We start from the raw sequence: 144,179 nt of genomic DNA on the forward strand, positions 1-144,179 counted from the left end.
AAAGCCCCACTTCTATCTCTCTAGTCATGCATTTGCTGCCAGTAACTTTATGGAGTACACAGACCCAATCGGGGATATGCTTCCTTTAGTCCTATGTGCAGGGTATTTAATGGTAACACAATTAGCGCGAGATCACAAGCCCTACACAAAACAAAACTTGTATTTGGAACTCCCCCTCAGGAATGCATAACAGGCAGGGAAGTTTACCATTCTATTTTCTGTCTAGAGGGCTGGATACATACATTGGACAGAGATGTTCTGAGTGTGATGAGAAGAAATAGTTTTAAGCTATATTTTGATGACAACAAGAAGAAATGTAAAATCTTGAGCTTATGACTGACATCAGTAGTCAGTGATTGAGCAGTTATTCAGAACTTTATTTATTACTGTTAAAATATTAAACTTTTGAAAATTTAGTGTAACAGTGATAACATAGACTTGTATTTATATGCCTTAATTCATTTTTAGATGCTAACAATTTATTTAAATTGTTATATTCTCAGGTTTTTATAATTTATATCACTTTAAATCTTTAAAATTTATACAAGCTTTAAATTTGTATCCAATTATTTACCATTATATATACATAAGTAATTGATTACTAATAGCAAATTTGGCAAAACTAGTTTCTTTAAATAAAGAAATAATAAAAGCTTAAATAAAGATATAGTGAAACCTGTTTATTCTTTAATCTGAGGCATTTATGCAAGGAAAATCTGTCTGTGAGTTTAACACCTCACACCACCTAATCACCCCAGAAATGTAAGGCATACTTTTTATATATGTAGTGCATGGGCCACAAAGAAGTGTATCTGACTTTAAAAGACAAAAAATTATTTGTTTTTAGTTATTGAATTTAGGTTTTGCCTTGAAAAAACACATACAGGAGACTAAATAGTGCTTGTTTATGTAAATGATTACATTTGTGAAGAATTTAGTTATTTATAAGGTGACTATTAATATGCATGTCTTAATTACCTTTAACAGTTTATAGCAAGTTAGTAGCTTTCATGTGATTAGAATTTTATAGTTTTTATCCCTGTTGAATTTAGCCTTTACGAAACTCTTTTGTATCAAGATAAAACATTAAATCATAAATATGGTCCATACAGAGATTGGCAACCTTCTGTATCTCGTTCTTACATAGTGTACCTTTGAAGAGTAGAACGGTTTCTTCTTGTATGACTCAGTTTATCAAGGTATCTAAAGCATGATGAAGTTGGCAAAGACAGGGACATAGACACATATTAAGTCAACCTGTCCTGACCTGGACAGACCTTAGATACAGCGACAGTTTAGAGGTTCTGGGACAGACGGCTGAGTTCGCTGCCTTACTGCAGTATAATATAGGCATACCCTCGTTTCTGTTGTTTAGGATCTGGCATTTATAGTCGAGGAACTGACTTGAGTAACTGGCATCTGAGATTTCATTGTTGCCTTGAGCCTTTTCTCAGGGCCTAAGCATAACAAACATGTTTTGGGTTGACATATTTCAGTCAAATAGAAGAGTTAATGGTAAGTAGAATTACAAGAGTTAAAAACAAGGCTAGTACAGGTGGAGACTCCCTGTGGGCTTTGAGGAAATGGGTCTTTGTGTTTGCTTTGGCTAGTTGTGCCACTGTGTGTGCTGAGTTTTACAGTCTACATAGTGAGATTACCTATGTATAAATTCCCAATCACTACTCTTTGTTACAATTTTAAGTCAAATTTTATTACAGTTTCTATAAAGTTTTAACTAAATCCAATAAATGAACAAATCCTGGTATTTAATAGTTTACATAATAGTTGTATAGACAGATCTTAGGCTAAGTTTTAAAATTGATCAAAAATTTAGTCAGTTAAAGGAAACCTCTGAATCTATGCTAAACAGAATCTAGTAAACAGAAAGAAAAAAATAACCCTTGCTATCAAAATAACCATAGCAAATATACACAAAGCCACCAGGGTGGCCCCCAAATGTATGTGTGCTGGAGTTGGGTGGGGGTGGGGGTGAGGTGTGTGTGTCAGTTTGAGTGTGTTTGTGTGTGTGTGTGTGTGTGTGTGTGTGTGTGTGACTTCAAAATCCAACCAACAGATGCAGAAAACAGAACACAAAGGAGGAGGAGACAACAAAAATGAATCCAATATGCAGAACACAAGCTAGAAGACTGTCCAGTTTAATAGTCTTTCGGGTACCTGGAGTTGGAATACCGAGACATACAAAACATAAGACAAGACACAGAGCAAAAGTAAGAGCAGGGACAAAGATGGCTGTGGTCATTCAGAGATCCACCAGTTCAACAAAACTTTTTTTAAACAAATAGAATCTAAGCATATCCCGATGGTCATTACAATCTCTTTAAACAGATACATGGCAAAAATGTAGTCAAAGCAAGGTAGCCATAGCAAGGTGGTCATAGCAACCTTTTGAAACAAAGACATTTCTGTTTTCTGGAGCAGGCAGTGTAGGATGGTTTGTAGTTAAGGTTATGGGTGGGGCATAAAATAATCCTTGAGAAAAAGATTTTACTATAGTCAGGAATAAAATGTGTTTGTCTTTACTATATGATGGCTTTCCAGACTAAGATTGGGGCAATATAGTTTATCACTTTTCAACATTTTATTTTAAAAATGTCTTCATTTGTAACTTTCTTTGTTCTTTTACCATTGGGGGCAGAAATCATGAATGTGTACAACTTTTAAGGAAGAAGTCTGCAGTAACCTGAATTGGATTTCTTTGTCTGTGGCCAGTCACAACTGCCTTCATACTAACCCTTATATCCCTTGAGTTAGAGCTGCATTTTTATTTGGACGTTATTATGCTGTTATTCCTTGTTTTTATAAACGTAACAATTATGCTTTATCCTTTGAGACCATTGCTTTATCACATATAAATATGTCTGCCGAGCATTCTATTAATAAAAGTTTCTGTACCACTTTAGGTTATAAAAATATTTCACATTTATTACTTTTTTGCACTCACAGTTAATTGGGATAGAGCCATGAACATACGTAGCATCTTTGAAAGTGAGATCAAATCAACGTTGTCAACATCAAAACTAAATGCTTCTGCACTTCTGAAACTCTTAAGACCTGTCATGAAAATTAAAGTTTTCTTTTTTAAATATGGAATAATTTAAAATCCAAAGCAAAAGTAAAAGTACTTTGAAGTCTAAAGTTGTATCATGTGTTGGAAGATTCATCTAATATTTAATAAGAAAAGATAAAATTCTATTATATTAATTTCAAAATATCATAAAATATTGGAATATATATATACATATACATATAACTAATCACAAAACAGGAAGTCAATAGCTTTTCAACACTGAAGGCCAGAGCAAGCAAATACCAGAATCCTAAGAACTGGACTTGCAGTTGTGAGCTGTCTAATATGGGTAACAGAAGCCTGATTTGAATGCTTTGCAAGAGCAATATGTAGTAACTGGGAACCCCATTAAACAAAAGAAACATAATTTAAAGCATTAAAATTACCATGAGCATCATCCGTGGATCTTTAAAGATAACTAACCTGCTTTTGTCAATTCTACTGTAGTTTAGATAGATGTGAATGGATACTCAAATACTTTGCTAGTACTTTGCTTAGGTTTTCTTTTTAAATAAAACTTGGCATATAATTCATGAATAGATTTTCTTCAGAGAGCTGAAAGAATGGAAGTGACAATGAATAAAGCTAATGCAAACAGTACTTTGGTTCCCTATTTAAAGCTTCATGGAACTTAACCTTTTAAACTTGCATTCTGTGGGCACACAAGTGACCTTTAAAAGAAAGTGGTAAAAATCTGTTATTTGACTCAGTGTAGTTTCATAATGATGGCCTGTGTTGAATTTTGTCTATGTCATAGCCTTAGAAATTCCTACATTTTTCTCTAGATGGTGACTGTTAAATAACATTAAAAAAAGTAATTAGAAACATGACTAGAACAAAATTTCTTGTCTATCCAAATCTTGATTTCAAGAAAAGAACTGAGAGATTATACTTGGAGTATATTAAAAAATTATATCATGCAATGTGTAAAGGCACTGGCTCAAGTCTTCTCATTCAGGGTCTACAAAGGTTAATTTTTATATATCATCTTATCTGGGGTGAACATTATGCAAATTAAATAGATTTGTTGTATTCTGAAGGACATTTTTTATAATATCAGTATTTGAATAACTGAATTCCAGATAGTAGGTGATCTTCCTCAGAATGGATTGACATAATTCCACCTGGTGAAAATAGAAGAGAAGAAAGACTGAGGACAGAAAAGTTGTCTATTTGCTGTTGTCTGGCAGAGCTCTGAAATCAATTATTTCCTATCTTCCAGCTGGAATTATCACCACCAATAGCATTGACCCTTAGGTTTTCAGGTATGATCAAAATAACACTAATATTGGCCTTGTATCTCAAACTTGCTGACTCCTAATAGTGAAAATTCACCACCTCGATAAACAAAAAGGACAAATTGCTCTTGATAAATCTTGTTAAAAATACAACACAGCTCTTGCTTCAAAGGCAATTACAAATAGCTTATTCTGAGTCAAATATGAGTCACCATGATATTATTCATGATCTTAGAACATACTAAATGGGATATTGCATTCCTTAGGGGTTGTATCTAAGCCATTTTGTCATCTGATGAGATTTTAAAATTCTTTTGTTCCAGAACAAAATTAATTCACATCAATATTTGATGAGAAATAGAAATAGAGTTGATATATTAATAAGAGTGTGTCATGTCTAAACTTAGATTGGATAGTGTATTAGGATTAAATTTGCTGTGACAAAACACGATGACCAAAAGCAAGTTGGAGAAGAAAGACTTTATTTTGACTTATGCTTCTTCATGACTTTTCATCAATGAAGTCAGGGTATGAACTCAAAGAGGAACAAAAAACATGAAGTAATGAGCAAAGGCCATGAAAGGGTGCTCACTTGCTTCCCTGGCTTGCTCAACCTATAATTTTATAGAACTCAGTACCACCAGATCATATATGGACTCATTTAAAATAAGCTGTCCTTTCCTATGTCCATAACCAATTAAAAATGCACTACATGCTTACTTACATATCAGTTTCATGGAAACATTTTTGTCAATATAAATTTCAACCTCTTTGATGACCTTAGACTGTATCAAGCTGACATAAAGTTTGCCACCACAGGTAACAAGCTGATGAAAAGGCTTACTTTCCAAAATAATAGACCAAGAGACTTATCAAATTTTAAAGGTTATTTACATAGCACCTGCATTCTAAGATTTTGTGTAAAATCAGCCTTTGCTGACATACTGTTTGCTGTATTTTGCCTAGGTAGCAAAGAGTTTCCAGTTTTCTTCTTCCAACTGAGTTCTTTCTCTTTTTATCTTAATGTCTTTTGTCCAGTCCTTGAGTCTCCAGTCATTACTACTTTCTGAAAACTGAGATCCCAAAAGTCATTTAGAAAGAATTATCATTATGATAAATCAACATTTTGTAAATATCCATGTTGATGAAGAGTGTAATTTCAACGTAGATGATCCAAGTTGCTACTTACCTGTTGAGTGGAGAAGAGTTTGGGGCTTTTCTGCCCAAGTTGCCAAGATTCCTTTCATCATTAGGTCCTCAGTTTGAATTTTCTATGTATCTTTAAAGATATAAATTTTTTAATGTTAAAATACAATATTTTAATAAAATTAACATGATTAATCTCATCAGTGGGTCCTGAGAAAATGAGAATCAAGTAAGTTATATCCATGCTTGTCCTAAAAGGGTTGTCTTAATTATTTTTCTATTGCTATATAAAACACTATGAAAACTTTTAAAAGGAAGTGCTTAGTTGAGATAAGGATCCTAGAGGTTTAGGATTCATGATCATACAGTAAAGGCATGGAGACAAGAACAGAAGCTGAGAGCTCTCATATTGAACTGTAAAAGGGAATCACAAAGCAAACAGTAAATGAACCAGTAACACACTTCCTTCAACAAGGCTACTTCTCCTACAGTGTGTCACAATCTGTGCCACAAGCTGAAGATTAGATATTCAGATGTATGTGAATATGAGGAAACATCTCATCCAAGATGCTACATTTCATCCCTTAGCCCCAATATTTTCCTGACCATATCATTATTCAAATTACATTTATTCCAACTAAAACTGGGCCATAATCTATCATATTCTTAAATATTTTTAAGTCCAATTCCACAGTCTCTTCTGAGACTGTAGGACAATCTTTTACCTTTAATTGTCTCAATTAAACTAAACTGGAATTTGGGAGAGAAAATTACACACCCTGTAATTTTATTTCTAAGGTCAGAAGACTTAAATAGTTTCAGTTTTTCTGTCTGCAGGATGCTTTATTCCTTTGGACTGGTCCAACTCTACATAGTTAGCTTTTCTTGGCTAAAGGAATTTTGGCATACCCTCACATAGTCCACAGCTGTATGTTACCTTGTTTGTGGCACCTGACCTACTTTTCTAACCTGCTACTGGACGCTTATTAAAGATACTAATCGACATCAAATTTTACCCCTTATTTCAGCATAAACCTTGATGGTAACACATAGCTTTCCAGTGTAATTTTCCTCTCTAAAGTGTACATTTTATATTTCTTCCTGACCCATCTACTATTTTTTATTATACACTTTGCATAAAAGTACATGAAAGAATCAATATTGAAAATCTTGAAACCCACCTCTTAAAGAATTTAGTTCATTGCTTTTTAATTTAGATTCATGCAAGTTCTTAGGACATACACACAAAACATCCACATATTTGCCAAAATATCAAAGGATAGTTTCTAGATGAGTTACTAATATTATTTTTCCCTCTGAAACTACTTGAGCTGGGCTCCGTGTATAGAATTCCTTCTGCAGTAACACTTTTACCTAAATATAAGAATGTGCCATTAAGCCCTGCTTACAGTATTCAACTATTTATCTAATCCTAAGTCCTAATGACTTACACATTTCTTAGAAACAAAGAAAATCAAACAAACAAACAAAACGAATGAAAGAGAAAGAAAACAGAAAGGAACAAAGCAAAAGACACAGTTTAGTCTCACCCAGCCATAGCACACAAAATAGTACCAATTTCCATTTTAGTTAACTTTTCAATTCTTACAATAATATGCTTAAGGCAATTTATAGAAGAAAGTTTTTAATTTGATTTGTGATTTCAGAGTTTTAGAATCTATTATCAGGAGTTAAACGTTGTCATCAGGACTAAAAGCTAAGTCCTCACATCATCAACCATAAACTGAAAGCATGGAGAAGAATGTGTTGTTGACATTTCAAAGCCTGCCCAAATAACATACTTTCTTTAACACATCCACACTTTCTCAACCTACCTAGATAGTTTCAAAAATTGAGAGCAAAGTACTCATGAGAGTACTTTGAGAATATGGAGGTCAACTCATTAAAGCCACCAAGAGAAGCAATTCTTGTATATACTTGATTTGGATTACTTGGACAACTAAAACAAAGGAAATAACAAATCAGACATATTAAGACTATGTAAAAAAACAAATAAATAATTTTTAAGGAAATATAATGTTGTAATTGATTTAAGGGAACTTTCTTAAATAAAAAGTAATGAAGAAAATTAAAAATAAAACAAAGCAAAAACCAAACAAACAACTACTCACTGGTTTCCAAGCAGAAGATATGTTTGTATTATAAATGATTTGGCTGTAGGCTTCCTATCTGGCATTCCTGTAGCCCAAAGGGAGATCTCTAAATTAGGAATCCTTCTAGCATTTTATGTATTGTTTAGACTTCTGCTGATTTATCAATATACTATTCCTCTTTGTAAATAATTCATTATTGAAGCTTTTTAAAAGCTTTGTTGTTTGTTGTTGTCGTTGTTGTGATACTGAGGAAGTACATTTTTTTCCTTTAAGAATTCTACACTTATGCCATCTGTTAGGCTGAGTGGAGGTCTTTATGACTATTTGGCCTTCATTGGAAGCACTGAGATCATATTTTTTCTATGCGATAATTTTCTTTAGAGAATGAATGAATATACTTAAAGTTTAACTACCTGATTGCAACTCTGTTAGGTAAATAAAATAAACTACTTATAAGAATTTTTGTAAAAACTCAGTTTTGAAAAAAAATTGATGCAGGCTACATCAGATTGCTTTATTTATTTATTTACTTTTTTGTATTTTGCAATACATGAAGCAAATGATAGTGCAGCTTATAATGTCTTTATTTGTCCTTCTCTATCATTTCATTTATTCATATATTCTTCATATATGTAAGAAAATGCTAACAAATTCTTTATTGCCCATTACTCAAATTTATCTCACATAAAGAAAAAACAGTAGAAGGGTAAATTTACAGAAGTCTGTAAGGTGTATCAACAATAACAACAACAACAATAATGACAACAACAACAGTTAAAAATACAAGGATCATATCAGTAGCAGAAATGTTAGGACTGTTTGGCAAGCTGAAGAAAGCATGGATCAATTTTTGAGTTACTATCAATTTCTGACAATTACAGCCAAATGAGCTATAGTACAAACAGATCTTAGAAATCAGTCACTAGTTGTTTTTCTAATTGATTGGTTGGTTGGTTGGTTGGTTGGTTGGTTTGGGTTTTTTTTTTTTATTTTCTTTATTATTTTTTATTTAAGAAAGTCCCTTTAAGTCAATTACAATGTTTGACTATGTTGAAAAGATACAACTTACTTCTCAAGAGGATAAGTGATGGTTTACTTTGGAGTCTTACTGTTAGTAAACATTGAAGTGAAAAATCTGGTCGGGTCATGTCACATGACATAGGCCTAATGTTGTGCTGCTGATGCAGATTCATGCTGTGTTTACCTAAGGTGTTATGTGTGGGAGCACACATGATACTTGGAGTATGAATAGGACTCAGCAGACTGACTGCGCATTTTCATAGCTACCTTTGCAACACTTTGTTGGGCTATGGTCTTTGCCTTCACTGACCTACACTTAGTTGAGAAAGGCAAAAGCCTCAAGGGTTAGCTATACTTAAGAGTTGGCTCTGCTAGGAAGCATCGACCCAGTTCATATTTCTTGAAGCTTACATAAATTTAACTATCCTCCATTTAGATCAGAGAGCGGTCCAAATAAGCTCTTTGCTAGCAGTTGTAGGCTACCTTAAACCATAAAAAGTAAAGAAAGGGATTGCGTCTAAGCCATCCGGTCCGTGATCTGTCCTATTAGAAAAATCTGTCCTTTATTCCTAAGTATTCTGGAAATCAGTAGCTGTGGATTGGTTGTCTTTGTTGAGGCTGAAAGTAAAATGCATTTCTTTCCAGTTCATACTGGCTGTGTCAAATGCTATACCTACTAATCTGAGTTCCATATGTTTTGATGTTCCCAAGTCCTTCTGTTCCATAAAATCAAATACTGCACCATGGATACCAAATTGCAAATCGGAATAGAGAGAAGGGGAAATTAGGGGAATTAGGAAGGGGAAACTATGAAAAGGAGTAAGCCTCTAAGTTTGGAAAGCCATAAGATCAAAATTACTTCTGAGGTTCATGACCTTTTAAATTATCTGCATATCTCTTTCTTCTTCAGCCTTGGTAGGACTGGGAATTTCTGTCAAGTGCTCTGTTAGTTCCATGTAAGCCATGTGAGGAAAGTAATCACTTTCTTCTGTCTTTAATTTATTTCATATGTTAATCTTTTTTTTTCTTTTTTCTTTTTTTCGGAGCTGGGGACCGAACCCAGGGCCTTGCGCTTGCTAGGCAAGCGCTCTACCACTGAGCTAAATCCCCAACCCCTCATATGTTAATCTTAATGTTCCTTTTTCAAGTTGTTAGTTTACTGACATATCATTGTGAAAAGTTTACAAAGACATTTTATGGTCATATAAGAAAAAGAATGTAATTATTCAATGAAGAAGAGAAAAGGTGCCTAGTAGTGCTTTTTCTCTTTGCTGTATTCAGAAAGATTAACATAGAGCAACATGAGGGAGGGAGGATTTGTTTGTTTCTTTGTTTGTTATTTTGTTTGTTAAGTCACTGTGGGAGAAGAGATACAGTTCATGGTGGGAAAGGCATTTCTACAGGACCATGAGGTAGCTTCCCACATGGAATGTTCATTAATAGGTAAGTGAAGTGAATTGAGGTTAACTTTCAACAAATTCTTTCAGGATACCAGTGTACATGCCACCTACATTTAGAAGGGAATTTCTCACTTCAATTAAGGCAATCTAAAAATTTCCTGATAGACAAATTTTGTCTCCAAGATGAATTCAGGCCTTGTCAAGTTAAGAATATTAACCATCACAATGGAGCATTGAACTCTGCAGGAATAGCAAAGGCACAAAATCTCATTAGGTTTTAGAGACTATGATAGTTTTTGGTTTAGGATCCTTGCTTTAACCTGGTGCTTTTCCGTGAATCCAAAAAAAATAATAATCAAAAACAAACAAAATAAAACAAGAATAACAACAACAAAACCCATTCTGTCACCACATAGTAAGAAACCTAGGGATTAAGATACAGACTGAACAAATTACCATGAAGAGAAGTAAATAGCATTAAGTAATTTTGTCTCTCTCTCTCTCTGTCTTCAGCATTCCAACTCTACACAGTCATGTTCTATTCTGTCTTTCAATTTGCAGGTTCCTTAATATATAGGACCATAACATACAGGACCATGGCAGGAACTTATATTCAAAATCTACTAATACACAAATATATCTTTTAGTATATAATGTAAATGGTATGTGTTTGTTTACCTATTTACACATTATTTGATCTGTTCCTCTGAAAATGTAAGCAAAGACAAATCTTTAGCATAGGCTCTAAGAAGGGAGCATCTGATTACTGAAAATATTCATACTCCTTCCCATCATGCGTTCCTGGGATATTCACCGTCTCTATCTTCTTTTAATAAACTTTGACTTGAGGCAAATTTTAATATTTACTTTAACTGTTTTTGTTAGTGAATAAATAGTTTCAAAGTAATTATCTGGCAAAGATTTAGATGTATTCAAAATATTGATATTATGGATATGAAAGATATTCAGAGAATCTTTGTGTATATTTATCTTCTATTTCAAGATTTTATATTTTACATGCTTAAATATTAATATATTATGATACTTACATTCATTTCTTCTAATTATTTTATGAGGATTTTTGAGTGTATAAACACAATTGTCTTTTATATTTGGTCCTAATATGGAAATGCTTAATTTTAACCAGTATGTGTAATTTTCCATTAGGGCATGGGGTATTCTAAATTTAATTATAGCTGGAGTTGAATAGATGCAAGCATATTAAGGCATTTTTCATGAGGATAAAGAAAGCCAGAGCTTATCAGTACGTGCCACCTATTTCTAGTGGATATATATTGGTGAGAAACCTTTATTTTTCTACTCATACTTTTCTATCATAATTATGTCAACAAGTAAATTGATGTAATGCTAGGTAATGACTGATATGAATCAATTATATATGATAAAAACATAAAGTAATAAAGAAAAATTTAGTACTCGTATTTTCCAAGTATGAGTCTACTAGAGAAGTAGCTTATGGCTATTTTGTCACTAAAGCGCTATTTGCTCCTTCAGAAGTCATTTGAACTGTAAAAAAAAAAAAAAAAAAGTATAACATTCCAGCAAACCCCCGTGAAAAGAAAGTAAGATTCGATCAAGGTTACAGATCACACAAATGTTAGTTATAATGGCTACTTAATATTAATACAGAGTTATAATTATAATTATTATAATTAATGCAGAGTTTAATTATGGAGGAATACTTGTTAGACAGAACAACAAATATGTTTTACTATCTTCAGCCAGTAATCACTGAAATGAAAAAAAATTCATTCATAATATTGTTTTAATTTAAAACAGTAAACATTTTCATACACTGTCGACTGGTTAAAAAACAGACTGTAGGAATGGTAAACTTGTGAAACATCATTACCACATCTAAATCTCTCAGCTCAGCCGTCCTGCCTCTACTCTGACTTCCATAACTGAGTCAGAATTTTAAAAAACAAATAAATAAATAACCAAGAAAATAACAAGAAATTCTGAGGCAAATATCCAGGAGTTCGATTTGTATCTACCCCTTACAAGTAATTTAGATATACACTAATCTTTAGGCTTGAATAAAATACCTCTACTAAATTTATATCAGAGTTGCCAAAAAACATAAAGGAGAACCAAAAATCCAAATCAAAAAGATGCAAAGATAAATTTAAATTTTAGAACATTAACATGTAAATAATCAATGTAATTATAGGCAAGAGAGTTCATTGGTTATCGAGCATTCAGTATATATAATATATAATATATATGGATATAACATAAAATACGTTATATACTGATAATATATAATGATATATGGACTTACATTACATATAATATATAACTATCACCCACTTAATCTTAGACAGATTCATACATCAAAGGAAATTCTAGTGCTAAAATCTTTTAATCGTAAATGAAACTAACATTCATCTCAGTATGTTATATTTTATTTGAAAACCAAAAGTTAAGTGGAAAGGGTGAGAGACCGATTGGTAAGGTAGTTCTGAAGTTCAAATGTGGGAATACACAAGTCCAATGGGCTGAGTACACATGGTCAAGTTCAAGACCTGGCTTATATAAGGATAATCTGGGTATTCTAGCTCTATCCTTTTTGTTAAATATTTTGGCACATAGCAAATTCTTTGAATATTTGTCTGCGTCTATCTACATATTTATTTATAAACCTTAGAGCTATCAAAATTAAATACTATAAGTTTTCTCGTTATTTTGGGACACAAATGTCTAAGAGCTGGAAACTTGCACAATTACGTTTGGGCAGTGCTCTTTATGTAATCTATAGACATCTGAGTTCCAGAGACATTTTAACATGGGAAAGCCTCTCTGTAATAACAAGGCTAATCCTATCAAGGCTACTCTACCTACACATGTGTTTTGATACCCAAACTCTGCTTTCTACATCTAAATCCTGAGATTATAGGCAGGAATGACTGCATCAAGCTTTCATATGAACCTCATCAGCTCTGAGAAGAACCATTTTCACTGCCTTGGGGTTAAAACTACTGTGTATGAATTACTGGTAAAAAGTAATTCTGTAGAATTTATGAATTTTTTATTATATGGGAGAAAATATGCAGATTTAACTTGAAAGGTACTTCAAAACTTTTAACATAAAGAAAAATACTTAATATGATAATGCATCTTAAAGAAAACTTCTAGGGAGTTCTCTGTGAATTATATTCATGGTATTCTAAATTGTGTAACAATCATACACAAACACACACTGCTTATACTATGTTTACTAAAGTATATAGCAACTAGTTTCAAGTATTTTGCTGAGTGCAATTTCTTGCTAAGTAGTTTTGATTTTCAGAAAATACAGAACTTCAATGTTTTTCGTCATCCTGTCTTCGCAGTTGCTCCTATTTTCCCAATCTTTCACTTATCATTTATTTACTGTGTGTCTTTGTGTCTGCAGACAGTCAGAAATGTGTTTTCTCTCTTGACACACACACACACACACACACACGCACACACACATGCACACACACAGACACACACATACACACACACAAACACATGCACACACACATGAACACACACACATGCACACACACATGAACACATGCACACACACACGCACACACACACACATACACACATGCACACACACACATGCACACACGCACACTCTATCATATCATGAAAGAGGAAATAAGTTCTTTCAACAGAGTTCTTTACTTCTATCAGGTAGGTTCCAGGTCACCAAGTGAGTTTGAAGTTGTTTTGAAGTTATTTACTTGCTTTGCCATACTGCCAGCCCAATTTTTCCATTCTTTTGTAGTGGAATATATAGTTAAAATTGATGAGCAAATATTGATACATTATGACAAACTATATTTCACAGTTTAAGCATATATATGGGATTATAGTATTACACAATAATTTCAATGCTTTAAATCCTGTACCCAGAGTTTCATTTCTAAACAACATTATCACATTTGGAGAACCATCCAGTGTTTAATGTATATCATCTAAATGATGAAAGAGCAATATCTTAATCCTTATCCCTGCAGAAGCAATTTCTACAGTTAAACATTGGTTATTATATTCTTATTTATTTTTCTCAGCAAGTTCAAGAAGCTAGGTTATATCGACATTGGGGACTAAATGTCTCCCATCTCAAGATTCACCACGAACACTGCCAACTAAAATTAAATGAACCACAGGAAATAAAAATAATTAGAAAAGCCTCAAAGAAAATCAGAATTTTCTTCAGTGAGTCTCTTGGTAACACTAAGTGACATAGTCTGGAAATTTATGCTACCTTTCTAATAGCAATGCAATCTTTTTTTATTTGCTGTATCCAAGCACAAGCATCTGGTTGGTTACATTTCAGTGAAATTTCCTGTTGTTAATAGTCTGTTCAAAACAGCCACTTCAAAGATTTCTTTCTGCAACAGTGTTTGATATTGGTATTTGTTCTTAGTCCTTTGTGGTGTGCATTAATTGGATCATTTTACACTAATCGAAACTGTTTGCCAAATAGTTACTCTGCAATGTGGAATGGAATTTCTATTTTTGTCCCACATGCAGGCTCTGTTTGGATTAGGGTAGATATGGGAAATCTGAAGAGACTTGCATTACTTACTTGCCCCTCCTCAGTACCATGGTCCCATGGTTAATTTTGTGCAATCCATTCACCTTTGTAGATAATGTTCATTTCATCATAAAACTCACGTGTGTCTATTTACACCTCTGCTGGCAGAAAACTATACAAATATACTTATTTATTACATATTCAGACACATGAGCGCATATGTTTCTTTTTAAGTTTTATTTGATGTTTTAATTTTCACAGAAACAAATATTTGTTTTATTGGTAAACTCATTACCAACTAAAATAAGTTACCTATAAAGACAGGATTTGATTACTTTGAAACATATATTTTCACTAGAGTTTTTATCAGTATATATTTTAAAAAAATCATCATCTGTGAAGTATTTATAATAGTGGATTTTCATATGGCAACCCAAACCCTAAAGGTCAAAGGGACTGTAAAAACTTCACAAAAGACATCCTCTTGGACCTACAGACTTGTAGAATCACCAGGACCAAATATCAGTCTGGCTAGAAGACCAGAAAGGAAATAGCAACCAAAGAAAAGACATCCATTCAACAAGGATGAACCCAGAAAATGGCCTAAATGCCAGACTCAGAAGCATAGACTTCAGTGTAAAAATATAATCACTAAAAGCCAGGGCAATAGGCACTTCCAGAGCCTGACGATCTGACTGTAGTCACCCTGACTGCTCTAGCACAGCTGATGCGGAAGAAATTGTCTTTAAAATGAACTCGATGATGCTGATAAGTGTCCTTAAAGAGAAAATTAGTAAGCCCCTTAAAGAAATGCAAGAGAACACAGAATATGGAAGGAAATAAACAGATCCCTGAAAGAAAGCCAAAACAAAAGCCAAGACAAAATAAACAAATGAATAAATACACAAATAAATAAATTAATTAAACTGTTCAACACTTGAAAATAGAACTAGAAGCAATAAAGAAAACACACTCTGATGGAATCCTGCAAATGGAAAATATAGGAATGTGCGGAGGAAGTGCTGATTCAACATCAGCAGCAGAGTATAAGAGCTAGAAGAGAGAATATCCAGCATAGGAGATACAATCGAAGAAATTGACACAGTGGTTGAAAAAAATTAGGTCTAAAATAGTCCGGAAATAAAACAGCGGGGAAATCTAGGTCACTATGAGAAGACAAAACCTAGGTATCAGAAGAATAGAAGAAGGAGAAGAATACAAGCTCAAAAGCCCATATATAACAGAGGACTGCCAGGTCTGGATACAGAGAAGATGCATTTAACCTTCAAGAGAATGGAGACCCCAGATAGGTCTGGTGGGGGCGGGGGATCCTCGTGGTAATGGGAGAAGGAGCATTGGGATGTGAAACAGTCATAGGGTGGGCCTGGAGGGGGCTAAGTTTGTATTGTAAAAAAAAATTAAAAAAATATTTTAAACAAAATTATAAACGAACATTTCCTTAAGGTAAAGAAATGCATATAAACCAACTAGAAGCTTATAGAGTCAAATATATTGGACAAGAAAGGGAATTACCCCTGCCAAAAATAATCAATATACTAAACATATAAAACAAAGAATGAATATTAAATGCTGCAAGAGGAAATGCCAAGTAACATAAAAATGCAAAGAGAATCATACCTGACTTCTCTTCGAAAAGATATAATAGACAAGGAAAATATACTCAGACTGTAGGAGAACATAGATGTCAGTCTAAGCTACTATACCAAGCAAAAATTTCAGTCACTATAGATGAAGAAAAAAAGATATTCTATGAAGAAATCAAATTTAAACCATATCTATGCACAAATATAGCCCTTCAAAAGGTATTTAGAAGAAAAACTCCAACACAAGATTGACTATACCCATGAAAACACAGGAAAGAAATAATCTCACAGCAGAGAGAGAGACAGAGAGAGAGAGAGAGAGAGAGAGAGAGAGAGAGAGAGAGAGAGAGAGAGAGAGAGTGGGGAAAGACAAACACATATGCACTGTAGAAGGAATTATAGCAGAAGCCTTACACCTAGAGGTAACAATAGAATGAAATAGTTTTTTAAATGTATCTAGAATAGACATTAGAATTAATAGTTTCTTTCTGTGCATACCTTGATCTTAAAGAAGCTGTTGTAGAAAACAGGGATTGTTTCCTCTTACCTGTACAGCTGTATTTCTGAAGTAGTTTTAGAGCCTTGGCAGGACTTTGGTCACAAGAGAGTATTGGCACACCTAGAATGTCTTGCATTTTTAAGTACTGAAAATAGTAACTGCACAAAAAGGATTAAAGTTGCAGCTATGTGATGCTTTCCTTCAGGAAACACGTAGATTAGATTAGGGCATAGACATAAGAAAAGTATTTATGCAAAAAGCAATGTTTGTGTATCAATCAATCAGTCCTTTGAGATTCAGTTCCTGTGGCCTGGTCCTTTCTTCTGCAAGCAAACACATACTTCAGTATCAAAGGTGGACATGTCATAAAAGTACCGTGTTGGGGAAGATTTTCCAAGCAAATACTCCCTAGAAGCAAGCTGGAATAGCCATTCTAATATCTAACAAAACAGACCTCCAACCAAAATTAATGAAAAGTGATGTGAAGAAACATTTCATACTTATCAATAAAAAAAATCCACCAAGATGATATCTTAATTCTGAAGATCTATGCGACAAATGTAAGGGCATCCATATTTGTAATGGGAAAAAAAAACAAATCACACATCAATTTCTACATATCAATAGTGAGAGGGTTCAACACCCCACTCACAAATGTACAGATCATTCAAACAAACACAAAACAGGGAAATAATGGGGCTAATATATGTTATCACTCACATGAACCTAAAGATATCTATAGAACATTTCACCAATCACAGAGAAATAATCCTTGTTCTTAGGTTCTTCATGGAACCTTCTTCAAACTGACTGTATATTTGGTAGCAAAAAAGTAAAAGCTATTCTCAACAGACATAAAAAAATTGAAATAGCCTCATATCTTATCAGACCACCAAGAATTAAAGCTAGATTTCAACAACAACAAAAAAAGGAAAGGAAGAAATAATTAAAGAAAGAAAGAAAACCTCCAAATTCATAGAAAGTGAAAAACTCTCTAATGAATGCCCACTGAACCAAGGCAGAAAGAGATTAAAGACTTGCAGACTTCCTAGAATTCAATAAAAATGAAAGCATGTTATACACAAATTTGTAGCCATACTAAATGAGATCAGTACTAAAAGGACTGTGTGTAGTATTAATTATCTTTACATAGACATTAGAGAGAGCTCCTATTATCAACTTAAGAGCACACCTACAAGGAGAAAGAAGAGGGAGGGGAAAGAAGGAGGAGGAGGAGTAGAGGGAGGAGGAGTGTGGAAGGAGGAGGAGGAGGAGTAGAGGGAGGAGGAGTGTGGAAGGAGGAGGAGGAGTAGAGGGAGGAGGAGTGGGGAAGGAGGAGGAGGAGGGGGAGAAGAAGGAAGAGGGGGAGTGGGAGGAGAAAGAGGAGGAGGAAGAAGAGGAGAAGAAAACAGACACAAGAGGATAAGGTGTTAAAGAATTAAACTGAAGGCTGAAAACAATAAAAATAGAACCAAAGAGAACAATACAAAAAAAAATCAATGAAACAAGTAGTTCTTTAAGAAATATCCAGAAGATAGACAAACCCTTCTCCAAATGAACTTAAAGTAAACAAAGGTTATTCAAATTAAAAATATTGGGAGCATAAAGGGAGATATAACAGCAGACAAATCTGATGAATCGCTAGGTCATATATTTCACAGAATCAAACAAAGCTCTTCATAGACCCCTTAGTAAATTTAAATCCAGACAGATCGTCCATTTAAATAGATCTGTAACACCTAAGGAAATGGACACAGGAATTCAAATCTCCCAACAGAAAAACAAGACCATATCCAGACAGTTTTAGTACAGAATTTTGTGAGACATATTTTAAATTGGTTATTTTGTTTATTTACATTTTAAATCTTACCCTCCCTCCAGGTTTTCCCCCAAAAGACCTCCACTCCATGCCCCTCACCCTGCCTCCAGGAGAGTATTCCTCCCCCAACACCCACCTAATCCCTCCTCATTGAGTTAGTATTCCCCTACACTTGGTCATCAAGCCTTCACAGGACCCAGGGCTTCCCCTCCCATTCATGCTAGAAAAGGCCATTCTCTGCCTCACATACAGCTGGAACCATGGGTCCCTCCATGTGTATTCTTTGATTAGTGGTTTAGGCTTTGGGAGCTCTGGGATGTCCAATTGGTTGATATTGTTCCTCTCATGGGGTTGCAAAACCCTTCAGTTCCTTTTGTCCCTCTTCCATTGGAATTCACATGCTCAGTTCAATGTTTGTCCACAAGCATCCACATTTGCATAGGTAAGGCTCTGATAGAGTCTCTCAGGAGACATCTATAATAGGCTCCTGACAGTAAGCACTTCTTGGCATCAGTAACTGTCTGAGTTTGAGCACATGAAATGAGGTGAGGCAAACCCTGGATGGCCCCTCTCTCAGTCTCTGCTCCACTCCCTGTCCCTGTATTTCCTTTAGACACAAGCCATTCTGGGTTAAAATTTTATGGAGCGTAGGTGGCCCCCAAACCTCAAAAAAGAGAATATCATTGTTCCTCAAATTATTCCACAAAATAGAAACAGAAGAAAATTGTAAAATTCATTTTATGAGGTAAAGGCCTTAACACTCAAACTACAAAGGCCACACAATAAAGAAAATTGCAGATTAGTTTTCTACATGAACATAAATGCAAAAATACTCAACAAAATACGTGCAAGCAGAATCTAAGAAATATCTCCCCAGAGATGTGGGGATGTGGGGATGTGTCAACATTCAAATAAAAAAAAAGTATCAATGATTTCTAACCTAGAAACAAACAAAAACAAAACAGACAAACAAACAAACAAAAAAACCCCACAATATCATTTCATTAGATGCTGAAAAACTCTGACAAAATCTAACACCTCTCCATGATAAAAGTTTTGGAAAGATCACTGAAAAATGACCATACCTAAATATAATGAAGTCCACTTAAAGCAAGTCTATAGTCAACATCAAATAAAATAGAGAAACATAACACAATTCCACTAAAGTATGACAAGGGTGCCCACTTTCCCTCTATTCCTTCAATATTACACTTGAAGTCCTAGCTAGATCAATACAACAAATAAAAGAGATCAAGGAGATACAAAATGGAAAAGAAGAAGTCAAAGTATCACTATTTGCAGGTGACGTTAAAATACATAAGTGACCCCAAAAATTCTACCAGGGATCTCCTTCAGCTGATAAATACCTTCAATAAAGTGGCAGTATACAAGATTAACTAAAATAAATAAATAAATAAATAAATAAATAAATAAATAAATAAATAAATAAAATAGTTGCCTCCTATATACAAAAGATAAGCAGGCTGAGAGAGAAATCAGAGAAACAATACTCTTCACAATATAACCAAATAATATAAAACATCTTTGTCATCACTCTAACCAAGCCAGTGAGAAGCCTAATGAAAAGAACTTCAAGTATTTGAAGAAAGAAATTGAAGAAGGTGTCAGAAGATGAAAAGATTTCCCATACTTATGGATCAAGAGGTTTAACATCATAAAAGTGTCCATATTACTAAAAGCTATTTATAGATTCAGTGCATTCATGATCAAATTTCAACATAATTCTTTACAGACCTTGAAACAGTATTTAACTTTATATAGAAAAACAAATCCAAGCAAAACAATTCAGTCCTGTACAATAGAAGAACTTCAGGAGTAATCACTATCCTGGTTTCAAAATCTACTACAGGGCTATAGTAATAAAAAAAAGTAAGTTTTGGCATAAACACAGACAGATTGATCAGTAGAACTGAATTAAAGAACCTGAAGTAAATCCATACCTCTATGGAAACCAGGTTTCAAGAAAGAAAAGAGAAATATACCCTGAAAAAGAAGCATCTTCAACAAATGGTGTTAGTTGAACATGTTGAAAAATGCCAATCAATCCATATCCATCACCCGGCACAAAATTAAATAACAAAAGCATCAAATACCTTAGCTTAAAGCCAGAAACACTGAACCTAATAAAAGAGAAATTGGTAACTAACCTTGAGTGCACTGGCATAGAAGAAAATTTCCTCACTAGAACCCCAAAAGCACAGGCAATAATATCAAGAATTACAAATGGAACCTCATGAAAGTGAAAGTCTTATGTAAGTCAAAGGACACTCTCAATAGGACGAAACAGTAGCCTACAGAACTGGAAAAGATTTTCACTAACTATCAGAAAGGAAGATAATTTCCAAAATACATAAAGAACTCACACATGAACAAAAAAACCAACAAGCTACAAAATCCAAGTAAAATATAGAATACAGATCTAAACAGAGTACTCTTAATTGAGGTATCTCAAATGGCCAACAAACAAACCAACCAACCAACAAACAAACGAACACCAACAAAACAAAAGAAAAAATCCATATAGAAATTTTAACACACCTAGCTATCAGGGAAAGGAAAACAAAAACTACTTTGATATTCTGCCTTATGCCAGAGAGAGAGAGAGAGAGAGAGAGAGAGAGAGAGACAGAGAGAGAGACAGAGAGAGAGACAGAGACAGAGAGAGACAGAGACAGAGACACAGAGAGACAGAGACAGAGAGAGACAGAGACACAGAGACACAGGGAGAGACAGGCAGAGAAAGACAGAGAGAGACACAGAGAGAGAGACAGGGAGAGATGCAGAGAGAGAGACAGGGAGAGAGACAGGGAGAGAGGCAGAGAGAGAGGCAGAGAGAGAGAGAATGAGAGACAGAGACAGAGACAGAGACACAGAGACAGAGACACAGAGACAGGCAGAGAGAGACAGATGGAGAAAGACACAGAGAGAGAGGCAGAGAGAGAGAGAGGGAGAAAGAGAGAGAAAGAAAGAGAGAGAGAAAAAGAGAGAGAGAAGTTGTTCATTATTGCTGGTGGATGTGCTAACTTGTACAGACACTTTGAAAATAAATATAGTGGTTTATCAGAAAATTGGGAATTGATATATCTCAAGACTGCTCCATCACTCGTAGGCATATATTCAAAGGATACTCTATGACATCACAGGGCCACTTGCTCAACTATGCTTACAGCAACTTTATTCAAATGAGACAGAAACCTAGATGCCTGTAAAGAGAAGAATGGATAAAGAATACATGGCACATTTACATGATGGTAAACCACTCAGTTGTTAAAAACTGGGTGGTGGCAGATGGGATAGGGGTGTTATATGTGTTTGTGTGGGGGAGTGGTAACCAGTAAGGGGATTATCATTTGAAATATAAAAGAATAAACTAATTAATAAAACATTAATGAACTTTGCAAGGAAATAGATGGAACTAGAAAAAAATCAGTCTAAGTAAGGTAAAACAGACTCAAAAAGACAAACATGGATAAATTCTCACTCACTTAGAAGTGGATAGTCACTGTTAAGCAATGGATAACCACACTGCAATTCACAGACTCAGAGAAGCTAAGTAACAAGGAGTTATCAAGGGAGACACATTACTCTTCCTAGAAAGGGAAAACAGAATAGATATTTTATGGGAGACTAGGGGTACTTGGGGATAGAATCAGGAGAGATCAGGTTGGGGAAGATGGACAGAAACAGTACTGGGAGATATGATTAGAACTGGGGGAGGGGGCATCTCAGGGGAAAGCTATGAAGCTATTATGATGGAAAATACCAGTAATCTGAGAGGTTGACCCTAGTGAACACTCGTATTCATAGGGAATATAGAGCCTGATCAGACCATCTCCTCCATCCAGTCAAGACTTCTAGTAGAGGTACTGTGTCACCAACCCAGCCACAAAGCCTATGTGCTGCCTTTAAGATGGGCTGGGATAAAGGTGGCAAGAAAATTATGGGAGTGACCACCAATGACTTGAGTCACATGCCATAAGGTGGAGCACATGACTGACACTACCTGGCACCCCAGTGCCTTCCAATAATGCTACAAAGTCATCAACTAACTAATAGTATCGGTTATTTCTAAAGCCAGAGTCGAACCAAACTCCCCAACATGATATCTTTGTGTCCATTTACTTCATACTTGGCGTCTTTAGACGTGATCTGTGAAGTAGGAATAGTAGAGAAAATAAATTTATACTTTAATGTGGATTTTCAATAGGATCATGCAGTGTCTTGTCACCATGCTTGGATCAAGGCAAACACACATAAGTTGTCACCATCTTATGGTTCTGCCTCATAGTTTGTTAGCTCTACAGAGGGAAGAGGGAATCAAGACTTCTTGGGAAGAAACCAAAGACATTAAAAATGGCAGAGGATTCGCATAAGCACTTACATCTGTTCTGTTTCTTTCTGTTTCCTCTTAGAGGTTATAATAAAATACACTTTGCTAATGGTGGCCTGATTGTACCATGTAAGTTACTGATGACCTCCAGGAACATGGAAACCAGGTCATAGTAAGCACCTTTTCATAGCAAGATAAAATGGGTCAAACGATGGCTTATAAGACATTTATTAAAATTGAGAATGTCTATAGATGTGCAAACAACCAAAGAACTCCTTTTCTTTTTCACTAAACATATATTGTGTCAGTTAGAAGCTAAAATGCACAATATATCTTTCTGAAAAAAGAACTAAAGACGCAACTTGTTCTCTCTGCTCCATGTGATGTAAGGAAGGTCACAAATATTTGAGTACAAAATGTTTTTCGCAAGAATCGTCAGGCATTGAAAACAAGAAAATGGTAAAATTAAAAATCCAACCACAAATACTATATTTATAAAATATACATGAGATTATGTATACTTATGTAAATATTAACACATTTTATAAATCAGAGACATTTTTAAGGGTTTTCAACATTTTGCTACAGAAATAAAAAATGCTCCAAAGTACAGGGGCAACCCCTTCTTGGGAGGATCCCTGACAATGAGTTTGAAACTTGTGTGTTACTGAGGTAAGAGACTAGATTTAAACCTTAAAAAGTGATTCTAGTCATTATTTTATAAGGTTATACAGACATACTTGCATGTCATTTCTGTAGTTCCAATGAAAGGAAATTGGTAATAACTTGCTTCATGGTTGTGCTTCTGATATTGCCATATGTAAGTTGGTACCAGAAACAAATGCATTCAGAATATGCTCATAAAACACTGAGCTACTCTATTCAGTGGGCTGGAAATAAATTGGTATTTTAGCAAATCCTACTAGTCAGAAATCATAGAAGAGCAGCACATAGTCACCCCCACAAAGAACAATTTTCTTCTGTTGAAAGGGAAAATAGCTAACTGCATATTTACCTCAGCTACTACGAACAAGTTTAGCAAACATCCAGTGCTGCATAAATTTGGAAAATATAATGAGGAATACAATTTCTACAAATGTTTAATTGTCAATTACATGCTTAATGAGAAAAGTACAGGCAACTTTGCCTTAAAATGCAATTATACCTAATTTGAGGACTTATGCAAAGTTTTTGTCAAGTTGTTATGAGAAAATGTAAGAAATCCATGTAATTTACCTGATGGTGAGGGAAGGCACTGCTGAAGGTTATCTTATTTTTAAAACGTTTCCAAAAACAATATTTTCATAAGAAAATTATTTTATTTTACTATTCAAATATTAAGGTATGCATAACAAAATTACTTACTATACTTGTGGGTTATTTTTTAGAAATAGTACAGCATTCAAGCATTTGATGGATTACCTGGAAACATATTTTAACTTGATACATTTCTCATACAATTAGGTACATTAGAGATATATTATACAATTATTAGAGAGCTAAAATCATTTTCTGTCATTAGAGAATGGGCAAGGGAGATAATAGAACAGAATTTTTGTTTTACTTCTAGTTTAAGAACTATTCTGTTTTATGAAGTAAAATAATGGTTCTTGGAAAACTTACATCTGCATTTTAATCCAGGGTGTTGGGCAGTGTAAAAAGGGACAAAAATGGCTTCAGCAAGACTATTAACATATATATATACATATATGTATATATATATGCATGATTCATCAAAATTTTATATGATTTACTTTGCCTGTGCATGAATGCCTGAAGGAGATTAATACACCACATCTGTATGGATGCCTGTAGAAGTCAAAGGCCATCAGATTCCCCGAACCTGGACTTAACTAGAGTTTGGTAGGCATCTGATGTGGCTACTAGGAATTAAATCTAGGTGTTCTGAAAAATAAAATATCATTTTTAACCACTGACCCATCTCTCCAACCTTTAATAATATGTTGTAAAGAAAGTTGGGCAACATACCTATCTCCAAAACTTTAACTGAAAATTGTCCCTGAATAAAGGAAATACAGGGGCAAAAAGTGGAGTAAAGACTGAAGGAAAGGCCATCCAGAGACTGTCCCACCTGGGAATCCATCCCATATGAATTCACTAAACCCAGACACTAAGGCTGATGCCAAGAAGTGCATGCTGGTGTTGCTGTCTCCTGCGAGGCTCTGCCACAGCCTGACAAATACAGATGCAGATTTTCGTACCCAATCATTAGACTGAGCATGGGGATCCCGATGAAGGAGTTATGGGACTGAGGAAGCTGAAGGGGCTTGCAACCCCATAGGAAGAACAACAATACCAACCAACCAGACCTCCAAGAGCTCCCAGGGATTAAACCGCCATCCAACGAGGGAGGGAACCATGGCTCCAGCTGCATATGTTGCAGAGAATGATCTTGTCGAACATTAATGGGAAGAAAGGCCCTTGGTCCTTGGTCCTGTGAAGGCTCGATGCCCAGTGCAGGGGAATGCCAGGGCAGTGAGGCGGCAGGGAGGGAGTGGTTGGGTGCAGGAGCACCCTCATAGATGCAGAAGTGGGGGTGATGGGATAGGAGATTTGCTGATGGGAAACCAGGAAAGGGGATAACATTTGAAATGGGCTTATTATTTTTTTTAATTTGAAGAAAATTTTAATCAGGTTTGTGAAAATACATTCTGGAAAACAATTCAAGAGATTAAAAATGATTGCTAAAGCTCCGCAAGTCTATAGTGATTAAAGTCACAATTCATTTCATCGAATGCAGAAAAGGTTTCTTTCTTTTTCTTTTGGGCTTGCTGTTTTTGATGTTTTATGCTTCTGTTATCTGTCGTTGATCTAAATCGTAATGACTTATAATAGAGTTCATCAAGAACCGCTCTTAGTTTAATAAGAACTTTGAGAACTGGCTCTCCCGCTACTAGGTCTAGTGACCCAGTGAAACAACCCATTAAACATTTCAGCTTTTCAGTCTTCAAGTAAATATTTGACATCATATTGGTAGACTTTTAATCCCTTTGAATTAGTTTTCTTATCTCTAAGATTGCTGTTACCTATATGCCTCTTGGAAAGGTTCTAAGTAATAAAAAATAATATTGTCTATTGAACTGTTTGGGAACAAGGAAGCATATAGAAGATACTATTAATGACTTTTTATAAATCCTCATACTTCTGTGAGCAGTATATCCTTGATATGCAGGGGAAAGAGGATTATATTGCCAGGGAGTAAGCCAGAGTGCTACAATATAGCTTAAAGAAGCATACAAAGAGTCCCTTTCTGATTATGTTCACATGCTGCTGTGAGTTTTTCTTGTTGAAAGTAATGTCTCAAGCAGATTTAAGAAATTTGTAGGACTTTTTGGAGATCTTTCTCAATTTAAGCCTAGGAAGTTAAAATAACTCTATATCCATGTTATAAACTAAGCTCAAATAATATTTAAACAAGGATTCGCTACGTGAGATAAAAGTTTTTGTATCTTTGGATGAGTACTAGAAATTTTACATATATTATGAATACTCATGAAATACAGGTATATATATAATTTCAAATATAAATTAAACACATTGGATACTAGGTATATTGCATATTAATATATATTTAAAAGTGTACTTTTATTTTAAATACAAATTTATTAATTTGTTTAATATTCAACCAGAATGATGTGTATGCTATTTCTAGATTGTTAAAACAAAAATAAAACCAGTATCAATCATCAAAATACTTAAACTTTACTGGTTCATAAATTTGAACTCAGAAATATTTAAAATCAAGTTAATATTTTTGTTTGTGGTTTATTACCCAATATAAATTTTCTAAGCATGTTTGTTTTGAGCAAGCATCCTATATATAATGATAAAAGTATTTTAACAACACTGAACTTTATTATTTCACTGTTTTTATATTAATAAGTAATAGAGTGAGGTGTCTTACTGAAATGTAAAATGTGAACCATTAACAAAGTGTTTAAGTTTCACTAACACTTAAATGAGTAAAGGAATCATTATCAGTGTTCTAAATTAAAAGTACTGTGTTCTGTTTACTGCATCTAAGTGTGTAAATGTTCATCATTTACACCAATGCAATCTGAGCTCACATATACATCTTAAAACAGTATACAATGTAGCTTTGAATGCTAGAGGGTAGAGCAGGATACTGCCACGTAGTGAGTGAGGAGTAATGATTTACGGCAACATTCACTGATATATTACTTATTTTAAGTTTAGGTTCCTTAATTATATGTGATATTAAATGTCTCCAGTTTCCAATTCATATTTTAGGAATTTCATGAGAAAAGATTACACTGACATATATGCATAGCACTCCCTCATCTGAAAGTCCTTCATTAATTACTACACTAAATATAAAATGGATGTTAAATATCTAGTCAGTAACAGATTTCAATAAAATTAATTTTCACAGCTTTAAAATTAGTTGTGTCATAAATGGCTTCAGCATTCTACATGTTTGCACTGGGGATTTTTAGTTAGTGAGGAGTAATGATCAGTAGAATTTCAAAAGGAAGATACAATTAAACTTCCTTTACAGGAAGCATCGAGATGACCAAAGTTTGCATGTGTCAGTTAAGTAGGAGAAACATTCAAGTCCAATTCCTCACAATTCACACCCCTACATTAAGAACTAAACGTGTTTAAATTGGCTTGTTTTAATCTGTGCTTTCTATTTTTCCGTCTCATTGTGGCCAGGTTCTTACTATTTTTCCAAATATCTTAAAATTTATGTATATGAATGTTTGTTGAATGTATGCATATGCACCAAACGTGTGTTAGCGTCCTCAGAGGTTAGAAGGAGTTTTGATATTCCTGGGACTTGGAATGGTACACAGTGTGAGCTATCAAGTACGTATTGGAACTGTACCTGGGTCCTCTGCAAGAACAACTAGCGTTCCTAACTGCTGAGCCACCATTTCAGGCTCTAATTATCTAATCAAGCAAACCATGTTTTTATCTCTAATTTTGAATCACATTTTATTTCACGTAAAATGGTTTAATGACTCAAAAAGAAATTTCATCTAGGAGACTGAAAGGTAAAATCATAGTTCCAGACCTTATTGGCTGAGGAGAGAGGTCCAGTCCCAAATCAAGTAAGCAGGCAAAAGCATCATCATAATCAAGAACAGGAAACAAAAGTAACTTTATTAACTAAAACTTAAATACTCTTGTAATCAAAAGGTTCCAAGATATAAATCAGACAGAGGTGTTGGAATGACTATGAATTTCCTTATGTCTTATGGTCTTATGTCTGGTACCACATATAAAAAAACATGCATGTATTGATGGGTGAGCTATAGTTTCTGTAGAACTGAAGATATTCTAAAGAGTTCATCTCAAAATGTCGCATAATGCCTTCTGGATCAGATTTTTGGATCAGTGGTTAAGAATACTTAATGGTCTTCTAGATGACCAGAATTCTGTTCCAAAGACACATATTACATGTAGCACAGGATGGCCTTCAATTTCCATTTTTGTATCGTGTCTCTCAGGTGCTTAAATTACAGGTTTGTACTATATTGCCTGCTTCAAGACACTGTTAGTAATATAAATAAACTGAAGAGCCAGGTATTTTGGCTATGGCCTTTCATTCTAGTATTTGTCATGTACTGACAGGAGGCTCTCAACTTGAGATATTTCCTTTGTTATATAGTAATCTTAGGGCTAGCCTGGGCTACTGGTTTTAAAAAGCAAGCAAGCAAGCAAGCAAACAAGCAAACAAAAAACCCACAGAAAACTGTATTTAAATTTAATCTAGTATTTTTAATCTTACCATAATGACTACAACTTCTTTAGAATTTTAAATTAACATTGATAAAAAAGACATTTCCACATACCTTGTATTTTTATTTGCAAATTGTTTTTGAATATCAAAGTTATTTTCTTACAGAAACACATCTAAAGTTTAAATGCCCCATGACTCTGACTCTCTCTCTCTCTCTCTCTCTCTCTCTCACTCTCTCTCTCTCTTTCTTTCTCTCTCTCTCCCCCCCTCTCTCTCCATATATATATACAGTGATAGGAAAAGTAGGAAATAAGATGTTATAGTCAGAAATTGGTTTTGCAAAAAATATTTTAGAGTTGTATTGAGTGATACATATATCAAGTAATACAATAAAACTGGGGAAAATAAGATCCTTATACTGAAATTGATTTTGGCAAAAAAATTTATAGATATATCAGTTTCACCAAGTAATATTATGTCTCAGGAAGGCATGCGAGCACATCAAATCTGTAGAAAATATTCAGTTTGGGGAGGTTTAATGTTCTCAGAAACTTAAAATACACAGATGGCCAAAGTACACATGATCTTTGTGAAGTCTTGTGCCCTGATGCCTTTGGGTATGCTGGCTTTGTTTGTCAGAATGGTGTCAAGTCTGTTAGAACAGCTTGGCCAGTTCTGACTCTATTCCTTCCCAAATTAACGTTATGCAGATGAGGATTGCATGTTAATGAGGAGAAGCTGAGTTCCCAACATGCTATCCAGAACAAGTCATTCATCACCATGCAATAGTACTTCCACTTTATTTAAAGGAACATACTACTTTCTGTGATTCATTTTCAACTTTATTTATGAATAATATTTATGTTTTCAGCATTTCATAGAAAATAGCAAACAATGCAACTTAAATTTCAGATCCACCATACTGGTGTGCCTGCCATGTAAAACGCTGCTTTAAATTCTGCTCTGCCATGAATATTCATGGTTAGATTATTATTACATTTTAAAGTTAATCTCACCAGTTGAAAATCTTCCTCCCTTCTATAGCAATTATAAAATTATCATCAATACTTCATAACACAGCTATATATGATTTACCGATACTTTAAATACCTCAAACTTAAAATCAAACTGGCATTAAAATAAGAGGATTCTCAGTGCTAAAGTTAACCTCATTTTTGCTTTTCCCTAACACCGACCCTGCTTCCTATTCCCTGACACACCTCAGTAAAAGGAGTATGATTTTTTCAGAGATATTTTAGTTATATTTCATTAGGATGTGATTCATAATTTGGTAGGAGCCTCTATATATGGATTTGGCAATATCTTGTTTCTCTTTAAAAGGGTTCACTTAAAATCTTGTTTAAATATTTCATACAAGTCTTGATTATAGAGTAAAATAATGCATAAATATTGCCTTAAATAAAAACATTATTTAAAAAAATATGTGAGTCTAAACTTGGATTAGGTTCCAAAATATGTGTCAAAGAAGTTTAATAACAATAAAAAGGGTAACAAGTAAATAAACTGATAGTTCTCTCTCTCTCTCTCTCTCTCTCTCTCTCTCTCTCTCTCTCTCTCTCTCTGTGTGTGTGTGTGTGTGTGTGTGTGTGTGTGTTGTGAACATGTATGATTTTCTAACAAAAATCAGCAATTTGTAGTTTTTGGAATAGTTGGCAATTCTCTAATTTAAACAACCAACTTTGCAATGAAATTTGGTTATCTGAGAACTGACATCTACATTTTCAAAATTTCATGCATGACACCCTTTTGAAAAGATTTACTCTTTCTGCTTTCTTCCCTGCAAAAGACAGGAGTTGAAGGGGAACTGGAAGGAATAGAGGGAGGGGAAATGATACTCAGGATATATTATTTGACAAAAAAAATCTATTTTCAATAAGAGGAAAAGATAAAATAAAAAATAACCAATGAATTGAAAAATAAAATATGGCCTACTTGGAATATTTCATATTAAATAGGTTCTGTGTAATAAGGAAGGTTTTATATATCTGCATTGATTGGATTGGAATCTCAGAAAGCTCATTGGGAGCGTGCCATTCAAGGAGAGCAAAAGAACTTCATACTGTAAGGATTCAGAGCAGCAAATTAAAATAAAGTGCAACTTCTACATGTTGATATTCAGAAAATAGGAAAACTGTTACTGTGTTTGAAGCTGTTTGAAGTAACAATTTATCAGTGAGATAAAGTTTCTGTACTCTTCCACACTGATCTTTTCAGTTATGCTAGTGATATTTGGAATTAGGTTTTGTTGCTAGGTAAGTCTGCATTCCCATATTGATATTTTGAATTCTTATATCTTTGAGTTTTTAAAAATTGAAAAGTGAAAACATGTATTGGCAGATATGACATTTAAATCTCTATTAAAACTCATGGCACTATCACTTTTGAATCGTTATGATAAGACCTCCCTGGGAAATTAAATCGTCTGTAGTCACATTTTTTTACTCTACTTTGAAGACAAAGAGACATATTTTCTATAAAACAAGCATTTTGTGCAAAGCTATATTTTTGGTGTAATATGTTTGGAAAGTATTGGACTTGTGATTAAATAATAAATAATACGTACAACTCTCTAATCAAAATGATTGCAGGTTCTAACACCATTTTGGATTTTTTATCTATGTGGGATAGTTTTAAGCATTGAAAGTGAAATTGAATTTCTGGTACAATTCTCATATAAGCTGATATTGTTCTGTGTAGAAAGCATCTTAATATATATATAAGTGAGGAATGTGCAACTTTGAGAGGACCTTTACATGTTACAGTGTGATAATGATGGTTTTCCAAGAAGAAATGAACAACAAAGATAGTTATCAAAGCAAGCTACAAAACCTTTAAATTTTATCACATATGCTAGCATACATTTAACAATACACAATATTTAATGATATTAAAATGACATTGAATTACTTCATCAATGAAGGCTCAAAGTCCAATCCTAAAAACATTCGTGCCTCATGTATCTTTCAGTGAAATTACCAAGGCCAATTTAAATGTCCTCAAAATCAATGTAATATTAATTTCCTTATATTTCTACATGTACTAAAATTCTTAAATATTAACTCACATTTTCAGTAAGTTTTAATCATCAAATAATCACAACAGGTTTTGCTTTTTAGATTTTCTTTTCACTAATTAGGAAATGAGAAGTAATAATCAAAACAACTTCACCAAGTACAGAATCTTCAATATTCATAGATTAGGGTTATGTCAATATCTATTTAATGAGGTAAAATTTTGAAGTTTAAATATATGCTTCAAATATTAATCACATTATATTTGTCTATAAAAACTAACGTCATATTAATAATTAATTCAACGCGATGTTCTGTCCTTATCCTGAAATTGTTTTGTGATAATTAGAGAGTGCCTTCAAATTCATTTCATGGCAAAATAAGATATCCAGAATGCTAGGCAAATGAAATAGTTCATTGATTAATTGAAATTTAATTGAGAGATAAACTCTATTAAAAGTACTAATACAAGTTAATTAATGTACTTCTGCACTTATTTCTAAAGGAATAAAGGAATCAGTATGTTAAAGAGATTCACAAGCATAAATTTAATGTAGCATTATTGATAATTTCTTTAAAAAATCTGCCAAGAAATTAACACAAAAATTGATATGGGTGTCACACACACACACACACACACACACACTACATACACAGTGCAGAGGCACTAAAATATTATTTAGCCTTGAAATAGAAGTAGATTTTGTTATAACAACATGATTGAACCTAGAAAATGTATATCATTTTTGAGAGTACACAGACACAGCAGAAGAGGGCATCAGATCCCATGACAGATGGTTGTGATCCAGGGTGCGGTTCCTGAGAATTGAACTCAGGACCTCTAGAAGAGCAGTCAGTTCTCTTAACTGCTGAGTCATCTCTCTAGTCCCTCCTTCACTTTCTTTTCGTTCTTTCTTTAAAGACAGAAAAAGAAAACGTGATGAGTTTGTGTAATTAGCATTAGGGTTGCAGATGTAGGAGAAGTTGAAGAATGATTAAGAGTATCATAAAAACATACCTTATGAAAACACTTAGTCCATTCTCCATTCTGTAAAAGTGACTATAATTTGACATTTTCTAAGAAATTTTACTTACCACATGTTTGCTTGCCGCACATATAATAATTGAAACAATGCGATGTAGTACGTATTTTATGTGATCTGAAGGGTGTATTAGTAATCTTTTGTATGTCAATCAGTTCACATTCATAACATGGATTGTATTGTATAAATATGTCTGACTGTATTTCACTCATATTATAATGAAAATGCAGTATTTTCAACATTTAAGGACTTCGGATTCCTACAAAGAAAACCGGTCATGAACGAAACAGAGAGTGAAGAATTTCAAAGAAAGTTTATTTAATAAGGATTATGTTGAGAATACATGAACACAGGGATAGGGTAATTCTGAATCGAGGAAGGGAAAGAACAGAAAGAGCATTTTCAGGACCGGAAGGCTGATTGATGTTGGTATCTTCCAGACAACCTTTCAAATATAGTTCAAATACAGTTAATTTTTCTAATAAGGTATATGAGCCCCTTAAGAAATTTTCACACATGCTTCACTCCTTCTTTAAAAGGGGAATAAGAATACCCGGGCAGGGAATAGAGAGGCAAAGATTAAAACAGACACAGAAGGAACACCCATTCAGAGCCTGCCCCACATGCGGCCCATACATATACAGCCATCCAATTAGACAAGATGGATGAAGCAAAGAAGTGCAGACCAACAGGATCCGGATGTAGATCTCTCCCGAGAGACACAGCCAGAATACAGCAAATACAGAGGAGAATGCCAGCAGCAAACCACTGAACTGAGAATAGGACCCCCGTTGAAGGAATCAGAGAAAGAACTGGAAGAGCTTGAAGGGGCTCGAGACCCCATATGTACAACAATGCCAAGCAACCAGAGCTTCCAGGGACTAAGCCACTACCTAAAGACTATACGTGGACTGACCGTGGACTCTGACCTCATAGGTAGCAATGAATATCCTAGTAAGAGCACCAGTGGAAGGGGAAGCCCTGGGTCCTGCTAAGACTGAACCCCCAGTGAACTAGATTGTTGGGGGGAGGGCGGCAATGGGAGGAGGATGGGGAGGGGAACACACATAAAGAAGGGGAGGGGGAGGGACTAGGGGGATGTTTGCCCGGAAACCGGGAAAGGGAATAACACTCAAAATGTATATAAGAAATACTCAAGTTAATAAAAAAAAATTATGAATTGTCGATCAAAATGAACTTAAAAAAAAGAAGAAATTTTCACACAGTGCCATGGAAATATAAAAGGCATTAAAGGTGCAAGAAAAGCCCTTTAGAAAAGCAGCACAGTTGGAACCAAAATAGTTTGGGGAGTTGAGAAGGAACCACAGAGCTCAGCCAACAAGGGTGCACATGCATGCTCTTCTCACTTTACTTTGTGCTTTGGGATAAAAGAAGAAATTCCATTTTATAAATTTACTTTAAAACCCACACACAAGCATACATACACGTGTGTAGAATATTCATACAATACACATAGACTATATATCATTATTACACACTGGATGCTAATGTCTTCTCCCCAAAAGCTGTACACTACTTAACAAAAATCTCCCTTTGAGTTAAATGGTTTCAGGACTCAAAGAGACTCACAAAACAATATAGAATATTGTTCCTTCCCTTCCAGAACTTGAAAGGAAAACTTCATTGCTGAAAGCACAACATGTTTTAGACATGGGTACTTGAAGGAATTGAACTGGAGCTTCTGCAGAAGTTTCCCCCCTGAAGACTAGCTCTCAAAGTATCTGAACCTGTTGTGCAAGCCACTAGGGAAGGAAGTCATTAAATCTGCTTATCCAACTGTAGAGCTTACCAGCCACAGCAAAGACCAGGCTAGAGTGCAAAGGTGCAAAGTGGATGAAGTGCCCATTCTGTAAAAAATGAGATGCCTGATATTATTAAGGAAGCTGATGATTAGAGGAAAGTGGAGTCACAGTCTGTAGAAGAGGACCGCCTACTGTCACTATCACAATGCAACTCAATTTCCCATGATACCCTAAATATCCTTAAATTCAAAGATAACTGTGGCTTGGGCTTCTCACCAAAGAAGCTTCTTTTGACTGCAGCTGGGGCCATTACGGATCTACAATTGATTAAAGTTTGGATAATAGGTGAACGCGCATTGCTCAGGGGAAAAATGACAGCTTCCATGCTACCTGTATACTATAAGGCTCAGAGAATATCTCTGAATAGGAGGTAGATGCTTGTAAAAGCCACGAAACCAGGATGCTTTCTAAAATAGTATGTTGGTAAAACATGGCATGAAAGCTGCACACACGTAATCTCAAAAATATACTTGTCTAAACATGGCCAGCACAGGGACAGTTCCAGTTGGAATTGGGATCTTTCAGGAGGTTCCACCACTATATAAAGAGCTAATGTAATCAGTACTACTAGGAGACCAAGATGCAGTTCACCCAGCATGAGTTTCCTATAAGGTAATCTTGTTACCAATTATGATTTGTCGGCCTAAATCCATTAACAAATGAAATTCTAGAGGGACTCAAGTGAGTTTGTGTGTGGCATTTATATAGGAGCAATACTAAATGTACTCACTAGGGTGGGTGTGTATGAGTGTGTGTATGTGCGTGTGTGTGAGTGTGTGTGTGTGTGTGTGTGTGTGTGTAATTGGAGCAGTAATTGCAGAAAATTGCAATGGGGATATGAATTTGACAAGGTATGAGAGGTGTACAAAGAATCAGAAGAGGAAAGAATGGAAACAATATGAATTCAGTATTTTTGCAGTAAAATTAAAATATATCAATAACAATGATCACATTAAAAACAATGGAAATATAGGAAATAAGCACTGTATTCTCCAGTTCCACATACCGTCTACAGCTGCACAGGAATGTGGATGCCGTGATGTGGTAGATACAACCAGTACCAATAGACATGTCTGCTTTCATTTGTTCTCTTTCAGAATATACAGAGAGACAGAGACAAAGAAGTGAATGAAGGAAAAGAAAACAACTGTTGTTCTAGTCCAACATGGTCAGGTCAAAGAAGAAATAAAAGCAAATGTATTTTTTACATGTAATTTTAATGTACAGTGTCCTCTTTCTCCCCTTGTCCCTTACTGGTATATTTTCATTTCGTTGTATTTGGTGGAAGTCTTTGGGCACGGAATGTATTTTTGCTGTTAGCACATTAGTGTGAAGCATTTTGCCTAGTTGTCCCTGCTCCCAGAAAACTCACCTTGAGTGACGAACCTGCCCTATTCATTTAGAATAGTAATAGGACTCCGGCGTTGTGAACACTACAGTGCTACCTTTATGCATTAATTAATTGAATATGGTAATGAGAGCATGACTACAAAGTCAAAGTAGGAGAAACTGGAAAATAAGGCAATTTATCTACCAGGGCAGAAGTACTGAAACTCTACTAAATATCCTAACAAGACACTTGTTTTACAGCTTATTTAGTAGTATTTTATCATCATTCAATGCTTTCATTATTCTTCCTTTTTCTTCCCAAGTCCCTCTCTTATTTCCTTGTTTTTTGTTTTTTTTTTTGTTTTTGTTTTTGTTTTTTTTTTATGTGACTCATTAAATTTAACTAGAACATCTTGCTCAAATGTTGGGAGTAATGATATAGCAAAACAAGTAGAGTTTTCTCAGTATTATCTTTTACAAAGCAGTTGTGTTAAATGTTGAATACATTGTCATGAGACATATCATTTTTACTTTAATCTTATTTATATTCAAAAATAGAAAATGTTCATTATCTTAGCCATCACTTTGAGCTACATGCCTAGTAGAAGTCAAATTATGTCCCTAAAATATTAATTCTTCTTCAAAATTACTATCCAACTACATTATTTACTTTTCTATTTTATATAAGTCATACATAATATGTCATGGGTTTTATATATGCATATTGGTAAAGCAAAAAGTTCAGTATAATTATTTATTTCACAATCTGTGAAAGGGCATGCCACCTAGACAGTTCCACTGTAGTTTTAGAGAGAATACATGTTAGAACTATTGTATTCAGTAGCATGATTTTAAGATAGTTGCCAATTTCCAAACTGGCAAATGTAAACCCTAGAGGAAAATATAAATAATAAATTTTCTATAGTTTAGGAAATTACCTTCATTAATTTACCAGACCTTGTTAACTCAACTTATCCGACAAAGATATAATCAGTAGAAATTTAAGTAATAATAAAGAAAAACAAGTATTTTTTCTTAAATTGAAGTCACTATAATCATATTTTGTTTGTTCTCTAGGTCCCTAATACATATGAGCTGCATCAAGAAAATATGTTTATTTATAAATTTATAAAGATGAGGATCCATCAGTAAAGAGACCAGGAAAAATACTGGGCTATCTCCATAATGTCACTATTGCTATTATTAAAGAATGTCACAGCATCTCAAATTTTTTAACCTAGAAATATTCCTGACCAAAACAAAAACAGGGGGAAAAGGGGGAACAGAGACTGAAGGAAAAAGTTCATCCAGAGACTACCCCATCTAGGGATTCATCCCTCCTGCAGACACCAAACACAGATACTACTGCTGATGCCAAGAAGTGAATGCTGACAGGAGCCTGATATGGTTGTTCCTTGAGAGACTCTACCAGCAATGGACCAACACAGATGCTGATACTCACAGCCAACCATTGGACTGAGCCCACGGATCCCAATGGTAGAGTAAGGGGACTGACAAAAGAAGCTGAAGAGGATAGAAACACCATAAAAATAATATCAACTAACTGAACTACCCAGAGCTTCCAGGGACTAAACCACTAATGAAGGGGTATACATAGAGGAAGCCAGAAGTCCATCTGCATATGAAGCAGAGAATGGACTTATCTGACATCAATGGGAAGGGTGGCAGGCTTGATGCTCCAGCATACAGGGATGTTAGAGGGGTGAGACAGGAGTGGGTGAATAGGTTGGAGGAGCACTGTCACAGACACAAAGAGGAGAGGGGATGGGGAAGGAAGGAAGGGGGACTGGAATAGGGAGGTTGGTGGAAGGGTTGCGGGAAAGGGAGACACCATTTAAAATGTAAATAAATAAAATGATTAACTGCAATTCTAAACTTGCTTGGAAAAGTCCCGTAAACTGTATCTACTTTCTCAATTTAATAATGATTGGGCGTGGCAACTGTAGCTAATTGATTTGTACGTATCAATTTCAAATATTTTATCTTTACAAAATAAATATTTAACTTCTGCACCAAGGATAGTTACTCCCAAGGTAACAATAAGAAAGAGTGAATAAATTCAGCTTAAATTTTTATCACATCAGGATGAGAGCAAGAATCTAATCTAGAGAAAAACACTAGCAGCTGGTCACTCCTTGAGGAACTTTCTTGATCATATTATTTAAAGTGTGAGGAATCATTCTAAATGTGGGTATACATACTGCTGCAATTCTTCCTAATTTTATAACTAAGTTATGAAAATAGAAGTAGCAATAATAAGTAACATTTTTATACCACCTCCAAAATGACTCTCGATATTAAGAAGAAAGACTATCAGAACAATTTTTGTTTTGTATTATTGAATTATTACAATATGCCTAAAGTGTATTTTCCAAAAGTACACTCAGAACATTAATGTTTCTGAGCAAATCTAAACCCATGGTCTGCTGTGAGACTTCCCCATCTAAAGCAGCCATTCATAAAATGTAATGAACATCTGATTCATCTCGGCTGCTTGTTAAGCAGGCAGATTTTTGGAGCCTCCTCCACATTCATTGAAGCAGAATTTCTGCCGAGAACATTTTCCATAGCTAAATATGGATTATGATCTGGCGAACACTTTGCTAGCTGAATGAAACTAGCTAGCCTCTTAAAAATTGCAGATTTGAATTCCTTCTGTGTTCTGGAAACTCATCTTAAAATTTTGCAGAGTACAACAAAATTAGCCAGTTTTCTTTTCTATAAAAAGGGAATGAACATTTGTCAAAAAGCTAGAATTTGGAAGACTGGGATTCAAGTGCAGATATGTCTGGCTCCACGTCTGTGCATTTTCTGGGACAATATGGACATCAGTGTTGCTCAGAGTTTCTTGTATGAATTTATGAATTACTTTATAGTCTGTTGCTGCATAATCATATAGACAAAAATAGCAAAAAATATAGACATAGGTACTTCCTCTATATTTCAGCTGCATCTCGTGAACTAAAATTAGTATACAGTTTAAAATACAATGAAACATTTACCTTCCAAAACCTGGACAACTGATTTTATATTTTAATTTACTTTATATTTTCCTTTTTTCTAGTGTTTATGTTAGTTGTTCTAAGTGATTTTTTTAATTTTGTCATAAACAAATTCCATAAAGCTTTATTCTTGATACATGTCTCTAATTCATTCTACTTAATAGAATGAAGGAGAACACACATGAAGTAACTATTTAAACCATAGACATATTTCAGGAGTGATAGTTCTATGTTAACCAAATATCCTGCTAGATTCTGATCCTAGAACCCAACACAGTCATCGCACAATATCCTGTAAATCCACTTTGAAGATATCCAATGATCTTTTCTGTTTGTTGCATGCACACACACACACACACACACACACGTATAGAAAAGGAAAAAGATGAATGTATGGAAAACTGTGTTGCTTTGAGTAAAATGGCCCCCATAGACTAATAGGAAGTTTAATTGTTGAAGGTATGTCATTGTTGAAGGAAGTGTGTCATTGAAGTTGGCTTTGAGGTTTCAGAAGCTCAAGGCAGGCCCAGTGTCATTGTCTTTTTCTCATGCCTGCAGATCCAGATGTAGAACTCTCCAGTACCAGTCCAGCACCATGTATAACTGTGTGTTGCCATGCTTCCTACCATGACAATAACGTACTAAACATCTGAACCTGCAGGCCTGCCACTTTTTATAGGATTGGATGTGTTCAAGTTGTCTCTTTATAAATATATACATATATATGACTTATATATTTATAGTTCTGTTAAAAATCAGAAATTAATAACAGCACACAATATAATTATTTAAACCACAGACAGTCTTAGGCTAATATCACTATACCCAATTATACGTTGCAAAACAAAATAGTTATTGTTTTGATTCTTTGTATTGTAAAAATTCTTTCATTTTTCAAGATATTTGGAAGACTGGATGAAACTAAGACAATTATTGATACAAATATACCATAATATATATTACCAAATAATATAATCATGATTGCCTACACACTACTTGTCTCTTGGCTGAAATCCTCAGGAATGTGTTTTCAAATTTTAATTCATCATATAACGCATACTGATGACCTGTCCCATTACTACTGATGTTAATTATGGTACTATGTTTCAAGCTGTGTTTCACAGATACTTTTAAACTATCCCTCTTCTTACCAATTTATTGTCAAGTAAATAATCTTTATACTTGTCAAAAAAATGGAAATGCATTTTCTTTTTTTTTCTTATTGAGTATTTCTTATTTACATTTCGATGGTTATTCCCTTTACCAGTTTCTGGGCCAACATCCCCCTAAACCCTTCCCCTCCACCTTCTATATGGGTGTTCCCCTCCCCATCCTCCCCCAATTACCGCCCTCACCCCAACAATCACGTTCACTGGGGTTCAGTCTTGGCAGGACCAAGGGCTTCCCCTCCCACTGGTTCTCTTACTAGGATATTCATTGCTACCTATGAGGTCAGAGTCCAGGGTCAGTCCATGTATAGTCTTTAAGTAGTGGCTTCGTCCCTGGAAGCTCTGGTTGCTTGTTGCTTGGCATTGTTGTTCATAAGGTGTCTCGAGCCCCTTCAAGCTCTGCCAGTTCTTTCTCTGATTCCTTCAACGGGGGTCGTATTCTCAGTTCAGTGGTTTGCTGCTGGCATTCTCCTCTGTATTTGCTGTATTCTGGCTGTGTCTCTCAGTAGAGATCTACATTCTATTCCTGTCGGCCAGCACTTCTTTGCTTCATCCATCTTGTCTAATTGGGTGGCTGTATATGTATGGGCCACATGTGGGGCAGGTTCTGAATGGGTGTTCCTTATGCCTCTGTTTTAATCTTTGCCTCCCTATTCCCTGACAAGGGTATTCTTGTTCTCCTTTTAAAGAAGGAGTGAAGCATTCACATTTTGATCATCCATCTTGAGTTTCATGTGTTCTGTGCATCTAGGGTAATTCAAGTATTCGGGCTAATAGCCACTTATCAGTGAGTGCATACCATGTGAGTTTTTCTGTGATTGGGTTACCTCACAGAGGATGATATTTTCCAGTACCCTCCATTTGCCTATGAATTTAGTAAAGTCATTGTTTTTGATAGCGGAGTAGTATTCCATTGTGTAGATGTATCATACTTTCTGTATCCATTCCTCTGTTGAAGGGCATCTGGGTTCTTTCCAGCTTCTGGCTATTATAAATAAGGCTGCTATGAACATAGTGGAGCACGTATCTTTGTTATATATTGGGGCATCTTTTGGGTATATGCCCAAGAGAGGTATAGCTGGGTCCTCAGGTAGTTGCATGACCAATTTTCTGAGGAACCTCCAGACTGATTTCCAGAATGGTTGTATCAGTCTGCAATCCCACCAACAATGGAGGAGTGTCCCTCTTTCTCCACATCCTCAACAGCATTTGATATCACCTGAGTTTTTTTATCTTAGCCATTCTCACTGGTGTGAGGTGAAATCTCAGGGTTGTTTTGATTTGCATTTCCCTTATGACTAAAGATGTTGAACATTTCTTTAGGTGTTTCTCAGCCATTTGGCATTCCTCAGCTGTGAATTCTTTGTTTAGCTCTGAGCCCCATTTTTTAATAAGGTTATTTGTCTCCCTGCAGTCTAACTTCTTAAGTTCTTTGTATATTTTGGATATAAGCCCTCTATCTGTTGTAGGATTGGTAATAGATTGGACCAGAAAAGAAACTCCTCCCATCACATAATAGTCAAAACACCAAATGCACAAAATAATGAAAGAATATTAAAACCAGTAAGGGAAAAAGGTCAAGTAACATATAAAGGCAGACCTATCAAAATCACACCAGACTTCTCGCTAGAGACTATGAAAGCCAGGAGATCATGGACACATGTCATACGGACCCTGAGAACACAAATGCCAGGTTACTGTATCCAGCAAAACTCTCAATTAACATAGATGGAGAAACCAAGATATTCCATGACAAAACCAAATTTACAAAATATCTTTCTACAAATCCAGCCCTACAAAGGATAATAAATGGTAAAGCCCAACATAAGGAGGGAGGCTACACCCTAGAAACAGCAAGAAACTAATCGTCTTGGCAACAAAACAAAGAGAAGAAAAGCACACAAACATAACCTCACATCCAAATATGAATAAGAGGAAGCAATAATCACCATTCCTTAATATCCCTCAACATCAATGGTCTCAACTCCCCAATAAGAAGACATAGATTAACAAACTGGATATGCAATGAGGACCCTGAATTCTGCTGCCTACAGGAAACACACCTAAGAGACAACGACAGACACTACCTCAGAGTGAAAGGCTGGAAAATCTTTCCAAGCAAATGGTCAGAAGAAGCAAGCTGGAGTAGCCATTCTAATATCAAATAAAATCAATTTTCAACTAAAAGTCATCAAAAAAGATAAGGAAGGACACTTCATATTCATCAAAGGAAAAAACAACAAAGATGAACTCTCAAACCTAAATATGTTTGCTCCAAATACAAGGGCACCTACATACATAAAAGAAACCTTACTAATGCTCAAAAGACACATTACACCTCACAAAATAATAGTAGGAGATTTCAACACCCCACTCTCATCTATGGATTGTTCATGGAAACAGAAATTAAATGGAGACATAGACAGACTAAGAGAAGTCATGAACCAAATGGATTTAACAGATATTTATAGAATATTCGATACTAAAGCAAAAGGATATACATTCTTCTCAGCACCTCATGGTACTTTCTCCAAAATAGACCATATAATTGGTCATAAAACAGGCCTCAAGGGTAAAGAAAGATAGAAATAATCCCATGTGTCCTATCAGACCACCACGGGCTAAAGCTGGACTTCAATAACAATAAGGGAAGAATGCATACATATACATGGAAGTTGAACAATGCTCTACTCAATGATAACCTGGACAAGGAAGAAATAATGAAAGAAATTAAAGACTTCTTAAAATATAATGAAAATGAAGGTACAAATACCCAAAATTATGGGACAAAATGAAAGCTGTGCTAAGAGGAAAACTCATAGCTCTGTGTGCCTGCAGAAAGAAAGAAGAGAGAGCATATGTCAGCAGCTTGACAGCACACCTAAAAGCTCTAGAACAAAAAGAAGCAAATACACCCAGGAGGAGTAGAAGGCAGGAAATAATCAAACTCAGAGCTGAAATCAACCAAGTAGAAACAAAAAGGACCATAGAAAGAATCAACAGAACCAAAAGTTGGTTCCTTGAGAAAATCAACAAGATAGATAAACCCTTACCCAGACTAACGAGAGGACACAGTGTGTCCAAATTAAAAAAAATCAGAAATGAAAACTAGAGAATCAAAGGAAATTCAAAAAATCATGAGACCCTACTACAAAAGCCTATATTCAACAAAACTTGAAAATCTGCAGGAAATGGACAATTTCCTAGACAGATACCAGGTATTGAAGATAAATCAGGAAAAGATAAATCATTTAATCAACCCCATAACTCATAAGGAAATAGAAGCAGTCATTAAAGTTCTCCCAACCAAAAAGAGCCCAGGTCCAAATGGGTTTAGTGTAGAATTCTATCAGAGCTTCATAGAAGACCTCATACCAATAGTATCCAAAATATTCCACAAAATTGAAGCAGATGGAGCACTACCGAATTCCTTCTATGAAGCCACAATTACTCTTATACCTAAACCACACAAAGACCCAACAAAGAAAGAGAACTTCAGACCAATTTCCCTTATGAATATTGTCGCAAAAATACTCAATAAAATTCTGGCAAACCGAATCCAAGAGCACATCAAAACAATCATCCACCATGATCAAGTAAGCTTGATCCCAGGCATGCAGGGATGGTTTAATATAGGGAAAACCATCAACGTGATCCATTATATAAACAAACTGAAAGAACAAAACCACATGATCATTTCATTAGATGCTGAGAAAGTATTTGACAAAATTCAACACCCCTTCATGATAAAAGTTTTGGAAAAAATAGGAATTCAAGGCCCATACCTAAACATAGTAAAAGCCATATACAACAAATCAGTTGCTAACATTAAACTAAATGGAGCGAAACTTGAAGCAATCCCACTAAAATCAGGGACTAGACAAGGCTGCCCACCCTCTCTCTACTTATTCAATATAGTTCTTGAAGTTCTAGCCAGAGCAATCAGACAACAAAATGAGATCAAGTTGATACAGATTGGAAAAGAAGAATTTAAAATATCACTATTTGTAGATGATATGATAGTATATTTAAGTGATCCCAAAAGTTCCACCAGAGAACTACTAAACCTGATAAACAACTTCAGCAAAATGGCTGGGTATAAAATTAACTCAAATAAATCAGTAGCCTTCCTCTACACAAAAGAGAAACAACCCGAGAAAGAAATTAGGGAAACGACACCCTTCATAATAGTCCCAAATAATATAAAGTACATCGGTGTAACTTTAACTAAGCAAGTACAAGATCTGTACAATAAGAATTTCAAGCCTCTGAAGAAAGAAATTTAAGAAGTCCTCAGAAGATGGAAAGATCTCCCATCCTCCTAGATTGGCAGGATTAATATAGTTAAAATGGCCATTTTATCAAAAGTGATCTACAGATTCAATGCAATCGCCATCAAAATCCCAATCCAATTCTTCAGAGAGTTAGACAGAACAATTTGCAAATTCATCTGGAATAGCAAAAAACCCAGGATAGCTAAAACTATCCTCAACAATAAAAGTACTTCAGGGGGAATCACTATCTGAACTCAAGCAGTATTACAGAGCAATAGTGATAAAAACTGCATGGTATTGGTACAGAGACAGACAGATAGACCAATGGAACAGAATTGAAGACCCAGAAATGAACCCACACACCTTTGGGCACCTGATTTTTGACAAAGGAGCCAAAACCATCCAATGGAAAAAAGATAGCATTTTCAGCAAATGGTGCTGGTTCAACTGGAGGCCAGCATGTAGAAGAATGCCGATCGATCCAGTTTTATCACCCTGTACAAACCTTAAGTCCAAGTGGATCAAGGACCTCCACTTCAAACCAGATACACTCAAACTAATAGAAGAAAAAGTGGGGAAGAATCTCAAACACATGGGCACTGGAGAAAATTTCCTGAACAAAACACCAATGGCTTATGCTCTGAAATCAAGGATCGACAAATGAGATCTCATAAAATTGCAAAGCTTTTGTAAGGCAAAGGATACTGTGGTTAGGACAAAACGGCAACCAGTAGACATGCATTTTCTTTAATGAAACTACTATAATAGGAAAATCAAGAACTTACCACAAAACACGAATTATATCCCTCAAAATAACACTGCAGAAGGAACAATCAACTCCTCCCTGGTATCCTCCTACATACACTATGGCATATTTCCATTCAAATATGAATACCACATGTATGTGTATGTGTATGAACAAACCTAATAAAATATCTATATTTTTAAAAAGATATAATTAAAGGATACCTGTTATTTTACCACTCAAAACCAGACAATGGTAGTAGGTATAATTCAAGCTTAATTCTTCATAATTACTAAGAATCTCTCCAATTTTTGAGAAAAATATAAACTGTCTTAATATTCTACTCCTGACTGCTCAAAATATAAGACATATTTCCATCAGTGTTTTACATTTTGTAAATGAGGATTCGTAGGAGAAAAGACCTCAAGTTCAAAATGAAGGTTTGAGCTGAAAGAGTATTACAAAGAAAATTCATATTAAATTGAAAACGCCTAAAAGGACCTTAAAGAGCAGGGGATATTTTCCTTTAAAACCTGAAAATGATCATAACTAAGAGAACACATGTCTCATTACACTTCTATATTCCATTCTCTCATTATTTGCACCTTGGTTAGTAGTTGGTCTATGTTTATTGAAATCTAATGAAATAGAAGCTTCTCTTCTAAGTGTTGAAGTATGCACTAATCTACAGAGATACTGATAATCCATTAGAAACTGATTTAAAACTGTGGTTAATTATCAGAAGATTAATGGTGGATTTTCTCCTAGCATCCTTCTATACTCTGAGTACTATTCAGATAAAACTTTCATGTAAGCACCAGCTTGACTTTTCCCTGTTCTAGAACTTAAGTATATAGTATACACTTCATAAGTATACTAATACATTAAAGTTCTGAAGGGTAATTTATAACTTTCATTAACTGTTGTATGTAGTGGCTGATGATCTATGGGACCTCACTGCCCAAAATCTCCACAAGAAGTAACCGATTTTTGGAATGTGTTAACCTGTGATGCCTGGAAGGATTTTGTTGTCTTACTGTAGTATAATTCCATTTAAACTCTTTTATGTATGCACATGTTTAGCTTTAGCATGATTAATAAGTAATGTTTCCATATGTATTTCTCAAAAGTCTTAAATGTTATTTCTATATGGCCTAGTATATCCAAATAGCTAAAGCTTAAAGGGTAGCCACATGACAAGCAGCCATTTTTGACAGCCAATTTCTTTCTTCCATAATCCTTCTTTGCTGCTTTCCCTTTTCCTATTGCACTGGAACTTTTCATGTTGAATTATAACCCTTTAACCTTTTTATCATTTCATCCCATTACCATTTCCTGGAAGCACTCTTGGAACCTTTTTACCATTTGCTACCTTCATGAACTCTTATGATGTTCTGTATGAAACATATGAATATATCTGAAAATTTAGTACTAATGTCTACAGGGGAAAAAGAGGTGATATCCGTCTTCCTCAGACTGGTTTACCCCACTCAGAATGATGTCTTTGAGGATAATTGAGAAACAAGAGGTAGAAAGAGTTTAAAAGATTAAAAAAAGGGAATGACCTTAAAAAATCAGTAGGAACATAGCAAGGCAGTTACATATATGTGATGTAGAGCAGTTATGATTCTGTATACAAGACCTGTACAAGGTCAAAGGAGACAAAAAAACCGCTGCCTACAGAAGCAAGGTCACTAAAGTCTTACTCCTAAGTGACATCTAGAGCATTGTCCCTTGTAGGCCAGCCATTCCCTGGCAGTAGTTCTCATATGTAGGAATTTGAACCACAACAAATTGGACTTGATAGGCATAAACAAACACAATAACAAAACCAAAAATTTGTATGTGGGATAGATCTGGAAGGAACTTGGACTAGGGAATGAATCAAAGTATATTCTACAAAATTCTCCAAGATCTAGTAAAGATATTGCAGAAAAAAATGAATGAAAAGAAGAGATAGCTCTCATGAAACAGATTATGTGGGAGGCACAGAAGCCAGAGAAGCACTGATAGGGAAGCCCTGGGGGGAGGAGGGAAAATAAGGAAAAGAAAAGGAAAAGGAAAGAAAAGGGTAAACATTAATACCTTTTATATGCTTTCCAGAGTGGAAATACATCAAACCATGTATCTTTGATCAACACTCCTAAAAGAAACATAGAAGAACAACATCTCTAAATCAATACCTGTAAAAACAACCATAACACACAATGCATTTTTAACTCTGCACCAGGAAGAGACATCAAGGAGGTTGACTCAGTGTCTTCAAGCTGCTGTTTGAGTCAGTGAGTAGTGAGCAGCATCTAAAAAGAGTTTGGCATATGTTCTACTATATTAACAGCTAATGCATATAAGTAGAAATGCAGATGGTGTTACAAATTCTTAATCCATGTATAATGAATCTAGTTCTCTAGTTAATATTTTTAAAGATAAATGTAAACTAGTAAATTTATCAGAGTATTTTTTAAGGGCACATACTTTCAAACCCATAGGTCCCATGACAGAAGAATGGATACAGAAAATATGGCTTATTTACAAAATGTAATATTACCCAGCTATTAAGAAGAAGAACTTCCTGAGTTTTGTAGTCAAATGAATGGAACTAGATAACATCATCCTGAGTAAGGTAACTCCCCAAAAAGACATGTATGGTATATTCTCACTAATAAGTGGATATTGGAAAAAATAAGTACAGAATAACCAAGATATAGCCCTTGCTGAAGGGCCCAAATGATGATGTCTCAGGCCCACTTGGGAGAGAGAAGAAAGCAACCACAAGGGGGAGGGGAGGGAAGGACTTGGGAGATAAAGGGGACTGGGGTTGGAGAAGAGGTGAACATGGTTTAGTATTAGGTGGGAGAAAAAGAGAAGTCTGGTAGAAAGAATGGAAACAGGCAACCTCAGGAGGAAGGAGGTTGGAGGGACCCTCGAGAATGTACTAGAGACCTGAAGTGTGGATGACTGATCAGATTATTCTAGTCAGGTAACCACAAGACACAGGGATAGATCCTGCCTCAAAACACAGGGAGCTTGTTTCTTGAGTAAAAGCACAAAAGGTTGACCATCTCATTCCCAAACACAGGAGAATGTCCAGTAATATAAAAATACATGCAGGTATGCACACATGTGCACACACACACACACACACACACACATATGCACAAAATCCCAATTATCTATAATTTAAAAGAGAAGACATTACAAAGACAGGTCTCATAATGAGTCAAATAGAAAGAAGAAATAAATAATTCTATAAACTGATTAACTGATTTTTTAAAAAAAAATTTTTTGACTATTATGTGATGGGAGGAGTTCCTTTTCTGGTCCAATCTATTACCAATCCTACAACAGATAGAGGGCTTATATCCAAAATATACAAAGAACTTAAGAAGTTAGACTGCAGGGAGACAAATAACCTTATTAAAAATGGGGCTCAGAGCTAAACAAAGAATTCACAGCTGAGGAATGCCGAATGGCTGAGAAACACCTAAAGAAATGTTCAACATCTTTAGTCATAAGGGAAATGCAATTCAAAACAACCCTGAGATTTCACCTCACACCAGTGAGAATGGCTAAGATCAAAAACTCAGGTGACAGCAGATGCTGGCGAGGATGCGGAGAAAGAGGAACACTCCTCCATTGTTGGTGGGATTGCAAACTGGTACAACCATTCTGGAAATCAGTCTGGAGGTTCCTCAGAAAATTGGACATTGAACTGCCTGAGGATCCAGCTATACCTCTCTTGGGCATATACCCAAAAGATGCCCCAACATATAAAAAAGACACGTGCTCCCCTATGTTCATCGCAGCCTAAGGCGATAATAGCCAGAAGCTGGAAAGAACCCAGATGCCCTTCAACAGAGGAATGGATACAGAAATTTGGTACATCTACACAATGGAATATTACTCAGCTATCAAAAACAACGGCTTTATGAAATTCGTAGAAAAATGGTTGGAACTGGAAAATATCATCCTGAGTGAGCTAACCCAATCACAGAAAGACATACATGGTATGCACTCACTGATAAGTGGCTATTAGCCCAAATGCTTGAATTACCCTAGATGCCTAGAACAAATGAAACTCAAGACGGATGATCAAAATGTGAATGCTTCACTCCTTCTCTAAAAGGGGAACAAGAATAACCTTGGCAGGGAAGAGAGAGGCAAAGATTAAAACAGACTGAAGGAACACCCATTCAGAGCCTGCCCCACACATGGCCCATACATATACAGCCACCCAATTAGACAAGATGGATGAAGCAAAGAAGTGCAGGGAGACAGGAGCCGGATGTAGATCGCTCCTGAGAGACACAGCCAGAATACAGCAAATACAGAGGAGAATGCCAGCAGCAAACCACTGAACTGAGAATAGGACCCCCGTTGAAGGAATCAGAGAAAGAACTGGAAGAGCTTGAAGGGGCTCGAGACCCCATATGTACAACAATGCCAAGCAACCAGAGCTTCCAGGGGCTAAGCCACTACCTAAAGACTATACGTGGACTGACCGTGGACTCTGACCTCATAGGTAGCAATGAATATCCTAGTAAGAGCACCAGTGGAAGGGGAAGCCCTGGGTCCTGCTAAGACTGAATCCCCAGTGAACTAGACTGTTGGGGGGAGGGCGGCAATGAGGTGAGGTTTGGGAGGTGAACACCCATAAGGAAGGGGAGGCGGGAGGGGGATGTTTGCCCGGAAACCAAAGAATTATTATTAAGTATTAAATAAAAATAAAAAATTCATGATTCTGTATTAAGTTACTAACACTCTTTTTTCTTACTAAACACATTGTTTTAAAATTGACATTTTAGGTAAATGCAGGTTGATTAATGGTTCCATATCCAAGAAACAATTTCAGGCTATTTATAGATGTCATTGTTTTGATAATCATTAACGTCGTGGTTTCATGGTTACCTAGAAAGTTAAAAGAAATGTGCATTGGCCATAGCCTAATTTAGTAGGTTTTATTTTGTGAAGAATAAATAGCAAATGCATTGTAAATCATTCATACAATAAAAAGGACAACTTTGAACCTGACCTGTGAGCTTAGCATTTGCCAGCTAACCTAATGACTTGAATTTGAAATCATACATTCCACAAGGATAGAACTGACATCCAACAGCTATAGTCTAACTGCCATACAAACCCACAGCACACATATGACCATGCACATGAAGGCATACATGTATACAAATTAGCAACTCTCTCTCTCTGTTTCTCTGTCTCTCTCTGTCTCTCTGTCTCTCTGTCTCTCTGTCTCTCTGTCTCTCTCTCTGTCTCTCTCTCTCTCTCTTTCTCTCTCTCTCTCTCTCTCTCTGTGTGTGTGTGTGTCTCTCTCTGTCCTTCTATCTCTTATTTTCATTTAAAAAGTGGGACAGCCATAATAAAGGCTCACCGTGCTATCTCCAATACTTCCTACAAGACAGCTTGAAATCTATCCTGGGAACAAAATCTTGGAAAGAGAGAAATGGCTACAAGCTGCCCTCTGACTTCTAAGCACTTGCCACGGAATGTATATAAATACATATGTACAGATACAATGAAAAATAACCACCTCCTTACAAAACAATAAAAAAATAATAAAAATTAAGTCACTTCTTCTTTACTCTCCCACCAACTCCCACTTACAGGGTTACTACTGGAATTTTAGTTTAACACACTTGTATTAGGATCTTAAAAAATAAACCCTATTAGTTGGTTGAAAAGATTTTCCTAAATTTAGGGACTCATTTTCTACTCTCTTTGCACTTATCCTTCTCTCTTAAATGCATTACTCAACTAATCCTTAAAAACAGTTCTCATTTTAATTACAGCTATAATTTAGAGATTATGTAAAATGTGAAATCTCAATTAATTATACTGTGATTGGGAAGGAACATAAAACTCAATAGTCCACCTAAACAGTGTAGAAATAGAACTGTTAACTGACATGGTGATGGGTGTGGGAAGGGATCTCAGAGATAAGTGAAATGGAAAAGAAAAAAATAAAGGAAAGTAGAGCCCCACACCACATTAAAGCTCTCAGCGGATGCATTAGCATGCTGAAAAGCTTAGTTACAGAAGACAGAGCTTTAAGCAGCTACTTACACAAACTTTGACAGGAAAATATACTAAGGGGATCTTCTTGTATCTGACCCCACAATTTGTTGTAAAGAGGAAACTTTATGAAGTAAAGTATATTTTATAATTCAGTTATTAGACACCAATGACTTGCTTACAATTTTCATATAAAATCCCACGTAATATATAAATGACATGCAGGGCAATGTGTCTGACAATAAATACAGAATAATAAATTGAAAGAAGGGCTATGTTACTCTACAATGGAAGAATCCCACACTATGAAATAATTAGGAATAGGTTTCAGTAGAAGAATCCCACACTATTAATTAAATAATAAGTTTTAGTACTTCTTGATGACTGTACTTATATAGTACCATCAACATACATGTAACACACACATACAAAAACATCAAAATAGTAACATAACAAAATCCAGGAAATGAGAGTTTCCAAAAACAAAATTTAATCTGAAAAAAAACCACAAAAAACAAAGAAACAAAATGATACGTGTGGAAATTAACAGTAGATTGAGTCTTTTGCTTTTAGATAAAATAAAAAATTTGAAATTTGGAAAAGGTAAAAGTAAATAAGACAAGGGTCTATAACCTCTGTTCCTTTTAAGTACTGATTTGTTTTTGGACTTTCAGGCCCTTCCAAGGTATAGAAAATGTGGGCTTACTTCAGATTTCCCATTACTATATTACTGCTAATAAGAATGTTTCCAGGTAAGTCCAGTCTTTGGGGTTGTATATATCTTGAACTCATATGCAATGTTCTTTGGTTCCTGGTCTTTTTTTTTTTGTCGGAGCTGAGGACCAAACCCAGGGCCTTGTGCTTAGCTAGGCAAGCGCTCTACCACTGAGCTAAATCACCAACCCTGGTTTCTGGTTTTAATATCTACTATGTATCCTTTAAAGCCAAATGTCCACATACAGCCTATGATATTTTCTTTATATTCTGTAAACTAATACTGCAATTTAACATATAAACCAAAGGTTTTTCCTTAAACTGTAATACAGAAAGATGCAATTGTCATAATTTCCTAAAATAATATTAATTTATTATTAAAATGTAGGGACAAGGCTGCACAAATCATTAAGTGGTTAAAGCGCTCTAGTGGTTTCAATAAAAATTGCCCCTTTAGGCAGTGACACGATTTAGAGTTGAGGCCTTGATGGAGTAGGTGTGTCACTGTAGGACAGGCTTTGAGTTTTCAGAATCTCAAATCTGTGTACTTTCTGCACCTGTCAATCATAGACTTCTCAGATCCTTCTCCTGCCCATGTCTGCCTTCATGCTGACTAGCTCCTAGCCATGTAAATAATGGACTAAACTGCTGAAACTGAAAGCCAGCTCCAATGAAGTGCTTTCAATTATAAATGGTGCCTTTCCACAGTAATAAAAACTTACTAAGACAAGAACTCACCATGCAAAATATGACCATGAACTCCATGTACTACAAAGAAGCAGGGTTAACTAGACAGAAGTATAAGATTAGCACCATTCCTGGGAGTGGTAATATAGGATAGTGGGTAGGTACAGGAGATTCATAGGAATCTAATAGACCAGTTGGCTTAGTATCCATAGTATCCAAAAGGAGCTTTGCAACAAACAAGGGAGAAAGTAAGATCCTATTCTGATGTTGTCCTCTGACAGCACAGACCTGTATGTGAGGTGGCTATGGTTGTGCATAGTCAGATACATAAGTAAGAGCACACATAAATCCTCACCTCTTCTAACTAGACCTTATTAGAATAAAACATCCCTTGTTCACTACTAGAGTAAATCATTAATTATAGGAAACAGAGCTTAGAGTAAGCATTGGAGAAACCAGGTTTGTTAACCACAAAGGCCAACTTTCTTTAAAAGAAGGAAAATAATGCTTGGTTCCCTGGATGGTTAAAGTCAACAACCACCCTGGAGATGCTTTGCTTGTCTTTTAGAAATCAGCTTGACTTGAATTTCTCCCAAATTCTGAGAATGGTTTAGGCCCTAAAGCAGTGAGTAAGACCCATCCTTATGAAAGAGGCCCCATGCAGTTTGCACCTTCCATTTAGAGAATTCATCCTTATGCTTATTACAACCTTCTTTTCCAGGCCCTATCCCTGAGAACTGTTTCCCAGTCAGTAGAACTCATTCTTAGGATAAAGATCTCAGGTATATTGTTGTAGCAGGTATATTTTGCAAGGAAATTTTGAAGTAGCCATTTTCTCAGCTTTGTTATAAAAACTGTCACTTTCCCCAAAGTTAACACTATGTTTAAATGTGTAAGAAAATTAAAATATGAGGCAGGTCTCTCCAGAAGTTTGATCCAGTCTGACTCACTGAGTCCAGCTCTACTGGATTTCATTATTACCTCTTCATGGTTTGTTTCCCTTCCATTCATTATCCTCTCAGGGATTCCCCAATAATCCATCTAGGCCAGCTGGGTGCTGAGTTATGATGATTTATTCCCAAAACATATACACACAGGTGTAATAATGGTACAAACTCCATATTATAAATGCTGGATTTAAGTGGTCTGTGTCCAAATACAGGCTCACCCACTTATCCTCAGAATCCCAGGAAGAACATGGGTAATATACACATTGTATGACCAATCTTAAGCATGAGATTTGAACTGGAATGAATAGACAAGATTTCAGGGATGCTGTAAACTGAGCCAGTACACAAGTGTGTCTTCCAAGCTTAGCCTGGAGGTTGCATATGTTGGTGACCTACTGTTTATGAAAGTCAACAGATTGGAACAGTGTCAAGAAAATGCAAATGGGAACAAGCATGGAGGTTGGATACAGCCCAGGTTTGTTGAGACTTGTTAGGACTTGCTGAACTTAACAAACTTAACATTGTCACAGAATGTATGACCTGGACTAGCCCTTGCTGTTGGATAGAACAGAGGCTGGCCAAGGTCAGGTTAATGTAGTATAACATAGGGTATGTGACTAAGGTCAAGTCTGAGGTCTTTGACCAGTGAAAATATCAATAAATGGGTTATGAGCATAACGCATTTGACCCATGTTATATTTGGAAATGAAAGCGAATGTCAATGGGCTAGTATTTAGAGAGCTCACCATACTGGAGGGAAAAAACAGGATGTGTGGCATGGTCTAGACTTGGAGGTATGATATGACATTGGCCTAGAAGGATCAGGTCTACTCACTAGACTAAGTTGATACAAGGTTTGCGAATCATGGCCAAGACCAGACCAGTCGTTTAAAGGATTTCATAGTCACTTAGATAAAAATAGGTAATTGTTTTATCTTTGGAAATATTTTATGGAGAAAATATTTTATGCCTATGAACAGACATTTTGATTACTTTATCTTAATAACTTCTATACATAAGAACATTATACTTTTAAATTATAATTTATTCTATCTCAATGCTTTTGGAATATGATAATTCATAAGTTTTTATTATCAGCCATGAAGTGAGAGCCAAAATAGACTATCATGGCTTTGGTTTAAGTTAATTTTATGAAGGTGTTGTTAAAGAAATGAGAAATCTCAGAAAGTAAAAGTTCAAGCAATAGAAAATAGTGATTTTTTCTAATTTATTGGGTAAAGAGATTTCAATATTTTTGGTAAAAGCTTTGTAATCCAGGATGCATCCCTGAAATTTTACTTGTGGTAACTGTTAAATGTTTCTCTTATTGTATTTAGGAGTGACTTTAGGAGTAAAATTTTTAGTAGCTAGATAATAAAGTCAAACAGATATGGATGCTTCTACCAAAAAACAGTTTATAAAATTTGGTGCTATGATAACAAGGAAAACAGATCAACTATATAAAATAGAATTAAAAAAAATTTGAAAATTGGATTTTTAATCCAGCTACAGTGGAAATCTAATGGTAAGGATTTGGAAAATTATACTATAGGTCCTTTTTCTCTACACCAATAGATAAAGTCTTTCTGTATGAAAAGATCTCTAAAGGCAGAAATAAAATCAATTTATTCCAAATTATTACAATTATAGCCCAAGTAATTTTATTTACTACTTTAAAAGTGTGTGGCGTACAAAGAAAGCATATCAACAAAGATCAATTTGATTAACAGGAACTTTAAATTTCAAGCTCTGGTCAAGTTGCCAAGATGTTCCTTTTGCATATCAAAATGTACCTGTCCTTTAGATTTTCCTAGACTCCCTCAACCCCTAACTCTGACAAGTATGGCTAGCATATCCCCACTCCCACACCTACCCCTACATGAACATTCCAGTCCAGAGAATGTGCTACCTTTTCCCCAGAGGGACTCTCCCTCTCTCACTCCCTCTCCCTCTCCACCCTCTCTCTCTCCCTCTTTCCCTCCCTCTCCCCATTTCCCCCTTCCCCTCTCTTTCTCTCTTTCTCCCTGCCTCTCTCTCTTTCTCCCTGCCCCCCCCCCTCTCTCTCTCTCTCTCTCTCTCTCTCTCTCTCTCTCTCTCTTCTCTCTGTCAACGTAACTGCATGGCAAGGCAACTTCCTTAGCTTTATGAAACTGATGAACTCACCTGCGAGCTAATTTCAAGTAAACATGCTTTTAATAATTTTAATTTGGCTTGAATTGGCTTATTATATTAGTGGAGAAGCCTATCATCTACTTCACTGCCATATTTTCACCAATTAAAACTTTAATTTATTTTTAATATATTTAAACCCACTTTTTTTTCAAGTCTATCCGGATTCCTCTTACTATCTTCCCCCTAAAAATTTGTGACCTCTCTGAGCTGTCAAATAGTTTCATTTTGGGTCTTGCCCCAGAGAGGAGTGTTAGGTATCAGAAACTATATACCCTGGAAGAAAACTAACACAGAGGCAGCCTTCAGAATAGAAAAACAAAACAAAACAAAACAAAACAAAACAAAAAACTTTACCGTCTTATATCTGACAAAGGCTTAGTGTCTAGGATATACAAATGACTCATAAAAGAAGACAAAAGCAATATACACAAGCCAATTGAAAATTGGAAGAAGGAACTAGAATTCTCAAAAGATGATTGAGAAATATTTTTAATGTTGTATATCCTCAATAATTAGAAAGATGAAATTAAAGCTATTTTAAACTTTCATCTTAGCCACATCACAATACAAAAGTAAAATGAAAAAAATTGAAATACACTACCAAATGTTGGCAAAAATCCTGGTAAAGAAAACACTCACTCTTCATCAAAATGCAAACTGGTGCAGCAGCTCTGGAAGTCAGTGTTGTGGACAGTCCTCAAAAGGCCAGAAAGACAAGGACTTGAGAGATGACTTAGTGGTTAAGAGCACTGCCTGCTCTTCCAGAGGTCCTGAGTTCAATTCCCAGCAAACACATGGTGGTTTATAGCCATCTGTAAAAGGATCTGCTGCCCTCTTCTGTAGTGTCTAAAGACAGCAACAGTGTACTCATACATAAAATTAATATTTCTATGAGTTTTAGTGGGGTTCCTTTTATGAATGTAAGTGCCTTTGCAATTTGAGCATAGATACTCAGGCTAGAGTGTTCATTTTGAATTTTTCCTTTGATGAATATGAAAAACTTTTCTTTATCCTTTTGTTAAGTTTTGGTTGAAAGTTGATTTTATTCAGTAATACAATGACTACTCCAGCTTTTTAGTTAGGATCATTTGCTTGGAAAATAGTTTTCCAGCATTTTACTCTGAGGTAGTGTCTGTCTTTGTGACTGAGGTGTGTTTCCTGTATTCAGGAAAATGCTGGGTCCTCTTTACCTATCCAGTCTGTTAGAGTCCATTGATGTTAAGAGATATTAAGAAATAGTGATTGTTGTTTCCTGTTATTTTTGTTGTTAGAGGTGGAATTATGTTTGTGTGTCTCTCTTCTTTTGGTTTCTTTGCAAGGAGATTACTTTCTTGCTTTTCCTATGATGTAGTTTCCCTCCTTGTTTTGGAGGCTTCCATCTCTTTTCCTTTGAAGGGCTGGATAGGTGGAAAGATACTGTGTATATTTGGTTTTGTCATGGAATATCTTGGTTTCTCCATCTATGTTAATTGGAAGTTTTGCTGGATACAGTAGCCTGGGCTGGCATTTGTGTTCCCTTTGGGTCTGCATGACATCTGTCCAGGATCTTCAGCCTCTCATAGTCTCTGGTGAGAAGCTTGGTGTAATTCTGATAGGTCTGCCTTTATATGTTACCTGACATTTTTTCCCTTACTGTTTTTAATATTCTTTCTTTGTTTTGTGCATTTTGTGTTTTGACTATAATGTGACAGGAGGAATTTCTTTTCTGGTCCAATCTATTTGGATTTCTGTAGGCATCTTGTATGTTTATGAGTATCTCTTTCTTTAGGTTACTAAAGTTTTCTCCTATAATTTTTTAAAGATATTACTGGCCCTTTAATTTGTGAATCTTTACCCTCTTCTATACCTATTATCCTTAGGTTTGATCTTCTCATTGTGTCCTGAATTTCCTGGATAACCTGTTCCTGGGTTAGGACGTTTTTGTGTTTTATATTATCTTTAATGGTTGGGTTATGTCAATGTTTTTTATGGTATCTTCTGTCCCTGAGATTCTCTCTTCTATCTCTTGTATTCTGTCGTTGATGCCTTCATTTATGACTCCTGATCTCTTTCATAAGGTTTTTGTCTCCAGGGTTGTCTCCCTTTGTAATTTCTTTATTGTTTCTATTTCCATTTTTAAATCCTGGATGGTTTTGTTCAATTCCTTTACCTGTTTGGCTGTTTCCTGTAATTCCTTAAGGAATTTTTGTGTTTCCTCTTTAAGGGCTTTGTTTACCTCTGTTGTTCTGTATTTTTTAAGGGAGTTATTTATATCCTCTTTAAAGTACTCTGTCATCTTCATAAGATGTGGTTTTTAAATCCAAATCTTGCTGTTCCGGTGTGTTGGTATATCCAGTATTTGCTTTGGTGGGAGAACTGGACTCTGGTGATGCCACCAAAAGCTTGAGTTACCCAAGACACAATCCACAGACTACATGAAGACCAAGAAGAAGGAAGACCAAAGTGAGAATGCTTCAGTCAAGAGGGAACAAAAATATTCAAAGGAGGTATGGAGAAAAAGTTTGGAGCAAGACTGAAGGAATGGTGATTCAGGGCCTGCCCCATCTGGGGATCCAGCCCATATACATACAGTCACCAAACCCAGACAATATCTCTTATGCTAAGAAGTGAATGCTGAGAGGAGCCTGAAAAATTAAAATATGCATAAATATGCATAAATATGCATAAATATGCATAAATATGCACAAAAAATTAAAAATAAACAAATATTTCTTAACAATAGTTATATTATAGTTACTTGTTCATTTCATTCATTCTTGTTGCTGCTATATTTGTAATAGCCAGGATATGGGAAATATTTAGATGTTCATTAAATATTAAATATAATGTAAATGTGGTACAATTATATAGTAGAATATTGCTCAAATGTGAAGAAAGAAATTGTGAAATGTAGGAGCCTGAAAACAGTAATCCTGAGTGAGGTGGTCTACAGCCACCAAGAAATGCAGAGCAGTGCATTCATCTGCAGATGGTAGCTTTCACTTTTCAGATAGGTACGTTTGCTTTGAAATATCCACTGTGCTTAGGAAAAAGGAGAAAAAGTAGTGTGTGTGTGTGTGTGTGTGTGTGTGTGTGTGTGTGTGCGTGTGTATATTTGTGTGTGTGTGTGTGTGTGTGTGTGTGTGTGTGTGTGGTAGGTTGGATATTTCAAAAGATAAAGATAAAATTGACAGTCATTTTGTTCTTTACTTTAGAAAAAACAAATCTAACATTAATTTAGAGATAATTCATATATGTATATTTTAGCGTTTTGTTTCATAAAATATAAAAGAAAAATATACTTACTTAATGGCTTTTTTAAACATTACAACATATTTTGAGTTTGAATTATATTTTAAATTTTTTATCTCCATGTCAGATCTTAAAAGTGGGTGAAATAATGAATACATTATCAAAACAACATTTTTACAGGAACAATGAATGTGAGTAGTCTCTGCTATACACAGATTGGTGTGTTTATAAAGTAATATTAGCATAATCACTCATTAACACAGCAACAATTAACCTTTTTACCTTCATTAAAATTAAGGACTCTTGATACTTTAGTTCAAGTGATAGAAAATAATAAACAAAACAGTAATTAACAAGAGAATTAAAAATACTTATTGATAAAGCAGTATTTTTATCCTTTGATCTATTTTTCTAAACTCTTTAATGGGATACTAGAAAACACTCAAATTATAATATCATGAAAATTAATTGTGAAAACGTTGAGTAAGCAATATTTAAAATGTGTATATGTATTGAAATACTGTTTGACAAACTAAGTGATTCTAGGTAAATGTAATGTCATCTTGTGTTAACAAAGTGGTAAATATCTAAAAGTTAACTATTTATCCATGAGGGAGAAACATTTTATTAACCACATCAAAAACCATGGAGTAGTAAAGTAAAATAGCTTCATGTTAGCTTTTCAGTGTGTTTTCTTACTTTTGAGATAGTATGTCTTGTAAAGTAGGGTTTGTTGGCCCCAATCTCAAAGTCAGTGTGCCTCAGCCTCCTGACTAGGTGGTATTCCAAACATTCCCCATTGTACTTGGTTTATCTTAGTTCTCCTGCCACAAACTGTGAGTTAAATGTTTAATTACTTTTATTAACTATGAAATTTGTTCAATGATTTATATTAACTACAGAGAACAGAGAAATCTATTTTAATAATCTTATAATTTAAAAAATATTAGAAATAGTTTACACTGCATTCTAATCATGGTTACTCCTCCCAGATCCTCTATATCCTCTCAACTACCCAACTCTTCCCCCCCCCTCAAATAAACAGACAAACAAAAGAGCAATCAAAGGTGACCAAGGCAGCTCAGTCAACAGAGTCTCTCTCGGGAAAGAGTGAGGATTAAAGAAGAAAAAAAGATAATTAGACAACATTATAGTGTGACTATAGCAAATGCTGAAGCAGGATTAACTTTTGCCAGTCTGCTTTTATATTACTCTAGGTACAATCAAAGAATAGGGTCAGTTCTAAGACACAAACAAAGTAGTCAAATAACAAGATATAAAGAAAAGTTCCCAAGGTCAGTGTTTCAAGGGACTCTTCAAGATGATCAAGATAAAAGAAATAAATTTTTTGGCTGTATTTTCCTAGCTTACTTCCTTGTCCTAGCCTAATTTCAAATATCCTTGCCAATTTCTTAGAAGCAGCACTAAAAACTCTCCACACAAAGCAGAACAAAAGAAAGAAAGAAAGAAAGAAAGAAAGAAAGAAAGAAAGAAAGAAAGAAAGGAAGGAAGGAAGGAAGGAAGGAAGGAAGGAAGAAAGAAAGAAAGAAAGAAAGAAAGAAAGAAAGAAAGAAAGGAAGGAAGGAAGGAAGGAAGAAAGAAAGAAAGAAAGAAAGAAAGAAAGAAAGAAAGAAAGAAAGAAAGAAAGGAGCGAGGGAGGGAAGAAAAAGAAAACACAAGAAACACTAGCATACACATACACATGCCTAAGCTAACAATTAATGAAGTAAAAGCCTATTAATTTGAAGGAGAGTGGAATTCTGTATATAAGAGGGTTTTTAGAAAAGGAAAAATGTCCATGAGGATCAATAGCCATAGAATGCAAGACTATCCATGGAACATATGAAGGAGCTTTGTTCTTGTTGCTGTTTATTTGTTTTATTCATCATTATATGCTAAAAACACAATTAAGAACTAAAATTTAAGTCACAGTATGGTTTATGCTTGTAAACTTAACACTCACAGGCTGAGGCAGAGGCAGGAGGATTGTAACCTCCAGACTAGCCCAAACCACACAGTGACTATGCTAAAAAGGACAAATACTTATAATGATATAAACAGTGAGAAAAACATAGATATTCAGACTGCTTTGCATCCAGATATGCATTTTTATTATCAGTCACTCATGAAAAAAAGTCATTTTCATAACCACTCTAGAGTTGTCATTTCATGTAAATGAGTTACACATGGACAGGAATTTAATCAACTGGAGTTAAACAAAAGAAAACACACATATCAATTTTATTTTTATTGAACATGCACATACTTTGGCCAACATTCCTTAAATGGTGTGGTACAATCACAATTTGTAGAATATTTGCATTTTTTGTACATTATTTGTATTTTATACAATACCAATAAGGGGGATTTTTAAGTTTGAAGTATAGATTAAAAGACAAATATTTATATTCAAATACAGCCCAGATTTTATTAAATGATTTACCATTTGCACAATGTATCCATATTTGATGCTAGAACACCTCCATTCCAAATATCAAGACATGACTACTTTTGATTTTGTCATAATAGCATAATTTTTAAATTTACTCCTTTAAAATTGCTCAGCTGAAAGGTGACTTCATTTTTTCCCATCTGTATTTTAGGATCTATTAATTCTTACAGTAACATCAAATATTATGTTCTAACTAATATATTTAATACAATTAACATAACTATTTAATAATATGATATAATTAATTAATTAATATAGTTTATATTGTTGATTATATACTCATTACAGAAAAATCCTGTTAAGACCTTGACTCTGAGAATTCTCTTAAGAAAAAGATTCTTAGGACAATGTTGATTAATTGCCTCCTTTTCCTGTGACCGAATCTCCGACTTCACAGGATTTACAAGCATTACAGGCTTTATTTCAATAATAGACTGAACGCTGTAACATGAAATGGTGATGTGGATAAGAAGAAGAATAGCCAAAATACTGTCCACTATGTTATGTGCATGTGGTTATAGATCACAGATAGCTAAATAAATTACAGTTTTGTTGATAGATTTTCATACCTGTATGAAAGTAAAAGTCCTTTGTCTCAACAGATCTACACATATACAGTGAAGTTTTTAAACTATATGCAACTCCAACAGCCCTCATTTTTGCCTTTTTTGTTCATATATTTTTATGCTTCTGTGGTAAAGGTTTAATTACATTTCCTTAGCTGTTTTAAGCTTTATTTATAATATTCTTTAACATAAAGTGGAATATTTTGTATCTTGTTTGAGTTTGCTGTATGCCTTTATTAATTGTATATCATTTAATTATAAAATCATGTTGATTATAATGGCAATACTGTCATTCTTTTTTTAATGTGATTTTTTCTTCCTAGTTTACAAGATTAAAGATTTTTCTTGTAACTTGAATATACATAATGATAACAAGGAAATTGATTTTTATGAACTCAGGGCAAAACACTAAATATTTCACAAAAAGGTGGTGTAGATGATCATGCTCATATCTATACTTCTGTATTGAATCACTCTCATTTCTTTCCAAGACACTTTTATATTAACAATTACTTTCTGTATCATCCAATACTTATTTTATATTAAAAACACATTTTTTCCAATTCTAACAGAAAATTAAAACACTTAGGAGGAATATTTCCAATATCTTAAAACTTATGTAATTAAGGTTCCTAAAGTGTTGTGTAGATTTTTGATTGGATCGACGAATAACTTGTGATGTATTAGGATAGCCAGGAGTATTTCTTTTCGCCCTGCTTTTTTGTTCTGCGTGTCTAGAGAGAGGAACTGATTGACAGGTGTTCAAGTATGCTTACAAATGCTGGATTCTTTGTAGAATAGGTTTCCACAACCCAGGAGGTATGACTATGCAAACACTCGCAGATGGCTATGTAAATGTAAATGCAGTTGTTCTGCTGAAGGTTGACACAGTGATGCATTCAATTAATTTTAAACATATGAATGTTTTACTAGAAAAAAATGCATTAAGAAATATTTTGGAGACCTTTCATCCATTACAGAATTCTTCTCACCTGTTGTTTGCCCTAATAGTCATTCTAAAATCTTGGCAGAACATTTTATAGTTGAAAGATTTCAATCTCTGAGAGTATTACATGGCAGATGGCAATGTAAAGGAACCACTCAACTATTTGAGTGCTATGTCTCCAAAACCATCTGCTGGGTATTCATTCCCCTGGGCTTCTCAACTTCTAGAAGCTGGAACACACAGTCACACAGACTCAAAGTTTTTGACAGTAAAGATAAAGGATGCACACACCACAAATATATGAAATATTAAAATATTTTTATACTTTTTCTAATTTTAAATTATTTCACGGACTTTTTGCTGAATATTTTAAATAGATACATCTTAAATCCCTTTTTACTATTTTAACTGGAAAACTTGAGCTAAAAAAATCTAACAATACATAATCTTAGTCTAGTTAATTTTCTAAATTGTTTGATGTAATATTTTGATAAGTGGTACCTAGAAATGGATTTATTATTACATATATTTAGAAAATAAATCTGTTTCTATAATATAGAAATGAAAATATGAGAAAAAATTAAGCCACCATATATTATAACTGAATTATTAATCTTTTGATTATATTATTTCAGTTTATTCTCATGTTTTTATGAATATTCATATTTAGTTATTATTTTTAGTTTTTTTACATTATAAATATGAAAAATAATTTTCAGGTATACAAATGTTGGGTAATAAAATCATTTATTATTGAAGGCTGCCTTTTATGTTAAACTGATGCTAAAATATCTGTGCTGATTTGGAAGTTGTACAAGTATCATTTATAATAACTGAATTAGTCACTTGATATTACTGTAGTAAATTAATATATATATATGTATATCCCATCTTCTCTGTAGAAAGTACTAATATTAATGTAAGAACAGGATATTATTTTAATCATATATATTTTTGAAAAACCATGTTTTATTATTATATTAATAAAACATTTTTTGTGCTATATCAAGTATTTTGAAACAGGCAATTCATCAACAGCAAACACGCATAGCAATTAAAGATTCTAAAGAAAGAGCCTATTGTTTGTGAAGCACCTGATAACTATTTTGGTCAGTTACATGGTCCTTGGAGTCAATTAATTTTGAAAATTAGTTACATGTAGATGGTTTAAGAATGTGAACATTTACAATAAATTACAAAAAGGAATAATTTATGTGTATTTAAGTAGCCTGCTTGTCTTAGGATATATATTGCTTTGACGAGACCCCATGACGAAGGCAACTCTTATAGGGGAAAACATTTAATTGGGGCTGGCTTCCAGTTTCAGAGGTTTTTTCCATTATCATCATGACGAGAAGCATGGCAGGGTGCAGGCTGTCTTCTCCACTGTGCAGAGCCTAAGAAAAGGGACCTCAAACCTACATAATGAGACACTTTCTCCAACAAGGCTACATGTAACTCCTCCAACATGGTCATACTTCCCAAGAGTGCCACCTTGCATGTCTAAGCATTGAAGCGTACGAATCTACAGGGGCCAAAATTAATCAAGCTACTACACTGCTTCTCTAGAGAAAAAGTTTAATCATCCCACATAAGAAAATTTAAATTTGGCCCGGAGCATGGCCTCTCCCTGGACTCCTGTGTCCCCTCCAGAGTTACTGAGAGGAACTTCCAGTACTGTCAAGTCCAATACTGGGACCAGCGCTACAAAAATATGGCAGACTCCGGAACCCTATGAGTGGTTTGGGGATTTTGCTTTTTTCCATGCCCTGCTAGAGCCGGAGCTGTGTCCTGAGGACCGTATCTTCCTGCTAGGTTGAGGGAATAGTGTCTTGAGCTAAGAGCTATTTATTCCTTGGAGGCTTCCCTAATGTGACCAGTGTGGATTACTCTCTAGTAGTGGAGGCAGCCATGCAAGTTCGCTATGACCATGTACCCAATCTATGTTGGGAAGCCATGGATGTTCGATCACTGGACTTCCCTAGTGGGTCCTTTGATTTTGTGCTGGAGAGGGGTACACTGGATGCCCTGATGGCTGGGGAGCCATATCCCTGGAATGTATCTTCTAAAGGTGTCCACACTGTGGACCAGGTACTGAGTGAATTGAGCCAGGTGCTGGTCCAATACATCTCAATGATTTCTGCAGGTCCCCACTTTAGGATCAGACACTATGCTCGATCCCATTATGCTTGGTCATTGCGTCATACAACCTATGGCAGTGGTTTTCATTTCCAATTTACATCATACATAAGGGCAGAGAGCTCACTGTGTCCCAGCTGGCCCTGGGGGCCCAGATAGTCTCACACACACCCCTTTCCCCTGTCCTCCCACCTCATCCTGCTTCCTCCAAGACTCAGATAATGAGGACTTACTCAGTGCCATTCATCTGTGGAACTGAAAGTGTGATCTCCAAGTCTTCCCAGCCCTTGTGCATTAGGCTCCTAGGGTGTTGGAATCCACAATCTGGGGCTGGGGACTGGTTGCTGGGTACACAAATCCAGTGATCTTGTGCATAAAAACAGTGCTTGTGGGATCAAGCCCATGTGAACCAATACAGTGAGTCCAACTTAAAAAAGAAAAAAGGAAAAAACATTTAAGTTTACAGCATTTTGTGCTAAACATTTGCCACACAGATTATTGGTAGTGTCCTGGGCTATGTAAGCAAATTATTAGTCTGGAAGAGGAATTACCCCACATGTACATTGCAGACCTAAGCTTGTGTCTGCCCAGTGTCTCCCAAACGTTCTTGTTCTGTCATGCCTGTCCTCTGACTGAGACAGTGAGAAAAGCAATCACCCAGGGATGTTATAACCTTAGTGCCCTTAATAACAGCCAGACAACGAACTATTTCCAATAGAGGTTAATTATTATCCTTTATCTCATGTTATAGAAATTACCTGGATGGGAAGAAAAGCAGGAAGTTCATCCACGGAAGAATGCTCTATTTTGTGTGAGACTCTATGAAGAACGATTTCAGCAGGGTTTCTCTAGTTAGTTTATGCCGATGCTTGTAAACTCTCAGTTTGAACACTCCTGAGGGTACCCTACTCCATCAGGGACTCTAGCTAATTGCTTGTTTTGTTGTTGCTGCTACTGCTTTTGCTGTTGTTTTGCTTTCTCAATCAGCCTAAGCCAGTTCCCTCCACTGGATTTTTTGAGTACTTAATCTGGTGTTACTTTTCTGTTCATGTACTGTGTGTCCTGTCTCTCTCTTTCTGCTACTTGTCACCCATTTTATTCAACTTTTCCTCAAAATATATTTAATAAACTCACTTATTCAAAAGCAGGAGGATTGCTGTCAGAGATCTATCCATGGAGAGTACAGAACACAGTTATTTATATAAGCCATATCTAGGGCAATTTTCAGATAGAAAGTCATCTTACTAAGTGAAGCACTTGGGGTGATGTCACTTATTCATTTTTAGGGTTCTTCTTATGATTCAAAAACTATAATTTAACTGTTGATATCATAGACTACTTTTCTCATCTTTTTAATAAATTAGGTCTGTTTAGTAACCTGGAGCTTCAAAAAATAAATGGCTTAATATTTTGCTGTCTGTTCTTGTAAAACATTTCTGTTTGGGGAAATATTCCTTTCTCTACACTGAGTTTTGAAGTGGGTTGGAAGAAATAGATTAATAAACTCATAACATTTCATCTGGTATGTATTTGTAAAACAAAATCATCCATGACTTAAAACTCTCATCCATGAAGAAAGACAGGGATATCCTAAAGAGACTCCTTTTGCAATCATATAGAAAATATTGCTTCTTAGTGAATCAGAAATGTATTCAGTGTTTTTCTGAAGTTTGATCATTTTCTCATCTTATATACTTTTCCAATTTAGGATTTAAAAGACATATTACCCATTAACACACACACACACACACACACACACACACACACACACACACATGCAACTATTCTGTGACTTATTCAGTTCTTCTAAGGAAGTGATATGAGATACTAGTAATATTTAGTCTTAGTTATATTATATTTATGTTTATTTAAAGATTAGTATCACAAAGATAGATATATTTATATATAATTAACAAGAACACTTTTGAAGGAAAAAATTAAACAGGAACATAGAAGATGCTGTTTTGACTTTGTTTTTCCTTTTTTTTAAATTTATTTTGCTTACATTTCAGTTTAATTTTCTTTAGAACTCTACATTATGTCTTTTTTTTCTCAAGCTCTGTCTAAACCAAGTACGATGTGATTTTGTCACCCACAATCTGTGTCTATATTGCAGTATTGTTCTTTGTTCTCAGAATAATTACCTTTGACCATAATCAAACTTCAATGCGAGTCTCTCAAACTGAAGTGCACTCTAAAAAAACAATATATCTCTACATAACTAATTGTTGAACTGAGTTATTTGAGAAAATAAGGAAAACTTTTTATGTTCATTAGCATTTTCCAAAACAATTAAAATTCCAAAAATTATTTAAACAATTTTGCCAAAGAAATATCAATGATAAAAATTCAATTGTAAGAGTACTGGCCTTAATTTGCCTTACATTATTAAGATGTACTCAAGAATCTAGATACCCTAAAAAAATGCAGGCATTGTTATAAGGATTCATTGACCTACAAATTGCTTAGCTAGAAATAATTAATAATTTCTTCTATTACTCTATCAAATATGAAAATACCAAGGCATTGTGTGTGTGTGTGTGTGTGTATTCAATTATCAATTGGTTAAATTATATAGAGTGATAAGGTAAAATACAATTGTAGGTGCTCACAAATAATTCCAGCTCTTGAATAGTTAATTCTGAAATATTCTTGCTGGATGCCAACACAAGTTAATAACACATCTTGTTTCAGTATTACCTCTATTTTCCAAGACTCATAAGAGCAAAGGGCACAATGGTCAAAATGAAACAACTAATTATCTAAGATTCTAACTTAAAATTAAAACAGTAATAGTGATATTTTCTTACAAAAACTACAAGCATGCAATTTAGAATGATTTCCTACCAATCTCTGATTCAAAGAGCTGTACGTTAAATTATAAACATATTATATAGAAATTTGTAAGATGAGGAAAAAATTCATATTTCAAATAATGACTGAGCAACATTTTCTGTTCAGAATTATTCAAAAGCATAATTCATAAGCATATACAGTATTATATGTCTTATAATATTAATTTAAAAACAAAAATGTTAATTATTCTATTATGTGAATTACATCATGACCTATTTCCCCTGTATAGATATCTCCTTCCATAGATAATTGAACCTAACTCTGATATTTGACATTTTCATTTCCAGGATGATATAACCTTTATCCTTTCTACTGAGTCAGGTTGAAGGTGATCTCTATGACAGGCTCCCTGCTTATCTGAAATAATAAGAAGGCACAGACTCAATTTCAAGATGACCATGTTAAGGGATATTAAACTCTGAGAGGAGAAGAATACAATTAAAGTGTTAAATACAATACAAATATACATAATGCTTGTATTTCTCCTAGAAATATCATGCATATCTTAACAAAGAAAAACTTTACTAAGAAGTGGATTTGAAAATAAATTTTAATCATCAATTAGCTCAATGGCTATTTTAAAAACTGTTTCACATATCATAAAAAGAGCATGTTATTTGGAGTGAGACCAAATTCTAGTTGTTTTTTTAAAAAGCCTATGCATTAATTATAAGATTAAATACAAAAGTGAACGGTTTGACGTCAGATAATACATCATGTGTAAATTATAATTTATTAAATAATAGGGATACTACTCATTTTGCAAAATCCAAAGAATTAACATTGCGAGATTTTTAGATGTTATATTAAAACATTATTTGACATGCTATTTTATTAAAAGAAAAAAAGATTATTTAGGACTTTTCACATTATATTTGGTCAATAAATAATTTCAATTGTGCATAAATTATACTTATATTTTTCTCACTAATCATTTACTACTCTCTTAGTTATGTTTCTATTGCTATGAGGAACTACCAATGCTGAAAGCCACTCTTTGCTTCCAATTGTAGTCTGGGGGAAGTCAGGGCAGAAACTCCAGACAAACCTTGGAGGCAGGAATTGAAGCTGAGTCATGGCTTGTTCCCTTTAGTTTGCTTTACTGTCAGACAGAACTACTTGCCCTGAGTAGCCATCCCTCGTTTTCTGGTCTTTCTCAAATCATTAATTAATAAATGCTTTTAAGATTAGCATATTTGTCAACCTTATGGGGGCATATTTTTTTTTCAATTAAGATTCCCTCTCCCTCTGTATGTCTAGGGTTGCATAGGGTTAACATAAAACTAAGCAAAAAATCGACTCCTTGCCAATTTTACAAGCACATCTATCACCACAACCTTTCCTTTCTCATGTCTCTGTAAGATCTTGTATAAGTATCCCTATCACAATATGAAACACATCAACTTTCAAAAGTGTCTGTCTTTAAATACTAAAAATTCATACTGTTGGTGGATCCTGGTAGGATATTTGGCTGTTCAAAAAAAGCCAAATAGCACCTTCCAAACACTGTCTCTCAGAAACTCACTAAAATAGACAAGCAAAAACTTCACACTTTTTGTAGAAAACACATGGCAAAAGAACTTGATATCCATGCTGTATGTTAAAAGAGGAAGGGTTGCATGGATCAGGTGTCTTGGAAATGACTGTATTTTTGTGGAGGTAGAATTGACCAACTTGAGCATGGTAGAGTGTGCCCATGGTTAGCTAAAGGACATTCTCATTATAGACCAAGAAAAAGTGAAAAGAAAAAATCAAAAATCTGTTCAGGGGTGTATTATCAATGCAAATCTGAGTAATTTTAACTTGGACATTATGGGAAACAAAACAAACCAACAATATGGAGGGTATTCCTAGACTGACAGATACTACTGTGTTTCACTGGTTGGGGCTAAAAATAAATACATAGATGATAGATAGATAGATAGATAGATAGATAGATAGATAGATAGATACATACATACGTACATGCATACATATATAGATTGAAAGAAAATCAGAGAAAGAACTGGAAGAGCTTGAAGGGGCTCGAGACCCCAAAAGTACAACAATGCCAAGCAACCAGAGCTTCCAGGGACTAAGCCACTACCTAAAGACTATACATGGACTGACCCTGGACTCTGACCTCATAGGTAGCAATGAATATCCTAGAAAGAGCACCAGTGGAAGGGGAAGCCCTGGGTCCTGCTAAGACTGAACCCCCAGTGAACTAGACTATGGGGGGGAGGGCGGCAATGGGGGGAGGGTGGGGAGGGGAACACCCATAAAGAAGGGGAGGGGGAGGGGGATGTTTGCCCGGAAACCGGGAAAGGGAATAACACTCGAAATGTATATAAGAAATACTCAAGTTAATAAAAAAAAAAAAAAAAAAAGAAAAACACCTGAGTGCAGAACACAGATGGCAATTTCAGCAGCTCTCATGAGCCTAAAAGTACTTCAAAATAAAAATTTAAAAATCAAAAAAAAGTAAAAGAAAAAAGAACAGAGTCTGCAGAATTGCAATTTTACTAAAGAAGATAATATCCCCCAATGTGTTATCAGAAACCTCTTAAAGAAGGTCAGAACCTGAACACCGAAGGACCCAAGATTCAGTGTATTATTGCTTAATTTCTGCATCGAAATTGTCGGCATATTTCTTTGAAGAAGCAGAAGGCTAGAGCAGTAAAGAGAGTAACACGGACTGTCAGCCCGTTTTGCTTCCTGTATTTTACCGTTTTCCTTTCTCATCTTACTACACGTGCTTAAAATGCTCTTCATGAGACTTAATCAGAGAACAGTCTATGACGGCTGTCACTGAGACTTCCTGTGTCAATTTAATCAATCTGAGTCTCTTCACCTTAGCCTCAGGCAGACCCTTCAGTTAAGGGCAAGAAGTAGCCATATTCTTCGCCAAAATACCACAAAAATAGTCTCTAGGCCACAAATCAAAATTCTCCAGTGAAACCTCTTGGGCGGGGTCTTCACAATTCAAACCACTGTAAGTAACAGTATTTCCATATACCTACTAGGATAGGCCATTAAGTCCCACTTAAAGCATCCTACTGCTTTCCAAATCCAAAGTCCCCAAATCCACATTCTTCCAGACAAAATCATGGTCAGGCCTGTCACAACACAGTCCCTGGTACTAACTTCTGACTCAGTTAGGGTTTTACTGCTGGAAGTTGGGGCTGGCTTATAGGTTCAGAGATTCAGACGTTCAGTCCATTATTATCAAGGTGGGAACTTGGCAGCTTCCAGGCAGGCATGGTACAGAAGGAGCTGATAGTTCTATATCTTCATTTGAAGGCTGCTAGCAAAATACTGGCTTTCAGGCAGTTAGAGTGAGGGTCTCTTAGCCTACACCCACCTATTTCAATAGGACTATACTTTCTAATCATACCACTTCCTTGGTCAAGCATATAAAAACTATCACAATTCCATTTTCTCTGATAAATTACACAGAGATCTTATATTTATTAATAAGCTGGAAGCACTAAGCTGGACATAATCTGCTATTCTAACCCTAATCTAACCTGACTATGTTGCCTACTACACAGCCTCATGCCCCAATGCTTGCTCTCCAAGTTTTACCATGGCTAGCTGGGCCACATGTATGTATGTCTTCACGGTTACTCCATTGCTGACCTACTCAAGGCTGTTCCCTTTTGATCTCTCTCTTGCTTCCTCTCCACTTGGGATCCCCTGACTGGGTTCAGAGGTCCCACCTTAACTTGTTTCCTGTCCATCTATAGGATGATCAACCTTTTATTAACCAATCGGAGGTGATGGAAACAGTCTTTATACATTATTGAGACAGGAAATGCTGTAATAATTATGTAACCAGATTTCTGAGCAAAATAATCAGCATCTGAAATACACAATGCACAAAATCATCCCCCCCCCAAAAAAAAACAAAAAAAAAAAACCCCAGCAACCTATTTGTTGCCAAGGTATCTTTTATTTGCATGATGTAACTGTCCTCTCAGAGGCTTACAGCTTAATAAGCTCACCCTTTCTAGTTATTTCTTAACTCTGGCTTACCTGTTCAACTCAGCTCTTCCAGCTGATATATCCTATCTCTGACACATTCTGTCATATATTTGATTCTTCACTTTATCTGCCCATCAATTAGACATTACTTTTAAATATGACTGCTTTCTGCTACAAACTAACTTTACCTTCATTGTTAGGTACTAAACTTGTATACTAAAGACATAACTGTATTCCACCTAGAGGGTTTAAATGATTGTCATTCCAGCCACATCACAGAGACCTTGAAGGCCTTTGGATGTGACCCCTTGCCAGAGCAGTCAAGTTTCTGGATTAAAACTCCTCTCCAGTTTGTCACCTAGTGTTATATAGACAAGAGATGATTGCGTCATTTAGAATTATTTATCTGAGATATATAGCCATAAGAGACTAGAAAATGTATTAATGTAATATATAGAGGTATAACTGGATTGGCAGGATTAATATAGTAAAAATGGCCATTTTACCAAAAGCAATCTACAGATTCAATGCAATCCCCATCAAAATACCAATCCAATTCTTCAAAGAGTTAGACAGAACAATTTGCAAATTCATCTGGAATAACAAAAAACCCAGGATAGCTAAAGCTATCCTCAACAATGAAAGGACTTCAGGGGGAACCACTATCCCTGAACTCAAGCAGTATTACAGAGCAATAGTGATAAAAACTGCATGGTATTGGTACAGAGACAGACAGATAGACCAATGGAATAGAATTGAAGACCCAGAAATGAACCCACACACATATGGTCACTTGATTTTTGACAAAGGAGCCAAAACCATCCAATGGAAAAAAGATAGCATTTTCAGCAAATGGTGCTGGTTCAACTGGAGGTCAACATGTAGAAGAATGCAGATCGATCCATGCTTATCACCCTGTACAAAGCTTAAGTCCAAGTGGATCAAGGACCTCCACATCAAAGCAGACACACTCAAACTAATAGAAGAAAAACTAGGGAAGCATCTGGAACACATGGGCACTGGAAAAAATTTCCTAAACAAAACACCAATGGCTTACGCTCTAAGATCAAGAATCCACAAATGGGATCTCATAAAACTGCAAAGCTTCTGTAAGGCAAAGGACACTGTGGTTAGGACAAATCGGCAACCAACAGATTGGGAAAAGATCTTTACCAATCCTACAACAGATAGAGGCCTTATATCCAAAATATACAAAGAACTCAAGAAGTTAGACCGCAGGGAAACAAATAACCCTATTAAAAAATGGGGTTCAGAGCTAAACAAAGAATTCACAGCTGAGGAATGCCGAATGGCGGAGAAACACCTAAAGAAATGTTCAACATCTTTAGTCATAAGGGAAATGCAAATCAAAACAACCCTGAGATTTCACCTCACACCAGTGAGAATGGCTAAGATCAAAAACTCAGGGGACAACAGATGCTGGCGAGGATGTGGAGAAAGAGAAACACTCCTCCATTGTTGGTGGGATTGCAGACTGGTACAACCATTCTGGAAATCAGTCTGGAGGATCCTCAGAAAATTGGACATTGAACTGCCTGAGGATCCAGCTATACCTCTCTTGGGCATATACCCAAACGATGCCCCAACATATAAAAAAGACACGTGCTCCACTATGTTCATTGCAGCCTTATTTATAATAGCTAGAAGCTGGAAAGAACCCAGATGCCCTTCAACAGAGGAATGGATACAGAAAATGTGGTACATCTACACAATGGAATATTACTCAGCTATCAAAAACAACGACTTTATGAAATTCGTAGGCAAATGGCTGGAACTGGAAAATATCATCCTGAGTGAGCTAACCCAAACACAGAAAGACATACATGGTATGCACTCACTGATAAGTGGCTATTAGCCCAAATGCTTGAATTACCCTAAATGCCTAGAACAAATGAAACTCAAGACAGATGATCAAAATGTGAATGGTTCACTGCTTCTTTAAAAGGGGAACAAGAATACCCTTGGCAGGGAAGAGAGAGGCAAAGATTAAAACAGAGACTGAAGGAACACCCATTCAGAGTCTGCCCCACATGTGGCCCATGCATATACAGCTATCCAATTAGACAAGATGGATGAAGCAAAGAAGTGCAGACCGACAGGAGCCTGATGTAGATCGCTCCTGAGAGACACAGCCAGAATACAGCAAATACAGAGGTGAATACCAGCAGCAAACCACTGAACTGAGAATAGGACCCCCGTTGAAGGAATCAGAGAAAGAACTGGAAGAGCTTGAAGGGGCTCGAGACCCCATATGAACAACAATGCCAAGCAACCAGAGCTTCCAGGGACTAAGCCACTACCTAAAGACTATACATGGACTGACCCTGGACTCTGACCTCATAGGTAGCAATGAATATCCTAGTAAGAGCACCAGTGGAAGGGGAAGCCCTGGGTCCTGCTAAGACTGAACCCCCAGTGAACTAGACTGTTGCGGGGAGGGGGACAATGAGGGGAGGGTGGGGAGGGGAACACCGATAAGAAAGGGGAGGGGGGAGGGGGATGTTTGCCCGGAAACTGGGAAAGGGAATAACACTCGAAATGTATATAAGAAATACTCAAGTTAATAATAAAAAAAAAATAGAGGTATAACTGCTGTTAGTCCATGATTAAGAATTCTCAGTGTGAAACAGAGTATGTTGTGTAATATTGACAAAATCCTCATTATTGACAAGCATGATCAGATACAGAAGATATCTACCTGGTTCTATGATGATATAATTTCTACAGATAATTTCATGACATAAAAAAGGAGTTAAAATTACAACAAAGCAATCTAGAGTTATATGGTAAGACCATGTACTTCAGCTTTTCAAATCAAGGAGCTTAGAAATAATGTTTTACCTGAGGGTAAAATGTAGTGATTTGAATATATCAATTTTAAACATGTTTTTCAGGAAAATGAATATTTTCCTGTTTATCAAAACAGTCAAAACATTTCTAACTTATAAATAAGAAGCCCACTGAGCACAAACACATTCACATGCTGTGGAGTAAACATACTTATTTTTCTGCATAGATAGTGAACTTGTTGGTGAGGAATAGGTTTAGATGCATAGACCCATTTAATAGGTTGGGTATCCCACCCATCCCTTGTCTGTGCCCTGCATCCTGCTCAAAAGAAAACAATGCTATCTTCTCACCTTTGTCAATAGAGGTATTTATATTTGTGCACACACAAAAACACATACAGTCTTATAGAAATTTACATTCACATACAAACTACACATATATAATTAAAATAAATCTAAAAAAATTATACATTTTCCAGAAAAGTTGTTGCTGTTTTCTATATAAAAATTGTATCAAACACCTGAAATAAAATCAATACAATGTGTTTAAAATAATGCTAACAGTGAGAAGACTAAGTACTTAAAACTTTCGTAAACATGCATACATGTATCACACAGAACACTTTCTCACAGACTACAAAAACTAGAGACAAAGGAAATAAGTTCATATTTAGAAGGAAGTACTCTACAAACTTCATGGGAAAATAGACTTCATTTTTGTTATTGAACACCAGTCAATGTATACACATACACAAACAGTGGAAGGTAGAATAATATTTGAAAATAGAATTAATCAAACACTTTTGTGCAAATCCATAGTCAGTTATGTTTTAAGTATCTGTATGATGCTTATGTTGTATGCTACATTCTTTTCTAGGTTTAGGATGTAGTAAGAAATACAGCACCATTAAAGAAAGAAATATCCATACATAGAAATGGAACCAATAAATAAACAATATCTGCAATATCTACTCTACCCTTCCTCAGGAAGTTTTAGAAAAGTTGCCCTTAGTAACCACAGTACCTTTTGGAATGAGAATATGCAATGATATTCAAATAAATGTATGTGAAATGTAAATAGCCGTTTCATTTATTCTTTCATTAAGCAAGTTCAAAAGGTAGCTTTATTCATCAGTTTTGATAATATTCTAAATATTCGGATAATTTATAGCAATATTGATCCATATAATTAGGTAATTTTTATGTGTAAAAACACATGATGAAATTCAATATAGCAGTCACATTTTACAACTTTCAGTAAATAAAGAAATGACTAGGTTTCATGAAAATGTGTTGAAATATTATGAAATAGTGCACAGATCAGATAAAAAAGCAGGTAGTAATACTGTAAAACCAAAAGAGTGATTGAAAATAAACACCCTTTTCGTTCCCTGGGAAGGATGATTGGTACAGTGTCTCGTGGGGCAGAAGACTTTCCTTTGTACTGACACACCGAATTCTTGGGATCAGAGTCCATCTTAGAGAACCTCACCTAAGTCGGAACTCAAGGCCAGGGCCTAGCATTAGTTTTCAAGTTAACCTTAACAAAGCCTGAGTCTAGATCCAGTTTCTAGGCTAACCCCAATAAATCCAGTGTTTTTAGGTTAACCCTCAACATGGCCACCCTCTGCCTAACCACCTAGGAAGAAGTCAGAAGTTAAATTTATGGTTTGACTCCCAGCAGCAGCCAGTTATGTTAAAGGCCATGGTAGCTCTCCAGTTAGTAGCTTGCCAAGCTAGAGATACTCACCCTTCGCTTGATGCTTTCTATAATATCTTGTCTTCAATGAATGTTCAGGTATTTTTTCCTCTACCAGAACTGTCCTGCAGGGTGGAGGTGAGGTAAGCTTGAACAAGCTAGAATAAAGATTCTGGTGTGATTACATTGGATCAACTCCTGATTAGTCTTCAGGAATCAAGAACACTGCTTTGGCATTGCTGTACTGTGGGATGATGTCACAGAAGAGGCAGGGACAAGATAGAATAAGGTCTGTCATTGGATGAAAAAGAAGGATGGGTGGGAGAAAAGTTTGAAGGAAGAGGAGGAGACAGGAACAGAAGAGTGGAGAGTGAGAAGCTAGGAGACACTGTACCTTTACAGGTTGTTATAAATGTTCTTAAGGGATGGATGTGTATATGGTTTTGTATATTAAGGAGAACAATTATATCTTATCAATTGGGTCAAAGGTTATTGTGTTGTGTGTTATTTTATGTGACAGTTTGAGTGTTGGAAAGTGCAGCTGCTGGAGACACTGGGCCCACCATAGAATTGGGATGTTTGTTTCTGGCATGGAAACCTGCCTTGGGAACTCTAGGTAGAGAGATTGCTGCCAGCCTCAGAGAAAGGCCTTTGGCAGTGTGGTATGGGATGGAGCAGAGCGGGTGAGACTCTTTGCTGCCTGAGATTAAGATATCTAAGAACTAGATTAACATATCTAAGAGAACTGCAGGGCAGGAGAATCACAAGTACTACCCACCCTTGCCCACATCCCTGGCAAAAGAGGAAACTGTGTAGGGACTCTGGGAACAGGAAGATAGGGGCACTCAACTCTGCGGACCAGACACCGCCCTGATCTGAAGGGACCCTGTCAAACAGCTCCCTGAACCCAAATCCTGTGGGAAGGAGAGCTAGAATTTCAGAGGGCAGACATACCGGGGAAGGAAGAGGAGACTACTCTCTGTCCACACATCTGACTCTAGAGGAAAACGCCTAGTGCCATCTGGCCCCCCTATGCACAGGGTCCCGAGCAAAAGCAGGCCAGGCCCTTCTGGTTGCTGCCCTCACAGAGAGCAGAAACCTGGTTCTGCGAAGCGGCCCCAGGCTCGACACCAGAGGTAAGACCAATTTTTTCTGCTCTGAGTGACCTACCTGGTGTACTCAGGACACACAAAGGCAAAATTCCTCCTGGACTGGGCACTTCGGGTTTCTAGCTGGGGGGGAACAAAGCTGATACTTGCCCATGGCTCCCTGCTCTCAAACCCCTGGGAGACAGAGCTAATCGCCCTGAGAGGTGGGCACTCCTGACACTGCAGGGCAGGAGCATACACCAGTACTGCTCACACTTGCCCATATCCCTGGCCCAAGAGGAAAGTGTATAGGGACTCTGGGAACAGGAAGAGAGGGCTGCAGTCTAGACACTATCCAGATCTGAAGGGACCTGGTCAAACAGCTCCCTGCATCCAAATCCCATGGGAGGGAGAGCTAAAACTTCAAAGGGGCAGACACACCTGGGAAGCCGGAGGAGAATACTCTCTGCCCACATTTCTGACTCTAGAGGAAAACGCCTAGTGCCATCTGGGCCCCCTGTGCACAGGGTCCCAAAGGAAGGTAGGGCAGACCCTTCTGGTTGCTGCCCTCATGGAGAGCTGAAACCCGGCTCTGAGAAGTGACTCCAGGCTTGAGACCAGAGGTAAGATCAACTTTTCCGTTCAAAGTGACATGCCTGGTGGACTCAGGACACACGACCACAGGAGAACTTGAGGACCAGTAGACAGGAATGACTACACTCCTGGAAGCAGAAAACTCTGTTCCCATAACAGGCTGAAAGAGAACAGGAAAACAGGTCTACAGCACTCCTGACACACAGGCCAAAAGGACGGTCTAACCACTGTCAGAAATAGCAGAACCAGGTAACACCAGAGACAATGTGATGGCAAGAGGCAAGCGCAGGAATCCCAGCAACTGTCAAAGTTAATGTAAAACGGAAAAAGCTACTGACCCAAAACAGCATATCCAGGAAACAATGAGAAGATGAAACAAAAGAATAATAGGTATAGAAGAGAGTGAAGACTCCCAACTCAAAGGACCAGTAAGTATCTTCAACAAAATCATAGAAAAAACTTCCCTAACCCAAAGAAAGAGATGCCCATAAACATACAAGAAACCTACAGAACTCCAAATAGATTGGACCAGAAAAGAAACTCCTCCCATCACATAATAGTCAAAACAACAAATGCAAAAAACAAAGAAAGAATATTAAAAGCAGTAAGAGAAAAAGGACAAGTAACATATAAAGGAAGACCTATCAGAATTAAACCAGACTTCTCACCAGAGACTATGAAAGCCAGAAGATCCTGGACAGATGTCATATGTACCCTAAGAGAACACAAATGCCAGCCCAGGTTACTGTATCCAGCAAAACTCTCAATTGACATAGATGGAGAAACCAAGATATTTCATGACAAAACCAAATTTACACAATATCTTTTTACACATCAAGCCCTACAAAGGAAATTAAATAGTAAAGCCCAACACAAGGAGGCAAGCTACACCCTAAAAAAACAAGAAACAAATAATTTTGCAACAAAACAAAGAGAAGACAAGCACACAAACATAATCTCACATCCAAACACGAATATAACAGGAAGCAACAATCACTATTCCTTAATATCTCTCAACATCAATGGACTCAATTCCCCAATAAAAAGACACTAATTACCAAACTGCTTACACACTGAAGACCCAACAGTTTGCTGCCTACAGGAAACGCAACTCAGAGACAAAGACAGTCACTACCTCAGAGTGAAAGGCTGGAAAACAACTTTCCAAGCAAATGGTCGGAAGAAGCAAGCTGCAGTAGCCATCCTAATAACGAATAAAATCGATTTTCTACCAAAAGTCAACAAAAAATATAAGAAAGGACACTTCATATTCATCAAAGAAAAAATCAACAAAGATGAATTTTCAATTCTAAATATTTATGCTCCAAATACAAAGGCACCTACATACATAAAAGAAACCTTACTAAAGCTCAAAACACACATTGTACCTCGCACAATAATAGTAGGAGATTTCAACACCCCACTCTCATCAATGGACAGATCATGGAAACAGCAATTAAACAGAGACATAGACAGACAAAGAGAAGTCATGAACCAAATGGATTTAACAGATATTTACAGAACATTCTATCCTAAAACAAAAGGATATTCCTTCTTCTCTGTACCTCATGTTACTTTCCCCAAAATTGACCATATAATCGGTCATAAAACAGGCCTCAACAGATACAGAAATATAGAAATAATCCCATGCGTCCTATCAGACCATCATGGGTTAAAGCTGGTCTTCCATAACAATAGGAAAGAATTTCCACATATACATGGAAGTTCAATAATGCTCTACTCAATGATAACCTGGTCAAAGAAGAAATAAAGAAAGTAATTAAGGACTTCTTAGAACTTAATGAAAATGAAGGTACAATATACCCAAACTTATGGGACACAATGAAAGCTGTGCTAAGAGGAAAACTCATAGCTCTGAGTACCTGCAGAAAGAAACAGGAGAGAGCATATATCAGCAGCTTGACAGAACACCTAAAAGCTCTAGAACAAAAAGAAGCAAACACATACAGGAGGAGTAGAAGGCAGGAAATAATCAAACTCAGATCTAAAATCAACCAAGAAGAAACAAAAAAGGACTATACAAAGAATAAATAGAATCAAGAGCTTGTTCTTGGAGAAAATCAACAAGATAGATAAACCCTTAGCCAGGCTAACCAGAGGACACAGAGAGTGTGTCCAAATTAACAAAATCAGAAATGAAAAGTGAGAAATAACAACAGAATCAGAGGGAATTCAAAAAATCATCAAATCCTACTACAAAAGCCTGTATTCTACAAAACTTGAAAATCTAGAGGAAAGGGAAAATTTCCTAGACAGATACCAGGTACCGAAGTTAAATCAAGAACAAATAAACCATTTAAACAACCACATAACTCCTAAAGAAATAGACGCAGTCATTAAAGATCTCCCAACCAAAAAGATCCCAGGTCCAGATGGGTTCAGTGCAGAATTCTATCAGACCTTCATAGAAGACCTCATACCAATACTATCCAAACTATTCCAGAAAATTGAAACAGATGGAGTGCTACCGAATTCCTTCTATGAAGCCACAATTACTCTTATACCTAAACCACATAAAGACTCAATAAAGAAAGAGAACTTCAGACCAATTTCCCTTATGAATATCGACGCAAAGATACTCAATAAAATTCTTGCAAACCGAATCCAAGAGCACATCAAAACAATCATCCATTATGATCAAGTTGCTTCATTCCAGGGAAGCAGGGATGGTTTAATATATGGAAAACCATAGACGTAATCCACTACATAAACAAATGGAAAGATAAAAACCACATGATCATTTCATTAATGCTGAGAAAGCATTTGACAAAATTCAACACCCCTTCATGATAAAAGGATAGGAATTCAAGGCCCACTCCTAAGCATAGTAAAAGCCATATACAGCAAACCAGTAGCTAATATTAAACTAAATGGTGAGAAACTTGAAGCAATCCCACAAAAATCAGGGACTAGACAAGGCTGCCCACTCTCTCCCTACTTATTCCATATAGTTCTCAAAGTCCAACCAAGTAATCAGACAACAAAAGGAGATCGAAGTGATACAGATTTGAAAGTTAGATAACAAAATATCACTATTTGCATATGATATGATTGTATATTTAAGTGATCCCTAAAGTTCCATCAGAGAAATACCAAGCCTGATAAACACCTTCAGCAAAGTGGCTGGGTATAAAATTAACTCAAATAAATCAGTAGCCTTCCTCTACACAAAAGAGAAACAAGCAGAGAAAGAAATTCGTGAAATCACACCCTTGATAATAGTCCCAGATAATTTAAAATACCTCGGTGTGACTTTAACAAAGCAAGTAAAAGATCTGTATGATGAGACCTTTAATCCTCTGAAGAAATTGAAGATCTCTGAAGATGGAAAGATCTCCCATGCTCATGGATTGGGAGGATTAATATAGAAAAAAATGGCCATTTTACCAAAAGTGATCTACAGATTCAATGCAATCCCCATCAAAATTCCAACCCAATTCTTCCGAGAGTTGGACAAAACAATTTGCAAATTCATCTGGAATAACAAAAAACCCAGGATAGCTAAAACTATCCTCAACAATAAAAGGACTTCAGGGGGAATCACTATCCCTGAACTCAAGCAGTATTACAGAGCAATAGTTTTAAAACTGTGTGGTATTGGTACAGAGACAGAGAGATAGACCAGTGAAATAGAATTGAAAACCAAGAAATTAACCCACACACCTATGGTCACTTGACTTTTGACAAAGGAGCCAAAACCATTTAATGGAAAAACGATAGCATTTTCAGCAAATGGTGCTAGTTCAAATGGAGGTCAACATGTAGAAGAATGCAGATCGATCTATGCTTATCACCCTTTACAAAACTTAAGTCCAAGTGGATCAAGGACCTCCACAACAAACCAGATACACTCAAACTAATAGATGAAAAATTGGGGATGAATCTCGAACATATAAGCACTGTTTCCTCAACAAAACACCAATGGCTTATGCTCTAAGATCCAGAATCAACAAATGGGATCTCACAAAATTGCAAAACTTCTGTAAGGCAAAGGACACTGTAGTTAGGACAAAATGTCAACCAACAGATTGGGAAAAGACGTTTACCAATCATACAACTGATAGAGGGCTTATATCCAAAATATACAAAGCACTCACGAGGTTAGATTGCAGGGAGGCAAATAACCCTATTGAAAACTGTGGTTCAGAGCTAAACAAAGAATTCACAGCTGAGGAATGCCGAATGGCTGAGAAACATCTAAAGAAATGTTCAACATCTTTAGTCATAAGGGAAATGCAAATCAAAACAACCCTGAGATTTCACCTGACACCAGTGAGAATGGCTAAGATAAAAAAAAAAAAAAACTCAGGTGACATCAAATGCTGGCGAGGATGTGGAGAAAGAGGAACATTCCTCCATTGTTGGTGGAATTGTAGACTGGAACAACCATTCTGGAAATCAGTCTTGAGGTGCCTCAGAAAATTGGACATTGAACTATCTGAGGACCCAGCTATACCTCACTTGGGCTTATACCCAAAAAATGCCCAACATATAACAAAGACATGTGCTCCACTATGTTCATAGCAGCCTTATTTATAATAGCCAGAAGCTGGGAATAACCCAGATGCCCTTCAACAGAGGAATGGATACAGAAAATGTGGTATATCTACTCAATGGAATACTACTCAGCTATCAAAAATAATGACTATGTGAAATTCATAGGCAAATGGATGGAACTCAAAAATGTCATCCTGAGTGAGGTAACACAATCACAGAAAAACACACATGGTGTGCATTCATTGATAAGTGGCTATTAGCCCAAATGCTTGAATTACCCTAAATGCACTGAACACTTGAAGCTCAAGAAGAATTACCAAAATGTGAATGCCTCACTCCTTCTTTAAAAGGGGAACAAGAATACCCTTGGTATGGAATATGGAGGCAAAGTTTAGAGCAGAGGCTGAAGGAACACCCATTCAGAGACTGCCCCACACGTGGCCCATCACATACAGCCACCAAACTAGATAAGATGGATGAAGCAAAGAAGTGCAGTCTGACAGGTACTGGATGTAGATCTCATTGGAGAGACATAGCCAGAATATGGCAGATACATAGGTGAATGACAGCAGCAAACCACTGAACTGAGAAAAGGACCCCCATAGAAGGCATCAGAGAAAGGACTGAAAGTGCTTGAAGGAGCTTGAGATCCCATATGAACAACAATGCCAACCAACCAGAGCTTCCAGGGACTAAGCCACTATCCAAAGACTATACATGGACTGACCCTGGGCTCCAACCTCATAGGTAGCAATGAGTAGCCTAGTAAGAGCACCAGTGGAAGGGGAAGCCCTTGTTTCTTCCAAGACTGAACTGCCAGTGAATGTGATTGTTGGGGAGAGGGTGATAATGGGGGGAGGATTGGGAAGGCAACACTCATATAGTAGGGGATTGGGAGGGGCTAGGGGACGTTTCCCTGGAAACTGGGAAAGGTAATAACAATTGAAATGTAAATAAGAAATACCCAATTTAATAAAGAGAGAGGAAAAAATGATATCTACCAGATATCTTGGGACATTGAGGTGCCGGACCTAGTAGTGGATAAAAGACAACTTATTATTTTCTATATTTTTACAACACTGTACTATGTTGATTTTTGGAACTCATGAGCTTTCTTTTTTCAACTTTACAGTAAAACACAAAGAAATACCTGAACAAATGGAGTTTTAAAATCTTTCTTTAAAATAGTTGTAGAATTCACAAGAAAGGATTCACAAGAAATCAGAGAGTTTGCAAAGCTTGTATTATGAAGCATTTTTAAGTGAAAATAATCCACAAAGAAACAGAAATAGAGTCTAGAAGTTGAACGATGCAGAGAAACATGTTCTATGGTCAGGGCCTGTAGGAAAAAAAAATCAGACTTACTAACATCCATGTTTTGTCATAGAAAATCGTATGTTGCCTTTCAGAAACTAGTTCAGGAAGACTAATAAATTTGTAATGACTTCCATCACTAAACTTGTGTTAATTTATTCAGAATCTCTAAACAGATGGTGTATTTCTATCCATTGCATACGTTCCCCTTACCTTCTTGGTGGCCAGTGATGGTTAGCTGCTGTGAGTTTTTGACAAACTAGAGTACCTAAGGAAGAGGGAACTTCAATTGAGGAATATCTCTCATAAAATTTGCATGAGGTTATGGGTATGGACTATTTCTTACATTTTTTTTTCAGGAAAGGATTTATCTGAGTAGCCCTGGCAGCCTTGGAACTTGTTTTAAAGACCAAGATGGCCTTCAACTCATGGATCTCCCTGCCTCTGCCTTCCAAGTGCTAAGATTAAAGGAGTATTTCTTGATTACTAATTGGTGCAGCATGACCCAGCGCACTGTGGGCAGGGTCAACCTTCAGCAGGTGACCCTGAGTTATGTAATAAGCTGAGCAGTCTTCCTCCACAGTTTAGGAGCCTGCTGTCAGTCACTAGATGATACACTGTTATCTGTAAGCCAATTAAACTCTTCCCTGCCGCATGTTGGTTTTGATCATTGTTTTAGTGCAGCAATGAAACTCACTTTAATGCTCTCCTTGGACTTCAGACTCAATTTGGAGGATTTATATTGGCATTTCCAACACCAGAAAAAAAAAAGGGACTGGCATAGTATTTTTTTTAACTTTTTATTGATCTCTGTCTATACATGTTGACTTGCTGGCTAAAAGCTGGCTCAGCTGTGCCTTCCTTGTTCGGACCAGCTCTCATTATTTCCAAGGCAAGGTTACAGAACCTACTCTCCTAAGTGCTACAGCCAATGAGGCAGCAGGATTGGCTCTTTGCTTCTCAAGACCCTAAGGTAAGCTCTCCAGGCTGCTACAGACTACTGCAGAGGGCAAAGAGGACAGGGAGGACATAACCCCGACACCCATGTCACCTCACAAGCAGACTCATGGTGGGACCAACTCTTCTGTGCCCTTGCCCTCTCCCTGGCACACGATATCCCTGTCACTAGTACCATGTCTACTGTGTTGCCTAAGTGAGACACAGGGCCTGTTATCAAAAGTGCTGCTGCTGGTGACAGCTATTCTGAAAGTCACATCCAGTGACAGGTAGAGCCAGTTATGCATAAACCCTGGACATTCACACGGTCCCCGGTGGATGCCTAGGCCATCTCCATCATTTCTAACGGTAATACGAGCCATTGACATCAACGCTGACTCCTGCCACTGTGTATCCACATACTCCGGCATGGCCATCAGCAGTAACTTTGGCTGAGACCTTGCCATGGCCCCGGGTGCAGAGATTGGCCCCTCCCAGTAGTTCCGTCTTTCTTGATAATGCTCAAGCTGCCCTATTCTCATTCTCTCCCATCTATCTACCATATTTCCATACATTGCAGTAGCTCCCACTGTAGGCTGGCCACATGGCTTGCAAGCCCCTGAGTGACATCCTCTATTTGTACCATAGGTGTGGCGGCATGCAGGTATCTGTGGCCTGACTCTGGAGGTCGGTTCTGTGGGTGGCAGGGTGCTCCATCTTACTCTGTCTTCCTCCTCTCATGCTGTGCTATCTGGACTTGACTGGATTTGATTATTATGAGTCCTAGACATAAGAGAGTTTTGGCCACCAAGCCAGGCATCAAAATAGGATTAACAAAGGACTGCCATTGTGTCTGCCCCTGACTGATAAAAGAATAGCACGACCGACAACGTGTCTTTTTGCCCATTGTCAGGGGTCTGGTGTAGTATTCTAATGTCACTAGTTTGCTTTTATGTAAATCAGGTCCTTGAGAATATGGTTAGCCATTGGAACGTAAGAAGTGAAAAGTTCAGGATTCAACTGCTACAGCTGCCCAGATCATAGGTAATATGTGCATGCACATGCAATCAGATACATGGACAATCCTCAGCACTGTTACCCTCTACGCACCCATTCGAGCTAAATTTATATTACTCGGTACTTCGGGCTGTAAATGTTGCTACTTTTGTAGCGTTCATCAATATGCATATGCATATCAAAGTAGTCGCAAAAGTTACAGTCATGATGTTTTATTTGAAAGCTTCCTTCTTTTACCAGAACTTCTCACACATTGTTCTTTTAAAGAATTGGTACAGCCTATTTCTAAACTTGGATATGATTAATATAAGCATGCTTAAACCCTATTAAAATATATGACAATAAAAGAGTAGCAGCCAGAGATCTGGTTAGGTCTTCTTTGTCTTCCGATGCTGAACTCAAGCCCTCATCAGCTAGGCAATTGATCTCCCAGATGATTTCCCCGGGGTCCATTCCCTATGGACTGTTCTCCATTTTGTTCTCTGTGGACTTTAAGAATTCATTAGTAGTGATTATGGAAAAAAATTCAATTTTTCCATTGTGCTGTATGCTTTAATCCTAGTAATTCATGCCCTTAAATTTTTAAGTGAATTAAAATTTATTTATCTCCGTTGTCTGAAAATAACAAATATTAAAAAGTGTCTTGAAATTGTATATCAAATTATCATTATCTTCTTATAAAATGTATGCATGCACTTCTGCCAATTTTTAACTTAATTTTAATATTGAAATTATGTTTGTTATATTTCTGAAAGAGTCAGGTTGATTAAGATGGCCAAGTAACGTAATAAAAATAAATCATGGGTGACTTTCATTTCTATTAAGTAGGAACATAAGAATTGACATACACAGATATGTTCATATCAATTGTAACCATTTTATATATTGTTTATACAGTACATACGCATATCTCTATGGTAGCTTGAAAATAAATATCTTTGAATTAAACATATACAAATTATCTCAAATGAATAAATGACAGAAGAGAATCTTTGAAAGTATGGTAAATTTAAGAATAAGAATAAGGAAAATTATCGTATCACTTAGCAGACTTGAAGTAATCAGCATGGTCATAACAAGAAGTATTCAGAAGTAGTTAGAATCAGAGGACAAGATTACTAATGTTCAAAACAGATGGTTTGATTGACTTTGAAGAAAAAAATGTATATGAGCACTAAAAGCTAAAGTAAGTAAGTAAATAAATAAATAAATAAATAAATAAATAAATGAAAATTCTCATTGGCCACTGTACTTCATGATCAAGGGTTTCTAGAAGAAACAAAAGTCATTAAAACATAAATTTAATGAGCAAAGTGCAATATAGCAATCTTTATCCCAGCGAAATAATAAATAAAATCGTGTTCATTTTATGTTACAGTGGGAAGAAGAAATTAATATTTTCATCCTGTGATTTTTATCTCTCTATCACTGTTAATATTTAATACATTTTCCTGCACTAAATAAAACAGTTCTCCTTTGGACCTTTACATTTTCTGCACAAATTTGTGTAAATTTGAGACAATGTGTTTATTTGTCATTTTGTTTTGAACTCATAAATGCAATTCTAAATCTCCTCCATTGCTGTGTTCTAGGGTTACAAATCGGAATCATGCCTAAACATATTATTAAAACTCCGTGTACTATTTATTGATCAGAGGTTTTCATGAAAAGGAGTGAGAGAACTTGTTTATGATCATGTTCTGTGCAGTAACTTCTGTGTTTAGATTTGTACCAGATCATTTATTTGAAGATCAGTGCCTTCATTATGCTTTGCTTCCCAATGGTTACTGCTCAATGCAAGTTTATTATTTTTCATTTTTCATAAATATTTCATTAGCAGGATTTTTCCATACATTACAAGAAGCATCGTTTCTTTCTAGTTATGCTTAAATCAATGCAACAGTTTTTGAAGTTTTATTCCAGCTGTTCTCCTTGACCACGTTATGTAATTTTATATAATGTCATATGTTTTATGCCATTTGGCTGTCCCCTTTTTTTCTTTCTTTATTCTAAGCATTATTTAACCCAACTCTCAAGCAAATGTCTTACCTCACACTTATGTAATTCTTTGTATATTACAGTTTTTCTCCCTTGGTGACATTTCCCTAATGAGTAGAATAATTTTATACCAGACTATGAACTAGACAAAAAAAATATAGCCTTACAGTTTTAATAGTTTAAAATAAAAAATCTGTTTCCCTTCTAAATAAATGATGACCTCCATCCGTTTGAAACCTCCCTTGCCTTCATGCAGGTAGGATGTTGATAGGATAAGTTTTAGCAAGTTGTGAGTTGATGTCTGTGAGCCAGTCATGGTGGTAAACGCCTGTAATACTAGAATTTAGGGTTGGTATAAGCATTTTCAGTTTGAACCTACTCAGCCCAAAAAATTACACCCTGTCTTAAAAATAGGAAATGAAAAGAAAGAAAACACAGCTAACCATACATAGTAAAAAGATTTATTACTCTGTTTTAAAACCTTTCAATATTTTCAAAATTAAACAAACAAAAAACCTTACCTTTTTGATATGATAGCTTAAAATAATATTAGTTCTTGGAAATCTGTTAAGAATTAAATCCATATATATCGTAGACAGGGTTTGTATTGCTGTGAAGAGAATACCTGACTTATAAAGAAAAGCAGCTAATTACTGCTGGATTACAGTTCATATGTATAGTCCATTGTTATAATAACCATGAGTATAGCAACAGTAGGCAGATATGTTGTTGTAGAAGTAGCTAAGATTTCTATAATCTAGATAGGCAGACAGCAGGTAGGCAGTGTGGCACTGGGCCTGGCTTGAGCATATGAGGCCTTAAAGCACACCTCCAGAGACACATTTCTTACAACAAAACCACAAGAACTCAAACAAGGCCATGGTTCCTAATAGTGAGAATCCCAAAAATCCTAAATGGGTGGGGCATTTTCATTCAACCCACCACAATATAAATAGTGAGAAAATATAAATTGATTACTGTATATAACAATTAATTCCTTGTTCTTGAAAAATATGCCTTCATGTTTTAGAGCATAGATTTATGCATCTGGACATGCACACATAGACATATACTCATATACACACAGAGCTGATTCTTGCTTTTAATATGTATTGCCCATGTATTAAGAGTAAAATTATCTGAAATGCATAACAAAGGGGAGAGAGAACCTGTAGGGACCATATTCAGAGGTTAGGCAAGGTCCCCGTTTGAGCGATGGAACGCCTCACCCTTCTCAAAATTTTAACCCAGAATTGCTCCTGTGCAAAGAAAATATACGGACACAATATGGAGCCGAGACTGAAGGAAAAGCCACCCAGAGACTGCTACACCTGGGATCCATCCTATATGCAGCCACTAAACCCAGTCACTATTGCTGATGCCAAAAAGTGCTTGCTTACAGGAGCCTGATATGAATTTCTCTTGAGAGGCTCTGCCAGAGCCTTACTGCTACAGATGAGGATGCTTGCAGCTAACCATCTGATTGAGCATGGGGACCCCAGTGGAGGAGTTAGAGAAAGGACTGAAGGAACTGAAGGGGTGTCCCGCGCGCGAATTTCTGCCGGCAAGAAGCATGCGGACATTTAGAAATTCTTACTGTGATCAACTTTATTAATCTTAGAAGAGGAAAAGCCCTGCTGCGCCAACATGGCGCGCTTATAAAACCCTAGTGCGGCGCACCCACACCTGAGTGGGCAAAGACCTGGCACGAAGGCACTCTTGCACATGCGCACAGTTAACTTCCTGAAAGGGGGCCAGCTGGCGCAGTAAAGGCTGGCGCCGTCTTGTAATGGCGGAGGCTATCCTGGCCTTCCACGTGGGGCACAGTGGAAGCCAGCGCCATCTAGTGGTGGCAAATGTTATTGCGGCCCTCTACAAAGGGGTTTGCAACGCGATAGGAAGAACAACAACATCAACCAAACAGAAGTCCTAGAGCTCCCAGGAACTAAACCACCAACCAAAGAGTACACCTGGAAGACCTATAGCTGCAGCTGCATATGTAGCAGAAGATGACATTGTCTGGCATCAATAGGAGGAGAAGCCCTTGGTACTGAGAAGGCTCCTTTCCCCACTGTTGGGGATTGTCACAGCAGTAAGGTGGGAGTGAGAGCATCCTCATAGAAGCAGGGAGAGGAGGGATGGGAGAGGGGGGCACAGGGAAACAGGATAACATTTGAAATGTAAATACATAAAATGTCCAATAAAAAGAATGAGATATCGTGAAGCATACCAGAGGATTGACTGCGCTCAGAGCATTTGGTATGAACCTCCTACCCGCCTGGACCTCATCAGCCAGAATACAGCAAATACATAGGCGAGTGCCATCATTAAACCACTGAACTGAGAACGGAACCCCCGTTGAAGGAGTCAGAGAAAGGACTGAAAGAGCTTGAAGGGGCTCAAGACCCCATATGAACAACAATGCCAACCAACCAGAGCTTCCAGGGACTAAGCCACTACCCAAAGACTATACATGGACTGACCCTGGACTCTGACCTCATAGGTAGCAATAAATAGCCTAGTAAGAGCACCAGTGGAAGGGGAAGCCCTGGGTCCTGCCAAAACTGAACCCCCAGTGAATGTGATTGTTGGGGGGAGGACAGTAATGGGGGGAGGATGGGGAGGGGAACACCTATGTAGAAGGGGAGGGGGAGGGGTTAGGGGGATGTTGGCCCGGAAACCAGGAAAGGGAATAACAATCGAAATGTAAATAAGAAATACTCAAGTGAATAAAGATGAAAAAAAAACAAAACAAACAAACAACCCAATCCAAAAAATGGGGTATAGAACTAAACCACGAATTCGTAACAGAGGATTCTCCAATGGCTGGGAAGCATCTAAAGAAATCTTCAAAGTACTTAGTGATCAGAGAAATGAAGATCAAAATGCTGCTGAGATCCACAATACTTCAAAATCTCAGGTGACGATACATTTTGGAGAGAATGTGGAGAAAGTGGAAAGCTCCATTGCTGGTGGGATTGCAAACTGGTACCAACCACTCTGGAAATCAATTTGGAGGTTCTTCAGAAGACTGAAAATCGATCTACCTACAGAACTAGAAATACCACTCTTGGGGATACACCCAAAAGACGAACCACCACGCCACAGGGCCACATGCACCACTATGTTCACGGCAGCCTTATTTGTGATAGCCAGAAGCTGGAAACAACCCAGATGTCCCACGATAGAAGAATAGATTAAAAAAATTTGGTTCATTTACACAATGGAATACTATTCATCTATTAAGATATCCTGAGTTTTTCAGACAAATAGATGGAACTACAAAATATCATCCCAAGTGAGGTAACATAGACCCAAAAGGACATGCATGATATGTTCTCACTAATAATTGGATAGTAGCTAAAAAAATTCAACAGAATACCCTAGATACAGTCCACAGAATGCCAAAATATCAACAAGATGAAGGGCCCAAATGAGGATACTTCAGTTCCCCTTAGAAGGGAGAAGAAAACAACCACAAAGGGGAGAAAGGGAGGGATAGAGTTGCAAAAGAGGACTGGGGTTGAAGAAGAGGGGAAGATGACCTGGTAGTGGGTAGGGAAAAGGACTGAAGTCTGTGGGAGCAGCAGAAAGAATGGAAACAGGCACCTCGGGCAGAAGGAGGTTCAGAGGACCCCCCAGAATGTACAGGAGACCTGGAAAGCCAGTGACTCTGAGGACTCAAGGTGGGAGGGGGCTAGATTAAATGTCATAGAGTGGGGAGGGAACTTGTTGAGCCTATCTCCAGCAGAAAGACAGGTCATCAAGTGAAGGATGAGGTTGCTATCCCACAGTCAAAATTCTGACTCCATAATTCTTCCTGTCTGAAAGAAATGCAAGGCTGGAAATGGAGATGCCAAGGAAAAGAAGGTCCAGGGACAGGCCCAAAGTGGGATCCAGCACTTTAGACTTTCGTGAGCAACTACATACTCATTTACATATAAATGCACATTCTCACATATGCATGGAAAACAAAATAAGCAAAAGCAAATGAATAAAAATCTTCCTCCTGTTGAATGTGGGTGTCATGAGTCTGCAGAAAAATGACTTCAGACATGACAATAGGAGGTTAATGAAGTGTACATGATGGAAATAGTTTTTTTAGGAGGAACTTTTAAGGCATTACAGTTGAGACAATATGATGTCCTGAGTATAATTTTGCTTATTATTTATAATTTATTGCTATTCAGTAAGTCATTTTGAGCTGTCCACCAAATATGTTACTTTATTTCATAAGCAGGCCTGAAATTGCTTAGCATTTGAATCTTTGAATCTTTTACTGTGGCCTCATGAGTGCTGGCTAGTAAAATATACCATAGTTTCAGGGCCTGGTGTGGTGGTGCACACATTTCCATAATTATTGTGAATAATAGAGCTTAGCCAATGAAGATTCATAAGGATGTATTCAATTGTTATTAACAATCTTAACACGTAAAATACAACTATGAAATTTTGATATAATAATGTTGGAATGATATAAATTAAAAAGACATAAATTTATTACTTTATATATTTTCTATTTTTAATTGTATATATGACATTTTAGATAACCTTATACATAAGAAATTTTACAAGATGTCATATACAGAACATATTTCCTATTTCTAAACTGTTACCAGTAAATTGATAGATAGTAGATTTTAAATATTCTCAACTGGAGAAAATTACACACACATGTGTGCACGCGCACACACACACACACACACACATACAAACCTACTATTATTTTTTTAAATAGACTTTGTATGTAATGGTCCCTTAATGAGTTCATGTGCACACACACACACACACACACACACACACACACAGATTTTTGAATCACTCAATCATCAGAGAATCTTAATTCTTCATTAGCTTATCATTAATAAAGAAATTCACACCTAGTAAATGCATAGCCAGTAAGAAAGACACTAGGGGTATTCTGCTCTAAATTAGGCAGTCATATAACATTCCTGATCCCCAAAGATCAGGAATTGCTACAGAAGAGAAAGTGAAAATATTACAAGATTTAAAGGTAAGTATTTTTGGTAGTAAAACACTATATTTAAGACATGATAGAATCATTTCACACATAAACTCAAAACTGTTTCTGAATGCAGAGGACATTTAAGAGCAAGGCAGACAAGAAGGAGAGCAAAATGACTAATGAAACTGCACCCAAGCTGAGGACTTATTGTCAAGGATGTTTGTTGAGGGAAGAAAGAATCATTTTATTTTCTAAAAGATGAATCCCGGAGAGCCCACCCATGTTCAATTAGTAAGTCATACAGTAATATGTATTCAGGGAGAACTCAAAAGGTCTAATGGTTGTTTGTTGGTTTGTTTGTTATGTTTTGTAGATCACATGAAGTTGGGAATGATAGAGTGAGGTGACAGGGGGAATTGGAGAGGATCCAATGAGTAGTGTACTTTATCAAAATATATTAGAAGCATATATGTAATACCCCATTGTTTTAATTTTATTTAATCTTTTTCTTTACAGTCCAGATTTTTACCCCTCCTTCTCTACCCTCTGACTGTTCCACATCTCATACCTACTCCCTTGTCTCCATGAGGATGTCCCCAACCCCCACACCTCATTCCCACCCCCACCCCCACCCCCACACCCTACCCCACCAGACCTAACCACTCACTGGGGACTCCAGTCTCTTGAAAATTAGGAGCATCTTCTCTGGCTGAACCCAAATCGAGTAGTCCTCTGCTGTATATGTGTTGGGGTCGTCGTATCAGCTGGTGTATGGTGCCTGATTGGTGGTCCAGTGTCTGAGAGATCTCTGAGGTCCAGGTTAATTGAGACTGCTGGTCCTCCTACAGGATTTCCCTTCTTCTCAGCTTTTTTCAGCTTTTTCCTAATTCCACCACAGTTCAGCAACTTCTGTACATTGGTTGGGTGCAAATATTTGCATCTGAGTCTTTCACCTGCTTGTTGGGTCTTTTAAAGGGCATTCGTGATAGGTCCCTTTTTTTATGAGCACTCCATAGCCTCAGTAATGGTTTCAGACCTTGGGATCTCCCCTTGAGCTAGATCCCATTTTGTGCCTGTTGTTTGACCTAATTTTCCTCAGGCTCTTCTCTATTTCCATTTCTGCCCATGGCAACTCCTTCTCTCACTCCATGCCCTGTCTTTCTGCTTGAGCTGGGCTCAACATGTTCTCTCTCCCCACTTTAAGGCATTTCATCTACGGTCCCTTCCTTGGACTACTGAGAGTATGAAGGTGAGAGACTCTCCATAATATTTTTTAAATCTGAAAAATAAGACAACACAGAGGACTCAAAATAAGGCAATTTAACATTTAAGAGAAATAACATTAAATAGGAGAAAAAGACAGAAAACAAAAACTATTGCTATTAAATGTGGGTACTCAGCAGTAAATATTAATAATATAAATTATGTGATTAAATATATTTCTGTAAAAGTGGATAATGTATCATACATTATGATTTTGTGCTTTGTATTTATATGCAAAACAATATTAATAGAGGAATTAGAAGAGAAAAAATAGCACATTTATAAAAATGAAGTATGTAAGAACCAATTAAATTAGTTGGCCAGAGTAGAATGGCAATCTGTTTTAAATGTTTCTGGAAGCTATTCTACTGAACTTAGTGGGGAGACGTAGCCCCAGCCAGATATCTCTTGCCATTAAATAAAACCTCCCATATTGTGTTGTTGGTCTAGGGGATTCATAGAAACCAACAATTGAGACTATTGCCCTCCACAAACTGAGAGTAAGGGTCAATTGCTGAAATCTACATGATGCATTGAACAGGAGGGCATTGAGCTGGAAACATCTAAGTCTTTCCCCCTATTGAAAAATGTTTTTGGTAAGTAGAAGCTTCTTTGTGTACTACTAAATGAGAAACATAAACCCCAACCCACAAAAAAACCCTTACTCTACAATAGAGCAATAGGGACATAAAAGTTTTGGATGTAACCAACTACAATGTAATTGGACTTAATGTCCACTCCATTAGATAAAAATCCATGTCTGAAACTGCTCAGATGGCATTTTATATTTGTTTCTTGTTTCTTTTCTGTGGGTATTTTTTTGTTGTTGTTGTTCTTCATTTGCTTGTTTTGTCCTCTTAATATTTTTTTTTATTTTACTTTGTTATTATCTTTCTTTTTAGTTTTAATTTTTTCTTGTAGATATTTCATTGTTTTCTAATGAGAAGGATCAAGAAAAGGTATTGATTTTGGGTGCATGGACAAGTAGGGAGAATCTTGGAGGAGTTAGAAAAGCATAAATTATAATCAGAATATATTGCTTGAAAAAGGTCAATTTTCAATAAATGTCAAAGAGTAGATTTTAAAACATGATTATTCTCTGTGGGTTCTCGGTTAGTTGACACTTTTGCTCTTTCTATGGACTTACCATCCCTTCAGTCCTTCCTCTCACTCTTCCATATTGTCCCCGACCTCAGTCTAATGGTTGACTGTAATACCCTCAGAGGACCCAGGGGTAAGCCAAAAACTAAGGAGCACTCATGGGCTGGCTCCTAGCGCTGGGTACATAGGTAGCAGAGGGATCCTTTGTATGGCCTCAGTTGGAGAGGATGGGCTTAATCCTGTGGTAATGTGATGCCCCAGGGGAGAGGGATGCTGGTGGGGGTGAGGTGGGGTGGGTTGGCGGATGGGGGAGCACCCTCTCAGGGGATGTGGAGAAGAACTGGAGGACGGATGGGGAACTTTGGGAAGCAGGCAACATTTGGAATGTAAATAAAATGATTTAATAAATATCTTTAAGTAAAACTTAAAAGAAAGAAAGAAAGAAAGAAAGAAAGAAAGAAAGATGATTATCTTCTAAATCTGAACATCCTGAACTACAGATAGTATAATTATATCTCATTAAGTAGAAAATACGTTTACCTCCAGAGGAGAAATCAAAAGAGCTAGATGTGAGGACAGTTTATTTACTAGAAAATGATCTATTTTATAATGTATTTCTCATCATAAAACATACATAGATTCATATATATATATATATAATTATATCATTTAATAGTCAATAATTGGAAGACTTATTACCTTTCTTTATAATTTAAATGTGTTGAGCATAGGTAACAGAAATTATATGACAGTTTCTCACATTGCTCAGAGACTAAGACCTAATGCTAATAAATATAAATAAATATGAATGAACAGCTATTTATTTGTTATAATAAGAATATACATTAGAGAATTTACTGTAATTTTTTCTCTTAAGACGTAACCTAAAATTTGTATTATGCTTTTAATTTTCTTCAAAACCCATGTTGAAATGGAATTATCATTGTAACAATGTATGCCTGAGGGGCTTTTAGTAGGAAATTAAGCTAGCAGCATTTTTCTCTCATGAATGAATTAGTGCCATTATCTCTCAGGGGTCCTCCTGATTAAGAAACAGAAAGAGAAAAAGTTATTTTCTTTCTGTCTTTCTTCTGCCACATATAGAACAATGAACCTTTACCACAGGTCACTGACTTATAACTGTCACAGTATTTATAAATGTGAGTTAGATAATACAAATAGTCTATAAATTACTCAGTCAATTGTTGCATCATTGGAAACAATAGACTATCAACTATCTTAAAAATGTAATATATTTTAGTTTCAAATGAATAATTTGTGTTCCCTATTTTAATATGATATTCAGTAGTTTAGAAGGAGATGGATATAAATCAGTCTAGTCCGTTTACTATAACAGCATGCTGAGGCTTCAGGTTTATAAACACAACTATCAAGTGATTTTGAAATAATGAAAAATATCCAATTCAAAGGGTTCAAAAAAGTCCTTATTAAAAGTTACTAATTTGCCAATGCATAAGTTGTGTTTAAAAGTTATAAGTGAAAACATGAATATAATGAAATCTCAAAATATATGGAAATGTGTCATGTATAATAAATTAAATGTAATATAATACTGTGATATAATAACCAAAATGGAATAAATTATTTATTCCTAATATTCATATGGTTGAGAAAGACTCTGCATTTTATTTAATGGTGACTAAATTGTGGTTTTATATTTTAGGGCTCTTTCATTTAGTATGCACAATATACTTTATCACTGTTTGCAGAGCTTCAAAAGATAAGATGAACTTATGATGTCTCCTAACTGAATTCTAATATATCCAGAAAGAAAAAATACTGTTCAATTGCCTGGTTTATGATTTATAGAGGAGATATAATGCGGATTGATAAAAGCTGACTCATTAATGTTTGAAAGTATTTGGGTCCACCGAGGCAGTCATATGGTACTCACCATGCTGGTAACTACACCATTAAGTACATGTAACTATACCAAGAGTGTGGTTGTTTTGCTACTGACACAATTACATAGATTATAGTTATTCTGAGAGCCACTTGCAAAGAATATATGAATATTTTTCTGAAAACTCATAAGAATTATGCCAGGTCAACTTCCATATTGTGCTTGACAAACAAGATAAAACAGGAAAAACTCAAAAAATTAACTTCTCATAAAAAGATTAACAATGAACTAGACATACTGACTTTTAGTAAGTGATTCAGATTGTTTCATCAATAAGAGAAAGGACTGGAAGGGGTTGAAGGGACTCAAGACCCCATATGAACAACAATGTCAAGCAACCAGAGCTTCCAGGGACTAAGCCACTACCTAAAGACTATACATGGACTGACCCTGAACTCTGACCTCATAGGTAGCAATGAATATCCTAGTAAGAGCACCAGTGGAAGGGGAAGCCCTTGGTGCTGCCAAGACTGAACCCTCAGTGAATGTGATTGTTGGGGAGAGGGCAGTAATGGGGGGAGGATGGGGAGGGGAACATCCATATAGAAGGAGAGGGGGAGGGGTTAGGGGGATGTTGGCCAGGAAACCGGGAAGGGGAATAACAATCGAAATGTAAATAAGAAATACTCAAGATAATAAAGATAGAAAAAAATAATAATTTGAAATTACTTTTAAGATTTCTACACGATTGCCTCAATGGATTTGCCTACTTTGTGAAAGCTTCATGACCCCTTCCTCAGTTATGAACAGAAATGAGTGATTTTATTATTTTTAAAAGAGCAAGTTTACAGCCTGAAGGATAGTGATGGTATTAATTCTTCTCTGGAATTCTTAATTTCAAGATGTTTTTGTGTTCACGTGCATTTTTTGATTACTCGGAATTAATCACATTTGGTTGTTATTTAATTTTTCCTTAGTTTTTTTTACAAAGTATTTTTAATCAATTTATATAATTTATTTAGAATTAGAAGTCTTCATGTATTTATTCTGTATTCATTTTTTGGGGGTGGCTCTGTACTTTATCTTTTTGTGAGTAATACTGTCAAAGGGGTATTTCTTTGCATACTTGTTAAAGTCATTTGTCACATTATTCCATTCTTAGACATTCTTAGGTAATTTTTTTGAGTAATTCCTGTTTTGTTTCCTATGCATCTATCTTCCTGCTTACCGACTTTCCCCAGTGTCATTACTTGGTACATTATAAATCAGGCTATGGAGATCAAACCGATCTATAAAACTTGTCTGATGACGGTTCTGAACTAAATAGGGAGTCAACTCCATCTTCCCAATTTTAACATTTCTGTGTTGGCATTAAATTTTCCTTCAGATAAGACTTAACTTCTAATTGCCTGTGGCCAGTTTTAGTCTCATTATTCCTCAAGAGAAATTGAAAGTGTCTTTGAGTGGGATCCCTGAGGGAAAAGAATTTGTTTGAGAGAGCTGAAGGTATGGTACAATGTGGAGGTGGCTGAGACAAATGAAAGGAGTCTGAATATTTTATGACAGATTTGTTAGGAGGTTTTAGTATAAGGGAAAAATGACAGGAAGTATAAAAATTTAAATTGAGCTAATGGAATGATGGACTTGCACCAGCTCATATAGAAAAAAAAATTTTTTTGCAAGGATTCTTAACACATTGTACTTAGAATAGTGTTTTCATTGTAAATAGTTTGAAAAAGGCATTTTGGTAGGGTTTTTTTTTTTCTCCTACAATTATTGACATTAGTCTAGGAAGGATAGAAATAAAAAGGAGCTTAGTATCCTCAAACTAGAGGGATTACTGTGTGATTGAGAATGTACAGAGCAGGAGAAAGGTTGAAACCCAGAGCCAGCCTTAATATATGTCATGTATACTTGCTACAATTTTTCATTTTATGGATTTTGCTTTTATTCAAGGAATGTCCTTGACTCCTCATTTAAAAATGTATCTGTATTCTTTCCTTTCACCTCCTCCAATTCTCTTATACATCTCCAAATAAAGCTTGAGCAATTGCATGCAATAATTTTTCTAACGTTAGCAAAACAAAACAAAACCTAGAAGAAAAGTATATGAAAGTTTGACTTTTCTGTATATGTTTTAATTCACGTCTATGGCTACATTTGTGTAGTTTTCATTAAGTATTTTGTAAGACAATACCAAAGTAAATAGAAACATGCTTATTCCTTACAAATAGCAATCATGCTTAACAAAAGGGAGTTTAAGGCTACTAGCTTTCAATATGAGAAACTAGGCATATCATGTCACCAAAGCACAGATAAGTATCTGCTTAGGATGGAAACACAATTTGTAGTACTCCTGCAGTTTCTCTTCTTTTATTTAAAAGTCTTCATAAACTCAGAATTCTCATCCAGCACAGACATCACAAATGAGCAACTAATCTGTTTCACCTGCATTCCAAGACGTAGCAGGCACTGTGGGTTGTAAGGTGAGGGTATGAATAAAGAGAAGGCACAAGACAATTGACTGGAGACTAAACCACTCACTAGTACTTAGTGCTCTGGTGGAAATATAATTTAAACGTCTTTGTTCCTTTTAGAAGGATGACTGTGGTCCCCAATCTAGCATAGGAATATGCTTACAGTTTCCGAGGGATATCACAGCAACAGAGACAGGAGCATTATAAGTAACTGGTTACTCCTCTTCAGTGTCCGGATTCTATTTAAGGCTCCTTGTACCAGGACTGCTAAATATTATAGAGGAGAAAAGTCACAAGATATCTGGAGCGGTTTCTTTGTTTTATATCGAACATTCTTAAAACTAGCAGTTGAAAAAACAAACTGATAGAATGTACAGAAGCTTGTTTCAGGAGCACAATAACTTGGTTTGCACAATGAAAATGAAACTATAGGAACTGACTTTTGTCTGTTGGACAGGACCTTACATTTTTTTCCTATTAACATTTAGAAATGTGTCACATGATTTCCTATAAAATAAGTGTTTCACCAATAAATATGTTAAGTCCAACCGTAAGTGAATACTATAAATATATTCCTGAAATGATTTTTCACATCAAAGTAATGAAAATATATTATGATAAGAGATAAAATATCCACTAAATACAGTGAACAATATTTCCAGTTTGTAAATTACTCTAAACACAACAAAAATCGAGAGAATTGGCATTACACTAGTCCAATTTTTGTCTTTAATTCAGGATTTTAAGACTGATTTCAAGAGCGTCAACATATTTAAAACACTGTATTTCCATGCTTTAATTATTTAGTAATATTAAAAATAAATATTATTTGGAGTATGCCATAATAGTTGTTTTAAATAATTTTAATTTTCCTGAACATTTTCTCTATTTATGTTTCAAATATTATCTCCTTTACTCCTGCTATAATAGTTTATAATGTAATATTTTTGTTTACAAATAATAATTTTCAGTAATTTTAAAACTCATACTTTTTAATTCAAGTAGTTATTTTGATTAATTAATTTTGGATGATTTAGTCAATGTCTGCCTCTACATTCTCTCAATTTCCAACAGGTTCACATTTGTGTGCGTGTGTGTGTGTTTTTACACTTTTATATTCATATAAAGGCTATATGCCTTTAAACTGTAGTTAATGTTTGTTATTTTGCCACAGATTGTGATGGTCTTTGTTGGGTACTAACTTGTGTTCTTAGTATTATAATTAGTGTTGAATTATTTTATGTCATATGAAATTCAAGTCTGTAAACCATCAGAACAGAAGAACACAATCAGAAATATGAATTTTCTATACATGGCTCAGTGAACTGTACTTAATCTTTTTGAGGCAAGTAATTTACATTCATCACTGTGTAGACATTGGTAAGGTTCTGGTATACTTTTATTTATACTATAATGCTAGGCTCAAGTTTGAATGTACTGAGTTGAAATTTTAGAACTATTGCTGATATTTCTATCCGGTAACACCAGGACAAGCTGGTGTTATCCTGTATACTTAGAAATCATAATCTATCAACTATTTTGACAAATACATTATATCTTAGTTTTGAATGAATAATTCCTGCTTACTACTTTAACTTGGTACTCTGTAGTTGGGAAGAGGATGAGAGATTCTAGTTGTGTGCTCAGGAATAAATAGAGTTAGCTGGCAATATTGGCTCAGGTTTGTAATTGCAACACTTGGGAGCCTGAGGCATACAGATCAACTGAAGCCTGAAGTCACCTGAGCTACTACTGGTGACCCTGTCACCAGTATCAACTAGAAGATGTCAAACTAAACAAGTAAATGAACAAAAGCAAGGAAAAAAACTCACATTTCAGAGCAAGTGTCATACAAATGGGTGGAGGAAGGGGCATCAAGAAAACAAAACTAGCTGAGTAGTACTCCATTGTGTAGATCAAAAACAATGACTTCACGAAATTCGTAGGCAAATGGATGGAACTAGATATCATCTTCCTGAGTGAGGCAACACAATCACAGAAAACAAACAAACAAACAAACAAACAAAACTCACACACATTATGCACTCACTGCAAAGTGGATATTAGCCCCAAAGCTCAAATTACCCAACATACAATCCACAGACTACATGACGCTCAAGAAGGATCACCAAAGTGTGGATGCTTCATTCCTTCTTAAAAGGAGGAACAAAAATATTCATAGGCAGGGATATAAAGACAAAGTTTGGAGCAGAGACTGAAGGAATGGCCATTCAGCACCTGCCCCGCCTGGGTATACAGCGCATTTATATATAGCCAGCAAAACTAGATAATATTGATGAAACCAAGAAATATATGCTGACAATAGCTTGATATAGCCGTTTCCTGAGAGACACAGCCAGAGCATGTCAAATACAAAGGCGAATGCTAGCAGCAAATCTCTGAACTGAGAACAGGGACCCCACTGGAGGAATTAAATGAAAGGATTTAAGGAGCTGAATAGGCTTGCAACCCCATAAGAACAATACCAATCAACCAGAACTCCCAGGGACTAAACCACTACCCAAAGACTATACATGGACTGACCCATGGCTTTAGCTGTGTATGTAGCAGAGGATACCCTTGTTGGGTACCAAATGAGGAGAGGCCCTTGGTCCTGCCAAGACTGGACCCCCCAGTGTAGGGGAATGTCGGGGTGAAGGGGCGAGAAGAGGAGTGGATGGGGAGGGGGAACACCAACATAGAAGAAGGGGAGGGGATGGGATGGGGGCTATGGACAGGAAACTGGGAAAGGGAATAACATTTGAAATAGAAATAAAAAATCCAATAAAAAAGAAAAAGTCAAAACTAGCATTAGCAAATGGCAAGTTTGAAGCAACATGGGGCTTTCTTTCAAAGAGCAAAGGAGAAAAGAAAAGTACAACTGTTATTGTATGGACCACAGTCTCCTCTTTGAAAGGAATACCTGTAAGTAACATATACGAAAAGCTCCATGCAATTAGTGAAAAGAGCCAATGAAAAGTTTGGTCTTGAACAGAAATGAAGATCCATCAATAAACATTTACATGAAAATTACCTTTGGTTGTGGCTACGAGTACATTTTTGTGAATCGACTAGATAAAGGATGCAGAATATAGATTATCCACATAATGTGCATCTTATATAACTACAAAATTAAAAGTGAAAACTTCAGACAAATTTCACATAGCAAAGTTTGTTTGAGCAAAGAAGAATTTAAGTGGGAAGTAAATTTTTAAAAGTTGGGACCAGAGAACTTTACTCTGAACTCTGACACTGAACAATCACAAACCAGGTAGGAAACAAACAGGAAGTTTATTCCATTGCCTATATTTAAAAATTTGCCTTATTTGACTCTGCTATGACATATGAAATTGCTATAACTCGTTAGATCCTGAAGGTTAGTGATTGTCTGGCTGAAATTTACCTATGTACGTGTAAGTTTACTTTGTAGTGCATCATGAAATGGAAGTGGTTTCAGGCCACATTTAAACTGATCCTCATTAGTAATGAGATGGGATGTTGGTGAGATAGTTTATCTAGTAAAAATTCAAAAGAAAACAACACAAATAATAAACAGAACAAAGAAACAAAAAAACAAACTCATAGTACTTCAAGTCTAACCTCTAGACCCCACAAAGGTCTGAGAAGAGACCTGACTCCTGCAGGTATGCAAGTCACCCCCTGACATCCCCTACAACAGAGCCAACCCTCCACGACTGAAATAACAATAGGTATAAAACACCAGACAGAAAGGAGATGACAACTGATGTAAATGAATAATGGAAGAACAACCACCTATAGGTGTTTAGGAGGAAGAAGCTATTATTTAATACAAACATTAGAAGACATTTAGAGGAGGACTAGGCAAATCATAGATTAATTATGTTCTTTCTTCTGATTATGTATATCTTCTCTGATCACCTAAGAAAAATGAATTACAGAAAAATGTAAACACTAAGAAAATGCAACCAATTTCTATTGCTTATAATGATCCATCTTGAGCTATATTCGAATTCACCCATTATTTCTCTTGAAACCAAGATCAAATTTATAAATCATATTACCGTCACATATCCTATATTGCAGCATTTCACATAACTATACCAGAAATTAAAATCAATTAAATCTCATTAATATTTGATTGTTTCTAAATTTATTTTAATAGAGATTCAATTGATTATGAAGGATTTTGCTAAGGTATTACTAAATGTGCTTTGATATTTTATCTTCTAACAAAATATCAATTTCTGTAGCACATTTGGTCATTGCATAATTTCATGTTTAGCAGAAGCCCAACCAATTTTCATAAGAAAGGTAATTGAGAGATAAATCAATTTATGAGAATGTGATGTTAATAATAAGAAATGCATTTAAATATTGTTTTCCATGGCTTGAATGTTTCCCAAATGATCACTTAGTTAAAACAATTTCAGTCATTTGTTCCACGGGATACTTCAAATATTAATGATTGTAATGATTATTTACTGATAACTTGGTCACATGGGTCTTGAAGACAGAAAGTGACCCAGTGAGACAAAAAAATAAGAATTAAGGGAAAAATTAACAATTTAGAGAAAGAAACAAACAGAAACTTCAGTTAATTTACTGAAAATATTTAAGAGCAATTTCTTTACAACAGTAGGTATTTGGTAGATAAATAAAACTTCAGATACATCAACAATTAAAATAGCATAATATTTACAAAAGATAAGATACAGGTATTACAGATTGCTTGTTTAATGGAAATAATCAAATATATTTTGTGCAGTAAGAAAAGTGTGAGTTGATTGATAAAACTCATGGAAGCAAAATAACTCTTCTAGTTAAAACAATATAACCTAATTGAACATGATGATATCTGTGCAGTAAGAAGTTAAAAGTGAAACTTGTTTGATACAACTTGTGGAAGCAAAAATAACACTACTAGTTAAAAAAAAAGATAACCCAATTGAACACTCTAACATCATTAAGAAGAGAAGAGAAGAGTATGGTATAGAAAACAGAAATGGGGGTTGGAGATTTAGCTCGCGCAAGGCCCTGGGTTCGGTCCCCAGCTCAAAAAAAAAAAAGAAAAAGAAAAAGAAAAGAAAACAGAAATGAGTAGGAATTGTCATAGCAAAGGCACCGTTACTTGTAAACCTAATTCAAATAAATTATAGGCACAAATGAAATCTCAAAGTTATAGATCATTGATCTTATGTGCTTACATGAGTAGTTTATTTAATTCCCTTTCTTGACTGTGGTTTTTGCAATCCAGATAATTCAAACTGTGTATTTCTAAGAATGATTATTGTGGACACATAAATTTAGTCACAATTGCTTTCAGTAATAGACTCTGTGGTTTTATTCAAGCTGGAAATAGAGGGGCTTAATGAATGATTAATTCAATTGATATGTCATAAAATACAGTAATTATCCAGATACAATTCTTACCTATAAAATTAATTAATCTGAACTAAGTTTGTCTTGTAAACATTTGAGTCATAAAGCAGAATTGATTTACAGAATTAAAGCAGATGGCATTGTTCTTTTTCTAATAGTCTTTTTAGTGGAATGACTTATTAATACAGATTTATGGAACACAACTTCAACAAACACTTCTGATATTTAGAAATGTAATATAGACACTGAGATGAACTGTTTTGTCTAAGTATGTCTTCTTCTATTTAGAAATATTATGAAATCATGAACAGATTGGCCCTTAAGGTAATTAACTGTTATATTGAGAAAGAGTTGTTTGTGTTAACAACTGATATTATATGTTTAGTGTCTTTATAAGATATTATATACTTTTATCATATAGGAAAGTTAATAGATGCAAATATGGAAATCATGTAGATTTTTTTCTGATGGTATAAGAATTTCCAGTTTCACATCGAGTCCATTTAGAGTCACCTGGCATGATTTTGGCATCAAGCAATGCTCATATTGACTGATCTCATTAAACAAATGCACATTTATGGCTGTTTCCTCTTCTTGCTTTTGTTTCTAGAAATCACAACTTATTTTAATCTTTAAGCTAATATATCTAGAACTAGTTTCCAAATTAGTAAATTAGACCTTCCAAATTTGCCCAAGTTTACTCTAACAGTAATCAATGTTAATTTCCTTTATGTTCGGTGGCATTATTTACTTTTGTATTGGAAGTTCAATTATTTGCAATTAGAGTTGCAGTATATTAAGATAAATGTGATATAGCGTGTAAATTATACGTTACAGAGACTCAATGTTTGTTAATGAATGCACTGGACATTGTCTACAACATAATGTTTGGATAAATTAGAGGTTATTAATTTGAGCATTCATGTCTATAAAACAAATATAAGAGCACCTTGAATTTATTAAAGAGATTTTAATATCATGAGTAAAATATTCTCAACTTCATGTCAAATTTCTTAATATTTTAAAGTTGAAACAACTTGCATTATTTTATATAATTAAACACAATTTAGTCAGTGGGACATATATATATATATGTATATATATATATATATAATCTTAAAAACAAAATTCATGCTTACTCTTAGTACTTCTCTGCTCTCGTGCCCTCTTTCCCTTCCTCCCTTCTCTCCCAATTCTGCCCATACCCTTCCCCCCATGTGGCCATAGCTGGCCTCCTTTCCTTCTCCCCTCTTCTACTCTTCTCTCATTAAACTTCTCCACGTGGAATAAAAAACAAAAAACAAAATTCATTTTTTTCTTTCATTTCACAAGTCAAATCTGCAGCAGGTGTTTTTACAAAACAGGACTACACGACAAAGAAGAATTAAAGTTTTTATTTATCAAAATTTTAAAATGGCATACAGAATATCTGTGCTTCTATTTTCTTTTAGCATGCTGGGGTTGCCTGGTTTATGGTTTTTTTTTTATTATTAACTTGAGTATTTCTTATATACATTTCGAGTGTTATTCCTTTTCCCGGTTTCCGGGCAAACATCCCCCTCCCCCCTCCCCTTCCTTATGGGTGTTCCCCTCCTCACCCTCCCCACATTGCCGCCCTCCCCCCATAGTCTAGTTCACTGGGGGTTCAGTCTTAGCAGGACTCAGGGCTTCCCCTTCCACTGGTGCTCTTACTAGGATATTCATTGCTTCCTATGCGGTCAGAGTCCAGGGTCAGTCCATGTATAGTCTTTAGGTAGTGGCTTAGTCCCTGGAAGCTCTGGTTGCTTGGCATTGTTGTACATATGGGGTCTCGAGCCCCTTCAAGCTCTTCCAGTTCTTTCTCTGATTCCTTCAACGGGGGTCACATTCTCAGTTCAGTGGTTTGCTGCTGGCATTCGCCTCTGTATTTGCGGTATTCTGGCTGTGTCTCTCAGGAACGATCTACATCCGGCTCCTGTCTCCCTGCACTTCTTTGCTTCATCCATCTTGTCTAATTGGGTGGCTGTATATGTATGGGCCACATGTGGGGCAGGCTCTGAATGGGTGTTCCTTCAGTCTCTGTTTTAATCTTGGCCTCTCTCTTCCCTGCCAAGGGTAAGCTTGTTCCCCTTTTAAAGAAGGAGTGAAGCATTCACATTTTGATCATCCTTCTTGAGTTTCATTTGTTCTAGGCATCTAGCGTAATTCAAGCATTTGGGCTAACAGCAACTTATCAATGAGTGCATACCATGTATGTCTTTCTGTGATTGGGTTAGCTCACTCAGGATGATATTTTCCAGTTCCACACATTTGCCCACGAATTTCATAAAGTCATTGTTTTTGATAGCTGAGTAATATTCCATTGTGTAGATGTACCACATTTTCTGTATCCATTCCTCTGTTGAAGGGCATCTGGGTTCTTTCTAGCTTCTGGCTATTATAAATAAGGCTGTGATGAACATAGTGGAGCACATGTCTTTTTTATATGTTGGGGAATCTTTTGGGTATATGCCCAAGAGAGGTATAGCTGGATCCTCAGGCAGTTCAATGTCCAATTTTCTGAGGAACCTCCAGACTGATTTCCAGAATGGTTGTACCAGTCTGCAACCCCACTAACAATGGAGTAGTGTTCCTCTTTCTCCGCATCCTCGCCGGCATTTGCTGTCACCTGAGTTTTTGATCTTAGCCATTCTCACTGGTGTGAGGTGAAATCTCAGGGTTGTTTTGATTTGCATTTCCCTTATGACTAAAGATGTTGAACATTTCTTTAGGTGTTTCTCAGCCATTCGGCATTCCTCAGCTGTGAAATGTTTGTTTACATCTGAACCCCATTTTTAATAGGGTTATTTGTCTCCCTGCGGTCTAACTTCTTGAGTTCTTTGTATATTTTGGATATAAGGCCTCTATCTGTTGAAGGATTGGTAAAGATCTTTTCCCAATCTGTTGGTTGCCATTTTGTCTTAACCACAGTGTCCTTTGCCTTACAGAAGCTTTGCAGTTTTATGAGATCCCATTTGCCGATTCTTGATCTTAGAGCATAAGTCATTGGTGTTTTGTTCTGGAAATTTTTCCAGTGCCCATGTGTTCCAGATGCTTCCCTAGATTTTCTTCTATTAGTTTGAGTGTGTCTGGTTTGATGTGGAGGTCCTTGATCCACTTGGACTTAAGCTTTGTACAGGGTGATAAGCATGGATCGATCTGCATTCTTCTACATGTTGACCTCCAGTTGAACCAGCACCATTTGCTGAACATGCTATCTTTTTTCCATTGGATGGTTTTGGCTCCTTTGTCAAAAATCAAGTGACCATAGGTGTCTGGGTTCATTTCTGGGTCTTCAATTCTATTCCATTGGTCTATCTGTCTGTCTCTGTACCAATACCGTGCAGTTTTTAATCACTATTGCTCTGCAATTCTACTTGAGTTCAGGGATAGTGATTCCCCCTGAAATCCTTTTATTATTGAGGATAGTTTTAGCTATCCTGGGTTTTTTGTTATTCCAGATGAATTTGCAAATTGTTCTGTCTAACTCTTTGAAGAATTGGATTGGTATTTTGATGGGGATTGCATTGAATCTGTAGATCGCTTTTGGTAAAATGGCCATTTTTACTATATTAATCCTGCCAATCCATGAGCATGGGAGATCATTCCATCTTCTGAGGTCATCTTCAATTTCTTTCTTCAGTGTCTTGAAGTTCTTATTGTACAAATATATTACTTGCTTGGTTAAAATCACACCGAGGTACTTTATATTATTTGGGTCTATTATGAAGTGTGTCGTTTCCCTAATTTATTTCTCGGCTGGTTTCTCTTTTGTGTAGAGGAAGGCTACTGATTTATTTGAGTTAATTTTATACCCAGCCACTTTGCTGAAGTTGTTTATCAGCTTTAGTAGTTCTCTGGTGGAACTTTTGGGATCACTTAAATATACTATCATATCATCTGCAAATAGTGATAATTTGACTTCTTCTTTTCTGATCTGTATCCACTTGACCTCATTTTGTTGTCTGATTGCTCTGGCTAGAACTTCAAGAACTATATTGAATAAGTAGGGAGAGAGTGGGTAGCCTTGTCTAGTCCCTGATTTTAGTGGCATTGCTTCAAGTTTCTCTTCATTTAGTTTAATGTTAGCAACTGGTTTGCTGTATATGGCTTTTACTATGTTTAGGTATGGGCCTTGAATTCCTATTCTTTCCAGGACTTTTATCATGAAGGGGTGTTGAATTTTGACAAATGCTTTCTCAGCATCTAATGAAATGATCATGTGGTTTTTTTCTTTCAGTTTGTTTATATAATGGATCACGTTGATGGTTTTCTGTATATTAAACAATCCCTGCATGCCTGGGATGAAGCCTACTTGATCATGGTGGATGATTGTTTTCATGTGCTCTTTGATTCGGTTTGCCAGAATTTTATTGAGTATTTTTGCGTTGATATTCATAAGGGAAATTGGTCTGAAGTTCTCTTTCTTTGTTGGGTCTTTGTGTGGTTTAGGTATAAGAGTAATTGTGGCTTCATATTAGGAATTCGGTAGTGATCCATCTGTGTCAATGCTGTGGAATAGTTTGGATAATATTGGTATGAGGTCTTCTATGAAGGTCTGATAGAATTCTGCACTAATCCCGTCTGGACCCGGGCTCTTTTTGGTTGGGAGACCTTTAATGACTGCTTCTATTTCCTTAGGAGTTATGCGGTTGTTTAACTGGTTTATCTGTTCCTGATTTAACTTCGGTACCTGGTATCTGTCTAGGAAATTGTCCATTTCCTGCAGATTTTCAAGTTTTGTTGAATATAGGCTTTTATAGTAAGATCTGATGATTTTTTGAATTTCCTCTGAATCTGTAGTTATGGCTCCCTTTTCATTTTAGGTTTTGTTAATTTGGACAAACTCTCTGTGTCCTCTCGTTAGTCTGGCTAAGGGTTTATTTATCCTGTTGATTTTCTCAAAGAACCAACTTTTGGTTCTGTTGATTCTTTCTATGGTCCTTTTTGTTTCTACTTTGTTGATTTCAGCTCTTAGTTTGATTATTTCCTGCCTTCTACTCCTCCTGGGTGTATTTGCTTCTTTTTGTTCTAGAGCTTTTAGGTGTGCTCTCAACCTGCTGACATATGCTCTTTCCTGTTTCTTTCTGCAGGCACTCAGTGCTATGAGTTTTCCTCTTAGCACAGCTTTCATTGTGTCCCATAAGTTTGGGTATATTGTACCTTCATTTTCATTAAATTCTAAAAAATCTTTAATTTCTTTCTTTATTTCTTCCTTGACCAGGTTATCATTGAGTAGAGCATTGTTCAATTTCCACGTATATGTGGGCATTCTTCCCTTATTGTTATTGAAGACCAGTTTTAGGCTGTGGTGGTCTGATAGCACGCATGGGATTATTTCTATCTTTCTGTACCTGTTGAGGCCCGTTTTTTGACCAATTATATGGTCAATTTTGGAGAAAGTACCATGAGGAGCTGAGAAGAAGGTATACCCTTTTGCTTTAGGATAGAATGTTCTATAAATATCCGTTAAGTCCATTTGGCCCATGACTTCTCTTAGTCTGTCTACGTCTCTGTTTAATTTTTGTTTCCATGATCTGTCCATTGATGAGAGTGGGGTGTTGAACTCTCCTACTATTATTGTGTGATTTGCTTTGTGTGTTTTGAGCTTTAGTAAGGTTTCTTTTACATATGTAGGTGCCCTTGTATTTGGGGCATAGATATTTAGGATTGAGAGTTCATCTTGGTGGATTTTTCCTTTGATGAATATGAAGTATCCTTCCTTATCTTTTTTGATGACTATTAGTTGAAAATTGATTTTATTTGATATTAGAATGGCTACTCCAGCTTTCTTCTTCTGACCATTTGCTTGGAAAGTTGTTTTCCAGCCTTTCACTCTGAGGTAGTGTCTGTCTTTGTCTCTGAGGTGTGTTTCCTGTAGGCAGAAGAATGCAGAGTCCTCCTTGCGTATCCAGTTTGTTAATCTATGTCTTTTTATTGGGGAATTGAGGCCATTGATGTTGAGAGATATTAAGGAATAGTGATTATTGCTTCCTGTTATGTTCATATTTGGATGTGATGTTATGTTTGTGTGCTTTTCTTCTCTTTGTTTTCTTGCCAAGATGATTAGTTTCTTGCTTCTTCTAGGGTATAGCTTGCCTCCTTATGTTGGGCTTTACCATTTATTATCCTTTGTAGTGCTGGATTTGTAGAAAGATATTGTGTAAATTTGGTTTTGTCATGGTATATCTTGGTTTCTCCATCTATGTTAATTGAGAGTTTTGCAGGATACAGTAACCTGGGCTGGCATTTGTGTTCTCTTAATGTCTGTATGACATCAGTCCAGGATCAACTGGCCTTCATAGTTTCTGTCGAAAAGTCTGGTGTGATTCTGATAGGTCTGCCTTTATATGTTACTTGACCTTTTTCCCTTACTGCTTTTAATATTCTTTCTTTATTTTGTGCGTTTGGTGTTTTGAGTATTATGTGACGGTAGGTGTTTCTTTTCTGGTCCAATCTATTTGGAGTTCTGTAGGCTTCTTGTATGCCTATGGGTATCTCTTTTTTTAGGTTAGGGAAGTTTTCTTCTATGATTTTGTTGAAGATATTTACTGGTCCTGTGAGCTGGGAGTCTTCACTCTCTTCTATACCTATTATCCTTAGGTTTGATCTTCTCATTGAGTCCTGGATTTCCTGTATGTTTTGGACCAGTAGCTTTTTCTGCTTTACATTATCTTTGACAGTTGAGTCAATGATTTCTATGGAATCTTCTGCTCCTGAGATTCTCTCTTCCATCTCTTGTATTCTGTTGGTGAAGCTTGTATCTACAGCTCCTTGTCTCTTCTTTTGGTTTTCTATGTCCAGGGTTGTTTCCATGTGTTCTTTCTTGATTGCTTCTATTTCCATTTTTAATTCCTTCAACTGTTTGATTGTGTTTTCCTGGAATTCTCTCAGGGATTTTTGTGACTCCTCTCTATGGGCTTCTACTTGTTTATTTATGATTTCCTGGAATTCTTTCAGGGATTTTTGTACTTCCTCTCTGTAGGCTTCTACTTGTTCTCTAAGGGAGTTCTTCACGTCTTTCTTGAAGTCCTCCAGCATCATGATCAAATATGATTTTGAAACTAGATCTTGCTTTTCTGGTGTGTTTGGATATTCCATGTTTGTTTTGATGGGAGAATTGGGCTCCGATGGTGCCATGTAGTCTTGGTTTCTGTTGCTTGGGTTCCTGCACTTGCCTCTCGCCATCAGATTATCTCTAGTGTTACTTTGTTCTATTTCTGACAGTGGCTAGACTGTCCTATAAGCCTGTGTGTCAGGAGTTCTGTAGACCTGTTTTCCTGTTTTCTTTCAGCCTGTTATGGGGACAGAGTGTTCTGCTTTCGGGCGTGTAGTTTTTCCTCTCTACAGGTCTTCAGCTGTTCCTGTGGGCCTGTGTCTTGAGTTCACCAGGCAGGTCTCTTGCAGCAGAAAAGTTGGTCTTACCTGTGGTCCCAAGGCTCAAGTTTGCTCGTGGGGTGCTGCCCATGAGGTCTCTGCGCCGGCAGCAACCAGGAAGATCTGGCCGCTGTTTCCGGGAGCTTCAGTGCACCAGGGTTCCAGATGGCGTTTGGTGTTTTCCTCTGGAATCAGTAATGTGTGCAGAGTGCAGTCTCTTCTGGTTTCCCAAGCGTGTCTGCCTCTCTGAAGGTTTAGCTCTCCCTCCCACGGGATTTGGGTGCAGAGAACTGTTTATCCGGTCTGTTCCTTCAGGTTCAGGCGGTGTCTCAGGCGCAGGGGTCCTGCCGCTCCTGGGCCCTCCCCCACGGGAACCCAGAAGCCTTATACAGTTTCCTCTTGGGCCAGGGATGTGGGCAGGGGTGGGCAGTGTTGGTGGTCTCTTCAGCTCTGCAGCCTCAGGAGTGCCCACCTGACCAGGTGGTGAGGTCTCTCTCCCACGGTGTCTGGGAGCAGAGAGCTGCTGCAGGCCGGGATCCGCAGGTGTCCTGGTTTATGTTTTTAATGGCTTTTTTTGTTCTGAGACTACAGATCCATCATTGTCCCTTTCAGTGTCTTCTCTAAGGTTTCCCACACGATCCTCTGCACATTCTTTCAAAGTCTTGGCCACTTCTTTCGTTAATTCTTGTTACATACACACATAAACTTACCAAGTCACCATAATTACTAAATATATCTAAATACTGGTCCCTGTGCTCACATATTTACAAGTATAAAATATAGTACTTCTTAGGAAAAATAGTTCATGAATATTTAATAAATGTGATACTTAAAAGCAGATATATGTGCTTTCCTAGAAATTGTGTGCTTCGTATATCTTACAGGATAAATACATATGCATGTATTTAATGTATATTTAATAATAAATGCATATATTTTTAGTATATATTTAATATTCTAATAAGATGTTACATAGATTACAAATATAATTTATTTGTTTGGGATAGTTTAGATCACCTTTCATTGCAATTATAATACACATTTTATATCTCTACAGAAAATATTACATTTTATTCTGATTTAAAATATTTTCTGATTTATTTTATTTTATGTGTATGAGTATTTTAATTACATGGATATATGTGTATAATGTGTATGTTTGATGTAAGCAGGATGTCAAATGACGGCGATAGATCACCTAAATCTGCCATTAATGATGGTTGAGGGTCACCATGTGCTTGCTAAGAACTCAACCTGTGTTTTACACAAGAGCAACAAGAGCCATCCTTCCAGCACCTTTATTCAGACTTTGATTTTTTAAAATAGAAAAATATTTAATTGTACAAGAATTGAGATCCTTGAAAAAGACGTGGAGCTACTTTAAGAAATGTGGTTCATTTATGCAATAGAATACTATTCACCTATGAAAAAGAAAGACAACATGAATTTGGCAGGCACATAGATGGAACTAGAAAATATCATCCTGACTGAGGTAACCCAGAGCCAAATAGACATACTTGGTATGCATTACTGATAGGTGGTTATTAGCCCCAAAGCACAGAATACCCAGGATATAACTCACTGACCTTAAGAAGTGTAACATGAAGGAAGGCCCAAGTGATGATGCTTCAGTCCCACTTAGAAGAAAAAACAAAAACAGTAAGGAGAGGGAGGGAAGGATCTGGGTGGGAGGTGGGATATGTAAGGGTAGGGGATCAGGATCAGATATTGGCGGGGGGACGTCAGGAAAGAAGCCCAGAGGGACAGAAGAATGAATGGAAATGTGCAACTTCTAAGGGTGGGGACCCTCGAGAAAGTCCCAGAGACCTAGGACATGAGAGACTCCCAGGACTCAATCGGGGTGACCTTAGCCAAAATGCCCAACAGTGGATAGAAGAAACTTGAAGAGTCCGCCTCCATTAGATAGACAAGGCCCCAATTGGAGGAGCTGAGTTACCAATCCAGAGTCAAAATTTTTGACTCAGAATTGTTCCTGTCTAAAGGAACTTCGGGGACAAAAATGGAAAAGAGACTGAAGGAAAGGCTGTCCAGTGACCTGCCCAAATTGGGATCCGTCTTATGGGGGAGCATCCAGTCCTGACACTATTATGAATGCTGTGACATGGAGGAACCTAGCATGGCTGTCCTCTGCGTGGCCTTACCAGCAGCTGACTTAGATAGATGTGGATACTTACACCCAACCATTGGACTGAAGTAGAGAACCCTTATCAAGGAATTAAGGGAAAGACTGAAGGAGTTGAATGGGAGGAGGACCTCATAGGAAGACCCGCTATCTTAATTAACCTGTACCCCTAGGAGCTACCAGAGACGGAGCCACCAACCGGGCGGCATACTCGAGCTTGTCCAAGGTCCCAGCACATGTACAGCAGATGACTGCCTGGTCTGGCATCAGTGGGAGAAAGTGTGCTAAATCCTCCAGAGACTGGAGGCCCTAGGGCAGGGGGATGTGGGAGCACTTCTAGGAGGCAAGAGTGAAGGGGATGAGGAACTGCAGGAGGGTGGACTGCGAGGGGTGCTAGGGCTGGAATATAAACAAATAAAATAAATTAAAAAAATAAAAATATGTGTAAAAACAAAAAGAAATATTTGGACCTGATCTGATAATATGGGTTATGAAAATTAATATTTTACATTATTTTAATATCTTACATTTATTTTGAATTTAACATTAATATATTTTATCGAAGCATAACTCTTCTCTAATTTACTTCTCTACTATTGTAATCAAAGATTCATTAACACTGTCATGTGCTCTCCCCATTCTTAAAACTCTTTAGTCACCACACTAGGAAAGTGAGAGGAGCTGAAGCAGGGCTGCAGAGTTAGGAGTATGTGGGGATCCGGGGGAGGGGGGTGTGAGGAATTGAGGGATGGTGGAGGTAGGGTTCAGACTGCCATGAATACTACAGAGTGACTTCTGGGCTAGCTTCAGTGAGACAGCTCACCTTTATTGGGGGCAAACATGACCTGTGTAGACCGCAGGGAGTGAGTAAGGATTTCCAGGATGGGTGTACCTTATTGGTTAAGGTGGAGGTGCTGAGAATGCATCATTTACAGGAGGAGGAATAAATTCCAAGAGCTTGCCATGCAGGTTCCTGTAAGGCTAATCTAATATACATGTAGATATATCTGTAATGTTCTTATAAAGATGATCTAAAATAATTGGTTTGATTTTTTTTAAATAAAAGACACACCATATCTAGTGTTGATTAAAGGTGAGAAAACTGTAAGTAAACTTATTAGTTATGTTTTTGGTCATTTTTAATTAATATAGAACTACATCACATCTCCTTCCTCCTCCTTTTCTTCTGCAGTCTCTTACAGGTCTTCAATTGATAGACTCTTATCATCATAATTATTATTGTTATTATTACTTAGTATGCCGAGGGTTGTTTTTTTTTCTTTTTTTTACTGTTACCAGTGGGATCTTTGTATGGTATTCAGGCAGGACTATAAATACATACTTCAAATTCTGGGTAATGAAGTTACCATACATAACAACCACACTTGGATAAATGAAACTATTTTGAAGTTCAATAATGGAATACAAGAAATGGAGTGATTTATTCTTATAATATCAGATTGTGGGAAGTTAAAAATGCAAAGAATTCCTTTTGATAAGGGAATTCATGCAAAATACACAAAACACACACACAGGGGAGAGGGAGAGAGAGAGAGAGAGGGAGAGAGAGAGAGACACCCCCCAACAGTTGATTAACTTACTCCTGTTGTAATGTCCTTGATCTGCTAATGAGATCAGAGCCCCTATTATCCATCTTCTCTTAAAGGACTCACCTCAAAACATTTATGCTTAGATTAAATTGTCTGCACATAGACCCTACTGGAAATACTTAAACCACAGTAGTGATTAAGGTGTTTATTAATCTCAGTATTTTGTGCATGCAGAAAAAGTTCTTTGTTGTATTATGAGAGACATTTAAAAATCCGTAGGCATCTTATAAGAACTCTACTTAAAAATCAGCTCATATTATTTTGAAGTAAGTCTCCACTAATAATTATCTAAGAGAGAGATTATGATTATACTTAAAAACATTCAGAAAGATTGCAGGATGTCAATAGAGAAGAGCATCAATGGAGAATGCCCACAGTTAATTAAATTGCATTTCTTGACAAAACGAAATGTATGCCAATCAGAGAGAAAGGTTTTATTCTATCTTACTGATAAGCATTTAAGACTCGGAAAAAAAAGGAACGCATAGGGTTTGGCATTATTATACATGTGAACCACATCACAAGTAGATAATTGCATCTTATTTTCGGGAATAACAATGAGGAGGTTCACCTTAAGAAGCTCCTTCTGATGTGGTATTTAAAATCACAGATTTAGGCTGTGTTAGGAATAAAGCCAAACTGCAGGTGATGCTTTGGTTCTCAAGCCTCTAACACTTCAATCACAGAGTACATGAACAGGTGAGACAGAAGATCTGTGTGGAGTCTAGAAGAAAGTGTTCCAAGTTTAATTTTCCTATTTAGATAACTTTACCAATAAAAACAAAATACTACGTATCATGACAGCAAGCAAGGTTAACATAATTAGCAATTAGTGAATAATTATCATTTGTCTGCTTTTATTTGAATTAGGTTTCTTTTAGAACAATTTACTAGAGAAACAAAAAATGTATTTGTTTTAACTACTATTTATCACACTTTTAAAAAAACGTGAACTCATCAAACTTTCCCTCTAGAATAAAAAAAAAATTGAAAGCACAAAAAGGAGCTTATGTTTGCGCTTCTCCTCACTGAATGGGGATAATGAAACTGCAGCGAGAGCAGCTGAGGCCCCAGTGATTTTTCCACGAGGGCTGCAGGGTTCCTTGCCCTGCTGTGTCACACGGGCGATTGGCACTGGGAGTCAAAGAATCACAGCAGAACGGGGGAAAACCCGTGTGAGCTCACTCAAGACGTTTAAAAATTATTAAACAAACATCACTGTAAAGTGAATATCCACCAAGGACAAGCCTGGGACTGGAGAGGGGTTCTGAGAAATGGGGTGTCTGGGAACTGGAGCACTAAAAAGAAAGACTCAAAGTCAAATCGTGGTTTCAAGCTGGTGACCTGTGTTGTGCTTGATACAGCTATTCCAGTCTACTTCTCTTTATGTTCTGCTTTCGCTTTAGACATTCCTCTGTGTGTGTGTGTGTGTGTGTGTGTGTGTGCGCGTGTGTGTGCGTGTGTGTGCGCGTGTGTGTGCGTGTGTGTGTGCGTGTGTGTGCGTGTGTGTGTGCGTGTGTGTGCGTGTGTGCGTGTGCGTGTGCGTGTGTGCGCGTGTGTGTGTGCGTGTGTGTGTGCGCGTGCGTGCGTGTGTGTGTGTGTGTGTGTGTGTGTGCGTGTGTGTGCGTGTGTGTGTGTGTGTGTATTTTCTCCAATCAGTTCCCTCTTTTTATCCTAAAAGTTATCAGGATAGCTCATCTCCTGCAGAACAAAGGGTCAGTCTTTTATTATACATATCAATGCAGTCATTTATACCAGGTTTTCCTTTTGATTATCTTATGAATCAGCATTCCATGACTCCAGCTCTTTAATTCACAGGATTCAGCCAGCATGCAACAGGCATCTCTGTCTGCCTCTGTTAAGCACAGACAATACACTACACAGCACTACAAAGGCAGTTGTGTGGGACCATGCTCTGAAATTACCTTTTCCAGGACATATAAGCCTAACATTGCTATGTTTTAGGAAGATCATCAACTCAGGAGTCTATCTGCCTTTGTAATTATAAACGACGACAAAAACAAAAACCTAGCTGGGTGGGGTCTCCTGAGATCACAATTCCCTAAACCTCTTTATCTTCTTCTTAGTAATTTTCTAACAAGTTGGCTCAAGTGCAGCTGCCTTTGTTCCTTTACACTCACGAAGCCCTCATATAATTCATACTGCATCTTTATTTTTTGCGTGGTTGAGAAATTGTATATATATTCTCACTCATGTATTTAGAGTTCTTTCCCGTAGCCTTAAGGGCTGTTCTGAAGGTCCCGTGTTTACCATTTTGCAGAGACATTAGCCATACTCTCAGCTTCTGGACTTGTGCTGTTCCTTGTTATCATGGAGTCATTATCATTAACAGGGAGGGCATTCCTTGGAAGGAAGAGTCCTACACTACTAGTGGGTCTAGAAAATATGTACATCATTATACAAACAAGACTTATGCTCAAAGCAGCCATCACAATTCATGGAGGCTCTCACCGAACCCTGTCCCACGGTGCAGGAACCATGTACCTCTGTCCCCATCAGGACAATTATCTGGGTTTGGCAATTATCTTAAGGAGTAGAGGGAACGGTGGATTTTATGTATTGTTTTTTATTTTGGAGATGACAACAAAGAATGGTCTCCACTTGGGATGATCAATATTAAAAGCCAGGATCTATTTGGAGAACTGGATTGTTTAAAAAAAAATTCCTTTCTATACAAGAGATAACATTGTTATATAATCTAATGTAGTATTTTTATTTCTTTTTTATTCAATATTTTACTTCTTTACATTCCAAATGTTATCCCCTTTCCCAGTTTCTCCTCCACAAAATCCCTATCCTATTCTCCCTTCCCATGTGTCTATGACGGTGCTCCCCGACACACCCACCCACTCCCACCTCACTGCCCTGGCATCTACTACACTGGGGCATAAAGCCATTGCAGGAACAAAGTCCTTCTCACCCATCGATGCCAGATGAGGCCATCCTCTGCTACATTTGCAGCTGGAACCATGTGGGTCTCTTTGGTTGGTGGTTTAGTCCCTAGGAGCTCTGGTTCAGTCTGGTTGGTTGATATTGTTGTTCCTCCTATGGGGTTGCAAACCCCTTCAGTTCCTTCAGCCCTTTTTCTAACTAGTTCATTGGGGACCCTGTGCTCAGTCTGATGGTTAGCTGCAAGCATCCTCAACTGTATCAGTAAGGCTCTGGCAGAGTCACTCAGGAGACATCCATATCTATCTACTATTAGTAAGCACTTTTTGGCATCATCAATAATGTCTGGGTTTGGTGTCTTAGGTAGGACAGTCTCTGGATGGTCTTTCCTTCAGTCTCTGATCCACACTTTGTCCCCGCATTTCCTCCTTTGAGTATTTAAAATTGCAAAAAAAAAATAGCACCATGTAGCTGTTAAAAATTTTGTGATGGATATGATTGAAAAGCATACACTGGGCGCTATTTTTTAATTGTGACTAACAGCTGAAAGCTTAAAATGATTACATATGAAATAAGGAACATGATGACTTGCAAAAATGCTTCTTTAGTAAAATATCAAAAGCATATACACTGAGATGAAAATATAAGGTCAGAATTCTTTCCCACTAGTGGCTAATTAAAGTAATGCCTAAAAATGTTATAAAACTGCTACGTATTGCTTTCATTTACACACCCTTGAAAAACACAACCTTACTTTATTTTTTACTCTCTTCAGTGGCAAGTCTTATGAAACATATTTTGAATAATTTAAAAAGACTCATATGCATGCTTTGTAATAATTTATGTGACTTTTAAATGACAGAAAAGTATTGTAAGGTGTATTCTTGCTAGTTATTGAATGACTGGGTGTTGGTTTCTTTTTACACAGGACTTTTTCTTTTGTAAACATCTCTATCTACCAAGACCCATACAGTTCCAAACAGTGCCATAATTTACAAAAGGAGAGACACCTCACATCCACGTTGTCACAGGAAACTTGAGCATTTAGAAGACATCATATGTGTTTAGGAGACACTGAAAAGGTTTGTCTGGGACAGATAGGATTTGTACTGACCAAACAATATTCTCCTACACTTTACGTAAATATTTTATTTTAACCAATACTCCAGGATATAATTGAAATAAATGGCATAATATCAATAAAGTTTTCAATATGTCGCCTGGTTTTGCATTTTAGTGGGTTGAAAAAGTATCAGAATATGAATATTTATGAGTTGCTATTTTGGGGTACACTAGTTTAGGCACTGATTTTTCTATTAAGTCCTTGTGCTCATTCAAATTTCTCACATGCTGTTTCTATTTACTAAATGTTGTCCTGGCCTTGAAAGTTCTAATGAATTTTTAATTGTGAAATGCTGATGCGGCTTTCTGCTGATATTTAAATGCTGCCCATTGCCACACATTTCACTAAGCAATCTCCCTTAGCTGCTGCTCACTTGAAGCTTACTTATTGCTTTGACAACTCATAATTTGACATGTTTGACATAGCACAAGAAATACACTATTTTATCTTGTAGTCTGTCCTTACTCAGGTTACTTATATTGGCAATTTCCCATTTACATATAGGGGCCTCTTAATTGGCTTGTTATCTAAGTTTGTCCTGGAGAAAACATTGTGCATACAAAACCGCATTGGAGGCTCGCCCATGTTGATCCTGTTTATGTGCAAACATCTATCTATTACTATTCACTGAAACATTGCCTGTCTTTTTTTTTTTTTTACACATTCTCATTTTTCAAGCCATGGGTACCTTTGAAAATAATTTAAACTTATTTAAAGTCCAATCACTTCCTCTCTTAAATAGTATGTTAGCGTATTTGAAAGATCCTGTATGATTACTGATGAATATCATTTTCCTTCATCTATATTTTTGTAGTGGTTTTTTCATGAAAGAGGATAGATAACTGAAATCTACGTTGGCAATCAGAGTCTAAACAGACCGAGTAACTGAGGTCAAAGTTTCATTTTAGGAGTGTCGTATTTTGAATCACATGACCTTCAGAATTTGATTGAAAGTATTATAAGAATTAAAAAAGGCTAATGTAATAAATGACAAAATATGAAAGAAGTAGTAGATTGTTTTCTGAGCATTGAAAGAGAAATAAGTAAAGATTCACAAATCAGTTTATTTCTCTGCTTCATGGAGTTTCATAATGTAGATCTTTAATATAAATTACATCATCAGGAATTATTCTTTCTTTGAAATAATTCATAATTGATATTTTATGTTTTATTCTTTTTAGATCTTTTTTTGAGAATTTCATAAGTACCACAGGTAATTTTTCTGTCCTTCTCCATTTTACCTGTGGTACTCTGATCACATATATTTTAGTCTTCAAATTTACAGCTTCTTATTTTTTCAATTAAAATTGTTGCATATATTTACACATAAGTTTGTAGGACAACCAATTGAAGCTTATACCTGACTAGCTTAAAAATAAATGGGACTCAGACTATGATTATTTTATTTGATTTTGACAATTAGTCAGGAGTAACCCCTATGTATTTCTCTAACTGCTGGCCTGGCCACCTCTCCAGCTATGTACCGAAAGACTGGCGGTTTTTCCTGGCCATGTGCTCATGGTATCTCTCTTCTTGTGGTACCTTCTCTTCTCTCATTCTCATTTCTTCTTTATTCCCCTTCTACCTTGCTCAACCAAGTAACTAAAAAAACCTAACCAATCAACCAACCAACCAAGCAAACAAACAAAAACTTTTAATCCCTCTAGTAATTGGATGTAGCCATTTTTATTTAACTAATAGTTTCAGATTAAGGAATGAGGTTTGCACAACAAAAGCTAGTAAGCATGAGAACTCCCTGCACAGAGCTCAGAGTTCAGGATTACAGTATATTGCAACAGGACAAACCTCAACATAAGATTGTAAATAGAATCTGCTGAGATCATATAGGGTTGATTATATGTTTTTATGACTATTTTTTAGGATTAACTAATTTATCATGGGGCTTATTACTGAGTAAAACTGATTCTTCCTCTCCTTGAAACCAAAAATTAATTGCCTCTTCAATTTTCCTTCAAGGGGTGAAGCCCTGTGAGAACTCTCCCATTCCCATTTCTTTTTTTTTTCTTTTTTTTAAATCTTTTAATTTTTTTACACTCCTCATGGCCCACTCTCATGTCACCCCATACCTCCTCCCCTGCCCCTGTCTTCATGAGGATCTCACCACCCTCTAACCATCCCCCACAGACCTCTAAACTTCCTGGAGCCTCCAGTCTCTTGAGAGTTAAATGCATCTTCTCTGACTGAACCCAGACTGAGCAGTCCTCTGCTGTATATGTGTTGGAAGTCCCATATCAGCTGGTGTATGCTGCCTGGTTGGTGATCCAATGTCTGAGAGATCTCAGGGGTCCAGGTTAATTGAGACTGCTGGTCCTCCTAAAGGGTTGCCCTCCTCCTCAGCTTCTTCAATCTTTTCCCTAATTCGAGTACAGGGTCAGCAGTTTTTGTCCATTGGTTAGGTGCAAACATCTGCGTCTGACTCAGCTGCCTGTTGGGTCTTTCAGGAACCATTTTGTGAGCACACCATAGCTTCAGTAGTAGTGTCAGGCTTGGGGCCTCCCCTGGAGCTGGATCCCACTTTGAGCCTGTCCTGGACCTCCTTTTCCTCAGACTCTTCATTATTGTCCTGCAGTTCTATCAGACAGGAACAATTATGGGTCAGAATATTGACTGTGGGATGGCAACCCCATCCCTCACTTGATGCCCTGACATTTTGCAGGATGTGGGGTCAACAAGTTCCCTCTCTCCACTATAGGGTCTTTCATTCACTACCTGCCACTGGTGAGAACGTGGGCCCTAGACGAGATCTAAATATTGCTACTTCCCTAAACCTGTATGAAATTTCTAACCATTACAAATATAGTATTTCCTTCACAAGCAAATGCAGCACTCAATATTCATTAAAAAATAGACTTTTTTTGAGGCAGGCAGAGATATTTTGTGTAATTCTTTACTTTCAGTTATTTTGTGTTTCAAATATAAATGTGACTCTAGATATAAGTTATACAAATATATTCACCTCTTACATTAGCTGTGGTACTTACATGATAGCCGGAAGTAAGAATTAGTTTACAGAATAATAAATAAACAGGAAGATAAGTAGATAGGAAATATCTAGTTTCAGTCTTTTTAGTTTTATTTTTGATTATTTCCCCAGTACCTAGGATCTATATTAGGGTCAGATACAATATTTGAGTGTACAATCTTTAATCAATATTTTTCAGAGTTCTTTAGGTCTCTAGTTGATTTCCTCTTGAATATTTCCTCTGGATTTCAGACAATGATCTATTTTGAAGGATCTTTTACAACCTCCAGACCAAAACTGGACTTCTACTAAATTAGCTTCTAGTCTGTTATGTCTCTCCCTTATGCCAAAGGGCTAGAAATGGAAATAACTTATCAGTGTTTCTGTAGGCTAGTGCCCTGCATGCTATTAAAAGCGAATTGAGTCATGTTAGTCAGTAGCTTCAATGTCAGTTTTGGTTGCTTGAGTTCCCAATCCTTAATTATTTGTTTGATTCATAGGCATTTGAAAAAGTATTATTAAAGACGCTAAATCTCATGATAGGCTACTATCCACTGCAGCATTAGAAGGAGCCATTTGTCAAAGGCATAGATGTGAGAAAGAGAACTGATAGTTTTTCCAAGTCCTGGAAAAAAAAGAGGAAATTCAGTGTTGGTAAAAGTACACCGAATTTATTATAAACATGTATACAATTTAGAATATATCTAATAAATAATGTATCAAAAATGAAAAAGGCAATCATTAACAGATTTGAAGATATTTTTCTGTGTATGCACATTAGCCTTCATGTATGTAATGTACCCTTGGAAACTTATAGTGGCCAGAGGCTGTCAAATCCCCCAAAAGTGGAGTTACTGATGATTATGAGTCAACATAATGCTTTTGGGAACTGAACCAAGGCCTCTGTAAGAGCAGGAAGTGCTTTAATGTCTGGGTCATCTCTGTAGACCCCAGATTAAAAAAAAAAACAATGGGACAAAATAGAAAACCCAGAAATAAATCCACACATTTATAGTTAGCTGATCTTTAACAAAAGTTGAGGTGAAGTAGTATTTCTCTTATACACGTGGGTATATTTATGTTTAGGATATAGGTGTCTGTGCTGGAATTTTCTTTTTTTTTTCTTTTTTTGATTGAATCTATGCAGTTCTTGTACATGTTGTCAAGTTCCTTGCATTTACATGCATATCATTTTTGTGAGGCTCTAAAAGATGCTGTTTACTTGCACTCATCTACCACCTCTGCCTCTTTCAATTTTTCTACTCTCTTGAACATAGATCCTTGAGACTTGAGAGGCAGAAGGTTGATAAAGACTGGATATTTGAGGTTGAGGGCTTCAAAATTCCTCACTCACAGCACATTACCAAGTCTTGTGTACCTGGGTAACTGCTATCTACTGACAGAAGAAATTTCTCTAATAGTAGTTTGTGAATCCTCTGTTCTATGGGCATAAGAATATTCCGTTAGCAGTCACTTAGATGGTTATCACCCTTCACCAACGTAATAGTAAGATTTGGTTAGGGTCATGGCATACCTAATCAGGTTTTTGGTCACTTTAAAATATGAGGTATGCACTCAATCTCATGAAGTGTGCCTTAAATTCAATTAAAAAAAAGCAGTTAGTCCCTCACAAACATTGGTTCAGCTATCGCCCTAGTATATCTTGCAAACATGTGAGTGTTCTAAGTCACAAAGTTAGTACATGGGTGATATTGAGTGTTAATATTATCCTCTGGTGCCCAGCAAAGTACTTTCTAGCCTCATTCCCTAAACTTAGTAGAGGTGAAGCTTATATTTTGGCAAAATATCTATTTCTCAATGTTCAATGTCATATGTAACTTGTGTCTTTAAAAACAGAGCCCTGGCATCAATTATAGATTGTAACCAATCACCTGGGCTGTAGCCTGTGCTGTTTGAGAAGAGTCTCCAGGACTTCTCCAGCCACTTGATGCTGTGAGACATCTAGCTATGACATCATCGCCCCCATCATTTGGTGACATCATTTCATTGTTTTATATATGGATGAATTTTAGGAAACGTCTACTATATTTCTTTATGAGTTTTTAAAAAGGATTTTATAGTTAGCTGACCTTCTTCTTAATCTGTCCTTTATTCTGAATTCTTTCAGCCCTTTCAATTAATTATTCTATCCTAGTTTTTCCTTTAATATTATAATAATTATTGAATTATGGCCATCTAGTTAACTGTCAGAGATTAGAATGAATGAGATAAACCATAGTACATGTGTTTTTATGTTTGTTTGCTTGTTTTGGTTTTTTGCAAGGAAGTCATAGTATCCATCAGTCTTTCTAATGGTCCCATAGGAAGCAGTGATGATCACAAGAGATTTTCCCAAGTGAAGAAGACAACTTTGGAAAAGGAAGAAATAATTTCTAAAGAATTATGAGTGTGACAGCAATGAGAGAACTGAACATATCCCTGTAACAGGAACTCACTCCAGCACAAACTAACCTAATTAGATGTACAGTTACCAGAAAACAATGATGAACGAATGATTTCCCTTCCAATTTCAAGAGAGAAAGCAATATGTAAAATTTAATTTTCTAGTACTTTTTTAGAAGGAGAATTTTAAGCAGTTATTATTACCTTTATATGTTTATATGTATGTGTGTATATTTTGTGCTATTAAAAATTATATGGCATACAAAAATTTGCTGATTAAAAGTTTTTGGCACTAGAAACAGGAAGAAAAATAAATAAAATGTCTTATTGGTAAAGTAAAATGGTTGATTACTTATAAATTTAATACATTAGTCTATTTATTGTTTTAAGTACACAATATATTATTTTATATCATGATTAACAAAACATAATAAATACAAAGAAATCAAATAAATAGTAACAATTTTATCACTGATCAAATAAATGTGTACTAAAATGTAAGTACAGAAGAGAAATCTAAAATAAAAGCAAAAAAGATTAGAAGTAAACACAGATAATATGTAAATCAAGCACATGTTAATATTCATAAAGGAAAGACATGGACTTTATCTCAGAACAAAGGGAGTTTCTCAAATTTTTGTATATTGGAAAATTATGAAAATAATTTTGCATCCTCACAGTTATCCAAATGTTGCTGTTACATTAATCTTCTTTTCGCACTTTATGACCTTCCTAAGTTCTAAATATTCAATGTTTAAATCCTCGAATTTCTGTACATGTTCATCGAAATTTCTCTATCATTTTCTTGTTTCCGAAGGAAAATTCTCATGAGACAGTATGACTTTTTCCCCCTTAGCTAATCTACACAGATAAGGTGAAAGTTGCTTCCCTTCCAATAGTAAGAAAAAGATCAATTGCTTTTTGAAAACTGTGATCAATATAACTCCAGAGATTAAGTGTCAAATAGGAACTGGACAGGAGGTGGGATCGAAGAGATTGTAGAAAATCCGAAGAGTCAGAGATCAGTTATAGATAAAACCACCTCTGAGTCACAATATATGTAGCTGCTGTGGGGGGGTTGGGGGGATGTTAGGTGAATAACACTCAACCTGACATTCCTGATGATACCTCATGTTCATACTATAAGAATAAAATTAAATTCTGTAATGTTGCCTCTGGTTGCTTCCAAGAATATGAAGTTAAGACTCTGTTTCTGAAGACAGACACTACACATTTCAGATGCAAAGCTCAGAGTTATGGAACTGGGAAAGACCTAGAAACTTTCTCCCTGAGGAGTGCAGTTTATGAGGTCCTAAGGTGATTTGTAAGCAGCCAGTGTGGGGGTGGAGGAGACAAAAACCATAATCAATAGTGCAAACTATCTGTAAGGTCTACAAACAACAGTAATAATCAGCAGTGCAAAACGTGTCCTGGGGTTCAATAGTTACTGGACTTTAACTCTTAAAAGTAATCAACAGCTACCTAGTTGTAATTAAGGCCCTCTTCATAGTAGAAGATTCAGCGTCGGCTGGTAAGTTAATGTGATGGAGAACTAACTACTGATTCTTTCCCAAACTCTTTGATTGTCTTCATAATTCTTATAATTAAAATTATGTATGGTTTTCGCCCCTTAGAAAAGAAGCTTATTTTTGAAACAGATAGAAAGCATTGCAGAAATCCATAACTGGTCAAAGTACAGAGACTCCTTTATTGATACATCAAGAGTATAAACCCTGGTTGGGGATTTAGCTCAGTGGTAGAGCACTTGCCTAGCAAGTGCAAGGCCCTGGGTTCGGTCCCCAGCTCCGAAAAAAAAAAAAAAGAAAGAAAGAAAAAAAGTAGTACAAACCCCATGCTGAAAGCTTACCAACCAGGGCAGACATGACGGGTAAAAGTTGTAGGGGATAAAGAACTAGGAAAACTACTACAAGGTTGTTCCTTCTCCCTATGACAGGGAGATGCATTTAAAATCTCAATTATGTGGCAGCCTATTTGAAACATAAAAGATGACAAAACCAGTTGACATCATTGCAGTGGTTGAAAGAAATCTCACAAAGAGACCACACCTAGATGAAGAACTAAAGACTTATGTAGAATCAGGCTTCTCCTGGTATAAGTGATAGTTTTTCTTGTCCCAAGGAGTCAGTCCCAAACAATAATTAAAGAAGAGCTCATACATTAGAGAGAGAGAGTTTAGGATGTATGGGAGGGGTTACAGTGGGAAACAGTAGGATGCTATAGAAAGTACAGTACTCATGTACATTTGATCAAAAACAATAAAACAAACAAACAAGGATAAAACACAATATAAAAATGCTATTCCTGACCAACTTCATACAAAAGAGTGGCATTCCCATGTCCTTGAGTAGTGAGACACTGCTAATGGGAGCTTTTGACACAGCATCTCTGATTTCTTGCAGCAAACAAAATCTGTACTGTCATCCATAATTGTTCATGGAGTCACCTTTATGGTTATTTATTTCTCCCAGTGCCTTTTAGACTCTGTGTTACATTCTGTAATCTCATCTGAAGTCTCTTTATTCAGATCAGCATAATGATTCAAAGCATTCTTCAATGGTCCTTACTTTACAAGAAATTCAACCTATAGAGTGCAATTGTCTACTGCACAGCCAAGCTCCAGGATTGATGGCTGCACAAAACAAGCTCTGCCCAATGAATTCATCTGTGATCTCTTTCGCTCCCTGAATATCCTGCCACTTTACACTAGCACCAAAAACAATGTCTTGCGTTCCTTTCCTTTGGACATTGCTTTGGCCGTCCTACAATGGACAATTTTCTGCTTACTCCAACGGCCTATTCAAAGAGTTAAGAGAATCCTAGAGTTCCATATCATTATGCATCCCAAGGAAAAAATGCCCAAGCTAGGAAAAATTGGCCCATGGACTGAATGATCCCTGGGAGCATAGAGAAGAAATCACATTTTTGTATCCCGATTATGCCAGACCACAGTGGAATTGAAGCTTCTAGCGGAGGCCAGAAGAAGTCTTAAATGGATGGACAAGGGATATTACACACTTCTGAAAGTGACTCTGGTCCTGATTTTCACAAAGAAATCAAACAATTTTGACTGTCATAATTGCTTTAGTCTAATACTCTACTGGAATTACATACCTTTTTATTTATCTGTACTCCAGTAAGTACTCTTTCACACAGCTTTTCTTTTTTCTTTCTTTTTTTCTCCCAAATTCTCTCATTACATGGTTCTGACTTGGTCAGGAATGTCAGAGACCACCAAGAAGGATGAAACTAGACCTTATAAACTGTTTTCTGTATCTTTCCCTGTGATACCTTTCCTTCTCTGATGCAGATGAGGGAAGTTAATGTAGTTTGCTGGCTGTTCTAAGTTTTTTCGGTGTGATCTTGATTCTCTTACCTACCTAGAATGTTAGGAGCCATTTTGCCTGCTTCTGTGAAAGCCTGATTGTCAGGCAAAGTCAAGGCAGGTCAGGGTGTGCTGACCCATGGAACAGTTAGAGGAACTACACCTGAAGCTTAAGGGGAGGGGCTGAACGTTCTATTAATTTTGGTGGAAGGAACGAGGAGACCTGCGGATGGAAACTGATATCCAATGAATGACAGCTATGGTTTCTGCTAGTGTTTGGCTTTGTTTCCCACGACACTGTAAACCATATAAAGAGAAATAAACTCAGAGTTGCTTTAGTACTCACTGGACAACTCTCCTGATTTCTAACTTTTGTCTCTGAGTTTTCTTTCCATCTCTCTTATAATTATCTTTACTCCCTGCCAAGGACCATTCAACTTCCCACCCCTGGCAGACCAAGTGCCCCAGACTTGCTGTACTGAACCCATAGAGCACATGATCAGATTAACCCACAATGAGCTCCCCAAACCACATTGAGATGATCCCCACTGAGAAGGAACAAATTGTTCCAAATCCAGAAGAGGAGGTTGCACAGAAGAAAAGGATATCCCAGAAGAAACTCATGGCATGAATAAATTCAGCATAAAATAAATGCAGCTAAAGAAAAAAAATAGAGTATACACATCTATTCTCCATTGTAGTAGGTACTCTGTTATCTTAAAAATCAATTATCTAGAATGTTTACTTCCTAAGTATCTTGCATAGCTTCAAAGTAAACAAAGTTCAAGGACCTTATGTCATCTCTGTTTCGAAAAATCTTAAAATCGTGTATAATTTTAGTGTTCTCAAAAAGAAATAATGGATGTTTGAATCACATGAAAATGTTTAATTTTCCTTAAACCTAAATAAAGAAAGTCTGTAAAACTTCCAAGCATTAATATGCAGTATGCATCGTTAAACAGTGGATTTAAATTAGGGCCTTTTAGAAAACTGTAACATATAACACCCTGAAAAAGCTAGACTGTGAAACAGCAACATTAAAAATATTGAAATATTATTTACAACTATATTTGGTATTCTCATGGTAACCACATAAATATTGGTGTAAATAAATATAGGTAATTTCAAAATAGTACAATATAAAATTGTACTTATGAGGATTATCAAAAAATCTAAAATGATTATCAATAATCATTCAATAATAGCATTCAATAATGCAATCCATTAATGAAATTATATGTGACTATTTTAGAGTTATTTCAAACAGAACATTGATCAAAATAATTATAAATGTTATTTTAGTCTAAAGTGTACAACTAAAATAATGTAACAACTGAAATAATTATTTTCATAAATATTCGTATGTACTGTAAATTTTTTCCAATCTGTTCTGATATTACCTAACTAAAATAGGTATTGTAAATGAATGCATAACCGTTTCTATTGTGTCCCAAGAAATCTTGTTTGAATAAGACTCACTTTTAAGTTATTGGTTTGTTTCTGTTGCTTTGTTTTCTTTGTAGATTTGTTATAATGTCAAATGATTTTTTCTACAACACTTGAAAACCTACTTTTATGGAGTATACAGTTATTCTGCCAGTTGTGAGATCCTATTGAATGGAACTGTAATTATATAATTATTTAAAAGTTTGAGTAGCCCAGTAGCCCATATTCTGTGCTATAATATTTTTAACCTCGGATTATTTTTCAAAATTCACTGTTTAATCCACTAGCATACTGTTTTATATTGCACACATTTATTTATATTGATATGTAATAGATGGAATAAATGATGATAGAAATTTGCAGTTATGAAGCCATATAGTTTTTTAAGACTTTTGTTATAAATTTTATGACTAGTCAGTCTTGCAAAATATTTGTTTCATAGATTTAAACTCATCAGAAAATTTTCAATTCTTTCTCTTTTCTTTCTTTCTTTCCTTATTTATTTTTGGTTTAGAGCTGTCTAATTTGTGTTCTTTTCTTAGCTTTTGAAAATACTCTTTCAGTGTCAAGTTCCAATATATGAAGAATATCTAGGAGCCCATTTCGATGACACTTAAAAAAAATGCTTTTTTCTTTTTTTTTTTCTATCATCTTAGGAACAGTAGTTTTTCTTAATAACCTTTTCTGATTTCAAGAACTTTATATTCTGTTAAACATCTGTAAAGCTAAAACCCACAGAAGACTGACTTCCTAATTTCCTCAAATGTATTAAGTAGGATTTATCCATTGTACTTTTTTGGTATCACTTTCCTGCTTTCTAAATTTTGCTACTATAAAAATTCATTTGTTAAAATGATCACATACTTGAGGTCCCTAGTTACTTTTCTCACTTTTTTCATCCCTTTTTTTTTCATCTTTATTAACTTGAGTATTTCTTATATACATTTCGAGTGTTATTCCCTTTCCCAGTTTCCGGGCAAACATCCCCGTAATCCCTCCCCCTCCCCTTCTTTATGGATGATCCTCTCCCCATCCTCCCCACATTGCCGCCCTCCCCCCAACAATCTAGTTCACTGGGGGTTCAGTCTTAGCAGGACCCAGGGCTTCCCCTTCCACTGGTGCTCTTACTAGGATATTCATTGCTACCTATGAGGTCAGAGTCCAGGGTCAGTCCATGTATAGTCTTTGGGTAGTGGCTTAGTCCCTGGAAGCTCTGGTTGGTTGGCATTGTTGTTCATATGGAGTCTCAAGCCCCTTTAGCTCTCCCAGTCCTTTCTAAGATTCCATCAACGGGGGTCCTGTTCTCAGTTCAGTGGTTTAATGATGGCATTCGCCTATGTATTTGCTGTATTCTGGCTGTGTCTCTCAGGAGAGATCTATTTTCGGTTCCTGTCGGCTTGCACTTCTTTGCTTCATCCATCTTATCTGGTTTGGCTGTATATGTATGGGCCACATGTAGGCAGGCTCTGAATGGGTGTTCCTTCTGCCTATGTTCTAAACTTTTCTCACTTTTGATGTCCATGATACTCTCTTGAAATGAGATCAATAGCTCAAGAAAGTCATTAGCATATCGAAAACAATAAGAAAGAGCATTCATAAAAGCTACATTACACTAGATTCAGCCATGTGGTGAAACTACTTTCGCTAAGATGAGGTTTTAACTAAGCCCTGTGCTCTCTATAATTAATGAAGTTAGCTAAGCTTCACTTCTTCAATTTAAGTCGTGTTTCCATCACACTGGCTTGAAAACATGCTTATTCTATAATCAAGTTCTTAAAAAAACATAAAAATCAAGAACAAAAAAAAAACCTAAGGCCTCCCTCTGAAAGAATTGCTTGTGGACAAGAACACTGGGAATTGCGTCTAGTCAATATGCAATCTTTGTAGATCTGCGAGAGAGAGATTCTTCAGCAGTGAACTTGTGAGGTGAATAATTCAGGTAAGAATTGACATTGCTGGAGGCCAAATTGCTGAAATATTTCTCCATTAGAATTATACGAACATGAGAGATTTTGGGGGAGAGAATAAAGGTCATTTGGTCCATCAAGGCATATCCTTTTCTGTAGTCCATTTCCCCAAGGATGGCATCTAATTGTTTTTTGAATGACATTCCTGCTTTTTGCCTCAACAACGTTGCCTGCAGGCTCTCCTTCACGTTTATTATTCTCCACATGAAAGGTACTTCCTGAAATATGTGCTGAATTTACTTTTTAATTTCCATTTATGTCTTCTTGTCCTATAATCTGTGGGGAAATGGAAATAATAATTTAAGTTGACATTATCTGTGGCAGTTAGGGCTTTATATGCTTCTCATCAGACACCTCCAAAACTGTCCTTAATATTACAGGCCTGGATTTACACTTGGGGCCACCTGACCTGAATAGCAAACAGTGCCAAAGGTTTCAGTTGCAAAAGTGACTTCCGTTCAATAAAACGAACTGAAAATTTATTGGATTTATTGCAGGATGCTCTTGTCACTTACTTACAGACAGAAGCCTTTATGAGAGCTGTATGTACATATGTGTGTTTGAACGGACTTCCACGGAGAATGAGTTACACCCTCATAATGCCCTTCCCTGTCATCTTACCATGAAAACCTAAATTTGCCTCTGTGATCTCTTCAACACTGCAGCTCTCATGCTGAAAAAAAAATCAGTTAAATGTTAGTTTTCCACATTACCAAGTTCTGCTACCGGTTTTACAGGTAGTGTTTGGCACATTTGAAATGATATTAGTCTATAGTTAGATTTGGGGGCTTTTCTTTTTTGAGTAATAATTTTTTTAAGAGGACTCATCCAATTGTGAGCACAGCAGTTCTTAGGCCTGTGGTCTACACTTGAGTTGTATTTAAAAAAAAAAAAGTCCTGAACTGAGCGGGGCATGGTAGTGCATCCCTTTAATCCAAGCACTTTGGCAGAGAAAGGCAGAAAGGTTTGTGAATTCCAGGCCACCATGGTCTACATAGAGAGCTTCAGGATCAGCAGGACTAGAAAGCAAGATCCCATATTAAAAACAAAACAAAACAAAACAAAACAACACAAAACAAAACAAAACAACACAAAACCACCAGGGAAAGATATCCTGTAAGCAATGATCCTCCATGACCATGGTTTCCTTTGCTTCCTGTAGGTTCCAGCCTAGAGTTCCTGTTCTAATTTCCTTTCATGACTTACCATGCATTATGAATAATCCTTCTTCTCCAAGTTGCTTTGTTCATGGTGTATTTTCACAGCAATAGAAATTAATCTACTCATGGGGATTTTATTTTCAATAAAGTATAAATAAAATATAGTATTGATTTTTAAATAATACATCCAATTTTGTCCAGTTGTCCTCAAGCCCTTGTACTATGCTGTCTATATAATTCAGTCTATGTGGAAACTGTATAGTTTTTAACTGGTTTACTACAATTTTCACTTCTGGGAATGTTTCACATAATTATTTCTTCTGTTGGTGTTATTGATGGAGGTATGTGTTATATCTTCCTTCTTAATATGAATAAAATGTCAAATGGTTGAGCTTTCTCCACTTTTCTACTCTGGTATTTGGCCCAGTAGTGAAGGGCCACTAGAATCTCATTTTTGTTATATTTTTCTTAAATGTAGAATTCACAATAATCCAGATGAACAAATCAGTAAAATACAGTTGTCTGTCTTTAAATAAGAAACAACGTTTATAGGGGCTGGGGATTTAGCTCAGTGGTAGAGCGCTTACCTAGGAAGCGCAAGGCCCTGGGTTCGGTCCCCAGCTCTGAAAAAAAAAAAAAAGAACAAAAAAAAAAAGAAACAACGTTTATTTGAGTGTTACACCTAAAGAAAAGATTTGTTTACAGCTCTAGGTACAGGAAGACTGTGGTGGAGGGGGGGGGAAGGATGGCACCAACAGAAGGCCAGCTAAAGTCACGTGTAATAGCTCACTTTATACAAAGTATCACATAATTTCTACTCTGAGGGTTAAGAAGAGCCCGTAGTTAAAATGTACAATCAGGAGGACTAGCTGCACAGGGCAAAAACACTTTCTATAGAGGCATAGAAACTAACAACAGTAGCCAGCCACAGTAAATAATCTGCAGTAAACTCACTACCACTGTCACACTAGAGAAGGGCGGGTAAACATAATCCAAGAACAATCATGTGCTTTTGAAGAAATCGAAATAATAAAACCCCTGTCTTGGTTTCTTGTAGTTTTTTCATAAGCACACAGAAATCTCACAAGACACCATTTTTGGACAGTGTTCTGACATACATTCTTCTCATCTGAGACAATAGAAATTTGCAGTTTGTCAGGTGTGAGGCAAGATATATGTTCCCGCTCACTAAGGAGTTCAAGACACAGCTCAAATGATGTGAAGGAGGTAGAGGTTATGTCTTTAAATGGGTATAATCTTACTTTCAAATTTTGGGTTTTATAAAAATCACAACTTGGTAGTTTTTAAACAATTTGATTTGGATTTTATTTAGTACAAATGAGTTTACATTGGATTCAACAATTTAAACATTATATTTAACTTAACTTTTATCTCGGGCTAGTTTTTAAACCAAATGTAATTTAGTCAGTGTCAAATATTTACTTTAAATAAGCTTCATCCATGTTATTGACCTTTCTTCAAGATTATATTAAAATAGAACACCAGTTACACTTTATAGAAAAACCATGTAGGAGAAGTAACCTTTCTTATTATCAGGGTCATTGTCATTAGTTTGATTGTCACAAGTCTAGGTGAGACCTCCCTATGATCACTGAAGAATCTTTAATGACAAAGGAAAAAGTTATGACAAAAGAAACTTTTTCTATTCTTTTTATCATGAAAGCAGCAGGATACTCTTTCTTTATGACAAGCAAAGTGAGGCTCTCTTACTTTCTATCCTTTTGAAACAATTTTTCGAATAAGAGGGTCACAAAGTTTTAGGGAAAAAAACATCATTCAGAGAATATTTAGAGTTTCTCTGGCCTTTTTTTAACTTGGAAAAAAACCTGAATCTTCTGGTTGATTCTTAACTGTAAAAGTTCCATCTCCAACACCCTACTAGTAAAATGATTAAGGGTCATAAGGTCGTGATCTTTATCATAAGATTTCAATGATCCTTCCTTGACTGCTCCAACTCTGCAGAATGTTTTTATAGGGGTTCCTAGAAGATGAGACATGGTACCTTAAGGAATAGTTACATATAGTACAGAGTAATGCAGCACTGCAAAGTAAGAGAAGGTATAGTTGGCAGTTACTAGTCTCAAAGGGTAAAGTTGAATTTATTTTCTGGAAGATATGCAATATTGCATATCTTATGTACTTTATTCCAAATTCAATGTCTTTGCTCTTTGAAAACAAATATTTAATGGATTCAATAAAACATGCATACTACACATTAGTCGCAATTCATATGATACACACACATTAACATTTTAATATTTAAGTCAGATTAAGAATATGTCTACCTCCTCATAACTCCTCATTTATCACTTTTGTTTTTGGTAAATGCATTTAAAGTTTTATCAACTACTTGTGCTCAATGTATACACATACTTGTACTAGTCATGTTCCTTTACAATTGCAAGTCTGAACTTCTGCCCCCTCTGTCAAAGAAGTTAGCTATTAATTACAGTTTCCCTACGGACTCTCTGCACCTATATATTGTTTTGTTGCTACTTGAATATCATTGATTTTTATTCATATTAGAATTTTTCAAAAGAAATAAGATGGCTTTATTGTCAAGTATATATGATCAATGTTTTATGAAGTTTCATGTTCATGTTGCCAGGAAAGATATGGAGTGCAGGGATTTAACATCATGAGGATTATGTGAAGACACAAATAGCTTGACATTATAAAATAAAATAGTTCAAAATGAATTTCTGCTAAAGAATTACATGGTGGAGCAACTACACAGATTTATTACTAATGCATATACTATTCATTCAGGTTTTAGGAGTTAATAATTTCAAATAGACTAGCACCTGATAGGCACTTTATTTCATAATATGTTCAGAAAAACCAAACCAGTTAATCAATATGTTAGAAGCATATATGGCAGCTTGTGTTTAATAACTAAGTTTAAATTGTCAGATGATATTATTTGAAGCAAATGAAGATGCATTTGCTTTTTAGGTGTTAATTAAATTGGCACAATTATAAATTTGTGATGAGTGATGAAACAGAACACTGCCTGCTATAGCCTGAAGTTCATGCCCACCATATACCACTGTTATTCTAATAAATAACAACTGATCTCTAATGCAAATTATTATTGTGAGTAAACTGCATGTTGGCTTGACATTACCTCCCATAGAAGCTGGCGTGGACCTCACCAATCTCTTTCTTCTCCCTAGTCTATCCCCTTTAACAAACACTTTAACAGCTGTGAGTGAAAACAAGGCACATTTGGCAAAAGTAGGAACCAGATGCCAGAGCCTGAATGTATGTTCTATTCAAAGCTTCTGAGCCTGCCGCTCACACCTCACTGTCACCTTGGTTGGCTCCCTGTTTAGATCATCTTCTGGCAGAATACACAGTCTCATCTGGAAGTAGTATTGAGGTCATGCAGGTGTAGCCTGGTTCTGATTATATTAGCTGACTACAGCTCTATTATGCTTCATTTATTTTGTCTAAGAATATTTAGAGAAAATAACAGTTATATTATATATATATGCAAAAATTGTTTTGAGGAACATAGAGGAATTTTAATCCAGCAACATGCCTGCTCTGGAAAGGGATCATATCCAAAAACTTCCTAGATCTTTGTGATCTGGCTGGAATATGGACACACCTTCATTCCAGGAGAAAGAAGCAGGCAGATATCTGAGTTTAAGGCTAGCCTGCTATAGAGGAAGTTTCAGGTAATGAAAAGCTTAGGTCTAGGAGTAGTTTAATGCCTGTAATTACAACAGGCAGGACACAGAGGCATGCAGATCTCTGTGTTCTAATAAGTCAGTTGAGTTCATTCAGTCAGTGCTGTGAGTGCAGTGCAATGGACTTGACTTTGTTCTTCAGTTCGTGCAGTACACACAGTGCAGGTAAACGTTGAACCCAGAGAAGAGGAGCTGGAAGATTACGACAGATTTCTAGAGTTAGTTTGAAGCCAAGCAGAACAATTCAGTCAGAAGCTGAGAGAAAACGATTTGAATCAGTCAGTTTGTAGAGGAGTTTGAGCCAGAATGGGTGGGTTGAACCTGACAGACAGAGTTCAGAAGGAAATAGGATCAGGTGAGTCTACTAGGCAGAATGCCTCTGAGAGGACAATTACATCAGGAAAATAAAAGTTACATTTACAAAAGGATACATTAAGGTTCATTGGTATTAAACTCAACATTTTGGGAATTAAAATTTTACCAAAAGCAAAATTGTTATATTTAAAATAATTAAAACATATAATTAATCAATAGACTTTCAAAAAAACGAACACCATATATTCATGTTAGATGCTGTACTGGCATTTGTTTGTTTGTTTGTTTGTCTGTCTGTTGGTTCACTTGAGACAGTGTCTCAGTCTGTAGCTCAGCCTGGACTGTGACTCGCTATGTATCCCAGGTTGCTTTTAGATTCACAGTGTTACTTCCTCTTCCGTCTCTGTAGTTCCAGTATTATGACTGTGAGCACCATTCCCATCTCAGATACTCATTCAGTTTTAAAATGAGATAGAATTAATCACACTCCCTGTCCAACTTACTTCTCTCAAACATCTCCCCATTACCATCCATCATGCTTCCCCTATGTCTTCTCATTCTCAAGTGAATAAACACTTTTTCATTGATTATTAATTTCAAACTAAACACACACACACACACACACACACACACACACACACACACTTTTGTTGTTGTTTTGAGATTTAATCCAAGGAAGCAGAAGATCTCTAGGTACTAGGAGGTAATAAAATAGACAAGTAAGGTTCCCATTAGGATTACTTTCACGTTGCTGTGACTGAATATTGGACAAGAGGCAATTTAGGGGGATAAGAGATAAATTCAACTTATAATTTGAGACAATACACTCCACGATGTCAGGGAAAATACTAAATAGGAGGCCATTAATTATTTTGCATTAAACTCCAGAAACTAGTAACTGACCTGGAATTAGGGTCAAACTGGGAATGTCATTATCTGTCTCTGAAACTATTTCCTTCACCATGGTTCCAGACCTAATGGTTCCATGATCATTATAACCAGTGCTATGAACTGGAAACCAAGCATTCAAATGCAAGAGCTTGAGTGATGTTTCATATAATGGTAATGAACACAGACAAAAGTTAACTTGTATTGAGTAAAATAATGTTTAGCTGAGTCCTTTTCAAATATCTTGAGAGATAAAAACTGAGGAAGAGAACAAAAGGAGTTATTGGCTTCTTGGTCCCTGAACTAATGAAATTTCCACAGCTTTTTTATTCTATCAAACGGAGAAAGGTATGATTTCCAGTGATGTAGGTTTAGAAGAAGGCTTACTCAATCCAAACCTGAAGAAAGGAATATAGTATGATTCTGGACTGAAGAGATAAAGTTGGAATATCTATATCACATAAAGACTAAATATACACATTATTAAAATAGCAGCAGCAAGGGGGAAAAAGTGTGTGTTACATTCTTTTGGAAAAGCATATGAGCAGAAATCAAAGAAAAGTGGGAAAATGAAAATAATGTGTCTCTAAACATGCAAATCTGCATGATTTAATATTTCTTGATTAGTACGTGTTTATGGTACTTTACCCGATTGTTTACATATTGTTTTAGTCAGGGTTTTCTAGAGTCACAGAATTTATGGAATGTCTTTATATTGTGATGACTTACAGTCTGTAATCAAACAATGGGTAGCTGTGGATGGGAAGTCCAGGAATCTAGTAGTGGCTCAGTCCCACAAGGTTAGTTGCTTCAGCTGGTCTTCGGTGGAAGTAAGTCCCAACCCAGATGTGTTGGCATGTAAATTCAACCAGGTATAAATCTTCCTTCTTCCAGTGTCCTTATGTAAGTCATCAGCAGAAGGTATGGACCAGATTAAAGGTGGGTACCACCATCATACTGGGATCTGGTACTTGCTTTGATACCAAGGCAGACTTTGAACTCCAAGATCTATTTGTCTCAGTCACCTGGGATTAAAAGCCTGTATTACCTTGCCTGGGTCTAAACTTTTCATGACCCAGGCAAGATCCAGGTGAGAAACTTGTGTCTTCCATCCTCAAGATCCCCCCAAAAACAGAAATTTTTATTTGAGATAAGAACTCTTGAAATAAGTCTGAAAGATACCATTAATTAATTAATTAATTAATTAATGCACTCCAGATTTTATTCCCCTTCCAGTCCACCCTATGAAAGTTCCACGTTCTATACCAATTCCTCAACCCCCTGTCTCCACAAGGAAGTTCCCAGTCCTCAAGCCCCACTAGACCTATAAATACCCTAGGGTCTCCAGTCTCTTGAGGACTAGGTGCATCTTCTCTAACTGAAACCAGAGACCCAGCAGTCCTCTGCTGTATATGTGTTGGGTGCCTCATCTCAGCTGGTGTATGCTGCCTGGTTAGTGTTCCACTGTCTGAGAGATCTCTGGGGTCCATTGATTGACCAATTGAGATGTTGGTCCTTCTACATGGTCGTCCTCCTCCTCAGCTTCCTCCAGCTTTTCCCTAATTTAACCACAGGGGTCAGCAGCTTCCGTTCATTGGGTTGGGGCAAATATCTGACTCTTTCAACTGCATGGTGGGTCTTTCAGAGGGTAATCAAGGTAGGTCTATTCTGTGAGCATTCCATAGCCTTGGTAATGGTGTCAGGTTTTGGGGTCTCCCATTGGGGATCTCACTTTGAACCTGTCCCTGGACCACCTTTTCCTCTATATGGATTTCCAGAGTGGTTGGTACCAGTTTGCAATCCCACCAGCAATGAAGGAGTGTTCTTCTTTCTCCACATCCACTGCAACATGTGTTGTCACTTGAAGTTTTGATCTGACTGGTGTGAGGTAGAATCTCAAGTTTGTTTTGATTTGCATTTCTGTGATCACTAAGGACTTTCAACATTTCTTTAAGTGCTTCTCAACCATTTGAGATTCCTCTGTTGTGAGTTCTGTATCAAACTTTTTTCATTGGGTTGTTTGGTTTTTTGGATGGTTATCTTCTTGAGTTTTTCATATATTTTGGGTATTAGGCCTCTATCAGATGTGGGGTTAATGAAGATTTTTATCCAAGTCTGTATGGTGCAGATTTGCCTTATTGACTATGTCCTTTGCCTTACAGAAGTTTTCCAGTTTCATGAGGTCCCATTTATCAATTTTTGATCTTAGAGTGTGAGCCATTGGAGTTCCGTTTAGGAAATTTTCCCCTGTGCCAATGAGTTCAAAGCTCTATCCCACTTTCTCTTCTATTAGATTCAGTGTATCTGGTTTTATGTTGAGTTCCTTGATCCACTTGGACTTAAGCTTTGTGCATGGTAACAAATGTAATTCTATTTTCATTTTATACACACAGACAGCCAGTTAGACCAGTGCTATTTATTGAAGATGGTTTCTTTTTTTCCATTTTTGGCTTCTTTGTCAAAGATCAAGTGTGAATAAGTATGTGGTTTTATTTCTGGACCTTCAATTCTATTCCATTGATCAACCTGTCTGTCTCTGTACCGATACCATGCAGCTTTTATACCTATTGCTCTGTAGTAGAGCTTGACTTTAGGGATGTTGATTTGCCCAGCTGTTCTTTTATCATTAAAATTATTTTCACTATTCTGGGATTTTTGTCTTTCCAGATGAATTTGAGAATTGCTTTGTCCATGTTTCAAGAATTATGTTGGAATTTTGATACTTTTTATATTATTCAATATTTTAAATTCATGGTTGTTGAAGATCTCAAAGTCATTTGGCTCAATATTGAAAGATTTATAATTCCTCTATAGAAGCTGCTGCAAACAATAAGAAAATTTAACAAAACACAGTTTAAGGAGAAGACACACTCTTACATATTGAGTAGCTGAAAGATCAAGTATGAAGCTCCAGAGGTGCAGGCTTTTAAGTATTGCAGCTGGTTCCAATATCGATGCTTTGATAAGTAATATTTTACCAATGTTCCTTATAACAGTCAAATATAGGAATTCCTATATTTGGCTTTCCCAAGTTGGATTGAGTTGAGATTCCTATTGATCTATCTGGGGAGAGCTATGAGCTTCACATGAAAGGTGAAGAACAATAAGATACTATAAATTATCAAGTGATGAGTTCAACATATCTTCATATTTTTAATGTCTGCATTGCTTTGTTCAAACAATTAATAATTTTAAGAGGGTAAAAATAAAATTTTATTATGTGATTAAATATAATGTATAAAAATCATATCCTTTAGATAATAAAATATAGTAAATATATCCTTTATATTTTCATTTATAACATTGACTCTCCCTGATTCTTTTAAAATATAAAACACTTTAAAATTGATTGCTTTAACACAAATATGAGCTACAATAATATTTTCTGATTGAATAGTCCCTGTAGTTTAATGAAGAGATTCTTAGTGGTTTCAGGCAATAAGATTTCAATTTTAAAATTGAAATACTTCATTATTAATACTCACTGGTCAGGAAGTGAACACAGAGGGATGAGTAAAGGAATAGTGGATTTGGAGACTGTGAAGACAATCATACTCAGAGAGCAGACACCAATTAGGAAGGTAGTACTGAGTTACATGGCAAATTTATAATGCAGAACAAGTGTGGTAATAAAATGGCATAGTATGAAGCTTCTAAAAACCCATGGAATGTCAAGAAGCACTGAGAGTATAATGTTAACACCTTAATAAGCAATTTATGAGAGACCCAATGTGAGCAGATTTCTGTTTATGGAATCTGGAGCAGTGGAAGAAAAGGGAGAGCTGGCCAATGTCATTAATTTGTGTAGTAACCCGATAGTTACTAGTTTCTGTGGAGCTGGTAATTGGCAATAGGTTCAAACGGCAGATCATTACATGGAAAGATTTCATAATGTGTAATGGTTTGTCTTTGAGGGGAAAGGAAAAAATGAATCTGATGAATATATGGTGAATTCTTCTTTTCTATCTCATTAGCAGTTTATTATGGTACACTTCTGGTTTGTATTCCCAGACAAAGAATAAAATATATAGTAGTGAACTATACATTGGAAGCAAAGCAAATTTTATTCATCTGATTTTTTTATCATTATTATTTCAGGTTATTCTGAAAGGTGTTGTTTCCTTGATTTCTTTATCAATACAATTGTCATTTGTATATACAAGTGCTACTGAATTTTCCTAATTTAATTCTATATCCAGCTAAACCTGAATGAATTCTATATCATGCTAAAACCACTTATAAGCTGTAGAAGCTCCCTAGTGAAAAATTTAGGGTTACTTATCTAAACTATTATATCATCTGGAAATAGTGGTACTATACATTTTTCCTTTCCAATTTGTATTCCTCAGACTTAAATATTTTTGTAAGTCTATTTAAAACTTTTAAATACTGCATTTGATTTTGGAGTATCTCTATTCAATCACTTGAAAAACTTGTATGATACAAACTTCAAGACTTTAAAGAAAGAAATTGAAGATGATATCAGAAGATAGAAAGATCTTCCATGTTAATTAATTGGGAGGATTAACCTAGTAAAAATGGCCATTCAGCGAACAACAATCTATATATTCAAGGAAATAACCATCAAAATATCCTACACATTACTTTATGGATGTTGAAAGGATATTTATTTAGTTAATATGGGAAAAAGAAAAAGCTGGTAGAGCTAAAACAATTTGGAACGATAAAAGAACTGCTGTAGATGTCACCATCTTGATTTTACATGTTACTACAGAATTATAGTAACAAACCCACAGCACCTAGTCATAAAAAGAGGCACATTGATCAGTGAGATTGAATTAAAGACACATTTATTAGCAGATAATAGCTATTAAGTAAATGATAAACCATACACCAATTAGCACCTGATTTTTGATAAATAGCCAGAAATAGACTGGGGAAAAAGCCAGCTTATTCAGCAAATGATGTTGGTCACCCTGGAGTTCTGCAGGTAAAAGAATGCAAATAGATCAATATGTGCACTCTGCATAATATTTAAGTCTAGGTGGATCAAAGACCATAAAACCATCAGATATACAGAACTTGAGAGATGAGGAATTGGGGATGCCTTGAATTCATTGTTGCAGCAGACAACTTTCTTAACAGAACTCACAGCATGGAACTAATATCAACAATGAACAAATGGGCCCCACGTAAATTTACCGTAAAGTTTCTGTAAGGTAAAGAATATCACCAAGTAGAAGAAGCAGCCATGTTCAGAGTGGGATAATATATTTGTCTACTGCACATCTGACAGAGGGCTGATTTTCAAAATATATAAAGAACTCAAGATGTGGATATTTAAAAGAACCAAATAATCCAATTCAAATATGGGACATAGATATAAACAGATGATTTTAAATTAAGTGATCTCAGGTGGTAAAGAAACACTTTATGAAATGTTCAACATATTTATCTGTTGTTGTAAAAATATAAAAATAAAAAAATGTATTGGTGTCTTTTGCCTTGCTAGGTCAGGCACCACAGTGCCCCAAGATATCTGTTAGATATCTTGGTGGAAACACATCCCAACTCCTCGCGGCCTACTGTCTCCTGCCACCTCACACTTTGCTACACTCAAACCATCACATAAAAGAACACACAACACAATAATGTTCGACTTAATTGATAAGATGTAATTGCCCACCTAAACACACAAAGCCCTGTACCATTCATCCCTTAGGAACATTAATAACAACCTGTCCTGCTACAGCTTCTCCCTCCTCCTCTCTCCTCCTGTCTCTTCCTTTCTGTTCCAGTCACCTCAAACTTCTCTCCCGCCCATCCTTCCTTCTCCTCCAATGACAGGCCTCCTTCTATCTTGTACCTGCCTTTAACCTGTACTTTACAAATTCAATGGGGAGGTTCTGGTGAAGTCACCTGATTCCTGAGTGTGTGACTAGGCAGCTGTCCTTGGTGCAGTGGAATTAGCATCAAAATAACTCCAGGGCAAACCACAACAATTATCGAGCAGTAGAATAAAAATCTAAACTGCTCTGAGAGTCCATCTTACACCCTTCAGAATGGCTAGGATCAATAACACAAGTGGCACCTTATGCTGGTGAAAGATGAAGAGC

The 144,179-nt window shown here is 36.2% G+C and overlaps 1 long non-coding RNA gene, 1 other non-coding gene and 1 pseudogene across 2 annotated transcripts; 1 reads left to right on the forward strand and 2 right to left on the reverse strand.

The window, feature by feature from the left end:
* Positions 1–2,919: 2,919 nt before the first annotated feature.
* Positions 2,920–76,414, reverse strand: LOC134481128 (uncharacterized). The gene is made up of 3 exons (XR_015633714.1): positions 76,255–76,414; positions 5,516–5,605; positions 2,920–3,072 (listed from the first exon to the last, which is right to left on the reverse strand). It is a non-coding gene; the product is annotated as an uncharacterized LOC134481128 (long non-coding RNA).
* On the forward strand, positions 64,353–65,131 carry Eef1akmt4-ps2 (EEF1A lysine methyltransferase 4, pseudogene 2; annotated as a pseudogene).
* A 9,013-nt stretch (positions 76,415–85,427) lies between the features above and the next one.
* LOC120095740 (small nucleolar RNA SNORA48) lies at positions 85,428–85,571 on the reverse strand. The gene has a single exon (XR_015633795.1). It is a non-coding gene; the product is annotated as a small nucleolar RNA SNORA48 (small nucleolar RNA).
* Positions 85,572–144,179: the final 58,608 nt, after the last annotated feature.

This window comes from Rattus norvegicus, chromosome 11, assembly GCF_021556685.1.
Source record: "Rattus norvegicus strain SHRSP/BbbUtx chromosome 11, alternate assembly SHRSP_T2T, whole genome shotgun sequence".
NCBI classification, from domain to species: Eukaryota; Metazoa; Chordata; class Mammalia; order Rodentia; family Muridae; genus Rattus; species Rattus norvegicus.